The 123,134-nt window shown below is 46.2% G+C and overlaps 1 protein-coding gene and 1 pseudogene across 2 annotated transcripts; both read left to right on the top strand.

Moving 5' to 3' along the window:
• Nucleotides 1–6,262: 6,262 nt before the first annotated feature.
• LOC101395151 (elongation factor 1-alpha 1 pseudogene) lies at nucleotides 6,263–7,626 on the top strand (annotated as a pseudogene).
• A 42,421-nt stretch (nucleotides 7,627–50,047) lies between these two features.
• Nucleotides 50,048–99,395, top strand: EVA1C (eva-1 homolog C). Of its 2 annotated transcripts, none has more exons than XM_087417824.1 (7): nucleotides 50,048–50,229; nucleotides 53,225–53,348; nucleotides 60,564–60,716; nucleotides 80,353–80,496; nucleotides 88,925–88,996; nucleotides 90,691–90,780; nucleotides 98,866–99,395. In XM_087417824.1, exons 1-7 carry the CDS (start codon nucleotides 50,158–50,160, stop codon nucleotides 99,240–99,242), a joined length of 1,032 nt encoding a protein of 343 aa, XP_087273950.1. In that variant the 5' UTR covers nucleotides 50,048–50,157; the 3' UTR covers nucleotides 99,243–99,395. The 2 variants fall into 2 exon arrangements, with proteins under 2 accessions (XP_087273950.1, XP_004429616.2); XM_004429559.3 differs by having other exon boundaries at nucleotides 88,925–89,005.
• The last annotated feature ends 23,739 nt before the right edge of the window (nucleotides 99,396–123,134 follow it).

Here is a 123,134-nt window from a genome sequence, read left to right as displayed (position 1 = left end):
AGTCTACAAGCTTACGAACTGGCCCCTGGACTGTGGTAAATTAACCAGGGAAGTGTCCAACCTCTAATAGCCTACCAGTTCATCTCCAGTGGCCACACTTCTCATTCACACCTGTTAAGTATGTGTTTATTTACTCCCATTTCAATCTTATGAGTTTAAAATCAAGTTCTGGAAAGGGGTAAGAGGAGAAGCTCCATCAGAGTCATGTCGAGTTCACGTTAAAGCGTATTTATCATGGACTCTCAGAATGTGAGAAATATACATTGCTGTACACGGATGTATCTTCATTGTTTATCCTGCATTATTTCATCTGGATAAAAGCTCATTGATGCAATCACATACAGGAGAGGAGAGGTATGGAATTCCTTTCTCTATTCTAACACAAGTTTGAATCTCTTTAGTGATGAATGTTTTAGTGTGGCATTTACCGAGATCAAGAAAGTTCCACTATCTGCTTATGTAGCAGTGAGAAGAATGAAGCATTATTCCGAAGACAGTCACTATGAATTCCAGTGAAGGACACAGTGTCCATAGGCTAGAAAAGATAAATAAACCTACAGCTTCTCCTCAACTCAAAACAAAACACCAATATCTGCTGTGTGTGTTGCATTATACTGCCAACCATAATAGATTCAAAAAAATATAATGCAGTATACCTACCCCAAAGGGACTTGAGTATTATTGAGAATATGACACACCTGATAAATTCAATAGCAATAAAGAATTTAACCAAGAACCCAAGATGATATGAGATGTTACAAGGCCATGTGATAATTATCAAGTGAATTATTTGAGCAATAGACACATCACATTAGTATCATCCAGGTTAGACGGTTGTGGTGTGTGCTTCTTACCTAAATGATAATAAAGCAGGGAAGAAAACAGAAGCATCAAATTTGCCTTTTTTTCCTCCTCCGAGGCAAAACTGAAAAGAGTAGAAAATGTTCCCCTCTTGTCCAATATGGAATAAACAAGTTATAAGTGTGAGCCCAGTCTTGATAAAAATCAAGTTTGTCTTCATTTTTAAATCTCCCCAAGTCCACTCTCTGTTCACTCCCCTTCCCGCACACACATACGTAGCACTTTCTTGCTGCTCCCACGTTCCTAAAGCCTCAACTGCTACAGCTTTCCCGGAACTCATTGCTCAAAAATGCCCCTTCCAGAGTTATTCCTTTTTCCACCTCCCTTCCTATGCTAAGTCAACCCTTCCTCTATAACCTGTTCCCTCACAAAAGTATTTTTAGGTAGCCAACAGAAAATAAAGAAATTTGAAAAATTCAGCATAAGGTGTTGGAGAATACTAACAATTTGCAGCCAAACCATGCATATTTTTACGCTTTCAAAGAGGACACTTGGAGATCACAACCCCCCAAATGAATTTCTAGTAGATGTGTTTTAGTCACTGTGGCATTTGAATGGGGAGGCGGCACAGACAGGCAGATCATGGACCAGGAGAAGGGGAGCTTCTGAACATTGTGCATTAATCTGTGAATTCCAGCCATTATCTCATGTGTTATATTTTATAAATAGGGGGCATGCCTCAGTTTTTAAAAATATTCTTTCACATCCGTTTGGGAAATATGCACTGACCCTGCTAAGACAATGCCTACAAGAGCCATATGCTCAACAAATATGTATTATGTTTATGACCAGGGTCTCAGACTGGACGACTCAGAAATACTAGGTTATTGAGTTGACGGCCCAATTCTTTTTTTTTTTTTTTTTTTTTTGGTGAGGAAGTTTGGCTCTGAGCTAACATCTGTTGCCAATTCTCCTCTTTTTGGTGAGGAAGACTGGCTCTGAGCTAAGATCTTTGCCCATCTTCCTCTATTTTGTACGTAGGATGCCGCCACACAGGGCTTGATGAGCAGTGCATAGGTCTGTGCCCAGCATCCAAACCTGCAAACCCCAGGTTGCTGGAGCAGAGCACGTGAACTTAACCACTACGCCGATGGCCCTATTCTTTAAACAACAAAACGTAGCAAAATCCATACCCAATTTATAAATTAAAATATCAAATGATAGATTTCAAAGCTACTGTGGAGACTGGTCTGCCATCTTAATCATTAGATAGAAATATGAGAAAATATAGAGAATTTGAATAACAATGTATTCAAATTAATAGATAGTGAGAGAAATTTATACCCACAGAGAATACATGTTCTTTTTAAATAACATAAAACAGTCATAAAAATTGACCACTTTCTAGGTCACAAAGAGGCCCCAATAAATTCCAAAAACTCAACATCATACAGACCACAGTCTCTGACCATAAAGCAATAAAATTAGACCTTGATAATAAGAGGATAGGTTTTTTAAAATCCCATAAGCTTGGGAGGGGAAGAATAACTTTTACCAAGTAATCCTTGGAAAGCAAAAGGGAAATTATGAAAGACTTGGAATGCAACGAAATGAACATTTTATAGAGCAAAATCTGTGGGACGCAGTGCTTAGAGGAAAATTTATAACTTAAAATGAATTTATCACAAAGCAACAAAGGTTGAAAGCAAATGAGCTAATAATTTATGTTCAAATCAAGAAGTTGGAAAAAGTACGATAGAATCAACCCAAAGAAACACGAAAGAAAAAAAGCAAAGATGACAGAAATTAATTACAAAGAGAGTGAAAAAACACTGAAGATATTCACAATCCAAAAGCTGATTGTTTTTGTTTTTTAGATTAAATAAACAAATCTGTGACAAGATTAAGGGGGAGGATAAAAAGAAAAGATACATAAAAAAACAAAATACAGAAGGGGAAAGTCAGTACACAAACATAGATTTTAAGTAATAAAGAATATTATAAATTACTATTCACAAAAACTTTCAAAACTAAAAGAAATGACAAATTTCTGGAAAGTGGTAAAAATCCCAAAATTGCCACAAGAGGCACTAGAATATTTGAATAGACCAACAATCATTAAATAAAATGATGTGATAATCAAACTTTTCCCAAGATACAGATGATTTTTCAGGTAAGTTCCAGCGTTCTTTTGAGAAATAGATAATCTTTACCTTATTCAGTTTGCTCCATAAAACAGAAAAGAAGGAAAGCATCTCAACATCTTTTATGAGATTAGTATAACTTTAAATACAAAACTAGCTAAGGATAATACAAAGTAAGAAAATGATAGGCTTATTTCACTTGTGGACATAGATGTGTGTAAATAAAATATTAGCTAACCAAATCCAACACTGCACTTAAAAAATAAAACCATGAAGGGCCGGCCCTGTGGCTTAGCAGTTAAGTGCGCATGCTCCGCTACTGGCGGCCGGGGTTCGGATCCCGGCGCGCACTGACACACCGCTTCTCCAGCCATGCTGAGGCCTCATCCCACATACAGCAACTAGAAGGATGTGCAGCTATGACATACAACTATCTACTGGGGCTTTGGGGAAAAAAAAGGAGGAGGATTGACAACAGATGTTAGCTCAGAGCCGGTCTTCCTCAGCAAAAAGAGGAGGATTGGCATGGATGTTAGCTCAGGGCTGATCTTCCTCACAAAAAAAAAAACAGGAAAAAACCCATGAAATACAAGGATGGTTTAACACCATGTCTATATAATTCACCACATTAATAGCTTAAAGGGGAAAAATCAATTATTACCTCAACAGATTAAAAATGGCATTTGACAAAATACCTATTTATGATTTTTTAAATTCACATAAAATTAGGAATAGATGGAACTTCTTTAATTTGATAAGGACTATATGTACCAAAAACCTGCAGCAGCCATCAGGCATAATTGAAAAACTTTAGATGCATGTAAATTATGACTGAGAACAGTAGGAAAGACAGGGATGCCCACTATCTATGCTACTGTCTATTACTAGAGGTCCAGGTTAATGAGATAAGGTAAGACAAATAAATAAAATATGAAAGAATTAGAATGGATAAAACTGTCACCTACTTAGAAAATTCAACAGAAATACAAACTAAATGAGTTTAGCAAAATTGTCAGATATAAGATCAGGTAACCAAAATCAGTATCATTATCTCTATAGTAGCAATAGCTAATTTAAAAATGTAATAGAAAACAAGACACCATTCACAAAGGGAAAAAACAAAACCCTGTAAATTATCTCAAAGTTAAACTAAAAAAGATGGTAAAACACCTTTAAGGAGAAAATTGTAAAAGAAGATCTGACTAAATAGACATACTATGTTCATGGAAGAATGTCTTCACATTGTAGAAGCTATAAAGCCATTGCCATTCCAATCAAAATTAAGACACTCAAAAAAATTGTGATAAATTTGTATGGAAATATAAAGGTCCATGAATAGCTAAGTCAAAAAGAATAAAATGAGTCTTCCTTCTCATGCATGAAGACGTACATCAAAGTTAATCTAATTAGAATGGTAGTGATAAAAGAATAGACAAATAGTCTAGTGGAACAGAATACAGACTCAAAAACAGACCGATGTCATGGAGGTATGGGTTAACTACCCTGAAACTGCTTTCCATGTATCCTGGAGTTGACCAAATAAGTAAATGGATGGAAGATGATGGGGGCCAGGTTTCTCACTGTTGGAGCCGGAAGTTACATATAAGCAAGAAGGTAAGGCTAGAATGAATCCTGTGGGACTGGATTAGAGATGGAGACATCAGTATAATCTTATGTTTAGCTTAACATAAATAGAGATGGATAGATACAGAAATAAGTATAGATATGAATTCTACCTGGATTTGTCCACATGCATATATTTCCTAGCTCTGTTCACTGACAGAGCCTAGAAGCAGTGGCACTCCAGTAGTGATGAGCACATCCAGTGCCTAGATCTTGGTTTCTAATACCATTACCAAATAAAAGGAACCAGGGCTCCTTGGAGAAATGGCTGATTCTAAGGCTGGGTCAGGACACAGATAAAATGAGCCTGGAGCATTTAGCAGCACCAGAAAGTACGAAATGCTTCAAAAAAAAAAAAAATGGGGGGTATGTCAAAGGAACACACAGGAACTAACCTGAAATAATTCCCAATGGAACAATTTGAGTGACAAAATCATTAACATCATATTGGATTATAATCTAAGGTATAAAATAAATATACGTAAGTCTATGCTGATATAAAAATGATTGCATAAATAAATCAGTAAATGGGGGAGAAAATCTTCCTTACAAAGTTAAGATTCCTTACAAATCTTCCTTACAGAAGTAATCCAAATAATATACATAGATACTGATCCAGGAGGTGGAGCTTAATCCTCCCCTCCCCCTTCCCTGGTGTAGACTTAGTGATGAACTTCCAAAGATTAGAGTATGAGAAAGGAAAAATGGTAACTTTATGGTTATAGAAAGGTATAGAAATAACTTTAAATAAAGTTATAAAACTTCTTAGTTATAGAAACTTTATAGAAACACAGCAAACACTATCTTAACCACATGATCAAGGTTACCACTACCAGTGGTAAGCTCTGTTGCTATCAAGTACTCTTTATGTGATATATGATGAGAAGGGCCTCTTACCTTTACAGTATCCTTCCCCAAACCCATAACTCCAGCCCAGTCATGTGAAAGACCTCAGACATATCTAAGTTGAGGGACAGTCTGCAAAACACATCCATTGTACTCTTTTAAACTGTCAAGGTCACGAAAAACAAGAAAAAACTGGGAAACTGTCACAGTCCAGTTGATATGGGGGGACACAACAATTAAATGCACTGTGATCGCCTGGACTGGATCCTGGAACAGAAAAAGGACCCTAGGGGGAAAGCTGGTGAAATACATATAAGTCTGGAATTTAGTTAATAGCAATGTACCAATGCTGGTTTCTAATTTGTTTCTTACAAATGTACCATATTAACCTGAAAAATGTGGACATTTGGCGCCAGCCCTGTGGCATAGTGGTTAAGTTTGGTGTGCTCCACTTCCACGGTTCGGGTTTGCAGGTTCGGATCCCAGGCGCGGACCTGCACTACTCGTCAGTGATGCTGTGGCGGTGACCCACTTACAAAATAGAAAAGACTGACACAGATGTTAGCTCAGGGCTAATCTTCCTCAGCAAAAAAAAAGAAAAGAAAAATCACTGAATAAAAATATATATGGACATTAGATGAAACTGGATGAAGCTGTACAGAATCCCTCTCTTTTCAACTTTTCTGTAAACCTAGAATTATGCCAAAATAAAAGGTTTCTTCAAAGCCAAACAAAGACCTATGCATATAGAGGAACTTGATATACAATAAAGATGGCACCACTTTTTCGCAGCAGGTTTGCCGCCAGAACACAGGTGTTGTGAAAACCACTGCTGAATCTTAGCCAAAATGGGAAAGGAAAAGACAAATCAACATTGTTGTCATTGGACATGCAGATTTGAGCAAGTCTACCACTACTGGCCATTTGATCTACAAATGTCATGGGATCAACAAAAGAACCATCAAAAAATGTCAGAAGGAGGCTGCTGAGTTGGGAAAGGGCTCCTTCAAGTACCCCTGGGTCCTAGATAAACTGAAAGATGAACATGAGCCTGGTGTCACCATTGATATCTCCCTGTGGAAATTTGAGACTGGCAAGTATTAAGTGACCATCACTGATGCCCCAGGATACAGAGACTTTATCAAAAACGCGATCACAGGCGCCTCGCAGGCTGACTGTGCTGTCCTGATTGTTGCTGTTGGTGTCAGTGAATTTGAAGCAGGCATCTCCAAGAACGGGCAGACCTGTGAGAGTGCCCTTCGGGCTTACACACTGGATGTGAAACAACTAATTGTTGGTGTTAACAAAATGGATTCCTACAGCCAGAAGAGATATGAGGAAATCGTTAAGGAAGTCAGCACCTACATTAAAAAAAATTGGCTACAACCCTGACACAGTAGCATCTGTGCCAATTTCGGTTGGAATGGTGACAACGTGCTGGAGCCAAGTGCTAACATGCCTTGGTTCAAGGGATGGAAATTCACCAAATATAAAGATGGCAATGCCAATGGAATCATGCTGCTTAAAGCTCTGGATTACATCCTGGCACCAAGTGGTCCAACTGGCAAGCCCTTTTGTCTGCCTCTCCAGGTCGTCTACAAAATTGATGGTATTGGTACTGTCCCTACGAGCTGAGTGGAGCTTGGTGTTCTCAAACCCACCTTTGCTCCAGTCAACCTCACAACTGAAATCAAGTCTGCTGAAATGCACCACGAAGCTTTGAGAGAAGCTCTTCCTGGGGACAGCGTGGGCTTCAATGTTAAGATCATGTCTGTCAAAGATGTTCAGCGAGACAATGTGGCTCATGACAGCAAAAATTACCCACTTTGGAAGCAGCTGGCTTCATGGCTCAGGTGACTATCCTGAATCATCCAGGCCACATCAGTGCTGGCTCTGCACCTGTGAGGGACTGTCACACAGCTCACATTGCTTGCAGGTTTGCTGAGCTGAAGGAGAGATTGATTGCCGTTCTGGAGAGAAGCTGGAAGATGGCCCCAGATTCTTGAAATCTGGTGATGCTGCCATCGTTTATATGATTCCTGGCAAGCCCACGTGTGTTGAGAGCTTCTCTGATGGTCCTCCTCTGGGTCACTTTGTGGTTGCTGACATGAGACAGACAGTTGCTGTGGGTGTCGTCAAAGCAGTGAACAAGAGAGCTGCTGAATCAGGCAAGGTCACCAAGTCTGTCCAGATGGCTCAGAAAGCTAAATGAGTATTAGCCCTAACACCTGCCACCCCCGTCATCTTAATCAGTGGTAGAAGCATGGTCTCAGAAATGTTTGTCTCAATTGGCCCTTTGAGGTTAATAGCAAAAGACTGGTTAATAGCAACAATGTATCGTAAAACCTCCAGAAGGAAGGGAGAATGTTTTGTGGACCATTTGTTTGTGTGTGTGTGTGTGTGTGTGTGTGTGTGTGTGTGTGGCAGTTTTACATAATCAGTTTTTAAAATCAACCCTTGTTAATGGAAACAACTTGACCAAAAATCTGTTGCAGAACTTTGAGACCCATTAAAACAAAGTTTAATGAGAAAAAAAAGTGGCACCAAAAATCAACAGGAAAAGGATGATGTGGTTGATTACGGAGCACAGCCACAAATCCCTCCCAGCCCCGTGTGCATGCCTCTTGGCAATACGACTTTGCGGTTCCTCCTTCAGGGGGGAGAGTCGTTTCTTCACACATCCAGGAGCAATTTGGATTTCGAGGTCTCCAGGAGCAGCTGAGTGCCAGTGCCACAACACTGTCATCTTCTCCTCATTTGACATCTCCTCTCCGAGTATTCCTGGCTTGCTAGTTTAAATTGTGACAATTTGTGCATTTGCATTATTTCCTTTACTTTCTTTGGTCTTCATTATTCAATTTACTTCTTTTTGTGTTCATTAACATTTTAATTGCATCAACACTGCAATTTTGCTTTGTTACTATTGAAGTAATCCAGGACCACTAATTTCAAATGTAATTGTATTTTCAGAGGTTTGTTTTGGGCAAATCACCTCCTAAGGTGAAGGAAGACTGATGGAATGGCAGGCAGATTGCCCTGAATGCTCTGGAGATGAGTAAAGCGGATAAAGGTGATTGGGGTGGACAGGGAATGGCAGAGCCCTGGACGAATTAGGAAGGAGACCCTGGACAAGCCATGGGGAAAGAGCATTCCAGGTAGAAACTACAGCAAATGCAAAGGCACTGAGGTGGGAGCATGATTGGAGAGGTCGAGAAATAGCAGAAGGGCCAGTATGTGGACAAGGGAGGGAGGCCCAGCGTGGTAAAAACTATATTGGTTGGAAAGTGAGCCAGGAACAGTTCATGCAGCCCTTGTTGACACAGTAAGGTCTTTGTAGGATTTGAATTGTCTGGATTTGCAGTTCCCAAACTGGGTGCCAAAGTGCCCAAAGCACCTGCAAGAAACCCACATGTTGCCTTGGAATATTTTTGTAAGTTGAAGGAAATACAGCAATTCCTGACATCTGTTGCTATCTACCAACTCAAGGTTGTTCGCGGTTTCAACATCAGACTGTGCTACTTTCCTTTCAGTGATATCATAGCTTTGAAAGCTAGGATTTCAGTGGTTACTGTGATAAAAAGCAAGTACTAAGAAAAATCAACATGGAACAGAAAATGAGAGTGGTCGTGTCCAATCTAATTTCAATGTTGGAGAAATTGTGACATGCCCAACAGGTGCAACTATCCCATTAGTAAACAACTGTGGTCATTTAAGAATAAAATTAAAATATTTTTTCTTTCAGTGAACTTGTATTTTTTTCAAACGGCTACTTAGTTGTTAGAACATAAATACGTATTAAGTTGTTTGGATCTAGCTACTTAATAAATGTAATAGTTTAGCTTTTTTTTTTTTTTTTTTTGGCCCAAGGGCACTGTGAAAAATCATTGAGACTCTAAGGGACCTGTGAACTGAGAAAGTTTGGGAATCTCTGCTCTATGCCCTTAATCAAGCTCACTTTCATTGATTCTGAATTCCTTTTGATGGACTTGGATTTGTTTTCTTTTTGGTAACTTTAAGCTTTCCCTTGGGAATGATCATTAAAAATTTTAATTTTTTTTTGTACACCCATGTTCAAAGCAGCATTATTCACAATAGCCAAAAAGTGGAAGCAACCCAAGTGTCCATGGACTGATGAATGGATAAGCAAAATATAGTATATCCATATAATGGAATATTATTTAGCCTTAAAGAGGAAGGAAATTCTGACATGTGCCACAACATGGATGAACCTTGAAAACATTAGGCTAAGTGAAAGAAGCCAGACACAAAAGAACAAATACTACATGACTACACTTATATAAGGCACCTAGCGTGGTCAGATTCACAGAGACAGAAAGTAGAATGATGGTTGCCAGGGCCTGGGGGGAGAGGGAACTGGGAGTTATTATTTGATGGGTATAGAGTTTCAGTTTTTGAAGATGAAAAAAGTTCTGGAGAAGGATGGAAGTGATGGTTACGCAACAACGCGAATGTACTTAATGCCACTGAACTGTACTCTTAAAAATAGTTGGAATAGTAAATTTTATTGCAATAAAAATTATTTTTGAAATTCATGGGCCACTGTCACCATTCCTAAGACATAAATTAAGATCCTCACCTACAGAGGGCGCCAGTGACAGTTCCTAGTGCATTCCCTTGTTGGGTGAAGCTCCAGGTTCCTCCTCTTCCCAGCACGTGTGCCCCAGTCCTCTGCCTCCCAGCCTCCCCCTCACCGTTCTGAGAACTTTGCTAACGGGTTTTTACTGCTGTTGACCAAAGGGAAACCAACTGGCATATACGTGACTACTCTTCTCTTTCTTCCTTCTGGGAGACACAAAGTCACTTGAGAAGCCAATGTGGTATATATATTTAACCACTCAAAATGGTTAAGATGCTAAATTTCATGTTATGTGTACTTAACCACAGTAAAAAGTAATTTTTAAAAAAGAAAGGTCATATAGTGTCAGGCCTTTGAGGGTGTGAAGAGCTGATGACGGATTTGACTGGCATTTTGGAGGGAAGCCAGGTCCCTCAGAACTCAGTTATGTCACAGAATGCTGGGAAATAGGGATGCTTCTGGGCAAAGGAAGAGGATGAGGAGATAAGCCACGCCTAAGAGGGCCGACGCAGTGGGCCAGAGGTGGGGAGAAAAGGGGTATTCGGAAACCAGGACTGGGAAGAGTGTCACAGCCAGTTTACAGGAAAAGGCAAACAAAATTATGGTGGAAAAGCCCACTCCGGTGTCCCACCAGGGGACCAGGGCTGCTGTCATTCAGAGGAACAAGTTGGAAACTGTTTCCATCGTTACCTAAGAAGGCAAAGTGCGTTTGATCACAAAGACATTCCTAGGGGTTCAAGTGGAAACCAAACACTGTCTCATCCTCGATAAATAATAATACACTAAGTCCATGAAATGGTTTCCTTTATTACTGTGTATGGGGCTTTAACTATTTTAGCTCTAAACTGCACCACCATCCACAACACAAGTACAGTAGGGGCAGAGCTGGGATTCAAACCTCTCAGCTCTGTCCACAGAGCCCACACCCTTACCCACTGCCCTGCACTATGTCAGCTTGCAAGGCTCTTGGTTTTTCAGAGCTAGATGTGCTTCTTTCCCATATTCTACAGATCTTCCTTCCCCCAGCACACTTTCCTTTCTGATGGCAGAGAACTAGGTAGGAAGAGTGTCTGCTCCCAAGGAGGAAGGGAGGACAAGACAAGAGGGCAGAGAGGGGGTTGGGGTCTCTGGAGCAAACTGCCCCTCGATATTAGGTAGGGTTCGGGTGGGCCAGATTCCCCGCAGTATCTGCTGAAGATGAAAAAAGCGCACAGCACACAAACAGTGAGTCACTGGCAGCAGGGAGCAGCCTCAGGGCTTCCATGGGAGGCCAGCACCTTCCAGTCTTGGAGGGGGGAAGAGGTGTCTGTGTTCTCCTCCGGAAACTGAGTTTACTGCTTTCGATACTTTGGAATTTTCACACTGAAAACTCCCATGGATCAGAATTCAGTCATTCACAATGCTCCAAGAACCCCCAAAAGTCTGCTTGTGCTGCCTTCTTCTTTTACAAAGAGAGAAATATGAACAATATATAACCAAACTGATATCATACACAAAAACTAAATGAAAATATATATTTAAGAAAACATTAGAGAATGTCAAGGAATCAGGATAGATTTAGCCCAATTTCCTGAAATCCTACATCTAATTTAAATAGGTTACGGGCTTTTGGAGCCAAAATGGACTTTAGAGTCCAACTTTTGCATTTTGCAGATGTGAAAAAATGAAAGGTCAAATGCCTCTATGGTTGGCTGTCAACCAGTGGCAGAGGAGACACTACTGCACTTGAGACACTACGATATCTTTGACCTTGGACGGACTGTGGGACAGACATCAGCTCTGCACACATGTTCTTAAAGGCCTCCTTCCACAGGCTTTTGCGCCGAACATTCCCCACTCAACCTTTCTAGCGCACCCGCAGTGCTCACAGGCCTCAGCAAACAGGCTCTTTGCTATTCATGTGGCTCTTTGGTGCCAGCTCTGTAAACAAACCACCATTTGTTGCTTTCTAAAAATAAGTCTTTTTAGCTCTGGACAACATTCGCCCTCACTCTCCTGAAAGAAAGGTTGGTTTCTTTGAGGTTGACAAATGGTGGCTTCTGTCTTCCCAGAACGGTGGCAGCCTGTCCTTGTTGAAAGCCCCAAGCCTTCCTTTGACGGCCCAGGTGAGAGGGCAGCTCAGGGCTGGAGTTTGAGCGCACAGCACACAAACATCCTTCAAAATAGGGTTGGATATGTGTGGAGGGAGGTAGCCAGGATCTCAAGGAAGAGGGAAAATAGGGATGGGCCTTAGAGCTAGAAAGAAGGGACAGGGTTGCTCCAAAAGAAAAAAAAAAAGGCAGGAATTAAGACATGTAATTTACAATGTCCTGCAAGGATGCCTCTCACACACAGAATGAATGTAGTGGCTAGAGAGGCACTCCTCAAACTCGTGTGCAAGAAGGGGCAAGATCGCCCAACGGTGCCACCACACAGAAAAGGAGACTAATTTTACTCCATCTTAGCGTCCATCCCCTAATTTCTGTGCCTTTGCAGTGTAAGAGAGCTTCAAATCCTGCCGCAGAGGATCTGTATGAGTCTGTGTCCTAGGTTCCCATCTGAGACATGGAGATACGGATAGTACCAGCGCCAGCACCAGGGGCATGTGATCTGTGCAATCGCTCAGGGGGCTGGGCTCAAAGCCCATGCTTGGTTTAACGCTCTGCTGTCGCTATCTTGATATTCTTAATAATATTTTTTTGTTGTGGGATAAATGACATATAATATCATATTAATTTCAGGTATACAACATAATGATTTGATATTTGTATATATTGCAAAATGACCATCACAGTAAGTCTAATTAACATCCATCACCATACATAGTTATAAATTTTTTTGTGTGATGAGAACTTTTCAGATCTACTCTCTTAGCAACTTTCAAATATGCAATACACTACTGTTAACTATAGTCCCCATACTGTACATTATATCCCCAGGACTTATTTATTTTATAACTGGAAGTTTGTACCTTTTGACTCCCTTCACCCACTTTGCCTTCTCCCTACCCCGTGCCTTTGGCAACCACCAATCTATTCTCTGTATATATAAGCTTGTTTTGTTTTGTTTTTTTAAATATTCCACATGCAAGTAAGATCATATAGTATTTGTCTTTCTCGGTCTGACTTATTTCACCGAGCATAATGTGCTCAAGTTCTATCCATGTTGTTGCAAATGGCAAGATTTCTTTCTTTTTTACAGCTGAATAATATTCCATTGTGTATATATACCACACCTTCTTTATCCATTCATCCATCGATGGACACTTAGGTTCTTGCCATATCTTGGCTATTGTAAATAATGCCGCAATGAACATGGGGTGTATATATATTTTTGAGTTATCTTAATAATTTTTGAACAAGGGGCCCCACATTTTCATTTTGCACTGGGCCAGTAAAGTATGTAGCTCGTCCTGGTTAGTGCCTATCTCAGAGGGCTGTTCTGAGTATCAACGTTTGGGGAGCACTTCATTACCTGGGTCACACTTCATCAGCCTGAATTTGCTTTGATTACAGCTCCTGTCACTCTGCTGAATAACTAAGCGGCTATGACTGCTTTTTATTTTTTAATTTCCTTCGTAGGAGAAAGAGTTTAGGGGGAAACAGCCTTGGTGGAAAGCGTCATTCCTCTTCATGACCCAGATGGATTTTACAAGAGATTCCCCCTTGTTGAAGTGTGTGCTTCCCTCCCCATTTTCCTGACCTAAGAGTTTTTATAGTGCCCAAAAGTTTAGATATTTGACTGCATAATGTTTAGAGAGAGGGAAATGGGGCGGGGAGGTCATTGGTTTCCATGTGGTTGGTGGCACAAAGGTACTTGGAAGTATGGGGTCCAGAGAGGAAGATAAAGGGAATTCTTTGCTTTTCTTGTAAGGTTCCAAAATTCTTAAAGAGATCCCAACCACCTGGTCACACTGTACTCTCCACATTTCCCAAACATCTTTCCAATTTGTCCACTTTCCCCTTCTCTCTGGGCCTGCAAAGCCCCAGCCCAATGCATGGCCATCGCCTCCTGGCTACACTTCCCTCCTGAGCATCTCCCTGGACCCATTTTGTTGTTGTTTGATTAAAAAAAAAAAAACAGCTTTATGGAGATATAATTCACATAATATACAACTCACCCATTTAAAGTTTACAGTTCAATGGGTTCTGGCGTATTACATTATTAATTGTTTTGAAGTTGTGCTAAATACGTATAACAAAATTTGCCATTTTAAGAGTACAATTCAGTGGTGTTCATTACAGTTATGATGCTGTGCAACCATCACCAGTATTTCCAAAACTTGTTCATCACCCCAAAACGAAGCTCTGTACCCTTTAAGCAATAACTCTCCATTCTCCCTTCTCTCAGCTCTTGGTAACCTCTAACCTACTATCTGCCTCTATGAATTTGCCTATTCTAGATATTTCATGTTAAGTGGAGTCATATAATATTTATGGTCTTGTGTCTGGCTTATCTAACCTAGCATAATGTTTTCGAAGTTCATCCATGTTGTAGCATGTATTGGAAGTTCATTCCTTTTCATGACTGAATAATATTCCACATCTTCTTTATTCATCCATTGATGGACACTTGGGTTGCTTCCACCTTTTAGCTATTGTGAATACTGCTTCAATGAATATTGGTGTAAAGTACCTGTTTGAGTCCCTGCTTTCAATTCTTTTGGGTATATAATCCCTGGACCCACTTATGACTCCTCTAATCCAGTTGCACTCAGCAACCAGAGTAATCTTTACCATCATACACCTGACCAAGTCACTCATCTGCTTATAAGGCTTTGCTGGCTTAGGATAAAGAAGCAAGTGCTCCCAAGGTCTTAGGATAAAGATGGAAGTGTTCATCAAGGTCTCCTGGTCCCTGAACTCTGGCTGTCGACCTCTCCACATCACATTGCCCTTCCCTTTTCTCTCTGCTTGGTCCACTCTAGACTTGTCTCCATTTTTCTATGGAGCAGTGCTTCTTTTGGATTTCACACTGCTGTTTCCTTTTCCTAAAATGTTCATCCTCCCCAAACACCTAGCTTTTGCTTGGCCAATTCTTCCCATCTTTCATATCCATCTTGCACCTAAGAGGTGCAAAAACCACCCTCCCTCCCTCCAGCTCAGCTCTCCCTCTTTTGCACCCTTGGCCCCTTGTCATTCAGGACTCTCAGCTCACTTGGCATTACCCGTTCAACCTCTGCCTTCCTTGCTGTAACAAGGACTAATATTGACTGAGCACTTACTGGTTCCAGGCCCTGTCCTACCCACATCACCAGAATTTACTCATTAAAGACTCACAACAAGCCTGCACACTTTACAGACAGGAAGCCTGGGGGAGCCATCACAGGTAGTAACAGTGCCCACGCTGGCAGCTGGAAGCCAGCGCACACCTACAGGACAGTGGTGGTAGCCCCCAGCCCTGAGGGAGCATCGGCCCTTCCTGTGCCAGCATCCCCACCTGCGCCAGCATCCCTTAGCACGGGATCTGGCGCACATAGCTACCCAACCCATCTAAACTGGATGGATGAATGAAAGGATGGAATGGAGAGTACAGGAGGGACCTGAGTTTTGAGAACACGTTATTTACTGAGTGGCTCCTAAGTGCTAGGCATCCTTACCCACCCTCCCATCCTCGGTTTCCCCAACCTAGGAAGTGCACACTAATACTTAATGCCCGAGGCTTATTGAGAAGGTTGAGAATTTTAACGTCGATTTTTAAAATCACTGTGTCTGGCCGACCGGGTCCCACTCAACAAATGCAGGCGTTTAGCACTTGCCCTGATGGGCAGGAAGGGGCCGGGAATCCCAATTCCGCCGACCCTGCGCCTGCTGGAGCACCGTGTGGGACCCAGTGTCATCCAGCGCCCCGGGGCCTCGCGGCCCACCTCTTAGAGGGTGCCCCAGGTAGGCCGGCGCGTCTCCGTGTTCTCTCTCCAGCCCCCCGCCACAGTCCGGAGCCCGCCGGGGCAGTGCGCCTGGTCCCGCCCTTGGGCCTCATTAGCCGCGTTTCCGCGTCAGGCCCGCCGCGAATTTGGCAGGGCCTCCCCGCGGTGTTCCCGAACACTTTGTGCCGAGCGCCAGCCGGCTCGGCCCTTCTCTCTCCCGCCGGCGCCGCCCGGCACGGAGGGTCGCTGGACCCCAGGTTCCCGCACCCGGCGCGCCGCCACGGAGCCCCCCGCACTTGTCCTCGGTTCCCCCCAGCCGGAGCCACGGAGTCAGCTCCTCGCCCACGTACTGGGCGTCCAAACGCGGGTCACACCGCGCGTAATCGAGAGGTTCAGAAAGATGCTGTGGCCCATTTTAAAACAAAGCCCAATTATTAGCGCTCGGTGGCTGTTTATGCGGGTCCGGTGTCAGATCCTCTGAGCGCTCCAGACAACCAGCACCCAAAGGAAGCGTAGTCGGAGCGAAAGGAAACCAGCTCTGGAGCCGTTTGACCCATTTTGAGAACCCTCCTCCCCGCCCTCTGGCTCATTCCTGTCCTGGTTTCGGAAGCTTGGGCAATTCGCAGGGTCTCAGTCTCCTCTTCTGTGAAATGGGGATAACTGTGAGTGCCTGGTGATTCTGCACGCGGAGCGCGGCGGGTCGCAGGGACGTCCGGGCTGCGGTCCCACACCTCCAGGACCCGACCTTCCCGCGGCCCCCGCCCGCCTCGGCCCCGCCCCGGGCGCGCTCGAGCTCCACGCGCGGCGCTGGCTCCAAAGTGCGTCACCGGCACCGGCCGCGCTCCTCCAGCGGCCAGGGCGAGGCTGGCACCGGGCCAGCGCGGGCCGGGCCAGGGGTGCCGGGCCGTCTCCGGGGCGGGGACCCGGGCGTAGAAGGCTCTTAAGTTGCGCGGCCCTCGGCGCGCTGTTGGGGGCGCCCTCCGCGGCGGGCAGCGCGCCAGGGACCGGCTGCCGTGGGGCACGCGAAAGCTACACTTTCCCTTCGCCCCCCGCCTTGTTTCCTCCTGCGCGGCGGCAGCGGAGATTTCCTCTCGGGGAAACTGCGCGGATCCTTCCCAGGGCTCCTCGCCCCGCCCCCGTTCTCCGCCCCCTCCCCTTTGCTGGGGAGCCGGTGCTGGCCCGTGCGGGAAGTAGGCTCTGGCAGCCTGGGGCGGGTGGCGAGGGGTCGCGGAGCCGCTGGCCACCAACTCGCCCGGCCATGTGACGCCGCTCTCCGCCCAGCGAACCCCCGCGTGCCCCGGGCCCGCGCCCGCGCCCCGTTGCGCCGCGCACCATGCTCCTGCCTGGACACGCGCGTCCGCCCCCCGCGCCTCAGCCGGCGCAGCATCCCGGCCTCCGCAGGCAGGTAGAGCCGCCGGGGCAGCTCCTGCGCCTCCTCTACTGCACTGTCCTGGTCTGCTCCAGAGAGATCGCAGCGCTCACGGACTTCTCCGGTAAGAAGCGCCCTCTCCGGCCTTGCGCCCCCCGGCGCCGCAGGGCGCCCAGGTGAGCCCTGGTCTGGGGGCAGCCGCCTGAGGTGGGCACGGCCGGGTTAGATTAAAGTTGAGACGGGCTCATAGCCAGTTTTCTTGCCTGGTGTGAGCCCTTAGCACATAGGTGGCTGCGGGTGGGGTGGTGGCAGGGGAGCCCCTCTAGAAGGAAGGGTGGGTGAGTAACAGTATTTGGAGTTTCTCGCCCGGCTGTTGACTTTGTCGATTTCCCGGCATCAGCGACCCGACTCTGACGGATGCGTGTCGGTTGGAGGCTCCTTAAGCTGAGCCCTCTGCCGCGCCCAGCGGTGTGAAATACACGTGTTGTGGTCCGAGATGCCGCACTTGGTTTGCCACCCGCGTAGTCCAGGTGCGCCCCAGCCGGCCTCCCATGTGCCCATGTAAGGAGACTAGCCCAGGGATATCTGACCTCAAGTCTGCGCCGGCAGGCTGGGAGGGAAGCCCGCGCGGACTGGAGGTCTTGTGGAGAAGCGGTGAGAGATGAGCAGAAGCTTACAGAACAGAGAGGAGACTCAGGGGCGTGACTTGACCGCCAAAAGGTACCAGCGTCCCCCTCTCCAGTCCCGGTCGCCTTAACAAAAAATAACGACTTCCTTTTCCCGGTAAACGATGAGGCTTTTCTTTCTGGGGACTCGGACCAAGGCTCCCACAGCTGATCTTAGGTAGTTCTGGGGTTGTAGGTGTGGCGCCGCAAAGTAAAAGAAGTTTCTGGGTCGACGATGGCTATAGGAGCCGCATTCTTATATCACCGCTCCCCTTGCTCAGAGTCACAGACGTCCTTGCAGTTGTAGCAGACCTGGGTCTCTGTCGAAGCTGGAGGCCTTCAGCCATTGCCAGCCTCTGCCTGGCCAGGGAAGCAGCTCTGAACCCCACTCTCCCCCTTCTCCAAGATCTTCTGCCAAGTCCAGGTTTTGCATATCACTGCAGCGTCCTGCCTGCAGGGTCTTTTGCAAAATAATCATGGTAAACAGAGTGACTCCTCAGCCCTGTTTGTGCGGTAGACTAGTACATGGCAGAGAACTCTGGCAAACCAGAAACTGAGCTGGGTTTCTAGTTTACTTACAGAGAATGTCATTGTTAACTGAGAGCCCTTAGGTCAGAGGTTCTTTGCTTTGAATATTTAATATCAAGGCAGTGTTTCTACCTAGCAAAGGAAGCCAAAATATGTCTATTTGGCAAGCAAACTGTGGTCCTTAAAATCGAGCACCACAGCGTCAGAATGCTGTGGACTGTAAATGTGCTGGGGAAATGCTTTTCAAGTGCTATTGACTTTTTTTTTTTTTTTTTGGTGATAGAAATTTCTTGGCTGCTCGAAAAGTTCTGATTTGCTGATTTAAGCAATGGAAAGCAGTTCTGAATTCAGCCACCATCTAGCTCCGAATATTGTAAGGAAAGAAGTGAAAGCTCACAAGCTCTTTGTGTGTGTGACATCATTGCAACTGAGCAAATATTGCTTTAGGTAAATTGCAGGATAACCATTAGATTGTTTTCACAGATTATAGACACAGTGTTGGTTTCTTCAGTGAAACAATTGCAATACTTGTAGCAGTCTATAGGTTACTACCCAAGTTTGGAATTGTCTCAACGTAGCAGCTGTTACAGAGGGTGAGTGAACTTGAGCTATTAAACAGGGAGGATGTATCTTGAGGGAAATGGATGCTTTGATATGTGGATGTTTTGATACATATTCTTCTAAATGATATAAATGATAAAAGGAATTTCCTTTTGCTTTGTGTGGGAACCTGAATTCCAGGGTTTAAAACTCCCTGAGCCAGCGGTAGGTGGTGATATTCCCAGGTCCATTCACAATCAGCCCCCATTTTTTCTCTGGTCAGCCTTGCTCTCCAGAGATCTGAAGACTGGGGAGAAAGTGTCAGGTTGCCTTTTTGGGAGAAGACAAAAATAATGTCCTCCCAAACCACAGACATATTCAAGTTTAAATTTAAATTCTATATTGTGTGGCATCGGGGAAACGTTAGAAAAGGCTCAGGGAGAAAGATGAAGTCTTCCAAATTTGATTAATTTGACTTGAAACTTAATGACCCTTCAGGGCCCCCCTAACCATGTGATATACAGCATCGAGGAAAATTCCTAAGCTCCAAAGATGACAGTCTGAGTGTTGGGTTGAATGTTTTTGTCGAAGCAGTGGATCCCGATCACATAACTCCAACACCCCCTGCCCCCACCCCCATGTCCTCAAAGCCCGATGCCTGCTTTCCTGGGGACAGGCGGTCCTGTTCCTTTTTATGAACTTGGAGGGGTGTGTAGAAACCAGTGCCTGTAAAGAGACAGTGGACTCTCCCCCACGGAGCCTTACAATAGTGGAACACTGGAGAGCAGTATTGACAATGCAGACACTTGTTTTTCTAAACCAGGGAAACATCAAAAACTGAAACTGGGGGAGGATGGAGGGACCTTGGGACCCCTTCGCCCTGTGAAGAAGGGGATGGAAGAAGGATGGTGTATCCATGTGAAAGAAAGTGCCAGAATATCAGGGGTCCCAGCCATTGTCTGTACAGTATAGGGCCTCCCAGGAGATTAGCAGTGCAGAGTTCTGGAAAGTTACTTAAGCCTTTCTCTTCTTTGCAACTCTTCCTTGAGCCTTTTCCTGGGGCTGTCAGCTGGTGTAGTTTTCCTGGGTCATTGGGTTTTTTAGCCCTGGGGATTCCAGCATCGGATCTCATTCTTAATAAGCCAGAGGCTGCGTCTGGGCTCCTCCTCCCCCTCCGTGCTTGTGACTTGTGCTAATCACCTCCAAGCCTGCTGGGAAAAGGCTCCCCAAAGACCCCCTTCTCTCTCATCCCTGAAGATATTGAGATGCTGCCAGCGGCCACAGGAAGGCTATCATCACTGCATTAAAAACATATCCCAGGAAGGCAAGAGCATTTCATGCAAAATTAGTGCCTCTGATCCTTAATCCTATACTCAAATGTGCTTGGCTTGCATCCATTTTCCTCTTTGGGATGGAGTTCTGTTCCTTTGACTGCATTCCCAAATTGAGGATTTGGCCTGAGAGGTCCAAATTGATCATTGATTTTTTTTTTTTAAATATAAGTATAATGTCAGCATCGTATTTGCTCAAAGAACACGGCAGGGGTGAGGGCTGAGAGGAGGGTGGGGTGCCATTTTGGGTTCCAGCCATAAAAAGTGAAAGATCCTCTATATTTTGCCCTGCCTTGAAGAGTGTATTTCTGAACTTAGTTTGCCACGTCCTCTGGTTCTTGCTTGTTTCTTGGGTGGTTTTACTCTCTGTTGTCTCTCCGCTGATGGCAAGCAGGGTCTTCTCTTCCTTCCCTGCATCTTCCCTTTCTCTGTCTTCTGTTCTTTTTCTTTCTTTTCTTTCTTCTCAAAGAAGTTCGAAGTGATTGATGGGCTGATGGGGAGGGAGGGAAGGAAAGGGTGGACACTTGTTCTAGTTCCCACTTGGATTCCTAGAAAACTCCTGACTTTTGACAAAGTAGTCGTGACCCTATGTCACGTGTGGTTTTCCCTAGGGCGCCGAGTGGTGAATGTGGGAAGCAGAAGGGGATGGAGATGAGAAACAAAGAGAGTGGGGCAGCCCTTAGGGCCTTCCTTGTAGCCAAATGTCCCCAGACCTCAAAGAAAGGTCATTGCATGATGGAAGGGGGTCTCTGGGCTGATGTCCTCTCCCCACCGTCAGTAGCCCAAGCAAGGAGCGGTGCTTGTTACTAGATCATTCGCAGCCCAGCAAATGAACCTGACCCTAGCTCCTTATTTCACTGGCCAAGAATGTCAGAATGTAGAAAAATGGTAATTCAATTGATCTTGGGGACTCAGGGGTGGGACCTAGGTCCTAATGGAGGGGACACTGTTGTCCATGTAGGAGAGGTTGAGCCCTTCTGTTCTGCTCAGGTAAGCAGTGGGCGTCAGCCCTGGCTGCACATGGAATCACTTGAGTCTAAACAAGTGTGTGGATGCTCGAGCAGCACCCGTGGGCTTCTGATTTAATTGGTCTGGGGAGAGCCAGGCATTGGTCTCCTTTTGAAAGCTCCCAGGCAATCCCAGTGTACAGCCAGAGTTGAGGACCACTGCTCTGGTGTCCAGAGGCAGGGCTACCTCCTGCCTGTGAATCAGTTCATCCACAGGCACAGAGGCTTGACTGGGTGTCCCTTCACCCCCTCCCCCAGGGCTCACCACCTGGGAGACTAGGACTGTATTTACCCAGCTATCTGTCACTGCATCCTGACACACACCTATGCACACACATGCACGCATACGCACACATGCATGTGTGAATATGTACACACTCACACAGCTTTGCATTTTATTATGCCTTAGTCACATCATCCTTTGATTCAGGGATTGTCTTCACTTTCAAAAATTTTATGGAGTGAAAAGCCAGCTTGTAACCAAAGGAAAACAAACCGAATGTCTGAAGGAGTTGTCCAGCTGTCACAGAAGAAGAGAGATGAAGAGCAACCGTCTGAAACTGCTAGTCTGTTTCCATGGAAAGCAACTACATTTGAAAAGTGTTCTGCCCTCTCTTTCTGTAGCAGAGAAGAGGAGTCTGGGCAAGCGAGTGGCCCCGTTATTGATGGCTTTGGTCTCCCAGGCGCTTTATTGGAAAGGGCAGCCTGGCAGCAGTTTCGGGGAAGGAACAGAAAGGAAGGGAGTAAAAGTTAGTTAAGCCTGGTGTTATCTGATTTCATCCTCATAGCAACCCCATGAGGTAAGTATTAGTTTCCCTTTACAGATGAGAACCCAGCCTCAGAGAGGTTAACTCACTTGCCCAAGACCATCTATCTGGGAAGCAGAGCAAAGGCAGACTAACGTGAGCCCAGGGATGGGGACAGGCTGGGGGACTTGGCCTGAGTGGGTGCTGAGTTTGGAGGAGGGGGGGAGGCAAAGCCAGAAAAAACAGGTGCCACAATTTGCCTAACCATTCTAGATAGTTCATGGAGTGACCACTGCTATTTTAATTGCCCAGTGAGTAGACGAACCTTTTCCCATTTCTTCCTTGAGCATCTTTTCATCCCAGTCCATTCAAAGTGGGTGCACGCACAAGACGATCGGGTAGATAGAGGAGAAAAATGTTACAACTTCTGTTCTTTTCTATTTGTTTCTTTTCTATCTTAAAAAAGGAGTTGTTTTGCTTATAATTAACATATAAAATGACAATTGAACAGTACATATTTTATAAAAAAATGTACATGTATTGGGGATGTGTTCTCAAAATGTTTTTACCGATGGAGTTCATGATTTTAAAAATTTGGAGGTCACTGATCTTCTGAGCCATCCTGTCAGCACCTTTAAAATTCTTGAGAAGGCACCACCTTGGGGGTAATGTACACTAAAGGGACAGCTGCTCCCCTCTTACCCACCCTACCCCCTATGCTGCCCCCTACCCCAGTTACACAACTGCTAGTAAAATTTAGAGGCAGGATTTGAACCCACTACTTATCTGATTTCAAAAATCCATACTCTTGTCATTCGAGCTAAGTAATGGACTTGGAAGTTAGGGGTGAGGACACTCGCAAGTTTTATGATATTGGGTCACTATTTTAATGAGGCTGATGTGTTTGTATCTTTCTGGAAGGAAATAGCTTTCCTTAATAACGTAAATCCTAGAGTCACCAAGATTTTAGTAGTGGAAAGAGAATCTCAGATGGGAAGGGTGGCTGACCAAGTCACTCTAGTCTGTTCTCTCTGAACGTCTTCTCCTGGGGGTCCTCATTCTGCTCTGCCTAGCTGGCCCCTGTGTGTGCACCATCTCAGTTAAAACTCTGCCCCAGCATAGATAGTAACTTCTTTACTTGGCTTCCCTCAGCACGAGTAAGAGAAATTGATGAGTTAAAAATATTATTAGTGTATCAAGCACATAAAGCACTCTGTGCTAGACACTTTTCTAAGAATTTCATGTTTATTAATTGATCTAATCCTCACACCCCTATGAAGGGGATACTATTATAATAAGTTGAAGAAACCGAGGCAAAGAGAGGTTAAGTAACTTTGGGGATTTGAAGCCAGGCAACTTCTCTAATACTACGGTGAATCAATTACAAGTTCTTTAAAGCAGTGCCACTTATGTAATGTTTATCTCTTGATCTACTAAAGCCAAATCTTTCCCAGGACTTACAGATATTGTCCATTCCATGTCCTGTCTAAAGATAGCACCATCTGGCCTCAGAGAACTGATTACAGAATAGGATGTGTAATCCGTTTCTGGAAATATGATAGAACTGGTGTTCTGAAATTATTTTCCCAACAAAACACTTAGAGCTGCTGAATAAAATATTACAAACATTCTTTAAATGCATGAGTGAGTGACTAAATATAAGAAATATTCAGGGAACAAAAAAGAAGAGTGATCAGAGAACCAGAGAAGTTAGCTGGCATGGACTGTATTGCTACACTGGGATCTTTCGATGGTCTTTACAACCAGGATTTAACAGATGCATAAGGGCAAGAGAGAAGGCATTAGACCAATGTAAAGTGAAGAGTTGGAATAAAGATCTTCACATAAATCCGGGACCTAAAAGGGCTAGACATTCATAAAAAGATGGATGAGAATCAAATCAGCCTTCTTGCAAAGAAAGATGATGAAGAAACATCTCAGCCTGGGTTCAGGATTGGAGGATAAAATAATCTCCCTTGAGAATATGTAACCACAGGCCTGCCTTTTCAAGAGTCTGGGTTTTGACTTCATATTACCTTTACTGGAAAATCCAAGCTGAGAAACTAACAAAATTGTCCCAAGTTTGTAATGCCCCAGTGCCAGTGTACCTGGCAGAAACTAACAAAATTGTCCCAAGTTTGTAGTGCCCCACTGCCAGTGTACCTGGCAAAAACAGACACTCAAATACTCTTTGCATGGAAACATCATCAATAAAGGCCCCACAAGATTCCTATAGATGAAATCCTGCTGATTATGGTTACACAATCCAAAATTACATTCTATGAGCGATAGCAGCAAAAACAACAGAGTTCTTAATAAATAAAAGAGAGAATATAAAACATGAGGAAAGAATGAAAGACTATCATGAAAGAGCAGGCACATTTGAAAAAGAACCAAATATATCTACTAACATGAAAAATATATTCATTGAAATTAAAAGCTTGATGGATATATTAGACATAGCTGAAGAGAGAAACAGTGAACTGGAAAATAAAGCCAGAGAAATTATTCAGAATGCAGCAAAAGTGGGAAAGACATAGGGAAAAGTTTATAAGACATGGAGGATGGAAAGAAGGTTCAACATAAATCTGATCAGTGTTCTAGAAAGAGAGAATAGGGAAACACTCAAAAAAACACTTCTCTGGTTTTAAAGGGGACACTCAAAGTGATAATACCTTAGGATCAATTTTCAAGAACTGATGAAAGATTCAGATTCAATCATCCCAAGCAAGATAAATAAAAATAAATTTATACCTATTATATTGAAACTATAAAATACTAAAAGCAGAATGATGGTCTTAAAACAATCAGAGAGAAACAATGTCATCTATAAAGTCTTTGCCAGAACAACAGTGGGATCCAGAAGCCAGTGAAATATTTTCCAGGTTCTGGAAAAACAAAAACAAGAAAACCTGTGAGTGCAGAACTTTATACCCAGCTAAACTATCTTCAAGAGTGCATGTGAAATAAAGACATATTTACCACTAATAAATCCTTACTGAAAGAAACTACTGAAGGATGTATTTCATGAAGAAGGACACTGAGACTAGAAGGAAGGACTGAGATACAAAGAAAAGAAATGGTACAACTTCTAATGCACTTTACCCACATTCCTTGCTCTGTCTTCCTGCTTAGAGAGTACCATCTCCTTGCCTTGAGAAAAGTATTCTTTAAGATATCTTATCCCTCAGGCAGCTCAAGAGACAGTTTTTTTGACCCAAATGAGCTCTTCCACTGACTTCTGACTTCCAGCCTGAGGTGTCCAAGACTCCTCCCCAGGTGGTCATCAGTTTCATGGTGATTACACAATGGGAGTTCTGGATGAAAGAACAGGAAATGTTCTAAAGTCTTTCAGGTACCAGATGCTGTGCTAGGTGTGATACAGGGCTGCTCCAAAGAATCAGACCTGTCCTGGGGAAACTTCCTTGTCCATGGGTTCATGGTTACACAGATAAAGCAGTTGAGGGATGGATAATAGATTTGACATGTCACATTCTCCAAGTGGTACCCAAACCACAAACTTGGAATTGAGAGTTTAGTAATGTGTCCACAGACATACCGGACAACTCTTTCCACGCGTAGATTTTACACTTCCGTACCTGCCTTCTGGACACCTGTGTCACTTGCTCACTCAGGCCCCTGAAATTGAATTTCTCCTGCATTAACAAGTTAGAGAATGAAGCAATGCTTGGGGTTCATCTCAATCTGAAAGCCAAGTTTTCCACGCGCAGAGAACCAGGCAACATTAAAATTCAAAACTGAGGCCACTGAATCTGAAACGTATGTTTGCAAACTGTCTGATTTCATGTCTGCCTCAGATGTCCCATGAATATAAATTGACTCATTTTGGGTTGGAGGAGCAGGGAGGAAGAAACCTAAGAAAGATCTCCAAAACAAATCTTTAATTCGGATGGGTATAATAGAATGTAATCCCGTTTCAAGTCTGTCAGCATTCCTTTGATGATTACAAATGAGTCCCTTTTCCCCTGCAACGTGGGGAAATAATCTGGATAAAATAACCCTTTTTGTCTGCAAGGGCCTGTGTGATGCATACTCGTGACAGCTTTCAGAGTAGTGTTGCAGAGTCTGAGAAGAGCACTATGCTACGACATCCTTTTTTTCTTCCTCTTGACTTAGAAGATTTTTCACTCTTTTTATGCTCGGTGGCTTCCGAAGTTCTCAGGCTTGGAAATCATAAATCATCATACTGTACTCTGGAACAAGAGCGACCCTGGTCACTGAACCCTTTTCCCTCTCTGTCCATTCGATGGGAGACAGGTAGAAATGAGAATACATGATCTTATCTAGAAGGCCAATTTGTACAGCTTTAGAGGGATATGCTTTAAGGAATGAACACAATTTTATAGTCCCTTTTCTATTAAAAAAATGTACACCAAACCCACGTTCAGGCTTACACACCTCTTTTTTGTCAATTTGATGGTGGAATGGACAGTTGTTTTTAAACACCTTCTTCTGTTCTCTGAGGCCTGAATGACTAAACACACCTTCCAAAGCTAACAACGCCAAATGCTTTGTGGAGAGGTCAGACAGGATGCAAAGACCCAGCCCCATCCATAGGTTCAGGATGAAAAGGGGTCCTCAAAGGCCCCAGGAGCCCCTTTGTGGTCTTGGTTGTGGCAGGCTATGGAGAGTTCCACAGAGCAGATCTGTGGGCTTGCCTGCCTCTTTGAGTTTCTGTGTTTGTTGAAACTTAAGAATTTCAAGTGTAAATAAGAGATCTCTTCTGATTTCCTTTTTTTTTTTCCCCTGAGGAAGATTTGCCCTGAGCTAACATCTGTGCCCATCTTCCTCTATTTTGTATGTGGGTCGCTGCCACAGCATGGCTGACATGTGGTGTAGGTCCACACTCAGGATCCGAACCTGCGAACCTGGGCTGCTGAAGTGGAGCGCCCTGCACTTAACCACTAGGCCTTGGGGCCAGCCCCTCTTTTTTTTTTTTTTTTAAGCTAGGTGCCCCACAGGATTATTATTTTTTTTCCAGAGTTATTTTTAAATAGTGTTATTGCTCCCTAGTGCCATAAATCAACACTTTGAGGCAAAAGGTCTGCCCTTGTCTCAGACTTCTCTATCTGGCTGTTCAAGGTGGGTTATTTGGGTTTGTCAATATTCATCAAAAATTCCATATGCTCTTTATAGTAGATGGCAGTCTTTACCAGATGAAAATTTTGCTTGGCCTAACATTTAGTCTAAACCAGTGATTCACAACCCAGGGAGATTTTGTCCCCAGGGATATTTGACAATGTCTGGAGGAAGTGTTATTTGTCACAACTGGGGGTGCTACTGACATCAAGTGAGCAGAGGCAAGGGATGCTGGTGAACATCCCACACCCCACCACAAAGAGTGATCCGGTCCTGATGCTGCAATTGAGGAACTCTGGTCTAGACCAGCAGACTTGTCTTGTTTTCTTTTCTACACATTTGGAATCTGAACAAGGTGGAAAATTTTTTGAAAAACCAAAGTTGAGTCTGGAGTACCTAGAGACAGCTCCGTGGCACTCTTCTTCAAGGCCGGCTTGCCTTCTGCAGCCGCAAAGAAGTCTTCGGTTCCTCAAAGCCCGGGAAATGGAAATCCAGCCACGGTTGTGCTTCTACGAACCCTCTCACCCAGTGGGTTTTTATTCAGGCTTTTTTCTCTTATTTCCTCCATGGAACTTGCCTCTGTCTTCAACCCTTTTTCCCTCCTCATTTCAAGCTCAAATATTCGACACCATGAATGTCAAACTAAAATATCACTCCAAGAAGTATTCAGACTTGAAGTCGGTTGCTCCCTCACAGTGTGAGGATGCGTTTGCAACACCTCTCCATTATTTCACAACCTCAGCGAAACAATTGCATGAGGGGGGCAATTTGATTTGAATTTTTGAAAGGGAGAGAGCGAAAGCCATGAAGACTGTGCGGAGATCCGCTTTTCCTCTGGGCCTCCACCTACTTTCCTCCTCCTCTGTTCCTGCTCCCATTCCTCCTATGCCCTCTCTCTACCCCCCTCACCCACCTCTGCACACCCACATAACAGACAGCTCCTGGCACACACAAACCCACTGATATTTCTGTGAAACGTGTGTTCACCTCTCTGTGCTGCATATTATACACTCTCTAAAGAGACGTGTTCAAGGATGTTTCTAAGGATGCTAATGGCGTGCATGAATCCGTGTAGTGTTGTTTCGGTGCAGCACTGTTCACCACTCTGCTGAATGTCATACACTTACCAGGGCGCTTTTGAAGCTTACGTGGTCCTGGGGCCGAGCACCTTGGTAGGACCCACCCTGAGGAGAAGGAGAATTGAACGGATTCCTCTGAGACGATAATTGCCACCCCTGCTCAGAGGCCACCAGACTAAAGGACAGCCATCTGCTTTCAGAGCCTGCTCTCTTCTGTCACCCCTCTCTCAAACAGGTTGCAACTCTAATTAAAATATTTCTTTCCTTCTGCCAAATGCAGAGAAAATATAGTATTGTTTCCAAAAGAGCAAGCAGGGACACCGGCAGGAACGGGTGAGCTGTATTTGTACAGTTTTGTGACTCAGTACCTCTGAATCTCCAAGCATTTTAAGAGCTTTGTCCAAAAAAAAGGTCTATTGTGTGGCTCTTGGCACTGAAGAAAATAGCAGGCCTGTCAGAACTCTATTTCAGATTTAATTTTAAAGTGGGTGATGTAAGAATGCTGTCCAGGGGAGGGCTTTCCTCCTTTTCCCATTCCCGCCCATGTTGGTGTCATAGAACCAGAGTTCTCAGAATCGGTTCATATTAAGACATTGAAGCGTCTTCCCTTGACACCCTTTTTATAAAAAGGCATCATATTCCTAAGTAAAGATTAGTATGTTTTTAAAATGAATATGGCTTTCTGCAATGAAAGTAGAAACATGCTTGATTGTATATATATGTGTGTATATATATACATGCACACATACATATATATATGTATCTATATATAAAAAGATATTTGATCATCCATCCCTCTCTCTCTCTGTATATATATAATATATATATGTGCTATATATGTATGTATTCGGAGCATCTTCTTGCAAGATCTTAAAAGATAGTCAACTATCCATCTATCTCTCTCTGTCTGTATATATATAACATCTATATGTTATATATATATTCAGAGCATCTTCTTGTGAGATCTTGAAAGATATTCAACTATCCATCTCTATCTCTATGTATATATTATATATGTAATGTATATATGTATTCAGAGCATCTTCTTGGAAGTTCTTAAAAGATATTTGACTCTCCATTTGTCTCTGTGTGTGTGTGTGTGTGTGTGTGTGTACATATATATGTGTGTGTATCTTCTTCAGAGCATCTTCTTGCAAGATCTTACTTCTCTTTTTTAAATACAGTTTTGAAAATGCAGGCCTATTGGTTTTTCTAAACACCTTATACATTCAGTATTTACTTCTGGGGATAGATGTTACAAAAATAAGCAGGGAAAACTTTTTTATGAAGATGCTCTTTCCTTGTTTGTTCCCCAGGACATTAAATAATGAACAGTGATTTTTCTCATCACATATATATTTTAATATAGAGTACACATTTTGTCCTCTATGTCTGCCTTCTCTTGTTAACGAAGATTATGTACTATATTTAAAAAAAAAAAAAAAAGAACTGAAACATCACATTCAACCCTTGGATTCAGCTGAACTGGGAATATGTTGTAAGCTTCTGGGCTGGGAAAATTTCTCACAGTGTTACCAAGCACCAGTCCATATTATGGGAGTGACTTTCTACCCAAACCAGTCATTTGGGTCCTGTGTCCAATGCCAGCAGTCCTCTGCAAAACAACCTCTATTTCCTTCTTCCTGGTTTCTAGAAAACTCCACTGAAGACATGGACAGTCACTGAATTTAAGGGGTTTTTTCTTACAACAGGAAATTTAGCATGGAGACCCCGCACACAACATGGATGACATCAGGCTGGGTCCAACATAAAATCAGTCTATGAACAAGATGATCAGTCCCCAGAAACAGAACACAGATAAAACCCACCTTGGCTCTCCACAGCCCCAGGTCTGTTATTGTGAGGAAGGCCTGACCAAAGGGAATGTCTTAGTTAATTGCTCCTATGTGTGTAGCTAAAACACACACACACACAAAAGTAAGGGGCCTTTTATCCTTAGAAGGCAGTCAGACAGCACCATTCGAACCAAACCCAAACTACAGACTCCATGGAATTTTGTGGAACCTTCTGGAATGTGACTTGAGTCTACTCTGCACCATTTACCTTCATTACCCACACATTCTCTTTCTGTGGGAAGGTAAATTACTAGGTGGAGTACAGTCTGATATATTAATTGAAAGCTTTACTTTAAAGAATGTCAGATGTTCGTGATTCAGTTTCACAGATTGGGTTCAAATTGCAGTGTTGAGTGTTAGGTTGTAAATTAATATAATGATCATTATTATTCAAGTGCTATGAAGAATGGACATTCCCTGACAATATCTGCACTTCAGTGGGCTGTGGGATAGAGTGAATTTGCTGGAATCACAGAAACCTGAGAACAACAGTGTTAAGGAATACTCACTGCAGAGCATTCGGGGCCCAGGCTTGATGCCATTGCCTATCCTGAATCTTTCCTCCTTTGGATTTCAATGCAGTTATCACTAGGGAAATAAGTCACAGGACAATATGCAGACTTTAAGACAGAGCTGTCCGATAAAAATATGATGTAATGCACATATGTAATATTAAATATTCTAGTAGCCACATGAGGAAAAATTAAAAAAAGAGGTGAGATGAATTTCCATAGTAAATTTTATTTAATCCAGTGTATCCAAGATATTATCATTTCAACATTAATCAATATTTTAAAAATTATTGATGAGATAGTTTACATTCTTTTTTGCTTATGAGGACTTGGAAATCGAGTGTGGATTTTACACTTACAGCATGTCTCAGTTCAGACTGACCACATCTCAAGTGCCCAGTAGCCACCATGGCCACCATCCTGATCAGCGCAGTTTGAGAAGGTTGAGCAGGGTAGGGAAGCCTCTAGAAGCCTAGAGCAGGGCAGAGGTTGAGGTCTGGGATCAGGGAGGAGCCTCAGGTGTCACCTCTTGGTGAGGGCATCTTAGCCCGGGTCACGCCTGCCTCATGAAGGGACCGGTGGCAGGTGCCCCAGTTGCCCCTCGGAAGCTTGGCTTCCCCAGCTTGCCCCCCTGCTGCTTGGAGGAGGGTGGTGTCCCTTTGCCTTTCCCAGCCCCTTTCCCAAGAACCTCCCAGACTTCAGTCCTTGTGAAAGGAGGGGGCTGCAGAGAATCACCCAATGGTGATAGAACCTGCCAGCAATACCAGAAATCGGTCAGCCCTACTTGCCCAGACCCCTTTCTGCCACCTGGACGTCACAAGGGTTTCAGACTATCATCCTGTGCAAACCCACTGTGGGGCATGAGGGCCAGGTGTGTAAGAGTTATAGAGCTGTGCATACTCCTCCTGGAAACGCTCATTTCTCTTCTGGAGAAAGAGAGAAGCCAGGATGGCTCCCAGCTTGTTAGTGGCAGGACCAAGATTGGACCCAGGACTCTGCTCTTGTTTTGAGTCACTGTGCTGCCCCCAGGTTCAGCTCTTAAAAGGAGCAGACATGAGGGGCTCAGAAAGACCCCAGCCTGGAACTCTCCCCTCACCTGGGAATGCCACGGGCTGAACTGGCTGCTTATTATTCCTATGGGTTCATGCTAGAATCACCTTGGGCTGCTTTTCAAATATACTGATGTCTGGAGCTTCACCCCAGGCTATGTGGATCTGAATCTCGGGCTAGGGCCTGGGCACCAGTATTTTTAAATCTCCTGAGATGATTCTAATGTGCAGCCAAGATTAAGACGTGCTGGAAAGCATTGTGCACTTTTTAATCTGTCTATATATTTACTAAATATTAAATATTTATTATTTTTGCAGACATAGAAAATTAACAAGAATAGTACAAAGGCTTCCTTCATATCCTTCACCCAGATTCCCAAATGTTACCATTTTATCACATTTGCTTTATTCTTGCCTAAGTTGCAGACAAGATGTCCTTTGCTCCTAAACATGTCCATGTGTGTTCCTTAAGAACAAGGACAAATCTTACAAAACCAAGAACAGTGATCGAAGTCAGGAAATGAACCCTGCTACAATACTGTTGTCTACTCTACAGACCTCATTCAGGTCTCGCCACTTGACCCAATAATGGACTTTAGAGCAAAAGAAAATCCCAGCTCACGCGTTATTTTCAGTTGTCATGTCTCCTTAGCCTCCTCGCATCCTGGAACAGTTCCCCAGTCTTTATCTTGCATGACCTTGGCATTTTTGAGGATTATGAGATGGTTATTTTATAGAATGTCCCTTGGTTTGGATCTGTCTGATGTTTCTTCACGGTTATGTTCTTAAGCGTTTGTGCAGGACTGTCCCGGCAGGGATATCGTGTCCTTCTCGGTGCATTGCCTTGGGAGGAACATGATGTCAGTCCACCCCGTTACTCTGAAGTGAACTGTGATGTTCGGTTAAGGTGGGGCGCAAGCCTCTTTTAGGTAACAGATGGCACCATCAGCCATGTTCGCACGGGTTAATTGATCATTGTAGTTGATCTAGTTTATCTAGCAAAGCCATCAGGGTTTTGAACTCAGGATAAACGAGTCTTAAAGTGGAAGAGGGGAAAGAAGGAAAAGTTCTGGAAGCCGGAGCTTCAGCAAAGGGAACTGATCCAGGAACGGCAACACCAACATTGCTTCTGGAACCTTCTGGAGAAGAGCATTCAGTCTGGAAGGGGCTTCAGATTAGGGAAAGAGGCATGGAAGAGAGACTCTGCTTGCCTGTGGCTTTGCTGAGAGCTACACTGCTGCCTACAGGTGCACTTGAAAGATTCCTTTTCAGTCCTCCATCTAAAACAGAGCAACTCTCTTTCTAAGCTTTGGTCCACCTCACAGCTCCATCTGTCTCTCCCTTTAGGATTGATGACTTCCAAATTAGTCCCAGAAATCGTTTCTGTTAAGATGATGCCCAGCTTGACACTTCCGGTAACTCAACCTGTTTATTAATATTGCTTATCTCGAGATCAGAGGTGATTCTTACCATTTCAAGGAACACTAGAACTTAGCTCGGCAGAAGGCATCCTCTTTGGTGCTGGCTCAGGAGACCTTTTTACTCCACGGATTAAAACTATTGTTCGTTTTACTAAGTTATCAAAGCTTGGTTTTCCTTCTGTGTGCATGTAGGGGATGGTGTATCACCTGAGGTTGAGAAAGGGGTGGTGTTTATTTCTGTCCACATGGTACATCAGGCCTCCTGCGGCCCCTGAGCAGAAGAAACAGGGCGGTGAGCAGCTTTCCCTCTCAGCTGTGCTGTCAGTATTTCTGCCCACGGTTGTCTTTGGCTCATTATCAGAATGTGTCATCCCCTTTTCTTTGTTCCCGCTCCTTACTTCATATATTTACCTTCTCCTGGGCCGCTGAGTGCTGCTGGAGAAATGTCACGTTGTTATGGAGACTGTGACCACAACAAATTTCAGTTCCCCAATCTCAAGTTGTCTCTTCTTCATACCTTTGAATGAAACAACAACCAATGGAGGTAGTAATAATAAAGACAAATGTTTATATACAGCTGACTCTGGACGTCCCCCCAAAAATATATGTTGGCGTCCTAACCCCTGGTACCTGTGAATGTGCCTTATTTGGAGGTAGAGTCTTTACAGAAGTTATTGAGTTAAGACGAGGTCACGACGGGGGGGGGGGGTGCCTAATCCAATAGGACTGGTGTCCTTATAAAAAGGGGAAATTTGGACACAGAGACACACACACAGGGAAAACGCCATGTGAAGCCTGGAGTTATGCTGCCACAAACCAAGGAACTACCAGAAGTTAGGAGAGAGGCCTGGAACAGATACTTCCTAGAGCCTTCAGAGGGAGCATGGCCCTGCAGACACCTTCATCTCAGCCTTCCAGCCTCCAGAACTGTGAAACAATACATTTCCATTGTTCTAAGCCACCCAGTTTGTGGGAGCTTTGTTACAGCAGCCATGGGAAATTAATAAAGCAGAGTTATGAGCATTTCACATGTAATAGCTCACTTAATATTCACAACGATCCTCTGAGATAAGTAGTGTTATTATCTTCATTTTATAGATGATTGTCTGAGGCACAGAGAGGGTGGGCAATAAAACCCCACTTTAATCAACCCCCTAACATCCCCCATCTGGCTGTCCCTGCTACCTGAGGCTCATTGTCACCTGATTGGCTCCTGCTCTTTCTTCAGGCCTCACCTCCCACCTGGAAGCCCTCCTCCCCTCTCACGTGGGTCAGATGCTTGCTATTATTGTCCCCCTCACCACATACCCACCCTGCAGTTCCTCTACCACAGCATTTAAGTCACCCTAAGCATGATATTATAACCAAGTGTAGAGAGAGAAGCAGTAAGCAGTTCCTGCTTTATTGGCATCCTGGACTTAGGGTTAGTGAGGAGCCCCTTGGATCTGGAGGAAAGACTCTGGGCCGGTTGGCTGTGTGACCTTTTGTGCAGCCAAAAGTGGAACTTCCCTGGCATCTCAGAGAGCTGTTGTGAGGATAATAATGAGCTAGAGGATGGCAAGTCTTTCTTTAAAGGTTGAAAATAGTATAAAAAGAGTATACGTCTGAAAAAGAGAAAATGTATAAAAATGAATAATTATGTATTTTTTTAAATCAAAGACAAAGTTCTGCCACATTGAGACTTGTTCTGAAGGCAATCCCAGAAAGCATTTCTGCATGTTGGAATTTATATGTAAAGAGTAACCTTTTGGAAAGCTAGCACTCATGTGCATATATAAATCCCACTCTATTTTGTGTATAAAAACACTTGATTCTCGTTATTTGAGGTAGTTACATTCTATAAAGTCACTGCTTTACAGCACTGAATTAGCAAATACTGAACTGTTTTTCCTAGGGAAACATATATCCCTGTTTTATGTGTGTTTCTGTTTAAAGACACTGCGATATCGTGATTTATAAGAAGTATATATATATATATATATATATATATATATATATATATAGTCATTCAGATGACCAAAATATATTTCAGATATATTTGGTCTTTAGCCGCAGTTCCTGGCTCACAGCTCCCAAAACCATTGGAATTTCCCGAGAGATAAGAGCCACGGGAGCATCTTGTTATAATATTCGGTCTCTTGTCCTCAGTTCCTGAAAACCCTTCAGGGACGTAGAGGTGAGATGAGTGTCTTGTTTATGTTAATGAAGGTGACTTTTGGACCCCGCTCAAGGGTGGGGGCTGGGTGCCAGGAGAACCAGCCATGTGATTAGAGGAGTGGATCTTTCAGTCCCGCCCCCTGATTTGCAGGGAGAGGAGAGGGACTTGAGGTTGAATCAATCGCCAATGCCCAATGACTTAGTCAATCATGACTGTGAAGCCTCCATAAAAATCCATAAGGACAGCTCCTCTGTCTGTTTTTCGGAGAGTTTCCGTGTTGGGGAGTCAGAACGTTTCCACATGCCGCAGTGCTGGGCCCCAAGCTCCAGAAAGACAGAAGCTCCATTTTTCGGGACCTCGCCCTATGTACCTCTTCATCGGGCTGTTGATTTGTACCCTTTAATAGCCTTTGTAATAAATCAGTAATCTAGTGAGTAAATGGGTTTTCTTGAGTTCGGTGAGCCATTCTTTTTTTTTTTTTTTTTTTGAAAGATTTTATTTTATTTATTTTCCCCCCCAAAGCCCCAGTAGATAGTTGTATGTCATAGCTGCACATCCTTCTAGTTGCTGTATGTGGGACTCGGCCTCAGGATGGACGGAGAAGTGGTGCTTCCGTGCGCGCCCGGGATCCGAACCTGGGCCACCAGCATCAGAGTGCGCGCACTTAACCACCAAGCCACGGGGCCGGCCCATGGTGAGCCATTCTAACAAATCAATCGAACCCAAGGAGGGGGCCGTGGGAACCTCTGATTTATAGCCAGTCAGTCAGAACTGGTAAGAACCTGGGCTTGCACCTGGCATCTGAAGTGGAGGGCGGTCTTGTGGGCCTGAGCCCTTTCCCTGTGGAATCTGATTTTGTCTCCTGGTGGATAGTGTCAGAATTGAGTTGAATTCTCCAGACGCCTGCAGGGTGTCTTGAGAACTGCTTGTTGGTGTGGGGAAGCCTACACACACACACACACACACACACACACACACACACACACACACACGTTGGAATTGGGTCCAGGAACCCTTTCCACCTTATTTAATATATATTGTTGATTCATTAACACTGAACAAGACCAACAGCACTATAACTCATGCCAGAATGAAGCTTCCTGAACACACGTATTTTCTCCATCAGGCCGCCACAGCCTTCTTGGGCTGAGGAACACTGGACAGCACTTCAGCACCATGTTTGGGGCCATTTTGCACAAAATCGTCAACACAAAGCACAAAAATGTGAAAAGTATGGCATTAAATAGACCATGAAAAGGTCACTTGTCTATGTTTTGACAGCTGAAACAAGAGGGCAGACCATCATCTTGTTCCGCCTCAGCTGGGACCGTGCACATTGAGCAATTCAAATTTTTCACCACTTTGTGCATGTCTAGAAATGGCTAAGCAAGCCCCGCAAGTATTGATTTGAGGGTTACAAATAAATGTTAGCGAATAGGCAAATTTGCAAATACAGAATCTGTGAATAATGAGGTTCGGCTATATACACCAATAAACCAGGGGCTGATTTTCCTCGACTTCACCGTGCAGATGGCCAGGGACCCACAGCTAGAAAAAAGACTCCTGGGTGGCAGTGAAATAGAGTAGACATAACAGGGCTCACAGGTCCACTGTCACCCAAACAGTTGTATATAAAATAAGGCAACAGATTAAGACTAGCAAGCATGAGGGCAGTCGGAAGTAACAAGTGTCAGCAAAGGAAGGATACGGAGGAGTAAGTAAGGAGTTCACCAGAGAAGGAAGAGCGTGTGGCCCCTGGGACCATCCAGTGAAGCTGACCCCACTGGAGAAGGTTTGCACCACGCCCTGGGAAGAGCGTGCCAGGGACTCAATTAAGGATGAATGTAAAGATTGAGACCAGGCCAGCCTGATTACCGTGTGGGTGCCCGTATTTCTTTACATTTGCCAGCCTCCCCTGTTTCTGGGAAATACAAGGGAAGAAATCCTGTTACTTCCCTAATTCTAAGGTGAAACCAAAGAAGGGAGAAGCTGAATGATCTGTCCAAAATCCTCCATTAACCCAATGAGGAGGCTGTAAAGGATACAGCCGGTCACCCAGCCTGCTGTCTAAACACAGCCTTTTGGATGTGCTGTTTACATTTGTCACCAGTTTTAGAAACTTCCCCACTCTGGTTTTGTTAACTCCTTAGGGAACAAAGCATGTTTGGTCAAAAGTGCAGCAAACCTGTCCTGTCTGTAAATCCAATCTTTTTAACCTTCCAGATAGCTTTATGAGGTTTATAGTGCTACTCGCCAAACATCATCATCCCTAAAGAAAAAAGAAAGTTTCATTATTATGAGCAGTGAAATCACTGTGTAATTTTCCAGTTAACTGAATAAAGCACAAAATGCATGCCCTGGAGTCTTCATTTCTGCCTTGAGCGTGTTACATGAGCCTTGATCATCCTACACATCCTGAAAGTGGGCAGACGTGAAATAAGCAGTCTGGAGTTGAAAGGCTGTGTGAGGGGCGGGGTGGGGAGGTAGCACCTGTCCGCCTCCACATCCCTGTGTTGGGCTGTGTTGGTTGGTCTGCTTCCCTGAGTGTTTCTGAGAGCCTTTTGTTTGTCCATGGGGATAGAGCGACTAATTTGGCCAATTCCAAGCAGAAAAGATCAAGTGTAGATTTCATATCTGAGTTTTAAGTGCTGGTAAAAAGTTGCATTAAGTTATCAAATGCACCGCGATCCCGCCTTCATCGCCAAGTGGCTGTGTAGTTTGGGGGTTACTCTGCATCCCAAAGAAAAGGAAAAGTGTTCCATTTAGATGCTTGGGGCAAATGGGGATTGATCCAGTTACTTTTAAACTAATCTAATCCAGATGGTGTTCGCTGAATAACTTCCTGTGGTTGGTTGGTACCTGGTTACCAAAGAAGGTGTTCATTTTTATAGGATTTGAAACTTTTGGTTGAAAAACACAAAGGAGCTCCTACTAGACCTGTTCAAAATAAAATAGTGAGTGTAATCATAAGATTGTAATTCAAGTCTAACACAGCATGTTTAGAGTAATTTTTAATTAATTGATTCATAACCTTCTCTTTCTCTCTTTCTCTTTGTAGATGTGTGCATATATGTATATGCATATATGTATTTATTATATACCTAGGTACATACATGTTGTAAATGGAGGAGGAAATCCTCTTTGTGGAGTCTTTAAGGATCACTCCAACACAGCCACAAAAATTACACTCAGAGAGGTGTATGAAATTAAAGGATTTGTTATACTTACAGGTCCTAGAGGAGGGAGACATGGCGTGCCACGCAGGGGGCCATATGGGAGCAGCTCAACCAAGCAGGTGGGGAGCTGAGAGAGAGAGGACCGTGGGCAAGTGCTCTTACTGGGGACCAGGTGTAGTACACAAGCAAAGGCATGAGGGGTTTTATTGGTGTGTTTGAATGTCACTAGGTCACAGGGTAGACTAAGAAGGGGAAGTCATGGCAGGGGCCAGCCTTATCACCCTGGTGCTCCTGGTCACTGCTCACAGCCTGTTTGTGGGGATGTTGAGGCATCAGAAAAATAAGGAGTCTTAAAAACTGACAATATAATTATGTAGAGAGCTCTGTAAGTCCCGGGTGATGTTGGTTGCTATGAGGATTAATCAGAATCTGCTACTCACTCGTTCACCTCTGGTCTGCTCTTGCCCTGCTGGTCTTCCTCACTCTTGGTCAGGTAAAAATTGTTCATTGCCCTCCCATTACATGTCAAACTCTTTCTAGGTGCTGGGAGTAGAGCAATAAATAAAACAACGTCCTTGCTTACGTTCACAAGGGGAGAAACCGACAAGATGTCTCCATGTAGTGAACTAGGGCAGGATGAGGGGTGGGGGGTTAGGAGGTGTGCTGGTTTGCAGAGCAGCAGGGAAGGCCTGTCTCATAAGGTTACATTTGAACAAAGGGCAGATGAAGGGAAGGAGAAAGCACATATTTGGAAGAAGAAGGTTTCAGGTGAAGAGAACAGCCAAAGCAAAAGTCCCGAGATGGGAGTGTGTGTCACATTTTTGGGAAACATGAAGAGCACTGTGGTGGGAGCTGAGGGGGAGAATGGTAGGAGATGAGGTCATGTGGGTAGAAGGGGCCCCGATTACATGAGGACTTTAGATTTTTGTTTGAGTGCATTGGAAAGCCATATGATAGAATGACATGTGTAGACAAATGCTTAGGTAGGCACAAGGATCTGAAGTCCATGCACGTAAATCTACACATAGGTATCCTCACAGAAAAATCCACTTAAAAATATATATGAATCTAGAGGGAAAAGTATGGGGCTTGATGAATTGGAGGATTGGTGTACAGAAAGAGAAAAGGATATGTTGGGAGAAAAAGTAACAAGAGATAATTGGGTAAGAAACTATCAGAAACCAGGGTGAAATACAACAATTCCAAGTCCAGGAGAAAGTCGGGAATGGGTGCCGTGTGGCACTCTCAAAAGATGAAAACATGTTCATTTCTCAAGGCAGAAGAGTTCCGGAGAGCCGGGGGTTGTTGTCACTTGATTTGGCAAGTGTTGGCAGCCAACTTCCAGGGTTATTTTTTCCATTATTGATTAGAAATTTGAGAGTATTTTAATCACATACATTCTGGGGTTCCTTTAAATGCTCTTGAGACAATGACAAACATGGAAAGTTTGTGGGTTTTATGCTTTTGGAAATAGTATTTTCATTTGGCTTTAAGAAAACCAAGCAGTTTTATTCTCAAAAAGAATAGCTGAGTTTCTTGAGAAAAAGTGGTCAGAAACTGGGTTTCCCCAATTTGTAGGTTCAAAAGTAACATATGAGAAGCCAGCAAACTTATCCAAATTAGCACTTAGCTGATTCTTTTCAAGGAGCGTTGTGCTCATTTCTGTAAAAAATGCTCCCACGACACCCTCATAACTGGGGACAAATGATTAATGGCATAGTCCTCATCATGTAATGAGCCCCTCTTTTGGGGCAATTTTATAGAATATGAAAGCGAGCAGCATCTACTCTTTTACCAGATGTCTTTGTCCTAAGGCCAAACCAAGGCTAAGCTGGGAAGCAGTGGATCTGGGGTGCTTCTGTCTTTGCCTTCTTTGGGGCTCCCTTTTCCAGAGATTGGAGGCCCAATCATTTTTCCTTCTGGTACACTCCTGCTCTCCTCAGGGAATGAGATTGACACGCCCCGCCACCACGCTACTTATGCTATTTCTTATCACCTGCACATCAACCCTATAAGGTAGGCATCAGTCTCCCATTTTACAGATGAGGAAACTGAGATATAAAGAGGTTATACTCAACATGCCCAAAGAAGCATCTGATCTGAGGGGTTCCAAAGCCCGAATTCCCTGCATCGTAGCCTGTGGCCTCCACCTCCATGCTTTGGTACTTCTCCTCCAGGGCCAGCACCCTCAGGAGCATCACTCCAGTCTGCCCCATCCCCTCTGCCACACTCATCAGTATATGGAAACTTGCCTGCCTATGAGCATTTCACCAGAGCCTACTAGTCTCTGCTTTCCACTTTTGCTAATGCAGTTTTTAAGACTCAGTGGCACTATGGAGTGGCGACTGGTTGGCTAATTAAGGAAGCCCCTAATCCCTTTATCTCCTTAATAATATAACTCACTTCAATTGTAGCTTTTCGGTAGCAAGGTCTTAACTCAAAGAAATGATTCCCCCAATGAGGAATGAAGGTCACTTGGAATGGTGTCAACAACACCATCACAAACCAGTGACATGTGTTTAGTGAAAGTTTTTAGTACGCTTCAGAGTCCTACCAGCTTTCTACTTAACACAAGTACCAGTTGACAGAATGCTGGAGTATTAGTCAGGGTAGGCTAGCTGCTGAAACCAACAGCTCCCAAATCTCAGTGGAAAAACAGAATAAAGGACTATTTCTTGCTCATGCCGTAGTCCAGTGTGGCTGGAAAAGGGGGGAGGCTGTGCTCCATGCAGTCATTCAGGGACCGAGGTCCTTCCATCTTGTGCCTCCTCCATCATCTGGTCCTCGGAGTCTGTCGTTTTCCCTTCTATCTTCCACATGTGACAGCAGGCAGGGAGAGAGAGGGCTTGGAGGGTCAAACAGGAGTCTCGAGGGCCAGAGCTGCAAATGGCCAACATCACTCTGCCCTCTTTCCATTACCAGAACTTTCCACTGGCCCACTATACTGCAAGAGGGGCTGGAAACTATGCTCCTCCCACGTGGTCAGGAAGAAAATGTATTGTCTCTGCCCCATCTAGGCTCTCAGTTCACCTTCTGTCCTCCTCTGATTGGTTATCCTCAGATAACCAGGATCTGAGCCTCTCACTTAAGAACAGTAATCTCTACCTCAGTCATCCCTATCACTTGTGATTCCCCTCAGATATCTAAGAAACAGGCTGATGGCTCTAAGTCTCTTCATAATTAACCTCCAAGTTCAACTTTTTTGTGCCAAACCTGGGACTAGAGAGGGGACTTAAACTAAGGTCTAAATTCACTTTTGATCTTAATGCTCTTGGGTGTTTGGTGCCCAGTCACGAGCCCTATATCCTTTGTGGGATCTTTCCTGCACCCTGAGCAACACTGACTCATGGCTCTCAATCCGCGTGGGCTGCCCCGTCCTCATGCTTTTGCCAGTTCTCTAAACACACTCACAAACACAAAAGAAAAACCACCCTTTTCTGGAAAAGAACTTCAAACATGTAGAAACATCTTTGAGTATTTGTGAATAAAAGGGCGTAGTCTCTTATCTAAAGCATTAACCAGTGGAGGGTGCCCCCTTATTTAAAAAAGCAGAGGGAGAGGAAGCAAGGACAATACAATCGAATTCCATTCTCTTCCCAGAAGTAAGGTTGTGAAATTGGCCCTTTGAGATTAGGGGACTTTAGCACACAGATGTGGGGCCAGCGACTGATGTACTTACAGCCTGTGCTCAGAGTGACTCAGGAAACATCAGCCCTGGGGAAACCGGGACTTTCATGGAGGGCTTCTGGCTTCAGAAAAGAGAGAGGAAGAATTTGTAGCCTGTTTGGCCTCTTCTAAATATTAGTAACTTTTTTTTTTTTTGGTGAGGAAAATTGGCTCTAAGCTAATATCTATTGCCAATCCTCCTCTTTTTGCTTGAGGAAGAGTGGCCCTGAGCTAACATCTGTGCCCATCTTCCTCTATGTTGTATGTGGGACACTGCCACAGCATGGCTTGACGAGTGATGTAGGTCCACACCCGGGATCCAAACCTGTGAACCCTGGGCCACCGAAGCAGAGCACATGAACTTAACCACTGCACCACCGGGCCAGGCCCTAAATATTAGTAACTATTTAAACCTGAATTATTTAAAAAAAGGAAAGAGAGAGAGAGTGAAGGAGAGAGGGAGGGAGGGAGGAAGGAAGGAAGGAAAGAGAAAGAGAGAGAAAGAAAGAATTCCCTTTCCCTCCCAGCTCAGCAGTGACATTTCTGGACAGTGAAGGTGGCTACTGGGCTGTGTGCTTGTCTCCAAGTTGACCATCTCGCCATCAGTGCTCAGAGAAGAGAGAGCTGATCGGGAATGTAATTTGATTTGCTCTACATCCATGAGAGCTCTGTGTAAATTCATGTTCTTCAAGATTTACAATACAATGGCGATACCTTAGTGTTGTGCAGTGGTTTATGGTTGATAAAAGATGCTATGCCCATTATGTCATTTGATCCTCACCGTAAAACATGAGGACATCAGTTCTGAGAGGTGATGGTTACAGTCACACACCTTAGTCCCCGTTTGAATCCTGTTCTTGGAGCTTTTAATCCTCTGCTCCCCCTCCTCCTCCCTGTCTATCACCTGCCCTATGATGAAGGTTCCAGAGCCCTGTGGGATTCTGGAATGCCTTCTGAAATCATCCAAGTTACATGCAGCTCTTAGCACTGACTGTGTTTTGTGGTGCTCAGTGACTGTTCCCTTAAGAATGATGAGCTTAACACTAACCCTCAGACGCTTCGTGCAAAAAAGTGGGGCACTGGTCGAATATGGGTGAGAGATTCTATCTACTGTGTCCACTCCTCCACAGTCCCAGTGCGCGTTGGCATATCTGTGGCTCTGAGAACTCCTGCAGGGAAAGAACTGTGTTTACCTTGGTTTAACCCATGTGTCCCAAGCTTATTTTACCATAGAACCCCCTTTCTCCCCTGCATGACCCGGTTCCTCCCATAGAACACTTCGGGACACACTCTGTGATTCTTTGAAAACCAGTCATTTACATTCTGGTCATTCTCTGGTTACTGGATTATTTGTGTATAAGTGGGTTTTCCTTGTAAATGTGACAGGGCTGATGATCCCAAGAATGACTTTCCATGTCTTTCTGAAGATGGAAGAGAGCTCCTGCTACTCTTAGGGGTTCATTTCCCATGAATTCTTCACCTATATTTAATAAAGGAAAACATAAAAGCCTGTATCTAAACTACTCTAAGATCTGCACAACCCAAGCCTTTCAGGATGTTCCTTGAGGAAAGTTCTAGCCATGGCTGTGGCTGTAGGAGCTTCTGCTGATACACAGTGGGGGATTCACAGGAAAGAGAGTATCTTGGAGTTAAACATAAGCTGTACCAAGGCCGCCGAGCCGTGCAAAGCTAATGAAGAGTCTACACTCTCCTATTTCCCCATTTCCCCCAATTTTTCAAGGATCGACAGCATTTCTAGGCCATATCAAGCTCTAAGGACTGATTTCTTAACAGAGTGTGCACTTCTGCCTTCTTTCAGGGTAGTATATGTTTGTCCACAAATACAGAGTTAGATTGAAAGCTCTGACCCAGAGGATTAAGAAATAAAACATTTTTGACTCACCCAACATGATGGGGCATTTGATCCAGAGAGAACCGTTAACAAAAAGCTGCATCTTTTAAAAGGATCTCGTTTGAACCAGCCAAGAAATCAAGGTGTGGGGAAGCTAAGCGCTATGGTCTCAAGGTTTGTGTCCCCCCAAAATTCATGTGTGGAAATCCTAACCCCTAAAGGTGATGGTATTAGGAGGAGGGGCCTTTGGGAGGTGATTAAGGCGTGAGGGTGCAGCCTTCATGAATGGGATTTGCTAACCCCATTAATGTCATATAAAAGAGGTGCCACAGAGTTCCCCAGCCCCTTCCACCATGTGACGATACAGCAAGAAGGTGCCGGGAAGTTCTGAACCAGGAAGAGGGACCTAACCAGAACTTGACCATGCTGGCCTTCACCTTGGACTTCCAGCCTCCAGAATTGTGAGAAATGGATTTCTGTTGTTTATAAGCCACCCAGTCTGTGGTGTTTTGTTATAGCAGCCCAAATGGACTAAGACACTAAGTCTACCCAACACATTGGAAATAGAGCACATACTCACTGGGGAAGCCAGACAGCACCCTGGAAAGGGCGTTGGATTGGGAGCCGGTCATCTGTCATCTGCCCTTTGTCCAAGGTCAGCCTTGGCATCAGGCTCCTGCCCCACCCCAGCTCCTGCCTTCATCCTAGGAGACACCTGATCCAGAGGGCATCTTCCTCCTCAGCTCCCGGCATCCTCACTCCCAGAAACCTTTCCCTCCATCCACCTCTTACACCCACTTCCATGGCCACTTCCATCACCTGCAACTGCTCCACCTCAAAAGCACTTGGGGTACAACCTCCTGCCTCTCTGGCTTGCTGGTGTGATTGCCCCCACTCTGACCTTGCTGGATCTCAGCAGGACCTCTATTCCCTTGGGCCTCTCCTGTGCTCATTTCCTGCCCTATATTTAGCTTGGAGCCTACAGTCCATCATTTCAAGCTCTCTCTGGCTAATACCCTCTTTCAAATTTGTTTGACCTCAACTCACAGTAAGAAATATAATTTACATGTGACCTAGGACTCATCTCCATGTGTATTTATACACACACATACATGCATGCATAGGCCCCTTCCAACTTTAACCCAATCGTAATTATTTAAAAATCTCTCCCTGGACATCTGTTCTTATAACTATAGCCCTATTTCTCTCATCTTCATCAGGTTGTTGCAAGAGTCATCTGTATAAACTATATTCGTTTCCTATGACTGCTGTAACAAATTACCACACACTTAGTGGCTTACGCAGCACAGGTTTCTTCTCTTACAGTTCTGGAGGTCAAAAATCGAAAATCAAGGTGTGGGCAGGGCTGCATTCCTTCTGGAGGCTTCAGGGCACAATCTGTTTCCTTGCCTTTTCCAGTTTCTAGAAACTGCCTACATTCTTTGGCTCATGGCTACATCACTCCAACCTCCGGTTCTGTGGCCACATCTCCTTTTTCTGACTTTGAACTTCTCGCCTCCCTCTTGTTAGGACTGTTGTAATTATATTGGGCCCTTCCAGATCATCCAGGATCATCTCCCCATCTCAAGATCTTTAACTTAATCACAACTGCAAAGTTCCTTTTACAACATCAAGTAACATATTCCTGGGATCTGGGGATTGGCAACTGTGGACATCTTTTTGTTATTGTTAGTGCCATCTAGTTGATTCCGACACCTATCAACCTTAGGTACAGCAGAGCTGAACCCTGCCTGGTCTTTTTTGTGCCATCCTCTCGCTTTCTGGCGCTGTATCAGACAATGCTCTGCGGCTATTCATAGGGTTTTCATGGCCAATTTCTTTGAAAGTGGGTGGCCAGGTCCTTCTTCCTAGTCTGTCTAGTCTGGAGGCTCCACTGAAACCTGTCCACCATGGGTGACCCTGCTGGTATTTGAAATCCCAGTGGCGTAGCTTTCAGCATCCCAGCAACACGCAGCTGCCACAGTATGACAACTGACAGATGGGTGGTGTGGTTCCCTGATGGGGAAATGAACCCGGGCCGTGGCAGTGAGAGCCCCGAATCTTAACCTAACTAGACCACCAGGGCTGGTGTGGACATCTTTGGGGGGCCATTATTCTGTCTACCACATGAACCATCTTAGATTTCCTCAACTTCCGCTCACTTTTCAACCTCTTCCAAACAGACTTCTGTCCCCAGCCACCAACCCAAATGCCTCTCAAAATGGTCCTTGATGTCCTCCGTGTTGTTGAAAGCAGTGGGTAGCTCTAGTTGTCCTTCCTCCTGACCTCTTAGCAGCTCCTGACAGAGGAGGTCAATCAGGACGTGGTATGGGAAGGCCCCTGCGAGGACCATAAGGTGTGAGGACAGATGGCTCGTCCTCATGAGCATTTCCTGCTGTCACTCAGGAGGAGTGTCTAGTGGGCTGTGGTTGGCTACAGAAGAAGGTGTTCCACAGCTCCCATTGCCCTGTGAATCATCCATAGGCTCCACAGACTTTCTTTATTAGTTTAAAGTATTGGTCACATAACTGTAGGTAAAGGTTTCAACAAACATTTTTATTTACCTACCTACAAAAAAGTACACAGATCCTAAGTACGTAGCTGGGTGAACTTTCCCAAAGTAAAACCCGTATCACCCTTCAGATCAAGACGCATAGCTTTGCCAGCTCACCTGAACCCCACTCATGTCCCCTCCCTGTCACTAACACCTCCCCTCCCAAAGATAATGCTATCCTGGGGAGGCATAGGTGGTTTTTAAATGTTTTTCCTTTTAAATTGGCTTTCCTTTTTTAGAGCTGTTTTAGGTTCACAGCAAAGTTGAGCAGAAAGTTCAGAGAGTTCCCATGCACCCCTGTCCACACACATGCACAGCCTCCCTCACTATCAACATCCCCCCCCAGAGTAGTACATGTTACAATCTATGAACCTACATTGGCACGTCATTGTCTCCCAGAGTCCCTGGTTTACATCAGGGCTCACTTTTGGTGTTGTACATCCTGTGGGTTTGGACAAACATATGATGACATGTTTCCACATTATAATATCATACAGAATGGTTTCATTGCCCTAAAAATCCTCTGTCCTCCACCTATTCATCCCTCCCACCCCCAAAACCTCTGGCAACCACTGATCTTTTTACTGTCTCCATAGTTTTGCCTTTTCCACTATGTCATATAGTTGGAATTGTGCAGTATGTAGCCTTTTCGAATTGGCTTCTTTCACTTAGTAATATGCATTTAAGTTTCCTCTGTGTCTTTTTGTGGCTTCATAGCTCATTTCCTTTTAGTGCTGAATAGTATTTCCTTGTCTGGACATAGGCATAGGCTTTTTTTTTTTTCTGATGAGGAATATTGGCCCTGAGCTAACATCTGTTACCAGTCTTCCTCATTTTTTTTTTCTTTTTTTTTGCTTGAGGGAGATGGTGCCTGAGCTAACATCTGTGCCAGTCTTTCTCTACTTTGTATATGGGACACCGCCACAGCATGGCTTGATGAGTGGTGTGTAAGTCCGCGCCCAGGAATCAACCTGCAAACCCCGGGCCGCAGATGCAGAGCGCGCGAACTTCACCACCACGCCTCCGGACCGGCCCCAGGCATAGGCTTTTGAAGAAGGAATTGGACTGAGTCTAGAGCACGTTTTACTGCTGATGTATCTTCTTTGCACTTGCACAGTTTTAGGACTGATATACTGGGAGGGGGGCTCCCTTCTCCCCTCAAAGAGCAAAAGGACCTGAAAGACCTCAAGTCAGTCAATTCTGCATGTTGAGCTTCTGCCTCCAGAATATCACTCTCAAATATGACTACGGTATGCAGGGGGCTCGGGCCACGGCACTGCGCTCACGTCGTGTTTTGATGTAAATAGTCTCACGGAGATCAGGTTCTGTTTACTGGGGACAGACTACATGACAGAGTGAAGAAAGGTGAGGGCTCAAACATGGAGAAGCTTCTTTCGCACTCATGTAACAGTCTGTGGAGCAGGCAGCTCTTCCCTCCGTGAATCCAGAACCCAAGCCCCTTCCATCTGTGGCTCCACCACCCCCAGGGCCTTACCATGACCCTCATGTAGCTAGAGTAACACATGGCCTTTTGGACAAACCCTAAACATTAAGCCAAAGTCATGGTCCTGGAATTAATTGAACGTTTTAGTTAGCTGGTCATCCAGCATGGTCCTGGTGAATGGTGGGGTGCTGCACTAGAAAGTTTTAATGACGAGGCTGAAGAGACCCAAGTACAGGGGTACCAGCCTGGGGAGCTTCAGGGTGGGGGCTGGCCTGGGGGATCCTGAGTTTCCTGGTGTGGCTCATAACAGGGTTCTGAGATCCCACAGAGGAGGCTGGAACTTTCACAACTCGTGGCTTTATCAGGGCCCACCTGTGTGTCCTGCAGGAAGACACTGCCCTGCGGCCCTCGGACCACCACCATGTCTCTGCCTGGCCTCTCTCGGCGCCTGGTGGGGTGCACCATGTGAGTGACGGTGTTGTTCCAACCAGCAGGACCCTGACTCACGTGCCTGGTGCCTGATGTCAGTGTTGCTGCTCGAGCTGCTTCTCTAAGTGCAGTTAACTCAGGGTAGCTGGTCTCTTGGCTGTTCTTATGATGGTTTTCAAGGGCGGGAAGAAAAAGAGGAGTTGCAGTGAGAGACCAAAGATCTGGGTTAAGTGTGCTGGTGGGTGCTCCCAGACTTCATCCGCGGATTGGCAAGTGTGCCCACCCTGTGGCAGACCGTCTCAGTCCCTTTTACTGTGACCTTCAGGGACGCCCAGGGAGCTGGTGGGTGCCTTTTGCAGAGAATTAAGGTTCCGAGAGGATTTTGAAACCTGACAGGAATGACTGAAGCACAGGCCCGTCTGTGTGGGAACTGGGGAGTTCTGAGGCTGCCTTCCTTCCCACCCCACCCCCCACCCCCTCAGAGACGGAGGGCTGCCAAACCCGGCTCCCACACACCTCACCGAAAAGTCCCTGGCTCCCCTCCCAGCGCCTTGCGATTGACCTCATGAGGTGTGAGAAGGAGGAAAGGAATCTACATTTCAGATGAACCTTCCTTCCTCCTTTCTGAGAAACAGTCCAGGCCACCCGCGCCTGCCAGGCCATCGGCGGAGCTCCTCAGAGCCCAAGGCCCTCGCGGCTCGTCCAGCCGGGTTGAGAAGGGACCAGGGAGGCTGGGAGGGGGAGCCTGTATTAGTTTGCTGGGGCTGCTGTAACAAATGACCACAAACTTGGGCGGCTGAAAACAACAGAAATATATTCTCTCACAGTTGTGGAGGCTAGAAGTCCGAAATCAAGGTGTTGGCAGGGCCATGCTGTCTCTGAAGGTTCTAGAGAAGAATCTTTTCTTGCCTCTTCCAGCTGCTAGTGGCTGCCGGCAATCTTTGGCATTCCTTGGCTTGTGGCAGCATCACTCCAGTCTTCACATGACTGTCTTCCTTCTGTGTCTCTTCTCTTCTTGTAAGGACACCAGTCGTATAGGATTAAGGGCCTACCCTACTCCAGTATGACCTCATCTTAAATAATTATATCTCTACCGACCCTATTTCCAATTAAGGTCACATTCTGAGGTTCCCAGTGAACGTGAATTTGCGGGGGATGCTGTTTGACCCATAACAGAGCCCCACCATCCAGCCTGTCCCCTCCCTTCGGGGCAGTCCCTTACCCTGTGCCGCATGTCCTGCCTTGCCCCTCCAGGCCTGTGGCAGGCCCAGGAGTGGTTTCCTAAAATTAAACAGCATCTCCTCACTCCAGGAAAGCCTGGCCCAACTGGGGGAGGTCAGAGAACCCGCGTCTCCCTCAGGACAGGCATCTACATGCCCAGTGGACACCCACTCCGAGTTTTTTCCTGCTTTATAGGGATGCTTCAGGACCTCTTGGCTCCTGGCCAATCCCTTAGTGCTTCCTGAAGGGAAAGAGCCCTCCGAGCCTTCCAATGAGCCATCCCAGACCACGGTTCCCAGTCCCGCTCCGGGCCTAGCTTGGTGTCCTCTCCATGGGAGATGCTAAGGAAGGTCCCCAACATCTTCCTGACTGACCAGCCCCTTCCCCAGGGGAGCTGAGGTCCTCCTGCTCTGGAATCGGTGAAGGAGTGGTGAGTTCCTGGGCCTCTTGTAACCCGGCTGAATATTTTCCAGGTTACCTCACCAAACTCCTGCAAAACCACACCGCCTATGCCTGTGACGGGGACCATTTGACTCTCCAGTGCCCTCGGCATTCTACGATAAGTGTCCAGTCGGCATTTTACGGGCAAGATCACCAAATGTGTAGTGCCCAGCAGCCTGCCTCCCAGAGGGAAGACAGCTCAACCTGTGTGGCACCCACCACATTGCAGGTATTGCCTTTTGTAGATGTTTTAAGAAGGTAAAATGGTTCTCTCTCTCTCTCTCTCTCTCTCTCTCTGTCCCTCTCTCTCTGTATATATACTTATGATTATATAGTTCACTCAAAACAAACCTGATGCGCGAAAATCCCAATTTATACAAATCACCGATTTGGCGAGTGAGCTATTATTTGCTTCTCAAAAGGATTCTTTACCAAACAAGTCTAAATAGAATTCCTACTTCCTGGAGAGCTCCCTGAAAATACTTGCCGTATGAATTTATTCATAGGCGTACTCCTCCGTGCAGTAAAGCGAAGTACAGTCATGTTGGGCTTCAGCCTCTGGACCCACATCCCCCATCAGTACCCCACTAGAGAGAGAAAGCCTGTGGATTCTGTAGTGAAAACCACAAGGGTCTCTGTGAGGCGGACATCTGAGGTCATGATCAACTTCTTAGAGAACGCACTCCAGGAAGGGAAATATTGATAATTGTCTTTTGTGTTTTGATGGTTTGCTTCTCCAGTTGTAGATAATCATGTTATTCTTGTTTGGAGCAACTTTGGGCAGTCTCTGCTGATTCATCCTTCTACTGGGTAGCACCAGGAATTGGGGGTGAGGGTGCTGAGTCATTCTTTTTTTGGTTGGCATCAGGGAAAGATTTGGTATAGGAGAAGGTCAAAACTAATATTTCAATGATGATTTTAGACCACTCATGACTTTCAATTATCCAAGCAACTTCTGCTCTACTGTCCTTGGCTCCTCAACATTTATAGCTATTGGCCGAGATTATGGAATCACTTGGATTTTTTTAATGCCTCCAAAGTTCCATATGAATCCGTTGAAGTCAGTGTGGTTAGAGCAGGGGACAAATTAGATGTGTGTTTGATTTTGTCTATCATAGGAAATGTGGGTAAAGATAAATTTCCTAGGAGGGCTAAGGAGAAATGGAATTAGCTTTAATGCTGTGTAGCTCTCCTTAAGGCCAAAAGAGGAGAAGCAAAAATACTGTGATCATGTAAGGATTTTTCTATTTCTCACACCATTTATTGCTTCCATTCCAAGCATCGTCATTTCTGGGTAGTCATGTTATTGGTGAAGACACCAACTTTTGAGTAGCCAAAGGAATATGTTTGAATGAATCCCCTGGACATGGTTTCTATGCCCTGAGGAGAGACAGCATGTTGCTCCTGGAGGAGAGCAGTTCCTTTCCTTGTGCGCCCCACCCTACCCCAATCCTTCCCCTTGGGTGCCACTCCAGGAGCCCTATCCCTGTTGGCTTGCCCCATGTGTCATCCCAACTGCCCTGCCCACCCATCCCTGGTACTCTGGCTGTCTGCTGCCCTCCTAGACACATAAAAAGAATGTTGGCCAGTGCCAACAGGGTGGAAGTGCCTACTTTGTGAAAGTATGAAGTCCTGGCACTTGGAGCTCCAATGCATGGGCACCACCCTCCTCCAGCATGGGGCCTGCCTCTGCCAGGCAGCCCTGGGGGAAGAGGATGTTCCCATAACCAGGCCAAGTTAGCATCTGTGAACACAATTCTGATGTTGTTGGAGGGTGTGTTTGCCAGAAACATCCCCGTGCACTGCTCTTTCATCCAGAGATCAAGAGATCCTTTACTTCTTGTCTGTTAGACTGGATTTGGGAGCTGAGGCAAGATGCTTCCTCAGAGGGAGGTTGCTTAATGTAGGTGAGAACAGGTTGAGATTGGCATGGGAGCACCTCAGCTGATCCAGCCTGGGACTCAGTGCTCACAGGAAGTCCTCCTCTCTGCACTTTGCAGCTGTAACACAGTTTGGAAACAGCCCTGCCTTGAGTTCCACTCTGTGGTTGTAACACGCAGAGCTCTCCAAGGACTGAGTCATTTCGTGATGACCCTTGGCCATGACAAAGTGCACCATCATCTGGGGGTCCTCGGGGTTTCTGTAAGCATTTTTCCTGATTTTATACACATCCGCTGGACCCCTAGGTGACAGGTGATACCTGGTAGGGCCAGCATCCCTCATGGAGATATTCCATGGGCCACCATGAGAACATGGCGACTCACGTAGTCTCGTGAATCTGCGCTAAATTCAGTCCAACTGTAGTAAGTAGATTCTTGAGAATATTTTACTGGGCCTGGTGTCCTTTTTACCAAGTGTAGGACCTCTGTGTTGGTCATGGGCAGGGCTTGTTCTGTTAGGGAACTGGGAGAACAGCAGCGAGATGCTGGGTCTTTCTGTGGCTCAGCATAGGGTGGCCCCTGAGCTTCCAGAGAGCAGATTCATTCACGAAGGAGTGAGCTGCCTGGACAAAACCAGGTGAGAGAGAGAGATTTGAAGGAAAGCTTTTAAACCAGATGCTCAACAGAAAGCCTGAGTTTTCCACTAAGAAAATCGCTCCACAGGGAAGAAGTGGGTCCATGCCCTTGAGGTTGGCAAGGGCAGAAATCAGCTTCTTAGTTTTCTCTTGTTGGCCTGTGTTGGGGTTTGGGTCTCCAAGGCCTCCCCAAACGCTGAGCTCTCCTGTGGCCTGTGTCGGGCTGTTTCTAAGGATGGGGAGCTATAACTATGGTTCCTGCTCCCCACAGAGCTCTCTCAGCTTTCAAGTCAAGGGACCCCTCCTGGAAGGGGACCTCCAAGTCCCTTCCAGCCTGACACTCTAAGACATTCTGATCTTGCTCACATCCTCTGGAGACTCTGTGGTGTAGCTTTTGCCAAAACTATCAGCAGCGTTGCCACTTGAGGTGAATCCGAGGCTGGTTTTCTGACGGGGACCTGGCACTATTGGGTCAGGTTTCTTCATCTGGAAAGACAGGGAGACAGGGAGCCAACCTGCTCACCCACGTGTGTGTGCTTCCTTTCATCTTAGACACAGCTCATAGCAGCGCGAAGGTCTTCCATGTGCACCCCAGGCCAGGCAGGCAGGTGTCCCTTTCTCCTCAGAGCCCAGAGCAGCCCGGGTGTGGGGTCTCACAGACACTGTGTGTGGTTTTCAAGCCTATCCCCTTTCTACCCTTTCATTTCAGAAGGTGCTGGATGAATGCCAGAACCAGCGGGCCTGCCACCTCCTAGTCAATAGCCGTGTTTTTGGACCTGACCTTTGTCCAGGGAGCAGTAAATACCTCCGGGTCTCCTTTAAATGCCAACCTAGTAAGTAACTTTCGAGGGGGACAGTGTGTTTGGGGTGTGGCTTCCCTGTGTCATTCATACCCTGACAAAAATTCTCTGCCAATTGGCATTCATCTGACTTTGAAACTCTTAATAGAAATGTCGGGGCCCCGTCCTACCCAATTTTCTAGTTTGTGTGTATTTGTGTGTGTGTGTGTGTGTGTGTGTGTACGTACACCCACATATCCATGTGCGTTCTTACAAATCCTTGAATTTTAAAAATCTTTCCTAATATGTAAAACTCAGTTGTACCGATGCTAAAAATAGCAGGGGTGGCAGGAGGCTGCCGGTGCTTTTCCTTAAAATGAGGAACCGGTTCTCCTTTTCAGAGGAGGTTTTGCTGAGGCTCACCTCCAGCTGAAGGGCGGCTTGCTCTTTCAAGGGGGGCAGTGGTGGCACGGTTGCCACCTGAGCCCAAGGTTTCAGATCTTCATGAACTGGCTTCTTCCCACTTCCATCTCCAGCAGGGGCTCCGTACACAGTATCTTTTCCTAAGGAGAAGAAAAGAGGAAGAGGGCCCAGCTGGAGCAACCTCTTTTAGTCTGATTCTTGCTCTGTTCTGCATTGACTTTGGCCATTTCTGACGCACATCAGTTTTGTGCGTCAGATTAACACATTGCGGGCCAAAAATAATTGCTCTCCAGTGAGTAGATCACACCTCCAGGCGTGGAGGGTCTGCCTAAGAGAAGCTGTAGGTAATTGCAGTGTTAGAGGTTCCTGGTAATCCTCGAAAACTTATGGAAAAGAAAGCAATGTTATAGCAACGACATTTAACCAAAACGTAAGGAATAATAATCTTTCAAATTCTGCGCTGCCACCCCAATGCCACTATTTTTGTTTTTTGCATTTTGTTCTCTGTTGGTTTCTGCCTCTGGAGCCCAGCATCGCCCCCATCACTGGTGGCCCAGATGCCAGAGGTGGGTGAGGCATTGGGCCACAGGTGTGTAACAGTCTCGAGTGCACATCTGCAGAGAAAGCCTTGGATCCTTCTGGCAAATATCCAGGCTTCTGGCTAAAAGCCTTTCCTTGCTAGGGCTCAGATACCTCAGAACTGCCCCAAGGCTCTGCTTCTGTACCGTGCCTTCAAATGCACATTCACACTCACACATACACCCACATACATACTCATTCACACACACGTACTCACTATCACACACTGATCACGCACGCACTTAGTCACTCATACATACATCCTATCACACCCATACAGTCTATTATACACCCACTGTCACACGCATACTTGCACGTACACACACTCACAAACACCCACAAGCAGGCCCGAACTTTGCAGAACGGCCTACCCCCACCCACTCCAGGATTCTCATCAGCTCTTGCCTCACTCAGTAGACTCAGGAAAATCACTTCTAGATCTCCATGTTCTTAGTCGCTTCCCTCCCACGGCTGAATCTCAAAAAATGGCCATGCCCTTGGCCACGCCCTTGACTACCTTAGCTTTGCCTTTTTATTCTCTTCCACCCTTCTTCCATGGTGAAAAAGATAACCCTTTAAAAGCAGCCCTCGTTCAAAATGTCAACAATTGCAGAATCTAAGTAGTGGGAATATAACTGTTTATGGTGAGATTCTCTCACATTTTCTGTATGTTGGAAATTTCTTCTAATAAAAAGTTGGGAAGGACTAGCTTCTAACAGAAGTAAAAAGGCCCTTGTGAAATTGGCAGAACCTTGGATAAGTCAGTGCTGGGCCACAGCCTTGTTACTGTGGCGTGTGGTTAGGTCTGTTTATAATTTCATTTCAGCAGACACTTACTAAGCACCTACTGTGCACAGGTGTTAGGCTAGGTGTTGGATATGAAGAGAACTCACATCTTGCAGAGGCTTCCTGGATGGCGGCTCCATCTTGGGCAGTTTCCAACGTTCCTTCATCCAGCGAGCATTTACTGAGATCTTCGCATAGCTGGTTCCTTCTCGTCCTGTAGGTCCTAGGCCAAATATCACCTTTCTCCGGAAAGACCATATCTGTGCAAAAACATCTAAAGAAGACCCCTGTGACCTTGGTACTGTGCAAGCAGCTCAAAGGAGGAACTGACCTCAGCAGGGCTTCAGGGAAGGCTTTCCTGGCAAGTGATGATGGAGCTGAGAACCGCAGGGGTTGGGATGGGTGCAGAAAGAGCACTCCATACAGGAGCCTGTGGCCAGAGTGGGCAGCGGGCTGGAGGGAGCAAGCAGGAGCTGGACCAGGACCCCGGGCCCTGACGGCCGGGGAGGGAGGTGGACTCTATCTGTGCACAGCATTTAAGCAGGGACGGTGCTCAGTTGGGGTTGTAAAGCCCCCTCTGGCTGCCCATGTATAACAGATTAGAGGGGCAGAGCCTTGTGTCTTAGTCCGTTTCAGCTGCTATAACAAAATACCATAGACTGGGTGGCTTATAATCAACAGAATTTATTTCTTTCAGTTCTGGAGGCTGGGAAGTCCAAGATCAAGGTGCCAGCAGGTTTGATGTCTGCTGAGGAGCCACTTCCTCATAGACGGCTGTCTTTTTGCTATAACCACACATGGCAGAAGGGGCAAGGGAGCTTTCTGCGGTCTCTTTTATAAAAAAGGGCACTACTTCCATTCATGACCTAATCACCTCCCAAAGGCCCCACCTCCTAATGCGCTCACCTTGGGCATTAGAATTTCGATATATGAATTCTAGGGGGACACAAACACTCAGACCAGAGGACCTTGTGTAACCTGGACATTGGTGACCTGAGGTGGACCTCTAGTTGGGGAGGTGGTGCCTATTGCTGCTGTGAAATAGAGGGGAAAGTGAGGTTGTCCCCACCCCTCCTGCCTCTTTTTCTGCAGCCCTCTCACCTCCTGAGGCTCTTCTCCTCCCTCCTCCCAGTTCCAGCCCCTGCCTGACACTGATTGTCAAAGGCTTCGCTGCTGCCTCCAGGGGTGCGTGGAGCCAGCTCTGATCATGAGAGCCAGTGATGCACATCTCTTCCCACCTCTGCCTGTGTGCAGTGAAATCTGCTGTGATGGGAGTATTTACACCAGGGAAACTGGCAAACGCTACAAATCAGGGCTTGTTTGTATGTTTGGTGTTTGGAGAGCTATTTCGCCAGCAGTCCTCACTGGAACCTTCTTTTCCCCAAGTGTGCACCATGCTTCACCTCCTCCCTAAACTTCATCCCTTCGGGGAATTTTGGTTTCAGTAAGGCTTCGGATTTAGGTTCATATCCCTGTCCACTGTGTAGCTGCTGTGTGACCTTGGACAGTGTAGGGAAACTTTTCTGAGGCTCCATGACTCAACTGTAAAATGAAGATAATGCACCTTCTGCATAGAGCTCTTATAAAGACTGTAAAAATCCAGTGCTGTATGTAAAATGCTTAGCACAGGACCTGTCATGGGGTTGAACTTGGTAATTGATGGCTATTATTTCCAATAGGCAGACTAATTCTTGCTAAACATGTGAATGACTGAAAGGCAGTGATATATCAAGGATCGGAGGGATGTGGTCTCCCCTGGGGGCAGGCAATAGCAGGGTGCACTGTCTGTAGAGAATTTAAAAACACAATAAATGTGACTAGATAGCTGTCTGCTTGTTGATATCACCATGCACCAGATAATTGTAAATAACGTCAGTAATAAATTATTCCCATCATGGCAGATCGCTCCTCCTGCCCACCTTTGAAAGGCCACTGCTTTATGCAAATGTCTGTGTTATTAAAAAGGAGTGGAGGGCCCACATCACTTGTGTCTGTTGTCGTTTAAGCAGAGTCATGTTCTGCCTCTGCCCAGGCTCCTGTCACTCTCCCCATCCCAAGCCACAGGGCTGTTGGCGACCTGTTTCTGGAAGGCTGCCCATAGCTTTTCTAATCTGAAACCATTGAGCCTCTAACCCAGCCCTAAAACAAATTCTCATTCTCCAACAAAAGTAGCAATTATGTTAGTAATCCTGTCGTTGTTAGAATTCAGAAATGTCACTCTTAGGCGACAGTGAATTAGCACATTCCCAAAGAACCAAGTGACTCAACATCCCACAACAGTAACCCCAAGCACATAATGTGACACTCACAGCCCCTCCATTCTGGGAGATGATTTGCCCATAATCTGGGGACAAATCACTGGAGGTTTGCGTGTGGGTGTTGGGTTACTCTGGGTGAGTTTGGCGGGCATCAAGGCTACCTTGAATGAATGGGTTTTAATACACCAGAGAGATGGTGGCTAATAAATGCATTTCATGACATACCTTAAAAAAAATTCTTACAATTTAAAAAAAAAAAAGAAAGAAACCATTCCTGTTAAAGAAGTTTCCAATTTGCTGAGATAAGGCTGCGTTTTCATCCTGCCTTCTCTCGCTCTCCTTTTTGGCGAACTCTATCACTGGAAGGCATTCTTAACATTTTTGGTATTCTCCTGGTTGCAAGGGAGCCTGAGCTCTTTTGGTGTTTCTACCCGTGCCCTCTGTTTGGCATCAAAGACCATCGTTCACTCTGGGCCTTTGAAGTCAGGCAATATTTCAGTTGGTGGGATTTAGCATTTCCTCATAAAATGCACTGAAAAACTCATACCAGGGCGGATATGACTCACCAAAAGCAAACCCTCTGATGTCAGGGTCAGACTCAGTGTTCTTTTTATTTAGAAAAAGAAAACAAAACTTTTCTTGGCTCTAAATTTAAACTGTTATATTAAGATTCCAGTTAGTGGGTAAAGGGCAATTCGAAACATTTGCTTAGTTACCACTTCAACTTTTCCTCCTCTGATGGTTCCTTGTGTATGTTGGGATACTAGAGAGGGTGGGGATTTTCTGAGCATCTGTAACCTGGTTTCTGCTCCACACCTTTCATTAACCTCGAATGTTTCCGTCATCACATATTGAAGAACAGTGCCAAGATTACCAGCACCAAAGTTGATGGTAATCTTGAGATCCTAAAAAGTTTTCCTTCGTGCATGCCAACTGCTGCTTCTCAATTTAGGATAGAAAGGTGTGGGAATTTACAAGTTACTGAAAAGTAGAATTTATATTTGGAAATTATTTTCTTTCATGTTTTAAATTTGGGGCTTAAGCATCACCGATTCTAGGATACAAGGTCCCCAAAGGTCCCACCAGCCACCGTCACCCTAACGTTAACTGTTCAGGCCTTCCTGTAAGGCCTCAGGTGGGGACTTTCAAAGTGATTTGATTGCAACCCAGAGTAAGAAAAGTACTTGACATTTTGGCCCAGCATAACACACACGACTGAAAAGTTTTTTAAAAATTATAACATAGTGTTTATCCTTCTTCACGTGATGCCTTTGATGTTTTCTAAACTATTCTTTATTTTTTAAAATTGCTGGTCACAATTCATTAAACTGATTTCATGAACCATGAATGGGCTTCGAATCACAATTTGAAAAACTTTGGCTTGAGGTTTATTAGGGACCTGGAATCAGCCTGCGCCTCCAATTCAGGAAAGAAGAGAAGTGAAAGATGGGTGCGTGTGTCTATGTGTGTGTGTGTGTGTGTGTGTGTCTGTGTGTCTGTGTGTGTGTGTGTGTGTGTGATGGGGTGGGGGGTGGCCTAGTTCTCCTTCCTCTTAACATAGTCTTCCTCCCCATCCCAGGCAGCCTATGACAACCTGAGCAGTTCCTGTAATTTTGCTCTTGTTTGGCTGAAAGATAGTTGCATTTCAAAATAGAGAAAACTAGGACAGGAGGTGATAGAGTGGGGCTAGCATTTTTTCATGATTTTTCTTTTCAAAACATTGGGGGGTAGAGAGAGAACCACACATGCAAATAAATGGCCATGGTTCCCTTTATGTTTTGGTTTGCTTTGCTTTTGCAAAGGTTAAGTGGCAGGCTAGGAAAAGATATTTATAACATATAAGAGACAGAAGTTCACATCCAGACTATCTGAATCACTGCTGCAAACAGTTTCTAAAACTTAAAAACACAACATGCAAAGGATATGAAGAGCTGGTTCTCAGACAGGCTGTTTTGAGTATTAAATTCATTGATACATTTAAAGATCTTAGAAGAGGGCCTAGTTCAGAGGAAATGCTCACTAAATAGTAGCTATTGTTATTTTAAAAATTTCTTTATTGAGGTATAATTTACATAGCATAAAATTTGCCCATTTTGAGGTACAATTGAATGATTTTTGGTAAATGTGCTGAGTAATGAAATCATCACCACAGTCCAGCTATAGAATATTTCCATCATCTTAAAAAATTTCCCTGTGTCCATTTGCTGTCGTCCCTCTGTGTTCCCAGCCCTCATCCTCAGGGAGCCACCAACCTTCATTCTGTCTCTATAGGTTTGCCTTTCCTGGATAGCTCATATGAATAGAATCATGCGCTATGTGTTTTTTTGTGTCTGGAGTGTTAACTATTATTACTTTTAAAAATCAAATTGTTATTAAACATTTTTATTAATTGAATAGTTTTTTGGTTCACTCTTTAAGAAAAAGCAATAAACTATATTTTTTTCAGCAGTGCATTCATAATGTCAACTCTGTATGACATTGCAAAGGGAAATTTTACCATGGCACTTGGATTAAACAAACAAATTTTCATGAAATTCTCTGGGAACAAAGTACGACCTGGTTCAGATGGTCCTACCCTGGAACATGACGTCAGTCTGAGCATCACCTGCTCCCGGTGCACCAGATTGGGGGCAGGCTCTTCATATTTCTCTGAAGACCGACTCTTCACAGACTCCGTGCCTTGTTTTTTCCCCTTTCCCAGCAAAGGAAATAATTTTGCTTTTTATATCATCTCTCTCTCTGTAAATATGTAAACCGGGTGCTAGAATGTTAGGAAGTCGGGCGGTGAGGTTTAACTGGGCTCCCTCCAGAGGTTAATCTTCCATCAGGTAATTCATGGTCTTTACCTTTGTGGGTCCCAAGCCAACGTTTAGGGAAGGATTCCCTTCAATGAAGGAATGTGGGACCTCAAGTGGGGAGGGAGAGAAAGTTCCTTTTCGGCCAGGACTTAGCACAGCAAGCCCCGCCTGCCTCACCTGGCATCTCTCCTCTGTTTGCACCTTACTGCAATGCCTGGTCTGCGCTTGTCGATGGGTTCTTCCCACCCTCTCCCTGCAGACGGCTTTCTTCTCCAGGGTCAGAAACCCCCATGGGCGGGCAGGGCCCCCGCGACTGTCCCTTCTCAGGGGCGGCCCCAGGGGGATGAGCGGCCGGGATGTGGGCGGCGCTCTCGATTCCTTCCCAGGGAAGCTGATGGTGCCGCCCATTTTCGTTTCTGCTTCAGATGAATTAAAAAACAAAACCGTGTGTGAAGACGAAGAGCTGAAGCTGCACTGCCACGAATCCAAGTTTCTCAACATCTACTCCGCCACCTACGGCAGGAGGACCCAGGAGAGGGACGTCTGCGCCTCCGAAGCAGAGCGGCTCCCCCCCTTTGGTACGTGTTTTCAGGTGGCTCTAATTAGGGTGCTGGCTCCCCCTCTTTGTACGTGTTTTCAGGTGGCTCTAATTAGGGTGCTGGCTCCCCCTCTTTATACGTGTTTTCAGGTGGCTCTAATTAGGGTGCCGGCTCCCCCAGGAAGGAAGCCACGCAGTGGCCAGTACATGGATTAGAGGGGAAATCGAGGGCAGGGAGGAACCACCCACCACGGTCGGGCTCCTTCTGCCCCACATTCCCGAATCCATCTGTTGTTCAGTCATTCCACACTGCACAGTTATTGAGCACCTGCTGTATACAAGACCCTGTTTTAGGCATTGGGGAGTATTCAGTGACCAACACAGAGTCTACGTGGCACAGACCTTCCAGCAGTGGATGAGGGGGCAATGAGAAAACAGATAGTAGGTGAGCTAATATGTCGTATTTCAGGTGCAGATAAGTGTGAGGAGAAGGAGGGGAAGGGAGAGAGGGAAGGCCAGGGGTGTGCTATAGAGAAGTGCGTTTCTATGGAGTGATGGGCAGGCTGCGTAGAAACTTGAAGGAGGAGAGAGAGTGAGCCTGCAGGTGCCTGGGGAAGGTGTCCAGGTGCGGGAAGAGCCGGCTCAAGGCCCCCAGACTGGACCGTAGCCAGCGTGCTCTGTGTCAAGAAGGGTTCAGCGAGTCGTCGTTCTGAGATGTCTGCAGTTTGGAGCTAAGAGATGATGGCTGAGAGTTGGGCCTGATAGCTCCACCCATCGAAGTCGTCCTGTATTATTATTAGTCAGCGTTCTCCAGAGAAACATCACCAATAGGAGGTATACATATACATGTATATATCAGAATATATTATGTCTATATATATAAAGAACGAGAGAGAGAGATTGATTTTAAGAAATTGGCTCACACAATTGTGGGGGCTGGCAAGTCTGAAATTTGCGGGGCAGGCCGGCAGGCTGGAAATTCAGGTAAGAGTCGATATTCGATCTTGAGTCTGAATTCCACAGGACAGCTGGCTGGAAACCCAGGTAGAATTTCTATGTTACAGCCTTGAAAAAATTCCTTTTTCCGGAAACTTCAGTCTGTGCTTTAAGGCCTTCAGCTGATTGCTTGAGGCCCACCCACATTGTGGAGAGTGATCTGCTTTATTCAAAGTCTACTTATTTATTGTTAGTGGTATCTTAGAAATACCTTCACAGCCACACCTAGACTGGTGTTTGACCAAACAACCAGGCAGCACCATGGCCCAGCCAGAATGATACATACAATTAACCATTACGCACCCCACTCTGTGATGAAACAGCCCGATCGCCACCCCCATATTACCAGAAAGAACAGACCCAGCTGTGAAACAGGCCGAGGAGTTGCTCTTTATTCATCAAAATCTAAAATGAGCTCCTTCAGGTATTAAATTGCTACAATTTATTTATGGATCACATGTGAAATTAAACATTAATTTTAAAAAGAAACTCATATGTAAGTAATATCTTGGATCTGAAAAGAAGAACATAACGTAACCTAACTGCCCAGGGAAAGTCTCAGGCAAGACTGGAGAGAGAACAAGAAAGCAGTTCACAAAGGACCGTGTGCCACCAAGGCCCCTCGCCCAGCGTGCTGGGAAGGAAATCCCTTCTGTTGAGGGTGGCAGAGGGTCTTGAAGGGCAGCCCTGGCAGACACAAAGGCAGGCCGAAGTGGGCATCTAGCTGCTCTTAATTAGATCTGGGGGAGAGGGCTCCCGTCTTAACAGGCTCGGCTGCCAAACGGGGCAGAGAGGCACTTGTGAGGGTGGCTCCCCATTGTCAATGGCACATCCTCTGCCCTGTGCCCCAGAGAGTGACCTGTGAGTTCCTGAAACTCCATTCTCCCTCTCACATAACACCTGCATGTGTGCAGAGTGTCTCCACCACCTCCTCCCTTATTCCTGCTCCTGCGTGAGGTCAAGGGACCATTGCCTGGTCATCCATGAGTCTCCCTTGGGTGGCCAGAGGCATCCTTCTGAAAGGCAAATCTGATCACTGCCCTTCCAGCTCCCCATATTCTCTGGTTTCCTTGGCTGGATAAGGGACCCTTGGTGATCTGACGCATTTCTGCAAAAAGGCACTCCGCTTTTTAATATAGGGACAGGGCACCCCACTTCTCAGGCTTACTAAAGCTCACTTAGCCACATGGGTTTTGGGAGGCAGCAATAAGTAACATCTATTTCAGCTGTTCTTTTGAGCAGAAGTGGGCTAGCCAAGTAGGTAGTTGTGTATGTAGACAAATGATTGACTTTCGGAAGCTCGCCGCCTTACTTCCCTGGAAAGTTGGATGGGAGTTGGGTTTAAAGGGAAAAGTAATCAGCCAAAGAAAACGCTAGCAGACACCATGGCTAAAAGACAGGTTTCCATAGAGAGTTCGAGGAATCCTCGGATCAGCCAGCTGCTGTAATGCCGTGAATGACCCTTGTTGACGTGGGAAAGGTCCGTGAATGGAAGACAGTGCCCCTTGCTTAGCTGTTCAGTTTTAAAAGCTTGAGCCCTGGTGAAGTCACAAAAACGACCTGCTCATCTTTCTCCCCCCCTCCCGCCCTCACAGTCAAGTTCTGTCCGTTGCCCCTTGAGTACGCATGAGGCTGAGGATCCAGCTCTTCACTGCCTTCATGAGCCACTGCCAAAATGCCAGAGACCCTTGGCCCTGTGCTTTGCAGTGGGAAGAGGCTCAAAGGGAAGATGAAAGGGCCCTTGAGAGTGCCCGGTCATATCATCATCTTGAGAATGCCCATTCATCTCACGCCCCAGCCTCACGCGGAAGCCTTGACTCTGTTCTCACCTTTCAGGTTAGTGCTCAAGGCAGAACCGTGCCTGCATGCTAAATACAAACCATTGGCTGCCCACGCTGACACATTTTTCTCCATCTAACCGAATGCTAAGAAATCGTTCACTCCTTGGCCCAAGTAGACCGTACATGAAGGTTTTAAACTGCACCTGGCCTGTTTGCCCCACAAAATCATGGGTTTATCCCTCTTGTATAAACACACTTTAATATCACCCACTTTAAAAAGCACACTCTTTTGACCCTCTGTCTCCCACTGGCTACCCATGCATTCCCTCTGCAAGTCCTGTGGGCTCCCTGCACCGAGTATTTCTGATCCAGCCACTCTGCTCCTAGCCCACTCCCAGCTTCTCTCACCTGGACCATCTGGCCACCTCCTGACTGGTCTCCTGGCCTCCCTTTGCCCTGATTCCCTGCCCTCGGTTTCTTCTTCACTTAGCAGCCAGAGGCATTTTATTTCAGTTAAATCAGATCACATCACCTCCCTCCACCCCTGGCCTTCTGCTTTGTCCATTGTAATTAGAATAAGTCCCGTCTCCCAGCTGTGATCCTGCCCCTCTCTCTCCTTCCCTCGCTATCTCTGGAGCACTCCAGACTCATTCATACACTAGGCCCTTGGCACAAGCTCTTCCTTTGGCCTGGAATGTTCTCACCCCATGTCTCTGTGTGGCCGGCTCTGACTCGTCATTAGGGAATCAACTCAGATGTCATCTCAGAGAGGTTTACCTGGGCACCCTGTCAGCACGGCACCTCATCCCTGCAGTCCCCTCTCCAACTGTCCCCTGTTTGATTATCTTCATGACATGGAAATAGTCACTTATGTGCATATGGTCTATCTCCCAGGAGAAAGTAAGCACCACAGAGACGGTGTCTGTCCCTTTCCTGGGGAATTTCCGGCAGTGCCCGGCACAGAGTAGGGGCCCATGTGAATACGAGTGAGATGTGTGATGAATCAGAGCCCCTCAAAGTGAGGCGCCCACACTGGGCTCCTGCGGGTGGAGGGACGCCAGCCTGGAATGTGGACCTGGTCTTGTCACGGCGTCCAACCTCTCAGGAGATGCTGGAGATCCAGACTATTTTTAAAAACGTGAAATGTTCCAACTTTTGAAGCACCGTATGAGCCAAGCAAAACATGCCTACAGGCCACATCCGGTCCCCAGCTGCCAGTGTGTGATCTCTGCACCGAGTTCCCAGTTGTTACTGCAGCTCGGCTGCAGCGCTTTGAAGAAGGGGAAAGGGCTCTTTCTTCTTAACCCTAGAACCTGGCAGGAGCTGGGGGGGCGGTTGCCTGAGGTCCGAGTGGTGGGCTCGCACCGTGCGCCTCTGAAAGGTGGCATGTGTACTTTTGCTCTTGCACGTAAGCTGAAGTCTGGTGAAACCCCATATCCTGCAGACTCTGGTACCCCATTGGAGCACACGCGGTGAGGACCAGCTGGGCCTCGGTGAAGCTCTCCGGTCAGGAACCACAGCCCAGCATGGCTTTAGCTCTCAGATACGGAGTGAGAGCATTTCCAGTTCTTTCTAAAAGATAATTGTTATGATTATTGTCATCACTCTGCACAAGCACCATAATAACATTTAACGGAGATAAGAAAAAGATTCAACCACAAATTTTACCCATAAATTGAAAAGAGTTTTCTTTTTTAGAATGTTTTCCAAGCCCTGGTGGATGAGCATAGAACAATTTTTACATAATAGCAATTCTAAAGCAGATATATTTGAATTCTGCTTTTAACTTTACATCATGGGTGTTTTTCCACGTGGCCCGCAAAATCCTAACAAGGTCAATCACTTCCTAATAGCTTGTTGAAAGGATATATCCGTAATGTACTTAACCATTCCCTAGTGGCTGGATTATTTCTGATCTTCAAATATTGCAAATAATGTATAATGAACTTGTGCTTGTAGCTTTTTCTTTCTTCTGGATTATTTCCTTGGGATAAATTCCCAGAAGTTTTATATCAAAAGAGGGCATGGGCTTGTTTACAATTCTTCATACGTATCACCAGAGTTCTTTCCAAAAACTTTTTGTACCAATTTATATGAGTAAACTGATGTACGACTGTGGGTTTCCTGCAGCGTTGGAGAGTTATGTATGATTTTTCTTCATGTTTCCAATTTAGTAGTTATAAAATAGTCTTACTGTATATTTTTATTTTCCTTTCTTTGAATATTAATGACCTTGGACATTTCCCATGTTTTTGTGGTTATTGTATTTGCACACATTGTCTCTCAAGCCTTTGTCCTTTTTTTTCTGTTGAGATCTTTATTTTTTATTTATTTATTTATTTTTATTTTTATTTTTGGTGATGAAGATTGGCTCTGAGCTAACATCTGTTGCCAAACCTCTTCTTTTTGCTGAGAAAGGTTAGCCCTGAGCTAACATCTGTGCCCTTCTTCCTCTATTTTGTATGTGGGATGCCGCCACACATGGCTTGATGAGTGGTGCATATGTCTGCGCCCAGGATTTGAACCCACGAACCCCGGGCCGCGAAAGCGGAGCACACAAACTTAACTACTAGTAACTAACTGGCCCCTGGCATCTTTATTTTTTCCACAAATTTTTATGAGCTCGTGACACAGTAGAGATATTAACCCTTTATGCTTTTTCTGCTGTCAGTCTCCCACCCCACAGTATCTTTTTTCTGAACTTACAATTGGGTTTGTTACATAGGGTTGCTTGCTTTTTTGATTCTGTGTACTTCGTATGCAGGATAAATTCAAGAGGTAGAGACTGAGTGGTGGTGGAGAGGGGGACACCTCTGGTGGAAGTCAGGGTGTGTGTCCCGACTTCATGGCCCCCCAAGTCATGATGTGACGCCTTCATGCTCTTGCAGCACCCTCAGGGCTGCCCGAGGCCTGGCTGTCAGTACCAGCTCCCACTGGGTATTCCCAAGGTGTTGGATGCTCACGCCTGTCCTCAGCAAGGCCTCCAAGTCTGGGCCCAGAGGAGGGCCGACAGAGCCTCCACGTTCTATGTGCGATGCCCTAAGCTGGTCTCATCTGGAATGTACCAGGGCAGGCGAGGCTATGGTGAGGCATTGGTCACACATCATGCCCTGGCCTTGAACAGTACTTCCCAGCCATTTCCCCATCATCACACACAGAAAATTACATTTATATGGTGCAGTGGGCTAAAGGGAGGTGCTGCCCAATGCCAAAATCAATGGCTGGGGGGCAGCCCGGGGGCCAGAGAGGAAACATCCAGCATACCTGTGTCCATTCACTGTTGAGGTTGGGAAGTCCTGCCCTGAACATGCACTTGCCCTCTGGGTGCAAAGGTGACAGATGCTGGGCTTCTCTTCAAGGCCGTAGACTCACTAACACACTCCTTTGGGTCCTCCCAACTTATGCCCAAAGCCCACTCCCACATTTTTAGGATTTTTTACCCCAGCAACCCACTTCTAAGTATCAAAATGTGTATATGTTTTCTGTTGCTATGTAGTGAAATATTTCCAAATTTAATGGCTTAAAACGGAAACGAACGTTTATTACCTAAGTTTCTGTGGGGCAGAGATTCTGGGGTAGCTTAGTTGGGCAGGTCTTGCTTAGGGTCTCACGGGGTCTGGTGAGGTTGCAGTTGGGACGTTGGCTGGGGCTGAAGTCATCTGAGGGCTGGGCTTCCAAGGTGACTCACTCATGTGGCAGGCAAGTCGGTGCTGGTTGTTGGCGGGAGGACTTGGTTCTCCCCACATGGGTCTCTTGAGTGTCCTCATGACATGGCAGCTGGCTTCTCCCAGAGCAAGTGATGCACAAGAGCAAATGGAAGCCACACACCATCACTCTGCCATAGTCTATGGGTCACACAGACCAGCTCTGATTTGTTGAGGAAGGAGCCTACACAAGGGTGTGAATTCCAGGAGGTGAAGATCATTGGGGGCCATCTTGAAGGCTGTTATGGGCTGAATTGTGTCCCCCTAAAATTCCTATGTTGAAGTCCTAACCCCCAGGACCACAGAATGTGACCGTATTTGGAGATAGGGTTTTTAAAGAGGTGACTAAGTTAAATTGAGGTCATATGGGTGGGCCCTAATCTAATATGAGTCGTGTCCTTATCAGAAGAGGAAATCAGGACACAGATACACACAGAGGGAAGACCATGTGAAGACACAGGGAGAGAATGGCCATTTGCAAGGCAAGGACAGAGGCCTCCAAAGGAACCAGCCCTCCTGACACCTTGGACTTCTAGCTTCCAGAACTGAGAGAAAACAAATTTCTGTTGTTTAAGCCACCCAGTTTGTGGTGCTTGTTACGACAACCCTAGCAAACTAATACAAAGGCTGACCACCACACCCATCAAATAAAAATGAAGAGTGGCAAGACTGATGACCCAGCCAGCTATGAGACAGACTTCAAGAAGTGACATCTTACTGTCAGCAAATTCAAATAAAGATAGATCTGGTGTCTTATCTCGAGGGTCCTGACCCAAAGGCATTTCTGAAAGATCTTCTAGCAAGTCAGATCTGTCAGAACTCATGCCTCATCTGGTGGAAGACAAACTGACAGCAAAATATGAAAGTGATGGATCATTATTGGCTCCAAATGAAGACCAGAGAAGCAGCATCTTAACCTGAGAAAGAAGTGAACCTTCCCACAGACCTGGGCATGCACTTCGGAAAGCAGGGCTTCAGAAAGTTCCCCTGGCTGGGCGTCTGCCGTGCCACGTCATTTCCTGCTGCAGTTACATTTCTGAGTGGGTTCCAGGGATTCTATTTCCTTACTAAGAGAGTGAGAAAACCACACAATGGGCCTCAAGGGCTGGGCTAAGGCCATCCCAAGGCCAAGTGTGGGCAGGCCAGGACTTCTCAGCCAAAGATCAAGGTGCCGGGGGCTCCCACTGCCGAGACAGTCACTTAGGAGCAGCCAGCCTAATTATCTAAATAAACGCAGGTTGTAAAGAGTGATTAACTTCAGTTTCATGTTAAACGGTAGCCAAAAACATAAAAATTAAATGGTTGAATATCTTGTTATCACAGGTTTGGGGGTGGAGGGTAGTTTGCCAGGGAGAGAGGGTGCAAACAAAATCAGCCTGGGAGGGAAATAACCACTTAAAAAAAAAACTCCTGCAAACGGTTCAGAGCTCAGTGTCAACAAGGAAATGGTCAGACCTGAATCAGACCTGGATTACTTTGGGCCTCTTCCTGAAAACACACTGTGAGTTCTTTACTCTCACCAAGATAAATTCTTTCACTCCCAGAGTAATTTACAAGTGCAAAAGCATGCTTCTGTAAATCACCTTGGTCACAAGACCTCCTGAGTCAAAGAGGGCCGTGGTCTTATACATGGGAGTCTTTTTTTTTTTTGGTGAGGAAGATCGACCCTGAGCCAACATCCATTGCCAATCTTCCTCTTTTTGCTTGAGGAAGATTGTCGCTGAGCTAACATCTGTGCCAGTCTTCCTCTATTTTGCATGTGGGATGCCGCCACAGCATGGCCAACGAGTGGTGTGCAGGTCCACGCCCAAGATCTGAACCCGCGAACCCTGGGCCACCCACACGGGGCACGTGAACCCAACGATTATGCCACCATGCCAGCCCCTCTTTTTTTTTCCCTTCCTCTGTTAGCCTTCAAGAATATGGTTAGGCACTTGTCCTAAAAAAACAGAAGGTTTCTAGGGCACTCTCCTACAATTCTGGCAGGAGCGTAAATTGGCACAGCTTTTCTGGATAACTGTTGGGCGGTGTGTATCAAAAGCCTTAATATTTTGAAAAGCCTTTGACAAAGCAATCTACTTCCAAGAATTCCTGTGGAAACGATCATGCTTGTGTGCAAAGATTTAGCTATAAGGATGTTCCATGTAGAATTGTTTATAATATTAAAAAGTGGAAATCATCTGACTGTCTGCTGAGAGGATATTGTAAATAGAGCTGGTGCATCCATAAAATGAGAAACTATGCAGCTCTTTAAAATGATGCTTATGTTAAAACTTTCACAAGTATATTAATAAATGGGAAAAAGTAGCATACAAAGTAATATGTATAGGATCCCATTGAGGGGGAAGGGCATTTATACATAGAAAAGTGACTAGAAGGATGTTCTTTAAAGGTAAGTAGTTTTTTTTCTTGATAGGGGGATTTACTGGGGATTTTTGTTTTCCTAGTTTTGGCATATCTTTGTTTTTCAAGAGTCCACTATGAACATGTATTTATTTTGTAACAGAAAGAACAATAATAGTTATGTTTTAAAACATCAGACTTCTAACAATAATTCCATAATTCAGACTGTTACTTCTTCCCAATGCAGGTAGCTTATACAGAAATCATACATCCCATTCTCAGATCTCTTGAGAATTAAGAGTTTTTTTTTCAAGTGATAAACATGCTCAGTAAGAACCCCAAATAATAATGAGAATCTTAAAGACAGCAAAAATATCCCAAAAATCAACCCTGTGCATCCAAAAAAACAATAAAAAAATAAACTAGAAGAAAATTCAAAGGATATATCTTTACTCCTAGATAAACTTTCTGGGGCAAATTGAGTTATACAAAAGAATAGTTTATTATGACATTGCAGAAAATTTTACAGTTCTGAAAAAATTGCCTCGGAGACCCTCACATTCAAAAGCTGTCTTCTATCCAGACATGAATTTTATTTTACGTTTTAAGAAAGTTTATTTTTTACTTTCATTTTAAAGCAATGTAAACTCACAAAAACTTGGAAAGTATCTTAAAATTGATAGGGGGAAAATTTTTTTAAAAAGCCCGCCTCCTTCCTGTCAGCCAAAAATATCCTGCTACCATCTGGGCAATTCTCCTTCCAATGTTCTTTTTTTTTTTCCTATATGCAGGTTTTGGGCTTTAATACTTAGTTCTCATCATACCATACCATATATGCTTGTTTTCACTTAACAGGACCAAAGAAGGCATATAATTTAGATGGTAAATTGTCCGAGTCCCGAAGGCCTTTTTCAACAGTACGATTTTCCCATATAACATAAAGTGGCCTGACATGGTAATGGTAACTGACATACATTGGGCGCTGACATTGGACACCCTACATGTAGCGTTTTATGTAATAGTCATGCCAACCAACAAGTCAGCTCCTCGTATCTTCATTGGCCGACTGAGGAAATGGGCTTAGCAAGCCAGCTAACGTGCCCACTGCTCCATCCTGCTCCTCGCAGCTGCCACAGGCAGAGGGCCTTCTGGAATCTTAACCACTGCAGATTTTTCATTCTAGCTTAGAGACAGCTGGTGAGAAAAGCTCAAGTTTATGTGGACTTTGACTTCTGCAGTTGCCTCGTACAAATCTCACAGAAATACAGTGGAAAAGGTATTCCTCGTGTCACACAGGGGAGGAACACTGAGTCTCAGTGAGTTGAATAGTACCAGGTGCTGGGTGAACCACAGGGAAGGGCCCACCCCCTTGCCCTCCAGGGGCTCTCAGTCTGATGAGGGATGCAGGCACAAAAGCAGCTTACATAACACAATGTGGGAGTGTCATGACCCTCCCCGCAAGCCCAGCTCCAGGCACAGCCCTCTCTGCAGGGTGTCCCCCTCTGGGTTCTGGAAACCACTGCCCTTGCCCTTCAGGCTTGGGATGGTAGCATCTCTCTGCTCCTCCTAGCCCGGGGCTCCTGCACCGTCCTTTGAGGTGTTGTACATCCCACTCGCACCTCTGTAAAGTCCGTTTATTAAGCCCTCTTTACGTTGCCCAATTTGAGCCACGGGTGGCCTGTGGGGACCCTGGCGATGCCCACTGCTCACTCTACTACTTGTCACTCTTCACAAAGATGTGCCTGACGCTGCTGGCTCTTGCTATAGACGGGCACTTAAAACATTTCATTAGAGCTCTATTGGCTTCTTGATTTGGTCTGTTTACCTTTCTTTCATTTGTGAGGACCCACCCAATTAGGTCCAGCAAGATGCATCTTTTAGACTCGAGTATTCAGAAGCAGACAGAGAAAAGATAGACCAATTCCAAGCCCAGAGTGAGTAGCTGAGAAAAGCTGATCAGGGACCAACAGAAGGATGACAGCTCCCTGAGTCCCCGAGAGGCGGCTTTTCTCAGCATAGATTCAAACTCATGGATCAGGCACTCCAACAAAAAAAACCGCATTCTAAGTCCAGATATATGAGATGTTTGCATTACCTGGTGTCCATTTCAGCCCACTGATTCGTTCCTTAAATACAGCATTGTTGATTGCCTACCGTGTGCCCACAATACCCAATTGTCAGATATTGTGGAATAGTACTTACAAAAGTAAATCAGAACCTTCATGAATATATTCAAATCAAGTGATTTTATAAGATTCCTCACCATTTGTTGAGATATATATATTACATATATTTATACCTTTAAATATATAACATAAAAATATATACATTTATGTTTGCACATATACACATATAAATGTATATATGGTCCATATATATGTGGTCCATACATATACATATATATGTAAATATATAATATATACATATTATATAAATGAATATTATTATACATATAGTATATATATTTAATTGTCCTTTCCTCAAGAGCATCGTTTTTCCAACTTTTTAGTGTTTAGCCATAGATCCTTCCTTTCAACTGGACTCTGTCCCAGATCTCTAATTAATATAAGAGCTAAAGGTGGAGCTTCCTGAGACATGAGCTTTCCTGCCTTTCTCTCCCTGCAAGGTCCCTGGGGTACCTCCTCAGAACCCCGGGGATCCCTGAACGCAGTTTGAATGCCAGTGCTCTCGGAAAAGGAGCTACCATTTACTCACTGAGAGCTGCTTGGGTCGGACGCTGTGCTCACCCATCTGACCACATGTTTAGCCCTTGTCTCTGCGTGTCAGCCTTTTAGGTTAGCTGGGCCTTGAATTCGTCTCTTACTTGGAGGTCTCACTTCTCTTTTTCTGAGCCTTTTCTCAGCAGACTCCTTGGTCTGTGATTTCAGCCCTAATCTGTCTTCTGAGAAGGCACCTTTGGCTTCTCTTTCTTCTTCCATGAGGTCCGCTGAGCATCACCCTGACTTGTCATCCTCATCACCCACACATGTGCTCTGTCCACGAGTGGCTGACCCCGCTGGAAGAAATTCAGGTCCCCTATTACCTCAGACCCATTAAATTCCTCCTCACCCCATAGCAAGGGGCTGGCTCTTACAGAACCACAGAGACTCTCCTCCCTTGGTGATTTTTTTACTCCACAAGCAATGGTCATGCCCCTGCCCTTCCAGATCCTTCCAGAGCCCAACCCACTTTCTCCCATAGACCATTCTGAAACCCTTAGACAAATACATCAGATGCACACTTCTTCCTCCTTGTTGACTTTCCCCTCCTCTGACCTTCCACGTCTTGTTTTCCTCTAGCTGGGCCACATGTTTTACATGCGCCAACTATTCTGCACACCTGAAACTTGCCTTATGTCAATCACTGATACTCTCCCTTAAGAACCTTCTCGCTCGAATCCCCCTGTCCTGGCTCCTCATGTCCTGTCTCCTTGAGCGGACTGTCAGGATCCAGAGCCCCTATTTCTTCTTCACCATGGCCCAGCCTCTTATCGTCTCTCTTCTAGCAAATTGTTTGAGCCCATGATTCTCCCAATCTTTTCCTATTCTTGTCTAGGTAGGGAAATCATATTTAAGGGCCAAGTCTTTAATGTCAACCAGATAAGGGTCTAGGGCCCACACTGTCACTAAGCAGTAAGACTGTGAGCAAGTTGCATAACCTTGCTAAGCATTAATCAAGGTAATTAACATTAGCTGTTATAACAAACAACTCAGTCGCTTAACCCAGGGAAGGTTTATTTCCTGCTCACATCACAGTCCAGTGGGGCTTGGGTGGTTCTCCTGGGCAGCCCTCCTCCAGGCAGTGACTCAGGGATCCAGGCTTCCTCCGCCTCATGAGGCTTCAGCATAAACAGGGAAGGAGCATCACCACAGTTGTACTTTTAGGAGTCGACTCTGGCAGCATTGTTTGAATTGATCACCCTGAGGAGACTAAAGGAGAAAAGAATGGACGTGGTACTGTTGATTTTACTGTTGTTCTCGACTCCTACCAGTCTCTTTCCCTGTGTTCAAGTTTTTACCAGATGTCACTGCTTCCTCTATGCCCCTATGAGACTTTTCTGGATCAATATGCCCACAAACAAATATTTATATTTTTATTTCCTGTGGTATTATTATTACCTGACTCCTTGCCTCCGACATCTCTGATCTTCATTTAACTTAAAAGGATTCTAGGAGAAAAGTCTTCTTGAAAAAAGGTCTTAATAATCCATTTTTTATTTTTAAATTCTTTTATATATTTGATATACACAAAATAATCTGTGTAATACTTATGCAAATTGTAAAGCAGAATATATAATGCTTTACACCCCAAAGAACTAGAAGCCTGCAAATAACTTGCCTCTCTACTCCCCTGTCCCAGCGCCCTGTCTCTCCCAGTGGCAGCCACCATCCTGAGATTTGTGTTTATTCCTTTCCCTTTTTGGTATTTGTTTTATTCCACACGTATGTATGTTACATACATACTTATTTTTTTAATATTTCTTTTCCTTTTTTGGCTAATAAAAGTGGTGTCTAACTGCATGTAATTTTCTGGAACTAGCTTTCTTTTTTTTTGGTGAGGAAGATTTGCCCTGAGCTAACATCCGTTGGCAATCTTCCTCTTTTTTCGCTTGAGGAAGATTAGCCCTGAGCCAACACCTGTGCCAGTCCTCCTCCACTTCATATGTGGGATGCCTCCACAGTATGGCTGACGAGCAGAACGGGTCCACGCCCGGGGTCTGAACCCGAAAACCCGGGCCGCGCTGCGCACGCGGAACTTTAACCACTTGGCCACAGGGCTGCCCCTGGGATGAGCTTTTTTCAGTCAACATTGTTTCAATGGTCAATCCATATTGTTGTGTATAGCTGTGGTCCATTCATTTGTGCTGTTGAATGACACTGCATACTTTATCCATTCTCATGACAATGGGCATTTGGGTTGTTTCCAGGTTTTTGCTGGTAAGAAGTGTGCTTCTCTGAGCAATTTTGTACATGTTTCCTGGTGGGCATGTATGTAAAAGTTTCTCTAAAGTACAGGTCTACAATCCCTTATTGCAATTCTGAAAGCCAAAAAGCTCTGAGAAACCAAGAGTTTTGAAAAAATTCAGATGGCAGAAAAATCTGATCCAACCAGAACTGACATGAAGTTTTAATTAATCTTCGTTTATCTCAATGTGCATATTTGCATGTTTCATTGGAGAAATAACAATGTGTTTGACTATGCATCTCCGCCCCAATGCATAGGATTACCTCTCTAAAATCGGAAGAATTGTGAATTCTGAGGGGTTTCCAGAAAGGGATATGTGAGCCTGTATACTCTTGGGAGTGAAACTACTGAGTCTTAGGATATGAAAATGTTCAAAGGTTCAGAAGTTCCTTTAGGATGTATGTTCCAGGGACGGTTAACACTCCTGCCGGCCATGTTCAAGAGTTTCCAGTGATCCACATCTTCTCCAACACTTGGTGTTGTCAGGCTTCTTAATTTGTGCCAATCTAGAAGGTATAAAATGGTGTCTTCATTGTGGGCTTAATTTGTGTTTCCCTGATTACCAATAAGACTAAGTTTCTTTTCATATATGTATCAGATATGCTTCCTCTTCTGTGAAATATCTGTTTATGATTTTCACCCATTTAAAAAAATTGGATCAGGGACCAGCCTGGTGGTGTAGTAGTTAAGCTCGCATGCTCCACTTCGGTGGCCCGGGGTTCGCAGGTTTGGATCCCTGGTGCAGACCTACACACCACTTGTCAGGCCATGCTGTGGTGGTGTCCCACATCCAAAAAATAGAGGAAGATTGGCACAGATGTTAGCTCAGGGACAATCTTCTTCAAGGAAAAAGAGGAGGATTGGCGATAGTTGTTAGTTCAGAGTCAATCTTCCTCACCAAAAAAAAAAAAAAAAATTGGATCATTTGTCTATTTCGTATTTATTTGTAGAAGCACTAAATCTTTTGATTATATGTATTGAAAATATCTTCTCTCCATTTGTGGCTTATCTTTTTGCTTTCTTTATGGTATGTTTCCATGGACAGTATTTCTTAATTTTAACAAAATCAAATGTATCAATCTTCTTTTTTTCAGTTAGTGCTTTTTGTATTTAATTTAAGGAAATTGTTTCCCGTTCTAGGATCAGAAAAATGTTATCCTACGTTTTTTTCTTCAAGTTTTGCTTTTCACATCTAAGTCTTTAATACATCTGGAATTGATTTTTGTATGGGGACTCAATCCCACTTTTTTCCTATGGATAACCAGATATGCCACCATCCTCCCATCCTCCACCCCACTGCCACATCACCCCTGTCCCATACCACAGTCCCATACACACCTGGCTCAATCTCTAGGTTCTCTCTTCTGGTCCATCAGTAATATTTCTATCCCAGGGCACCATACTGTCTTAATTTCTATAAATTAATGACAAGTCTTTTTTTTTTTTTTTTTTTGGTGAGGAAGATCAGCCCTGAGCTAACATCCATGCCAATCCTCCTCTTTTTTTGCTGAGGAAGACTGGCCCTGAGCTAACATCCATGCCCATCTTCCTCCACTTTATGTGGGACGCCGCCACAGCATGGCCTGACAAGCAGTGCGTGGGTGCACGCACACTTAACCGCTAAGCCACGGGGCCGGCCCCTGACAAGTCTTAATATCTGGTAGATCAAAGCCTTCTCCTATTCCGTCACGTTCTTAATTCCCTTCATCCTTCCTCCTTCCTCTTCATTAATCATGGCTGACTTATTGCACTGCTCGAAGCACTTTATGAAAATTGGTTAATCTTCACAGTTAAGCCATGATATTCTTTTAATTGTAGTTAAAACAACTGATGACACACAATTTACCATCTTAACCATTTCTAAGTGTACAGTTCAGTAGTATTAAGTATATTCACACTGTTGTGCAACCAATCTCCAGAACTTTTTTCGTCTTGCAAAACTGAAACTCTGTACCCATTAAATAATAGCTCCCCATTCCCCCTCCCCCCAGCCCCTGGCAACCACCATTCTACTTTCTGTCTCTGTGAATTTGACTGCTCTAGGTCCCTCATATGAGTGGAATCCTACAGTATTTGCCCTTTTGTGACTGGCTTATTTCACTTTGCATAATGTCCTCAAGGTTCATCCATGTTGTAGCATGTGTCGTGATTTCCTTTCTTTTTAAGGCTGAGTAATAGTCCATTGTGTGTGTAGAGCACATTTTGTAATCTATTCTTCCACTGATGGGCACTTAGGTGGCTTCCACCTCTCGCTGTTGTGAATGATGCTGCAGCGAACATGGGGGTGAAGCCAGGGCATTTTCTCTGGCTTCCGGTCCGTTTGAATCCTTCTTGCAGCTCACTTCCTCTGGTTGTCATGCACCCCGGTACCCCACTGCTGGTTTACCCCTTCCCCTCTCTTCCTGAGTGATCCACTTTGAGATTCTTCCTCTGAGCAGCTGTCTCAAACGCCCGGTGGTGAGGGTATCGGCAGGCGAGGAGGAGTTTCCAAAGGGATGGAGGCTGTAACCCTCACCTTTGTCCTGCAATTCTTTGAGCATTCACTGAGCATCAGGCCCTGTGTAAGGTACCAAGAGCAGGAGCTCCCCATCTAGACTGGGGACAGACAAATGAGCAAATAAGTAGAGCCGTGATAACAGCTGTACAAGGAACAGTAGAAGCACAGAGAAGGAAACTACTAACTGCGACCCGGGGGTGGGGACCATGGAGAAGGTGACCACTGAGCAGACAGAGGGGACAGGGCATTCCAAGCAGGCAGAAGAGCCTGTGCAGAGGCGTAGGGACATCGAGGATCACAGCTGGCTTTCTGGAGCTGCAGTGAGCTCAGCAGGCTGGGGACACAGGCTGGGGCAGAGGAATGGCTGCAACGGAAGCTAAAAGGAGGCAGAGGAGGTGAGTCACATCAGACCTTGTGCACGATTCTCAGGAGTTGGGCTTGATCTTAAGGGCAGGGCAGGTGGGGGCCGGATCTGAAGCAGGGGAGTGATATGATTAGAAAGAACATACTGGAGGGCAAAGGGGAGAACCATTGGAAGTGGAAGGAAATGGAGGGGGAGACTGGATAAAAGACTCACAACAAAAGAGACAGGATTGCAGCTGAGGCCGAGGCTGGGGAACTGAGAGGAGGGTGGATTCTCAGCCAGAGCGTCAGATTGGGAGGGCGTGGGGAGGGGAATGAGCTGAGGGTTCCGGCTGGGGCTCCTTGGAGGATGAGGTACCAGTCACAGAGAGCAGGAATCAGGAGAGGAGCAGGGCTGGGTTGGGTCGCTTGGGCGTCGGTGGGGGATGGGAGGACATGATGAATATGGTCTAGACAGACGTGAGCAATGAGAGGTTCCTGGGAGGAGAGTGAAGGCAATCCATGCACAGGGTAGAGTTCCCAGGAGCGGCCAGGGCTGAAGCGAGCTATTGGGTCCTCATTCTCGGAGGTTCAGGATGGACATGTGGCCCAGATAGAGTGTGCAGGTGGAGGAAGAGAGCCCAGGCACAGGAAAGAGCTCGCTCTGGGTGGGCAGGCCTGCAGGGGGCTCTGAGATGGAGGAGTCAGAGACAAACCAGGAGAAGGGCACCATGGAGCCAGGGTCAGGGAGGAACCGTTCCTTCAACAAGAGTGTTCAGGCCCCCAAGGTTCCAGAGATGGGCAAGAGTCAGGACCGGCTCCCATCTCTTGGATAGGACAGTGGTAGGTCCCCGTGACTGGAGAGAAGGGATGAGTGTCAGGGCGTGCATGAGACAGAAGCACAGTGAGGATGGATGGGACATGGGCTGGAGGAGATGCAGAGGAGCCAGGGGACGTACAGGACCCTTTCTAGAAGCCTGACTGTGAAGGAAAGAGATAAGGCTAGAGAGAGGTTCGAGGATATGGGGAGTGCAGGGTTTTTGTTTTTAGAGGGCGGAGCAGTTTGTCATCTGTAAGACGTGAGCAGACAGCACAGGAGAAGTCCTATGACTGCAGATCCCGGCCACTGTGATGCCAGCACTCTCTCTGAGCCCTTGGGCTCTCCAGGCACGACCCTCCACTGGCATCTCTGGATCTGGAAATTCTCTTTAAAGGCTCCTCCTATCTGAAATGCAGAACAGTATTTTTTTTAATGAATTTATCATCTTGTCCTCCTACTGATTTCCCCTGTCCCTGGCAATGGCACCACTGTCTCTTCAGTTCCCAGGCTTAAGATCTGAATCATCCTTGATGGGTCCCTCACCCACCCTCCACTGGAGACCTGGAGAGCAGAGCTCAGAGGTGAAGCCTGCAGACTCTGGAGCCTCTGCAGCAGTCACATCCACACCCTCCTATCCTCTACTTCTCTAGCTGTGTGAGGTTATGTAACCTCCTTATATGTGTGTGTGTGTGTGTGTGTGTGTGTGTCTATGTGTGTATCTATGTGTGTGTGTGTATATGTAATATAAGCAACCTATTATATACTATATTAAAAACCCATTATATATAATAAACAATTTTATGTATATATATATAATAAACAACCTATATCATAGGGTTGTTGGGAACATTAAATCAGTTAACATACGAGAGTGAGAACAGAGCCTGGCATAATGTTAGCTATTATAAGTGAACCGAACTTTGCAAGGTCTCTAAAATTCTCTCCTTCTCCGTCCCCTGCTCTTCAAGCCCTTAACTCCTCCCAAGGTGTATGGTTAAAATTGCTTCTAAACTGGTCTCCTGCCGTTGGTTCCTTTTCTCTCTCAGGGTATCCTGTACACCGTCCCCAAAAGACAAGAGCATCAGGTCGTTTCTTTAGGCTCCCTGTTGCTTGCAGAATAAAGTCCAATGTCTTTAGCTGAGCATTCGAAGGCTATCTCATCTTGCTCCAGTTTGCTTTTCTGGCTCATTCTCTGTGGCTTCCCTGCCCCCACCATTATTCCAGCTCATGCTCAGCCCTCTAGACTCCCCTTAAGTGCTCTGGCCCACTTGGCTTGGTGTTTATACCTTTCTCTCTTGCCTGCCTCTATCCGATTCATGCTCTTTCTCCCATGACCAAGCCGCTCTCCTCCATAAAGCCTGTCTTGACCACTCCGGTCCACAGCGCTCTCTCTTGCCTCTGACCCCAGCACCTCTTGCCTGGACCACTCACTGCTGACACTCACTCCCTGTACATCGGGTCACGCATATGGGTGTTGCCTCTCCAGCTCCATTGCACGTCCTGCCAATGCAAGGCAGGCTTCTTCTGGCTTGTTTTTCTGACAGTACATAGCACAGTGCCTCATCCTCTGTACGTGTTCAATTAATGTTTACTAATTGTGATGACATTGCACCAGGGTGCTGAAGAACATATCCTCAGGCTTATTAGTTCCTTTCATTCATTCATTCATTCATTCATTCACCAGTTATTTGTTGGGTTCCATAGTGGGCCAGGCAGTGGAAAGTGGATGATGAGCAAGATAGAAATAGTCTTCTCTCATGGAGCTTATGTTCATAGAGGGGAGATGGATTCTCAAAATAAATATATAAATATTTCAAAGAGTGGTAAGAGTTTTAAAGGAAATAAGAATCTTCATTCAATGTTCTACATATTTTGCCTGCTGTGTATGCAGGACCAGTTACATAATTCGTAGGGTCCAGTACCAAATGAAAATATAGGGCCCCTTGTTCAAAAATATATAAGAATTTCAAGCTGGCGACAGCAGAGCATTCAAGTAAGCTCAGGGCCCTTCTAGCACATGCCTGTGAAACCAGCTCTGCCCCTACTGTACTTAATCCATACACTTTGTATGGTAAAGCATCTTGGGTGCTTTAATGAGACAGGAAATAATCAGAGAAACGATCTCCGTGAGATTTGGAATCCAGCTCAGCATATTCATTTACAAAAAATATGTGGTGGCCGCATGTGGAATGTAACAGAAAGTTCTCTTGATGTTTTCTGCCTTTCAGACTGTTTGACCTACTCGGCTTTGCAAGTATTATCCAGTAGGTGCTATGGGAGGCAGAGATGCAAAATCGTTGTCAACAACCTCCATTTCGGAAGTCCCTGTCTCCCCAGAGTGAAAAAATACCTCACCGTCACCTACGCCTGTGGTAAGAATACACCCTCCACACCCCGTCTCTTGGGCGGTGGTGATCACGTGAACAAAAGTTCCTGCAGCAAACCGAAAGACCCTACTCCTGAAACTGTGTTGTCATCCCAGATATTCAAGAGCCTCTTTTTCTACCCTTTATTCTTGTTTATGACATTCACATCAGATAGGTGATAGAATTTTCTTGGGTTGAAATTTGTTTTAAAAGCCCTTCTAGCCATCAGATTGGCAGCAAATGGGAAGAACAGGAAAAGAACAAACAAATGGGGCGAAGTTGATGGCACTGGGAATAGTGATTTTTATCTGGGTTCTTAGGAGGCTCTGAAGTTTATGGGTATGTCATGCAAGTTCACAGAAGTGTTGTTTGGCTCCTGGTTAACCTCCCAGTCCTGCTTTTAGGCCCTAAGTGACTAATTCTCTGTGCTGCCAACAGCCCTTTTATCTACAGGCCCACAGCGTTGAGTCAACAGCTCAAATGCTTACCTAACACAATTAAGAATGTTACACGAAGTCATGACTGTGTTTTCCTTGTGTCTTCAAATAATAAAATGAAATGCCTGGTACATTCAATTCCAATTTTATAAAGCTACCTAAAAGTGAATCAGCAGTTAATTGTTCTCTGAGGGTACTGAGGATTTCTGGGTTGTAATCCTGACAAACGAGCATGGAAGGAAAGAGCAAAGAGCACCGTAGCTGAAGAACCTGATACCTGTGATCATGGAAACCCCTTTTCCCCCGCCAGCTACCCCTAGCCTCTTGTTTTTGGTAACAGCTTTATTGAGAGATAATTCAAAGACTATACAATTCACCCGTTAAAGCATACAAATCAATGGTTTTAGTATATTCATGGAATTGTACAACTATCACCACAATTAAAGAACATTCTCATCACCCCAAAAAGAAACCCTGTACTCTTTAGTAGTCACCTCCCGATCCACCCTCCATCCTCCCAGCCCCCTCGCCCAGGCAACCCCCAATCTACTGTCTGTCTTTATGGATTTGCCTCTTTGGATGTTTCATATAGATGGAATTGTACAATGTGTGGCCCTTTGTGCCTGGCTTCTTTACCTAGCATATGTTTTCAAGGTTCATCTGTGCTGTAGCGTGTGTCAATACTTCATTCCCTTTTGTGGCCTAATAATATTCGGTTGCATCCCCAGCCTTTTACACTCCGAGCTAAAAGTGTTGTCCTCTGCAATTTCAAAGCTGTAGTAGGTACAATGAAGTGACTATGTAAATGTATTCCCAAAATAATAGCAGCCACATTTACATTCCAGGAAGCATGACTTTACTTCCCCTCTCAGTCTTTATTCCTGTTTCCACGTCGAAGCAGCTCTGGGTACCTTTGAGCCCATTCTGGCTGAGGTTCCCCGAGAAGCCACATAGATCATTATGAAGTTCTAGTAACTTCAGGCCTCTCCAGCGGAGTGTTGAAGGAGCGGGACTTTAGCCTGCAAATAAGGTGAATTTCCTGGTGTGCCTTCAAGGATGAGGCGAGAGCAGTTCCTAGGGCTGTGGCTCTTCTTAGCTAAGCCAAGAAAATGGGCTTTCAGGGCCTGGGGGTTGCGCATCCCAGTTCGAGATTCTTTTCCCTCATTCAGCACGTTATGGGCATGTTCTGTGTGTCAGGGGTTGTGCTGGGTGCTAAGGATTTAGTAGTGCAAAAAAAGAAAAGACATGGTCCTTGTCCTCATGGAATCATCAGTTGGAGAAGAGAGACAGGCATTAAACAAATAACCACATAAATCTGTCATTACCCATCGTGATAAATGCTGCGTCAGAAAAGGGCAGGATACTATGCAGGAGGAGAAGGGTGGATGGGCCCTAATTTAGCTTGGGGGTGGTGGTTTGAGAAGTTTTTCAAAGAGAGCCTTCCTCTGGGGTGAACTTGCAACCTGGGCTCTGAGGGGTGGGCAGGTGTGAGCCGGCACAGTGGGAGCAGTGGGGCAGCTCGTGCAGAGATGCTGAGTGGGGGAGGAGAGGAGTTGGTGAGGAGCAAGGTGGCAGGAGGTGGCACTGGAGAGGGCCAGGACCAGATCCTGAGGCATCCTGGGAGGGGGTGCCAGTGGAGGGTTTTAAGTGGGAGAGTCATTCGATCACGATGGTTGGACTCTTAAAAGACGACTCTGGCTGTAGCGTGGAGAATGGGCTGGAGTGGGATGGAAGTGGGAGACCAGTTAGACCAGTTGGACAGCAATGACTTGGACTAGAGCGGTGCTAATAGACATGGTAAAAATCAGATGGATTTGAGGAATGTTTGGAAAGTAGAAACACATTAGGGATGCTGAAGAGACCTGGCCTATTGGAAAGATTGGGGTCTGGTGGAAGATGAGAGGGATGGGATTGACCGTACAGAGGCGGGAAGGATGTTTCCCTTGTCGTAACAGGGCGGAAGAGGCTCTGGGAATGGAGGCTCTGGGAGTTCCTATTGCATGGTCTTTGTCTTCTCAAAATAACTATGAGATGAGGTCCTCAGCTGTGAGCACAGGGGGAAGGGGAGAGGGGTTCGAGGAGATGAGAGAAGGTATGAAGTAGTGCCATGGAGGCAGGAGTTAACAGTCACAGTTCTCGGGGACCCTCTTCTGCCCAGTGCTGTGGCTCCCTCCAGCAGGGCCAGCTTCTCAAGAGCAGGCAGGGAGAGGCTCCCTGGGCAACGAGAAAGGAGGGGGAGAGAGGGCTGGAGCTGGGTGTTCCCAAGTGAGTCATCACAATGGTGGATGGTGGAATCTCAGCTGGAGAAGGAGGCACATGTAGACAGGACGGGCTTCGAGATGAAGAGGAAGTAGGAGATCAGTGGAGGGATCTGGAGGAGGTTGAAGAATTGCAGAGGGAGGCATTTGAGTGAGTCCACTTGAGCACAGGAGGCCGAAGTCAGAGAGAAGGGGGTGCATGTTGGTTTTGGATGTGGGACCATGGAGAAAATGGAGTGTTGAGTGTGTTCTTCCCATCGCCCTCAGAAAGTGCCCCCTTGTCCATCAGTGTGTCCCCTAGGAGTTATTCCAAAGGGAGGAGGTGACTCCCACTGTGAGGCAAGTTAGTGCCCCCCACAAGCAGACATCTTCTATGACACCTTCTAATCACCATCTAAGTGGTTGACATTTTAAAAATATTTCCCTCTGCCAGATTGCTCTTCACTGTGAAACCTGAATCACTAAAAAATGATTTGCAATGTCTGCATATTTTATAGATCACCAAGTGGGCCTGAGAGATTTTACATTTTCAAAAATTCTCACAACAGATATGGAGGTTGATACGAAGATTCCAGAGGTTGTCAATAATTAATTTCTAAGTAGATCTGTCTTAGTTAGGACTCTTTGGATGTGGGTGAAGGAACCAATTTGAGCTGGTTTAAGCCAAAAAAAGATTGGCATGGGGAGTTATGATATGGCTAGAAGGCCGTCCTCAGAAGCCAGGGCAGGAAAGCAAGGCCTCTAGGTGGCGCTAAAGCCAGAAACGCCAAGGCGATGGCAGCCATCTCTCCCTCTCTCTTCTCTGCTTCTCACAGCACTACTTCTTTATTCTCTCTCTCTCCCCCACTCCCCACCCCCCAGCCCCTCTCTCCCTCTGTAGGCGGCCTTCCTCTGAGCCTGGCCTGCATGGCGCGTGGCCACCTCCACAGCCCTGAGTGATTTTTACGTTACAGTTCTAACAACATGAAGACTCGCGATCTTGCGATCTTAATTCTAAATTTCTAACAGAAGGATATTTAATGGGCTGGGCTGGGGTCAGGTAGCCCCCCTCCTTTGATCAGCATTGGCCAGAGACCATGTGACATGATTCTCAACATGGCTGCCAGAGAGGGGCCCAGCCAATGCCCACCTCAGGTAAAGCTGCTCTTAGAGAAGAGGGTCGGGGAAGATCCATCCCATTAGGGGTCTACTCCATATCCTGCTTCCAACCACAGCCTCCAGCCGGGCTTTGCTGTTCTCCCCAGCAGTCTTGCTGTGCCCACCCAGGGGACACCCCACTCCATGGGTTAGGGGGGGCAGGGTGTGTCAGGGACAAGAGCTGAGCGTCAAGCAGGCCCTGCTGTGGGGACCCTCATATCTGAGGAAACACGTGTCACCCATGTCCAATATGACCCAGGCTGGGGGGCAGGGCTGCCTCACCCACGGCTTACCCTTGTTGCACAACCAGCCAGAATATTCTGGAGGGGTCAGCATCTGTATGTCAGAAGGCCATTGGCCTTCACTGGGCCCTGAACCACCACCTGTGGCTGAACCCACGGGGCCATAAAAGGAACCAGGGAGTGCTGTGGCCTCCTCGCCTTAATTCACGCCACACATGTGATTGAACCCCAGCCATGTGCAGACAGGGAGGTGGGGGTAGGGGAATTTCGTGAGCAATATGGTCCCTGCCCTCACAGGCTATGGGATAGAATGTAGTGAATTCCAGGCTCTGGGGACTCTGGGGACCAGGAGGGCTTCCCAGGGGAGGTGGCATCTGAGGCAAGTGAGACCGGATGTGTAGGAGTCAGCAAAGTGAAGGTGGGGAGGAGGGAAGGGCAGGCAGAAGGAACAGCACAGGCAAAGGCTGCAAGGTGAGCAACAGAGCAGGACTGGAGGGATCTCGGGGGATGGGCAAGTAAGGCCTGGCTTATGCCTGAGGGCAATGGGGAGCCACTGAAAGGTTTTCTCAGGGGACACAATCAATTTACATTTTAAAAAGAACACTCCTCCCTATTTTATAGAGCTTCTATTAGTCAGGGCTCTCTCCCACACAGCTTTTAGGCTGGGCGGAGAATTTCTGCATCTTCGAGTATCCTCGGGGGAATGAGTCAGGCTGAGAGCCCTTTGCTTTTCTAACTGTAGGCAGCACGTCTGGCTGATGTCAAAGCACTCAGAGCACCGAGCACTTGGTCATTGATTGGGTTGGGAGATGCGTCACTGAGTAGTCTTCTTTAATGCACGGCTAAATGAGGTCCTCGCTGCTCCAATGATGTCCTCGCTGGCTCTATTCTCCCTCCAAGTTTTACCATCAGCCACCCTTCTTGGACGTGCTGGATTTTAGACTTTCCTCCTGATAGGACAAGGTAGACCCGGAGAACTCGGCCAGCTCTCCCCCTCGCCTCTGCAGTGAGGACTCCTCTCCATATCCATAGCCACTGGTCCTCCAGGATCACCAAGACAGAGGCAGCATCCCCCCCACACACACACACACAATTCCTGCGAGGCACAGGAAACGTGTGGACTTCAGCCTGGGGCCTTCACAGCTCCTCCCACAAGATGAGGCAGGCAGATGGGTGGCAGGATTTGGGGACAAGAGGGGTGGTGGTACCAGGATTTGGAGACAGGAAGGATGGGTGCTGGGATTTGGGGACAAGAGGGATGCTGGTACCAGAATTTGGGGGCTAGAGGCTAGGGGGTTGCTGGGATTTGGGGACAAAACAGGATGGGGGATGCCAGCATTTGGAGGTGCTCATGCAGCCTGGGTACCTATTAAGAAGGGGGAACAGTTGAGCAGACATCATTTTTGTCTCTGATGTGAAGAATTCTTTGGGGCCCTAAATTCAACCTGTGGTGGCTTCTTTTTTAAAGTCTGCACTGACCCAAGCTTGACCTGGAAGATTTATTCAGGAAAAACAAAAAATTTTAAGGTGGGAGCCCAGCCCGAATTTAGTGAACCATTCAAGTCCATTAGAATCATCATCTCTGGTTTCGCCTAAACAGACTCAGGGGGACTGCCTGAGTGGGAGTCACTTTGCCTTCTTTATAATCCTTTGAAATAGTTCTTTTTCCGGTTCCGAAAGGCTGAACGTCCCATGGACAGTACAGCATCACAGAAAGATCAAGGGCATGTGTGGGCGAGACCGGGATTTGACGCTGTGCCTCTTCCTAGGTGAATGGCGTGTCTCTGGGCCTCAGTTTTCCCATCTGCAGGAATGGGGATGATACACATCTTCACAGGGTCACCATAAGGATGGAGCAAGATGCACCATTTAAGCGTCGAGCCCAGGGTCCAGCATATGTTAGGAGCTCCGTTAGTGATTTGCTTGTGGGTTCACTAATATACCTAAAGTGGGAGGGGCAAGTTTGAGGGGTGGTAATAAATCATCCCTCGGTCCCCATCTTTGTTCTCGAAACAAGGAGATGCAAGAATCGACAGGTGTGTTGACACCTGTTGTTAAAGGTCCTAAAAGATTCTCCCACCATCAGAGCCATTTTCACGTAGTAAATGGACAATTTCCTGACTTGAGCCTGTATCACACGCAGGCAATTTAGTCTGTGGGGTGCCTGGTTGTTCTGCAAAGCTGGTCCTAGAATGTCCTTCCTCTCTGAGGTCGTCCTCTTTCTGGAACTATAACGCCTCTGGCATGTGCAGAGAGCCAAGCCCTCCTCAGGCCGTATCTTGAGAACAAGCCAAGAGACAGACGTGAGAAGGAAGTGCCACTCCTGGCAGGGAGGACGTGCTCCTGCCGAGGAATCGGGGCGTCCTTCTCAGGGCGCAGAAGTGGTGGAGAGGCTGCTTCATCAGAAAGCATTTGCGGCAGCACAGGGCAGCTCTCTGGGGCGCTGCCATGGTCCCAGGATCAGCAGCGTGGTCAGCCAAGGGGCATTCCTCGGGGACCCTGGACAGCTTCCACTGCCTCCACCATTGTCATTGTGCCATCCTGGGGAGTGCCCCTTGCTGCTGATGGGCACGAAGGCGCCAGGCCTCCTGCAAGTGGAAAATTCACAATCTAGGAATGTTCTCTGATTGTCGATCCTGAGACATCCCCAAAAGAATTTAGTTAAGCACTTTGAGAAAGGAAATAAGGTTTTCTTGCTGCTGAATACATCTTACCAGCTCTTTTTAGAAAATCAGTGCAGTTGAACTTACCCAGTTTATATTGGCTTCACTTCTATTTCCTGTTGCCACTTCTCCCAGATACCAGCGGGGATAAAGAACAAACAAAAATAAGCAATTTTCTGCAGCAAAAATATTTGGTTTCCTCTCCCTCTTCCCAGCTGGCTGCAGTGTGCTTGGCCTTCAGAATTCTTGCTTTGCCCCACGGTTTAGGTTCAGCTGGAGCTGTCATCTCATCCCCTCTGCCTGGGGATCTTGAGATCGGGTGGTTTATTCTTAGGGTCAGCTCGGCGGAATCTTTCACCACCTTCCCAAGGAGGCTATTACGCTGCCCTCCTCTCCTCATCTTTTTTTTTTTTTTTTAAGATTTTATTTATTTATTTTTCCCCCCCAAAGCCCCAGTAGATAGTTGTATGTCGTAGCTGCACATCCTTCTAGTTGCTGTATGTGGGACGCGGCCTCAGCATGGCCGGACAAGCGGTGCGTCGGTGGCGCCCGGGATCCGAACCCGGGCCACCAGCAGCGGAGCGCGCGCACTTAACCATTAAGCCACGGGGCCGGCCCTCTCCTCATCTTTCTATCGTCCTTTCTTTTAGATTGGCCGTGAGCTAACATCTGTTGCCTATCTTTCTCTTTCTGCTTGAGGAAGATTGTTCCTGAGCTAACATCTGTGCCAGTCTTCCTCTATTTGTATGTGGGACGCCGCCACAGAATGGCTTAATGAGTGGTGTATGGGTCCACGCCCGGGATCCAAGCCCACAAACCTGGGGCCACCAAAGCGGAGCACGTAAACTTACCCACTACGCCACCGGGCCACCCCCTATCATCCTTTCTTATAATACTTAGAGGATTATTCTAGCATGAAGTCTTAGAATTCTCTTCAGGCTTATTATGGAAGCCAGGAGTTAAAGAGCTGTGGGTAAAAAGCAGAGTTGTTGCTGGTGGACTTTGAGTGAGTTACAGTCATTTGGTTTCACTATATCTCAGCAAAGTTCATGACATCATTATTGAGGTGTCATTTACATCCCTTAAAATTCACCCACTTTAAGTAAACACAATTCGGTGATTTCTAGTAAATTTACAGAGCTGTGCAGCCATCACCACCCTCCAATTTTAAAACATTTCCATGACCCCAAAAAGTTCTCGCATGCCCATTTGCAGTCAGCTCCCCATTCTCATTCCTGGTCCTTGGTAACCACTGATTTACTTTCTGTCTCTATGAATTTACTTCTTGTAGATATTTCATATTAATGGAATCATACAATAGGTGGCCTTTTGTGTCTGGCTTCTTCCACTAAGCATAATGTTTTTGAGGTTCATCCATGTGGCACATGCTGGTACTTCATTCCGTGTTTCTGCTAAATGTTATTCTACTGGATAGATAGACCGTATCTTGTTTATTTGTTCTTATTGTGGTGTGTTTTTTTTTTAGTACTTCAAAATTGGCCTAAAATTTTACCTTCTTGGGACATTTTATGATCGTACCATTGGTGTATGTAGCCCTTGGTGTATGTGAGTTTATCTGAAAAGCAGAGTGATTTATGGACTGATTTGAAAATTGATTTTTTTGGTCTTAACTACATTTCATTTAAAAAATATATTAAGCGTATAATGTATTTAAAAGAGTTCTTTTTGTTTTTTAGTTCCCAAGAACATACTCACAGCGATTGATCCAGCCGTTGCTAATCTAAAACCTTCTTTGAAGCAGAAAGATGGTGAATATGGTAATTTTTATGGCTTACTACCAGCATTTCTCTTTAAGTAAAGGTAAACAGCCCCGTGGGACCAGAGCCGGGTGCACACTGGTTAGAATGAAAGGGGATGTTAGGAGGTGTGTTTGAGCTACTAGCTCTAATATGGGAGTGCTGTGGTGAATGGTTGCAAATGGTGGCCAACATTTCATTTTGTTGTTTAAATTATAAGTAGAATAAATCCTCCCTCCATTCCCCTCTTATTTCCCAAAAGAAAAATCACTTTGAAAAAGAGGTCTGGGCAGAAATAAATTTGACGTTCTTGGATTCTACCGTGAGCTTGTTAGAAAGATGCTCCCATTAGGAACCTGGGTGGGTCAGAACCAGGCTGGACCTGTGGGCCTCCGTACACAGGCCACCTTCTTCCTTAGGTTTTCACTGGACTTTTGTAAATGGGAGCATGACCATTTTGGTTTCCTTATCAAATCTAGAATGGAATTGAGACCCCTGGGGCTCCTGACAGAAGCTGCAGAGTCCCTGTAGCCTTTATAGAAAGGTGTAGAACATCTGTCTAAGACATTGCACTTCGCATGTTGAGAGTTTGTTTTGTGTCACTTTATTACATTTGTGAGATCTTTTCCCCCTAAGTATAAAAGTAAAGTATGCTTGACGTGGAAAACACGGGAAAGCACCAGAAACAGAACTCACCCCTAGTCTCAAAGCTTAGAGATAACTGTTATTCATGTTCCGGGTTCTGCTAGCTCGCCACTCCAGCTTTCTGCCAGGCTTTGCCTCTCCCAGCCCCGTTGCTCTTTATAACAGAGCTCCCACTCAGATCCCATGATTATCCTGGTGCCCCTGCAGTGGAGGCCTGAGTGCTCTGTACCATCCTTCCTCGGAGACTTCTGCCCGGTCTGACATTCTCAGGGGTCCCCAGAGCCCTTAGGCTGCACCATCAGGAGCTCACGAGCTCCATCACAGCAGTTTGTTTATTTTTATTTATTTTTTTTGTGAGGAAGATCAGCCCTGAGCTAACATCTGCCAATCCTCCTCTTTTTGCTGAGAAAGACTGGCCCTGGGCTAACATCCGTGCCCATCTTCCTCCACTTTATATGGGACGCCGCCACAGCATGGCTTGCGAAGCGGTGCGTTGGTGCACTCCCAGGATCCGAACCTGTGAACCCCGGGCCACCGCAGCAGAGCTCGCGCGCTTAACCGTCTGCGCCACCGGGCCGGCCCCCATCACAGCAGTTTAACCAGGCATCTGGAACCAGTTCCGCCCTGCATTTGTTTGTCCTTTCCAAAACAGTAACCCAACACAACCTCCCTCCGTAATTCAAGGCCTTCTCCTCTGTGGTCAACAGAGCAGACAGCAGCTCTGTGGTTAAGTAAGACATTATTAAGCCTCCCAAAGGCATGATGAATGCCATTGCCTTTAGGATGGGAAAATAAACTTGTTCCCTTCCACAGTCGAGTGGATGAGTGGCATCTGAAGTTGGAACCAACACATTGTAGAATTCCTAAATCCCTTTCGTCACTTAATATTTTCAAAGACTGCTTACTAACTGCTCTTCCTGGCTTAGTCTTCCGTAATTTAGTTAGAGGCCCATTTATTTGATTTCCCTGACTTTTTATTTATTATGGCAGTCCTGAGTTAGGAGCAAAAGGCGTACTGTGAACAGCTGTGATTAATCAGTCTTGCATTTTTTATGAAACAGGTATAAACTTTGACCCAAACAAACCAAGAGTTCTGAGGAAAGACGGAGTTATTGTTAGCAACTCTCTGGCAGCATTTGCTTATATTAGAGGTAGGTCAATGAATCGAAGCTTCCTAGAATGCCAATATATTTACTGAAGTCTAACAGATGCACTGTTTAATTACAACACTCAGATAGCTAAAGAAAAATGACTTTAAGTTTGACATGGCAACCGTAGTCTTCTAAGATCCAGAAACACAGAAGCCTGAATTCAGGTGCAGGAATGGTAGCCAAGTGGGCTCGCAGTAGGAGAACCACATAGGGAGGGAGGGAGCAAACAGAAAGAGTCACACTATTTGGGAGGTGGGCGCCATGGGTATTTTCTGCTTTGGAAAGTAGGTACCTGAGGAATGCACTTCCCAGCTCTAAAATTTGGGAAGGGCAGAGGATTATTGAATTCCATCCTCGGCTGGAAGAAAATTAAGCCAAGAGGTCACTTAGTAGGCAAAACAGGTCATGCCCTGTGAAGGCAGAGTCCTTTTCTGAGTCACCAGTGTTGCTTCTCACGGTTGCCAAGGTTTCCCTTGGTAATCTTCCCCGAGAGGATCAGACTCAGCTCTCCTTAATTAGTGGAGCCAAAATTGCTGTCAATGAGGGGATGTGCGTGCCATCTCTCCTCCCCACCTTCTCTGTTCATCTTAGGGGAGGCCATATTTTGGAACGTTGATTCTGCAAGTTTCGGCAATGCCTGCCTGACTCTGTTCAGGGATGCCAAACCTCTGAGGCCTTTTGTAAAATACACATTAATATGATGCATTATGGCATTACTATTGGAGGCCTGCCAGGGCTGGGCTGTTTGGGATAAGCCTTCCTCAGAAGAAAATAAAGACTAAAGGAACCATCTCAACACGGGAGACAGAGAGGAGAGTCGGGATCCTCTACTGTTCCATCGTCTTCTCGCGTCAACATTCCTCCCTGTGTGGTTGGTGGTTTCCTCTGAGAAGCTTCTCTTTTCTAATCACCTTCCCATTTCCACTTCTCGAAGTTCCCGATAATTGTCGACATTAAGAGATGTCAGGATTTTTATTGTCAAAAATATCCCCATATTTTCAAAGACCCTGGAGAGCCCCTTGGAGGAAAGGCATCATGAGAATCCTCCACACAGAGAATAACAAAGAGGAGCAATGATGAGGCCACCTACCGAGCTGTGGCCACTCTGGGCCTTGTCAGTTCCTCTCAATAGCTGTCTTGGTCAGCTCGGGCTGCCATCATGAGATACCATAGACTGGGCGGCTTTAACAACACACATTTATCTTCTCATGGTTCTGGAGGCTGCAAGTCCAAGATCCAGGCCCTGGCAGATTCAGTGTCTGGTGAGAGCTCTCTTCCTGGCTTGTAGACAGCTGCCATCTTGCTGTGTCCTCACATGGCAGGGAGAGAGAGGGGGAGAGAGCTCTTGTGTCTCTTCTTATAAAGACATTAATCCTATTGGATCTGGGCCCCACCCTTAATGACCTCATTTAACCTTAATTACCTCCTTGTAGGTCCTGTCTCCAAATATAATCACAGTGGGGGTTAAGGCTTCAACACATGACTTTTGAGGGGGGACACAATTCAGCCCATAGCAACGCCCTGAGAGAGGGGACTCTGGTCCCCCATTCTGCACATAGGGAAGCTGAGGGTCAGAAGAGGTGAGCCACTTGCCTGAGGCCACAGCGTAGACATCGGCAGGGCCAGGATTCAGACTCAGCAGATGCAAGACCTGTGCTCTGGCTTCTCTGAGCAAGAAGTGTGCCCTTCGGAATTCTCAGGGATGGAAACCTCCTGACCTCAAGTTACCTGAATTAGCTTCCTTCCATCCCTGTCTTGCCTTTGGCATCCTCATCACTCCCAGAAATCATAGGAGAGATTTAAGTGCCCATCTCCCTGCTAGACAGTAAGCGTCCCAAGGGCAGATGTTTGTCATCTTAGTTATTGTCATATCCCAGCACCTAGGACAGTGCTGGCACAGGGTAGGTGCACAGTGAGCCATTAATGAATGACCCTATGATGAATCCCCATCTGGTGTCATGAGCTATCCTATGCCTTATTATCATCTCCTATTTGCCATTTATAGGTATCTAATTTTAAAGAAATTTAAGGACGTGATGGGCTGTTACTTGGTTTTATTGAGGGATGTTTAGGCACATTCATCTCCCCAAGCTAGAGGGAGGAGGCCTGTCTGAAGGAGAGGCCACTGGCGGGAACAGCGGGGAGCCGAGAGGGAGCAGGGTAGGTTCAGCAAAACCAGCCACATAGTCAGTAGACTGAGTGAAGCCAAAAGGACTTTTCCCAGCTCAGGTTGCCAGTGGCTTTGACACATTAGTGCAGCCAAGTATATGCGAGGGACTAGTGCACTAGAAACCAAAATCGAGGAGCTTGTCCTGGAATGTTGAAATACAGGTTGGCGGAATGGATGTGAGAACGTCCAGGGTCCCTGATGAACGTTTTCTCTTGTGTGGCCATTGAGACACCTTCTCAGGAATGTTTGAATTTACCGTCACCTCAATAATAGACCTACTTGTTGAATTCATTCTAGAATCTAGGTCATGGGTCTGAAGAAGCTCATAGAAAAATTTTGAAATTAGAGAAATGGAGGGGCTGGCTCTGTGGCGTAGTGGTTAAGTGTGCGCGCTCTGCTCCTGGCGGCCCGGGTTCAGATCCCGGGCATGCACCGATGCACCGCTTGTCAGGGGTGGCAGCATCCCACATAAAGTGGAGGAAGATGGGCACAGATGTTAGCCCAGAGCCAGTCTTCCTCAGCACAAAAAAAAAAAAAAGAGGGGGATTGACATGGATGTTAGCTCAGGGCCGATCTTCCTCACACACAAAAAAATAGAAATGGAAAAGGGTGTGTGTGTGTGTGTGTGTATGTGTTGGAGCTTCTTAGAAGGCAACTTATTAGCTGGCTCAGCCATTGTCGCCTGGCAGATTGTGCTTAGGAGACTTATTTAGAGTCTTGCTCAGAACGTGACATCTCCCATTCCACGTATTTAGTGTTTCATTGACATCTGCTTTGTGTGTTGACCTCATATGTGCCTGCAGCCATGCCTATTGAGGCCTGATATTCCTGTCACTGCCCCTACTGGGGACCATGTGTGTCTTCAGCCCTCTGGCAGAGCTTGCTGTGGACTCTCAGGGTCCTGGGGTAACTGGGGCCACGGGTAAGAAAGCAGAGCTTCTCTTGAGCTGGGAGGCATCACTGTTTTATATGAAAGGAACCCTAGGCTATCAGACAAACCCGCACTGAAATAGAAATATAACAACACATTCCAAAGTCAGAGTTACATGATCCCCTGTCAGGGAGGACAATTGGAAATCAGCACCGCCTTGTCACGTCGGTGTGGATTCTGATGTGTTCCCACGGTCTCTAATCTTTGGTTCCATGACAGAAAGTTATGGTCACATCCCTAAGTGCTGGGAGACCAGGGCCAACAGACTTTGTGCTTTTACCCGCCAGCAGCAGGGCCCCAGGAGGTAACCCTCACCCTGGCCTCTCAGTGTCTTATTTGGACACAATTAAGTTTGAGCTGGAGCATGTGTTGGCTCCAGACCTGAGATCTAAAGGTCAAGGGGCCTTAAAGGCCACGGGCCACCATTGTGAGATTCCCAAGGGCTTACAGCTGATGAAATTAAAGTCATTTCCTTGAGCCTGTGATGAACCGAGGCTAAATGGAGAACAATACCAACAATAACTGTGTGAAGATTCTCTTTAACCACATGGAGACTAACGCCTTTATTTTTCCAGAATATATAATAGGAAAAGGGGCCACAAAAGCCTCGAGTGGTCCAAATTGATTCTAGAAAAGAGATGATGCATCTTTAGTGTAGAGCCTGGGGCTGTGGAGAGAGCCCTGGCCCGAGCTTGGGGCCCTAGCCAAGTGGTGGCTTGGGACAAGTGAGACGGCTGTAACCGGAGGAGGTGGCCCAGCTCACCTCGAGGTTCCATCTCACTAATGTCTAGTGATACTGTGATTTTAAACTAGTTGGTTCAGATGACTAGGAAACCTTGTTCCAATGGGCTTGCCAAGAGTTGCCCATGTTCTCCATCTTTGATCACTGGATCTCAGCACACTTGGTGTGGACATGGCCTAGAGAGTGATCACTTGGCAGGAGGCATACCTGAGCCAAGAGGCACTGAGAGTCTGATGAGTGAGAAGCTCTCCTGGCAGGAGAATGCAGACTCTCACTTCCCAGGAGAAGAGGGAGAGAGGAAAAGAGGCAGCTAACATTATGGAGTCCCACCCACTGGGCACCACGCCTAGTGCTCTAGGTCCGTGACGCCTCCTTTCATGCACTCAACAGATACTTGTGTAATCCCTGCTCTGCGCTGGGCACCAGGGATTTGGCAAAGAGCAAGACAGTTCAGCCCCTGCCCTCATGGAGCTTGCATTCTACGGGGACAGAAAGGAGGAAACACACTTGGTGATTTAGTGACCTTCAAGATGTTATGAGACCCAATGATGGGGGTACTTGGCCTAGTCTGGGGGTGCAGGCACAGAGGGCTATGAAGAGGGGGAAAAAGAATATTCCAGGCAAAAGAACAATGCAAAAGTGCCAAGGTGTGAAGTCATCCGGCCCCTGTGAGGAATGGAAAGAGGCCAGTGTGGCAGGACAGCAGAAAGCAGAAGGGACCAGTCTTTGGAGCTGAACTTGGAGAGGGTGGCAGGGGCCATGTCATAGCAAACTTCACAGGCTGTGGTGAGGATTTGATGTTTAGCTTAGGAGAGGAGGAGGACCATTTATAGGTTTTAAGTAGGGCAGTGATGTGTATTTTTAAAAAGATTACAATGGCCGCAGTGGGAAAGATGGATGAAAGGGGCCAGAGAGGAGAGAGGAGATGAGCTGGAGGCAGGGAAGATGGAGAAGAGTAGCATTATCATTCCTGTTTTTCAGGTAAATTCACTAGATCAAAAGACACCTTAATGGGGTCGGCCTGGTGGCACAGCGGTTAAGGGCGTGCGCTCTGCTTCAGCGGCCCGGGGTTCGCAGGTTCGGATCCCGGGCACGCACCGACGCACTGCTTGTCAGGCCATGCTGTGGCGGCGTCCCATATAGAGGAAGATGGGCACGGATGTTAGCCCAGGGTCAATCTTCCTCAAGGAAAAAGGGAAGGATTGGCATCGGATGTTAGCTCAGGGCTAGTCCTTCTCACACACACACAAAAAAAAAGACACCTTAACGAAAGTGAAAATACAAGACAAAAAGCACAAACAACCCAATAGGAAGAAAAAATGAGCTTGTGACATGAACCAGCATTTTGAGAAGAGGAAATATACAAGCATCTGAAGAGATATACATATAATTTGGGATCAGGAAAATGAAAATCAAGACCCCCCCCCAGTAAGATACAATTTTAAACCCAGATGATTAGAAAACGTTTATAAGCCTGTCCATACCAAGTGCTGGAGAAGACAAGGATTTGCAGGATTCCTCCCACACTGCAGGGACTTTGGAAACCACTTTGGCAGTACTTCCTAAAATTCAAATACCCTAAAACCCATCCAATTACCCTCCTAGATCAGTACCCCAGAGGAACACTTGCATATGTCCACCAGGGACTTTTACAAGAATGTTCATACCTACAGTGCCCACATGGCAGAAAGCTGGCACCAACCCAGATGCCCACCAGCAGGAGAGTGAGTGAATAAATTACGGTATAGTCAAGACAATGCAATAAGATACGGCAACATAATATTAAGTTTTTAAAAACAAAACAAAACACCAAGTTCCAAACACTATCTGTAACATGATACCGTTTTCATAAAGTTTTTAGGAATACATAGAGATGCAATAAATTATATAAAAAGGCAACCAGGGAAGTAATGACTGTGGAATTCAGGGGGTAGTTACCTTGATGGGAGCAGGTTGGGGGGAGGGGGAACCCACAGGTTGGATGCAGGTTGTTGTCAAGGCCCTCGCTCCCATGGGGGGACGGGGGGGCTTATTCACAGCCCAGGGGCTGATTACAGAATTAAAGGTAATTAAGTAAATAAACATTAAAAAGGGCCATGTATTGACCAATGAAGAGAATGTGTCACATCCTAAGGATTATGATTAATATAATTCTGTCCATCTGGCGTCCTTAAAAAGAAAGGAAGGGAAGGGAAGGGAAAGGAAGGGAGAAGGAAGGAAAGAAGGAAGGAAGGAAGGAAAGGAAGGAAGGAAAGGAAGGAAGGAAGAGGTACCATAATTGGCTCATAGTTACCCACCTGTCTGGGTAATCATTTTGCATATTATGGTTTAATGACTTTGTCCAAAGTGCCAGTGTCCCCAATCTCCATTCTACCTCCACTCCCAGAAATGAAAATAGCCCTTCCTTCTCTCACAAAGGATATGTGTCTGTATTTGACTAAATCTTCAAAATATCTTAATCCTTAGGAAAACTGTATTGTTATTAGCAGCACTACAAACAACTCGCTGCCCCTCCTGCAGCCAAAATCAAATTGGAATGAAGACGTCTATGTCTTAAAGAGGTGATGAGATTGTGCTAGTAGGGGCGATGGCAACAAAGAAAAACATATTTGAGTGCAGTAACTCCGCCAGTGACCTGAGCTGCAAGTGAAGGAAGCCGACTGGGGAGGTTTCAAGTTTCAGGAAGATAGCGGGTCCCACTGAGGTCTCTGCCGTCGGATCACAATGGCTGGATGCCTTGCCTGTACATGAAACCTAACAGCCCTAGAGTTCTGAAACGCCAGTCTGCACCTCTGGGGAAAGACAGGGGCGCCAAAGACAGCGGTCTTCATTATTGGCATGTAGTACAATGGAGGCGGTGTGCCTAGAGGAGGCTCCGTTCAGTTGAGATGTACGGAGCAAGTGCCGGTGGTTCCACATGCCCGCCTCACAAGCAGCTCACAGCTCAAGATCTGGGTCCCAGTCCTCGTTCCGCCAGTGTCCAGCAGTGGCTTCCCCCTGGGCCTCAGCTTGAGCCTCTATATCAGGGGTCTGCAAACTCCGGCCCGCAGGCCAACTTTGTCAATAAAGTTTTATTAGAACACAGCCATACCTGTATGTCTGTGGCTGCTTTTGAACTACAATGGCAGAGATGAGTAGTTGCAACAGACTGTACGGCCCACAAGGCCTGAAATATGTACTATCTGGCCCTTGACAGGAAAAGTCTGCCAACTCCTATATTATGAGGGAGTTAGCTGGATCATTATTTCCCAAAGTGGGAGTGCTGACACCTCAAGGGGCGCACAACTGAAAAATGGGAAGAGTAATAGTCTTTTCCGTGCAGGGTTAATGTAAGGATTAAATGTGTAAGGATTTAGACCAGGGTACGTAGTGAAAATTAGCATAATTTCTATTTCCGTTATTATTATACAATCATTTAGATGTAGGAAAAACTACTAGAACTTTTATTTCCATTTATTTATTTGTGTATTTATTTTGGTAAGGAAGATTGTCCCTGAGCTAACATCTGTGCCAGTCTTCCTCTACTTTGTATATGGGACGCCGCCACAGCATGGCTTGATGAGTGGTGTGTAGGTCCGCACCCAGCATCCGAACCTGTACACCCCAGGCCGCTGAAGTGGAGCACACAAACTTAACCATTACACCAGTGGGCCAGCCCCCATATTTCCATTTATTTTTTAATCTAAAAGAAATTAAGCTCTGCTGACATCTACTATATTTGTACTTAGTCGTATATATACTTTATTTATAAATTAATTTTTCATAATTTATTACTACTAATAGCTAACAGTGTATTGAACATTTATGATGTGTCAGTGAGTGTTCTGAAAGCTTTACAGGAATTAACTTATTTCATCATAACAAGTCTATAATAGGAAGGTGCTATTAGCTCCATTTTGCAGATGAAGAAACTGAGGCACAGAGAGGTTATGTAACTGGCTCAAAGTTACACAGCTAATGAGTGGCAGACCTGATTTTGAACTCAGGGGGACCAGCTTCTGAGTCCCTCTGCTGTATGTCCTCTCGTATACATACTTACATTGACTATATATGCTCAAAACCTTTTTTTTTTAATCAATGGGAGTATATGATCACTTAGGTGAGGATGGTCTCAAGGATGCTATCTAGGACTGGCATTCTGCATTAGCTGCCTGCCTGGGCAGGCTTCTGTTTCTGTGGGACTTGGGATTGGTGAAGACTCACAGCTCCCCCCAGCTCCTGACATGTCCTCTTCCCCCACAGCCCACCCCGAGAGAGCTGCCCTGCTGTTCGTGTCCAGTGTCTGCATCGGTCTGGCGCTCACATTGTGCGCCTTGGTCATCAGAGTGTCCTGCACCAAGGACTTCCAGGAGCTGCAGCTGGCGAGGGAGCACCTGGTGCCAGGAAGTGACAAGGCCGAGGAGGACAGCGAGGATGAAGAAGGGGAGGAGGACTCCTCTGACTCTGATTTTCCGGGGGAACTGTCGGGGTTTTGTAGGACTTCATATCCTGTCTACAGTTCCACAGAGGCTGCAGAGCTAGCAGAAAGGATTGAGCGCAGGGAGCAAATCATCCAGGAAATATGGATGAACAGTGGTTTGGATACTTCACTCCCCAGAAACATGGGCCAGTTCTACTGAAAACGAGATGCATCTTGATGCCATCCCTTCGGTCCTGTTTCACTTGTACCTTCTATGAAGGAGAATTTGTCGTGTCATTCAATCCTGGTGAAGCCAGAAAGCTATCAAAGGGACATTTCAAACTGTTTACAGCACATTTCAAAATAAATGAGGAGAGAGGAAGTCTTTGTTTTCTGTATTTATTTAAATTCATGCCTATACATTAACACAATTAGAGTTCACATTTATTGAGCACTTATAATGCCAGGCACTGTTCTAGCTGCTTTTCACATATTAAGTCATTTAATCCTCCCAACAACCTCATGAGATAGTGCCATCGCCCCCATTTTACACATGAGTAAACCCAAGATCCCTATACATCCATGAAAGAATTATACTAATATTCAGGACAGCAGGCATGAGTTCAGTCATTACACGTTCACTGGTGGTAGATTTTAATCACTAACATGATTTGTTTAGAGTAGGGGTTGGCAAAATTTTTCTTAAAGGGAAAGAATAAATATTTTAGGCATCGCAGGTCAAATAGTCTCTGCCACAGCTACTCGCCTCTGCTAGTGTAGCTCAAAAGGAGCCATAGCCGATACGTAATGAATGAACATGGCTGCGTTTCAATAAAGCTTTATTCATGGACACTGTGATTTGAATGTAAGTTTCACATATCATATAGTCTTCTTTTTTTTAATCAACTGTTTTAAAATGTAAAAGCCATTCTGAGCTTGTGGGCTGTACAAAAACAGGCAGCAGGCTGGATTTGGCCTGCCACCTGATTTTCTAAATCAAGTATGGTCTGCAAAGCCTGAAATCGTTACTCTCTTGCTCTTTACAGAAAAAGTTAGCCGACCCCTTGTTTAGCGTTTAAACGCTTCCAGCAGTACAAGCAGTCAACCAGATTACCCAGCAGTCCTTTGGGCAAGGATCAAGTAGAGTCACCTTTCAAATCATTGCAAAAAATGCGTCCTACCGTATTGTGGGGGAGGGGCAGGTGAAGGAGCAGAGGAAAGAGGATCAGGAAACTGAGGTTCCTGGTGGGGGAGCCCTGGTGGGTTCCGTTAGAAGGCTCCCCCTGTGGACAGGAGGCTTATAGCTGTGGAGTAGAAAATAAAAGATTTTTTTCTTTTCTTTTCTTTTTTTCTTTTTTCCTAGTCGGGCTTAGACTATAAAAATGATGGTGTTATAGTGATCTTACATGCCCACTATGAACGCACTCTCCCTGCCTTATCTTACTTCTTCATCACGTCATCATCACGTCAACCCTACAAGCAGCGTATGTAGAGGAGGAAACTGAAGGCTGGCAGGCTAAGTGTTGGGGCCCAATTCACATGGGAGAAGGGGCTGGAGCTGACTTTGTTGTAAGGTAATCAGGAAATATGAGCTATTCCCTCAGGAACCCGAGCAATGACTAATAACGAGAGAAGGCATTTCTCTTTCGGTTCCCCAGATCCTGAGGGTGAAGGGCCCATTGGAGGAATGCAGAGGAGGGTGGGTGTGGAGAGAAGAGCCTGTCTCTCAGCAACCAGCCCAGCTGCCCAGATGGGGAGGGGTCTGCAGTCTTGTTTGTTTTGTTCATTTACTTTGTCTTAAAGTAAATGTTCATTCGGGCTGCTATAACAAAATACCATAGACTGAGTGGCTTACAAACAACAGAAATTTATTTCTCACAGTTCTAGGGGCTAGAAAGTCCAAGATCCAGATGCCAGCAGATTCAGCATCTGGTGAGGGCCCGCTTCCTGGTTCACAGAGGACCTTCTTGCTGAATCCTCACATGGTGGAAGGGGCAAGAGGCTCTCTGAAGCCTCTTTATAAGGGCACTAATCCTATTTGTGAGTGCTCCACTCTCACAACCTAATCACATCCCACAGTCCCCACCTCCAAACACCATCACACTGGGCATTAGGACTTAACATATGAGTTTGGGGAGGATACAAACATTTAGTCTATAGCAGAGTTGAAATTCACACAAAGTAAAATTAACCATTTCAAAGTGCACCCTTCAGTGGCATTTAATACATTCACCATGATATGCAACCACCATCTCTATCTAGTTCCAAAATATTTTTAGCACCTGGAAATAAAACCCTCCTACCTATTAAGCAGTCTCTCCCCATTCCTCCCTCCCTCCAGCCCCAGGCAACCACCAATCTGCTTTCTGTATGGATTTACCTATTCTGGATAGTTGATATAAATGGAATCACACAATATGTAGTCTTTTGTGGCCAGCTTCTTTCACTCAGCATAATGTCCACAGGTTCATCCATGTTGTAGTGTAAATCAGTATTTCATTCCTTTTTATGGATGAATAATATTCCATTGTATGACTACACCACATTCTGTTCATTCATTCATCTGTTCGTGGACGTCTGGGTTGTTTCCACTTTGGTCTATTGTAAATAGTGCTGCTGTAAACATTTGTGTATTTAAACAGCAGTGAAACTTCACACAAAACAGCAACCGCAGACAGAGTTGGCGAGAAATCCCGTGATTTCCATTCAACAGAGGGAGGGGGGAATGCAAGTGAGTCCAAATGACATCCCCTCTCACACCCCCTGCTTCTGCCAGTTTCAAAATGACCTGCCGTTACACTGACCCCTGAGAAGGTGGGAGGGTGAGCATCGGTCAGGAGAGGTGTCATACAGACAGTCCAGGGTGGTTTGGGCAGAGGCTGAAACTCCTCAGGACTTCCGGGTACCTGAGTCCCCCATACTGTAGGGTATCGGGAGGAGTTGACAGGGTCGGTTTTAATGACGTGTTTTAAAGCCGTCATTAGAGATAAATCTCTTCCAGGTCACAGCAGAGGAAGAACTAAACATATGGCTCCATTGTCTAACTTTTTCATGAGGATTTTCTTCTAATCAAAGAGAATCCTTGTCCTCTCCCTGAGCCCAGCAAGGAACGCTTTGATATTGTCCCAGCTCCCAGAGCATCCTCTCCCCGTTGTCTCCCCTTCCAGTTCCCAAGCCACATGTCTCCTCCGGCTCCGTGAACATAAATACCGTCCATCTGATGACTGTCTTCTTGGGACTGAAGAGAACGTGGCAGCTGAAGGATTTTTCCCTATCTGAGTCTACCCCCAACCCCTACCCACATGCACACCCCTCCCAGGACCCCCAAGGAGGCAGCTGGAGGACAGCCCTCCCAAGGCGAGAGTCAGTCTCTGTCCTGTGCAAATGTAGTGAGTGGTTTATTTGCATTTTCTGATCCCCAAAGAGGAATGCCGTGTTCTTCTCATGGACAGAGCCTGAGGGGTCCTGCTGAGAATGTGTTTGGATGGGCATGAAGCCCAGGAGGAAAAGGACCCAACCAGATTTGGATGAGGGGTTGCCGATGGAGCGTGGAGGCTAGAGGAAGCTCCCGGGTGGAAGTCCACCCACGGAGCGCAGGGCACACACGGGCAGCCGCTGCTCGGCTTTATGCATCTCTGGACAGCAGGCACCCCACTGTTTCCAAGCTGTGGGGTCCCAGAAGTCCTGTGAAAAGAAACCTCCCCCAAGGGGGAGGTTTGCACATGTCACTACCTCAGTTTCTCGCTGCAAACGCTGACTTTTAAGACGTGAGCTGCCTGCTGTAAAATTCAGCCCTTCTGGATTCCCCAAGCTTGTTAGCAGGGCTGCTGGTGTTTTGGAGAGCTGGGACACTCGCTGTTGCTTTGGGGAGTAACAGTGTACTCCCAGGGACCAAGCAAGCCCTGGGAAGCCCCATGAGCAGTCTCACTGTGGACCCCAGAAATGGGCAGTGTATGACACTGTGCCCGCCCAGATCCCTGTACCAGGCCGGGCACCTGCCCTGGCTACTGTGAGGGGTGGCTGTGAACAGCCCCCAGCTGCCCCGCACCATTTTGTCTTAGTCCGTTTGGGCTGCTATAACAAAATACCACAGACTGGGTAGCCTATGAACAATAGAAATTCATTTCTCACCATTCTGGAGGCTGGAAGTCCAAGCTCAGGGGCCAGCATGGTTGGTGAGGGCCCTTTTCCTGGTTCATAGCCAGCACCTTCTCACTGTGCCCTCACACGGTGGAAGGGACAAGGGAGCTCTCTGGGGTCTCTTTTATGAGGGCACTAATCCCATTCATGAGGGTTCCACCCTCATGACCTTATCATCCCCAAATGCCACACCTATTAATACCATCAACTTTGGGGGTTAGGATTTTAACATATGAATTTGAGGAGGGGACACAAACTTTCACACTATAGCAATTTTCTTACCAGTATTTCTCCTGAGAGTATTTCTCTTTCAGTAAATCTCCCATGAAAGAATCTCTGTCTCAGGAAACAAAGACATCCAGTGTGAGGGGTCTGTGGACCTGGGGGTATGTGCTGGTCCCGGTCGGCCCACACGGCTGGCACAATGTCACCCACAGCCTCAGTGGGAACCAGATCTGGAGGAGCGTTGGGGACCCTCCCCACTAGCAAGTGGTGTCCGGAGAGTCAGCCATTCAAACACCTGGCATCTGATGAGTCTTGGAAAGGGGTGCCCCCAAGGCCTGCCCCCGGCCTTCTCCATGGGCCCCTGGTCACCACTTCCTGCTCCAGGTTCCCTGGGGCACCGAGGCCTGGGGCTGAGTCCTCCCTGGCAGGCAGGGGAGCTGAATGAGTGCTCTCATCCACTTTCCCCAGGGCTGGTCCCATGCCTGGCAGCCCACATTGTCTAGCAGGGGCCTCCTGAAAAGCACCCATCTCTCTGCCCCACCCCCAGATCCTGGAAGGCTGATGTCAACCAGACATCATGGCTGTACATGATACTGAGTACATGGCTCTGCCCCAGCCCTGGACTCAGGGTTTTCCTCCCACTGTGTAACATCTGGTCTGACTTGGTCCTAGCTTGGTCTCAGGATGACCTATCTGTGCCTCAGTTTCCTCGTCTGTATAACAGACATAATAATAGTACCTCCTCCCTAGTGGTGTTGAGAGTGGCCGTGCTTCACACATATAAGAACAACAGTAAATGTCAGCATTTATCATTGATTATTTCTTCCTCCTGAGGGGCAGCATCCAGGAGGGCCAGGGCTGCACCATTTATACTGCACCTGGGGAATCTGAGGGAACTCAAGGGACAGATGAGAACACGCGGTTGAGAGAGGACAGGCAGCCCCATCCAGCCCTGCTACAGAGAGGAGTCTGTAGAGGAGGGCTGACTTCGTCTGCAGGGCTCAGAGGGAAGTGTCCAGGCCTGACCTTCCTTGAATTCTTCAGCCAAGTCCATTGTGAAGTCTCCCACACATGAGCTCAAAAGGCCGGGCTCGGTTTTGGCAGGGGAGTTACAGACCCGGAACTACGGTCGTTTGGTTTTAAGAAGCCCATTGTAAGCCTGACCACCAATGCAGAGTTGGCGCAACTCCACCCCAAGACTGACGGTAGCCTCGGAGATTAAATCCTAAATAAATACTCCAACAAAATGCCCTGTCGACTGGAAGCCATACCAATCTATAGCTGGAAGTAAGGCAAGAAAGAGCCACGATAACCATCACCCACAGAAGGAGAATTCAGGAAGCCAGCTAATAATCCGAGGCCACCATATTCTTTTTAGGAATTTCAAATCAACAGGCACCTCCTCTGCAGGGGTGCAGTGCTGGCCTCCCTAGAGAATGAATGGGGCGATATCTAACTGCAAATGTTGACAGTCCGTGGCTGCATTGTCCAGTTTGGAGCCACTAGCCACACGTGGTTATCTAAATTTAAATTTAAGTCAATTAATAAAATTGAAAAGTCAACTCCTCAGGGGCACTGGTCACATTTCAAGTGCTCAGTAGGCACGTGGCCGGCGGCTACTGTCGTGGACAGTTCAGAGGGTTCTGTTGGACGATGCGAGCTCATCTAGTAAACCAGACATGGAGACATGAGCCAGGCTCACTGTAATGAAATGAAATGGGCCTCACCAACCAAGGGTGTCATCAGATCAAAATCCCAGGCATAGAAATGTGGGACCCCAGGACCACCTACTCCCACCTCTGCTCACCTTCCTGGGGATGCCCCTACGTGTCCCTAGTCTCTAAGCCCCAAGGCCTCCATCCTCCTGGTGTGCCTTGGTGCACAGGCCCACGGCCGGAGCTGCAGCTGACCTTCGTGGGTTCCAACCCACCGCAGAGCCACAGCCTCAGGAGTCCTGCCCACCTCCCCTGCCCCGGGGAGCAGCACACAACCCGGCTGCTCATCCTGTGGCAGCTGCTCCCACCAGCACCTCTTTGGGTACCACTGCTGCTGTTAATTCCCCTTTCCTTTGTCCCTGAGAAGAGTGGCTACCTGGGAGAGCCAGGGCCCTTCCTCCTGACCCAGCAGGCTATCAGCAACCCCAGGATCAGTCCAGAGAAACCTCAGGCCAGGCCTTTCTCACCCGGGGGCCCTGTCTCCCCACTTCCCAGGCAGCACCGGCTGGGTCCACTGTGAACACACCTCCATCCCTCCTCTTCCTCTCCCTTCAGTATCTTCCATCTCTTCACTGAATCCGTGAGCAAGGTCTGCGGAGGCCCTTTTCTTTATCCTTCAGAGGTTTTAGCTTCACAAGACAGCGAGTAAAAATGACAGTAAATGGTCCAACCAAGTGGCCCTGGGAGTACCGAGAGATGCTTCCACCTAGTGGGCTGGGGGAGGCTTATTGGAGGTAGCACTCAACGTGGTCCTCAAGCAATGAGAAGAATTTTTAAAGGTGAAGGTGGGGAAACCTGAGATGGAGAGACGAGCAGCAGCAACAGGCCAGGAGGTGGGAACAGGAATGGCATGTCTGGGAATGAGGAACAGCCAGAGTGAGGGGTGCCGTGGGAAATAAAGCTAACAGGGTGCAGGACACCAGGAGATGGGTCTGCACTCCAGGCTACGGGACTTGTCTGACATCCTGGCTATAAGGATGGCGTCACCCACCTTGGGCAGCATCTCCCAGAATCAAAAGCCGGTATTCAGAGCAGGTAAGGGACTTGCCTGTTGAGCCCACCCAAAGCCACGGGCTGGGCCTGGCCTCAAACCTTGGCCTCTGACTCTTGGAATAATAACTGCTCCTGAATTTAAGGTTGCTGATCACTGTCCAGTTAGTCTTAATATCTTGGAAATGACCGAATTACAGCTTAAATCTGTTGGAGGAATTAAAATCAATGCTCTCAGGAAGCTATTCTGGTGACTGACTTTAAGTCAGGTGCTTTAAGATGCAATTTATATCACCAATGCAAAATGTGTATCAAGGGCCTGACAAATTATTTCTAGCAGAGCCCTTTTTTGAAAGGTTCCCAATCTTTGCTTGAAGATTGCTCACAGCCTAATTGCATTTCTTTCAGATTGGTCCAACAGAAAATCCAATTGGGAATTTATCTCGAGGTGAAAATGCTGCCTTCCTGCTTTTAAAGCGAACTGCAGGGGCTATCGTGAGCTCAGACTACAGGACTCGGCCGAACAAAGAGAGGAAGGCTGGTCACTTCCGATTGGGGGGACATATTAATTCCCCGTACTTTCTCTGTTCCAACTCATGACTCCTGGATCAAGTCCTTTCAAGGAGAGAAAAATAGCCCTTGTCATTTCCTATTGTTTCAAAGACAAAATTCAGCCTGGGAAAGATGAAGGAAAGAGGAAGAGGACTCGTATTCAGATGACCAAACACCATCCTGACGTGGAAAATGCTCGATTCATTTCCGAGGAAGGGGGGGGGTGCGATTAGAGGCATGCGTAAAATCATGAAGTTACCTCCCTAAAAGAGAAAAAGGAAAACGTTCCGAACTCGCTAACAATGAACTAGCAGGAGAATGTGTTACTAATCTGTGAAGAATTTGCAAACCCAGTGAGTCGCCTCCCACTCTGAGCTGCCGAACTTCCTTCCGTAGAACTTGACCTCTGATTGTAAAGCCACTGGACCCTGGGAGAGGAGGTGTGTGCGGTCAGCAGAAGGGGAGTAACACGAACTAGCCAGGCTGGCCTCCGCCCAGGTTTCTGTTAACTCAGTCTTGCCTGCATCACTCAGTTCATGCACGTGGAAAACTTCTTTTCGTATTAAAGATGTTTTGGGAAGAATTCTAGCTGTTCTGAAAAAAGTATAATAAAGATGCGTTGTACTGTGGGTTTTTTTTTTGGGGGGGGGGGTTTGCTGAGGAAGATCAGCCCTGAGCTAATACCTGTGCCAATCTTCCTCTATTTTGTACATGGTACACTGCAACAACATGGCCGCTGACGAGTGGTGTAGGTCCATGACCAGGGACCAAACCCAGGCCGCCAAAGTGGAGCGTGCCGAACTTAACCACTAGGCCATGGGCCAGCCCCTTTTGTACTGTGTCTTTAAATGAAGTAGATCTGGGCCGGCCCTGTGGCTTGGTGGTTAAGTGCGCGCACTGCGATGCTGGTGGCCCGGGTTCGGATCCCGGGCGCGCATCGAGGCACCACTTCTCCGTTCATCCTGAGGCCGAGTCCCGCATACAGCAACTAGAAGGATGTGCAGCTATGACATACAACTATCCACTGGGGCTTTGGGGGGAAAAAATAAAATAAATAAATGAAGTAGATCTCTCTGCACCAACATGAAAATTCTTGGAGTCATATTATTAAATGAAAAGCACATATTGTAGGGCCGGCCCTGTGGCTTAGTGGTTAAGTGCGCGCTCTGCTGCTGGCTGCATGGGTTCGGACTCTGGGCGTGCACCGATGCACCGCTTCTCCGGCCATGCTGAGGCCACGTCCCACATACAGCAACTAGAAGGATGTGCAGCAATGACATACAACTATCTACTGGGGCTTTGGGGGAAAAAATAAATAAATAAAAATTTTTTTAAAAAGCACAAATTGTAAAATAATACATAGATTATGATACCATTTATGTAAAAGAAAAAGACAAACTAAAACTATATTTTTCTGTGTATGTATAGAAATTTATAGGTCTTCGCCTAAGATTTGCAGGGTCTGAGAGAACAAATGGAGTCTCTTACACACCACGCAGCCAAATACTGAAATGTTGTACATCAAGCCAAAAAAAATTACGTAAAACATGTTCTCTCTCCCCGCTTGACAAATATACATTTATAGTGACCTTGAAGACCAGGTTCAAACTTAGAATTCTCAGATTCCTCAGGGTCTGTTTCCAAGATGTGGCTACACATATGGGGGGTGGGGATTGGAGGAGGGGGTCTCAGCCTCTGGCCCCTGGCCCACATTTCTCTTTTCATTCCACCTCTATCCCTCCCTCTGAGGGGCCTCACATACATACATGTGGCATAGACGACATGGTCCATGTGTCCATGTGTCCATGCTGTGTCCCACCCCTCCCCCCAAACAGCCACCACTCCTTTGACATGGCATGGGCCCAGGAATGTTGCATCAGCTTCAAAGGCAGACTCCAGGAGATGGCCCTGCTGGCACCGGAAGCAATGTTGAGTCCTGGACAGCTAAGCAATTGCCTTCCCAGTACGGCATCAAAATAATTTTTAAAATTTTTGTCTTCATAAACCTATTGGCCTACACTTTCTCCAAAGAGGGAGGATAAGTGGACCCAGAAGCAAAATCCAATGCAGAACTCAGTTGAAGCTCCTCAAAGACTGCTGGTCTAGAAGCACAGCCCCAAGTTCGTATTCCACCCCCATCACTCATTAGCTATGGACCTTGCATGATTTCTTAGCCTCACTGGCCCTCAGTTTCCCCATCTGTAAAATGGAGCCAATGATTGCATGTACCTCTTGGGGTCATTGGGAAGTATCACTAATTCAGTAATAAGGAGCTGCTGAAATTCAACATTCACAGGGAAGGGAAATGGATCTTCAAGGAAGCACCAAGTAAAGGATGTGGTCGAAGACAAAAGGAATAGAAAACTAATGGGAAGTTTTTAAACAGGGAGTTTTCTCACCAAAAGAAAGATCACGGAGGGGTCTCTGGGCTGAGAAGTTTTAAAATCCTTCTTTCTTTAAGCGTTCCTGGACACCCTATCCATGTCACCCTTCTCTGGCTTCATCTGGGAATCTCCCATCCATCACTGCAGCACAATTTCCTACCAGACTTTGAGGCCCGTCTCAGACACTACTGATCCATGAACCTTTCCAGACTCCCCCAACTGGGATATGACACGTGCCTCCTTCAAATTCTGACATTATTTTCTCTCGACCTCTTGTGTGGCATTAGCCAGGCACAAGTTAGGCACTTGGAATTCAAAGAATAAGACAGATTCCCTACCCTTAAGGAGTTCACAACGAAGCAAGAGATGGTAGACAAGTGCAATATAGTTTGAAAAACTTGTGATGGAAAAGTAATAGCAATATTGGTAACCTTCATTGGGCACTTACTCTGTGTCAGGCACTGTGCTCAGCATGACACAATGTTATTCACCAATAAAGCCATCTGGGCCTGGGCTTTTTTTTGTGGAATTTTTAAGTTACTAATTCAATCTGTTTACTTGTTATAGGTCTATCAGATTTTCTATTTCTTTTTGAGTCAGTTTCAGTGGTTTGTGTCTTTCTAGGGATTTGTTCATTTCATCTAAGTTGTCTACTTTGTTAGCATACAATTGTCCATTGTATTCCTTTATAATCTTTTTTATTTCCGTAAGGTCTGTAATGATGTCCCCTCTTTCATTCTTGACTCCAGTAATTTGAGTCTTTCTCTCTCTCTCTCTCTCTCTCTCTCTCTGGTTGAGCTAAAAGTTTGTCAATTTTGTTGATCTTTTCAAAGAACCAACTTTTGGCTTCATTCACTTTCTCTATTGTTTTTCTATTCTCTATTTCATTTATTTCCACTTAAATCTTTATTATTTCCCTTTTTCTGATTGCTTTTGGTTTAGTTTGCTTTTCTTTTCCTAGATTCCTAAGGTGGAAGGTTAGGTTATTTATTTGAGATCTTTCTTTTTGAATATAGGCATTAATAACTATAAACTTCTCTCTAGGCACTGCTAAGTGCTGCTAAGTTTGGTATGTTGGCCTTGTTTTCATTCATCTCAATGTATTTTCTAATTTCCCTTGTGCTTTCCTCTTTCAACTATTGGTTATTTAAGGATTATTGTTTAATTTCCACATATTTGTGAATTTCCCAAACTTATTTCTGTTGTTGATTTCTAATTGAATTCCACTGTAGTCAGAGAACATATTTTGTATGATTTTAATCCTTTTAAATCTACGAGACTTGTTTTATAGCTTACGTATGGTTTATTATGGAGAATGTTCCATGTGCACTTGACAAAATGTGTATTCTGCTGTTGTTGGGTACAGTGTTCTATAGATGCCTATTAAGTCTAATTGGTTTATAGTGTTTTTCAAGTTTTCTATATCCATGTTGGGTTTTACCTAGTTATTCTCTCCATAATTGAAAGAGAAGCATTGAAGTACCAAACTATTATTGTCAAATTTTGAATATTACTGTCTATTCCTCCCTTCAGTTCTGTCACATTTTGCTTCATGTATTTTGGGGCTCTATTGTTAGTTGCATATATGTTTATAATTGTTATATCTTCCTGCTCAATTGACCCTTTTATCACTATAAAATTTCCCTCTTTATCTCTAGTGATACTTTTTGTCTTAAAGTCTATTTTGTCTGATATTAGTAATAGCCCTGCAGCCCTCCTATGGCTGCAGCTTGCATGGTATAACTTTTTCTGTCTTCTACTTCCAAACTATTTGTATCTTTGAATATAAAAGTGTATATCCTATAGATAGAATATAGTTAGATCACGGTTTGTTTTTTTATACAGTCTATCAATTTCTGCCTTTTGATTAAATCATTTAATCCATTTCCATTTAATCTTATTATTGACATTGTTGGATTTATATCTGCCAATTTGCTTTCTATTTTCTAGACTACTTTGTTTTTCTGTTCCTCCTTTACCACTTCATTTTGTCCTAAGTGGGTATTTTCTAGTGTGCAATTTCTGTTTCTTTAATGAATTTAACTATCCCTTTGAGGGTTTTTATTTGTTTTTTGTTTGTTTAGTGGTTTCTCCATAGCTTACATCTCAATTTATCAGAATCCACTTCAGATTTATACTAACTTAATTTCAGTAAGTTGTGGAAACTTTATACCTGTATAACTCCATTTCCTACTCCCTTTTCTGTGCTATTATTGTTAAACATATTATGTCGATACATGTTACAAACCCAACTGTACATTGTTATAATCACTGATTTATATACTACATTTAAAGGACTTAAATCTTTTTTCTTTTCGTTTTTTTGTGAGGAAGATCAGCCCTGAGCTAACATCCATGCCAATCCTCCTCTTTTTGCTGAGGAAGACCGACCCTGGGCTAACATCTGTGCCCATCTTCCTCCACCTTATATGGGATGCCGCCACAGCATGGCTTGACAAGCGGTGCGTCAGCGCACACCTGGGATCTGAACACAGGCTGCCAGCAGTGGAGCACACACACTTCACCGCTACGCCACGGGGCCAGCCCCAAGACTTAAGTCTTTTAAAGAAGCTAACAGAAGAAAGGAGAGCACAAATATATTTATCAAGTTTTTTTATATTAACCTTCTTAATTACCATTTTTTAGTCTCTTTATTTCTTCCCACGGATTCAAGTTAACCATCTGATGTCTTTTCCTTACTCCAATATAGCTTCATTCCCACCCCACTCCTCTGTGTTTCTATCATCAAAATATTACATTTATGTATGTTATATGCCCAGCAATACAATTTTATAGATATTGTTTTATGCAATTGCTTTTAAAATTAGTTAAGAGAATAAAGACAAAGACACATGTAAATATACTATCTTTTCTATCTTTTATCATCACCTGTATAATCACTTTTACTCCAATTTTTTGTTGTGGTGATAGTAGTGGTGGTGTACATGTGTGTGTGTTTGTGTGTATGTGTGTGTGTGTTTAAACTATTTGGTGTCACTTCCTTTCAGCCCCAGTAAACTTTCTTCAATATTTCTTGTAAAACATTTCTGCTAACAATGGATTATCTCAGTTTTTGTCTATGTGAGAGTGTCTTTATCCCACCTTTAGTTTTGAAAGATACATTCCACATCCTCCTCTGAAAGCTCCTGAGAGGTGCACCCAGCACGTGTGCACGGCCTTCTGGAACCCCAGGGATGAGTGTGTTCCCAGGGGGGCTCTTCTTAGCTGTCTCATTCCCTGATTCTGTTAGATTTATGGCTGATCTGCCCTCTCACTTGTTGCTACTGGTGTGAGCTACCAGCCCATGATTGCTTCATGTTCGATCTCCATTGTTTCAACAATGCCCTAAAGCATGAACTTCTCTAGGCTCTCTTCCAAACACAGTCATGCGTTACTCTAACAACAGGGGTACATTCTGAGAAATGCGTCGCTAGGCAATTTCGTCATTGTGCAAACATCACAGAGCGCACTGAAGGGGAACAAAATTTGCCACCCCAAAATGTGTCTCTTTAATATGAAGATTATTTTAGGCTGGTTACTTTTAAGAAACAAAAAACTCAGAAAGTTTTTCTTGTTACATCCCCTTTGACTGCCTAAAGAAAATTTAAAAAATCTTGTCTCAGGAAGTGAGCTATCACCCTAGCATAACGTGAACTATGTGGTGGACAGGGAAGAACCTAGAAAAGCCTGTTTGTTGGGCTCCTCTGTGTACTTCTGTTTCTGTGTGACCAAACAGAGACTTGTTTTCTAAACATTTGCTCCTTTTCACCTACCTATGAATTGCCTTCCTTCCTGTTGAAGTCCCTGATTCTCCCCACCCCTAACATCTTCTTTTGCTTTAGCTGAGGACGGTATTTAAGGTGAGGGCTTAGGCTGTTTTGGCAAGTTACTTGGGTTTCCCTCATGTATGTATGTTATTAAATTTTTGTTTGTTTTTCTCCTGTTGATCTGTCTCTCATGTCAATTTAATTCTTAGACCAGCCAGAAGAACCTAGGAGGGTAGAGGAAAATTTCTTCCTCCCCTACTTACACAAACCTAGATGGCATAGCCTACTACACACCTACGCTATATGATAGTAATCTTATGGGACCACTGTCATATATGTGGTCTGTCATTGACCAAAACACAGTTACGTGGCACATAACTGCAAAGTCAGTCTCCTCAGGCAGAGCTGTGGAGCTCTCCATCCTGCAGACGTGCCTCTCTTTCTGGGCAGACCCTCTCTGCCACGGTGGCCACTTATCCAGGAGTGACACCTGTTCTATGAGAAGGTGCTGAAGGAGGGATGGTAGCCCCTGGCTTTCTCAGCTTGCCCTCCTGGTGTGGAACCTCTGCCCAACAAGCAAGCTAGAGTGAGAGCAATTGAGGCCCCAGTATTCTCCACCTGCCATGCCTATGGCAGAGCCCTCATCCTAAAAATGGGAGCCCCAGTCCTCTCAGCTTGTCTGCCCAAAATAGCGCTTCTGCAGTGTGGGGCTGGTAGATAACAGATGCTGGCAGCCTGCCCTTCCCGGGCCAAAACTGTAGCCTTAAACTAGGACCTGAGGGGAGAAGGAACCCTGTCTTCTTGGCCTCAACTGTCCTGAGTAGAGCTTCTGTCATATGCAGCTGGATGGCTCGAGTGCCACAGATTCTTGCCGTTCTTACCAACATTTAGTAGTTTTCTTGAAAAAGTGTTTTTCCATTGGCTGTATGCCCTTAAGATAATTTCCAGAGACTTTAAATTATCCCAAAGATTTTTTCCAACAGTTTTCATCAATTGTATGGATGCTTCCCTGAGAAGAGCATTCGTGGAGCTCCTGGCAAAGCCCCCTGAATACAGGATCTATGCTACACTCATTTCTGGAACCCCAACAGTGTCTGCATTGAGCCACACATAGAGGGAACTTGATAAATATTTGTGGATTGAACTGCTTCACAGTTAATTATTCATTCACCCATTCACCCATTATGCCCATGGGGCAGGAGCAGACCCACAGACAAGTCTTCTACCCATCATTTTGTTTCCTTGCTCAACATTTGGGCATCAAGGGGCTGAATCCTTGGAGGATACCAACCCTGCTATGATGAACTCAAGACTTAATGGCTCTACACCAGCTCCCTCCCAGCCAAATTCAAGACTCAAGTAGAATTCAGTGTCCCACACAGTCCTATCAGCTTAATGGTTGCTACCAAGAGGAAAGAAGGAAAAAACATAAAGTTTTCCTAATCCTGCTTGCAAAGAACTTTAGAAGTCACCAAGCCCATCAAATTTTTTCTCAGCCCGTTACATGTGACATTTATAAGTATTTATGAAGACGAACTTTCTCCTTCTCTCTCTCTCTCTCTCGCTCCCTCTGCTCACCCTACAGCACTAAATCCCAGAAGCATATGTCTGTAGCAGTTACTCACTACGTTTCTCATATAGAGGGTCCTGAGGAGCCCAGCGAGGAGAGAGACAGAAAAGGCCAAGAATACTAATGCCTTACTATGGGAAGGCCGTTGTCCATGGATGACCTGGAACCATTTTCAGACCGTCTAATGGAAATCATACACGGACCCACCATCTGGCTGTAATGGCTAACGAAAATATTAAGTTACTTTGCTTTGGGCTGGAATGATCTCAACTCAATTATCTCATATTGGTAAGAAGGGCGATCAGGGAGTTACAGAGGTCTTTAGTTAATAAAAAAATGTGAAAATAAATAGATTATTTCTAACATTGTTTAACAAACTAAGACTTTCAAAACATGGGATCTGTGAGGGGAAAACCCTAAAAGAGATTCTTGGTGGTGAAGAAGCTGTGCACCCCTGTTGGTGTGGATAAACCCTACCCCTGGACCCCACTCTACATCCCCCACCTGACTTCCTTTACCCTTTAGGCTCCGGGATCGGAGATGTTGACTCAACTGACAAAAGATTAGTCATGACCAGCTTTGGATCAGGAAGCACTGCATCATTCCTGGATTCTGTGACGACCTCCCAGCTCCACAAAAGGGACTGACTCCCCTTCTCTCCAGATCGGGAGCAGGCGTGGCATCTTGCTCTTTCCTTCTTCCTTTGTCTGGGGCTGTGTCCGTCCATCCTTCTGTCAGTTCATGCATCGTTCATTCATTCTGCACATCTCCACTGAGCTCCAGTGAGCTCCACTCTGTGCTGGGCACGGTGCTGGGCCTTGGAAACACGGTGGGGAACAAAATGTGGTCCCTGCCTTCAGGGAGTTCACATTCCGGTGGGGGCGACAGGCTTTAAACACGTAGATGCAGTAAAAACTACAACTACAAGTTGTGGTAAGGACTGAAGAGAAGGCACAGGGCACGCTAAGAGAATTAGGGAGAGGCTCTAACTGACACTATTGGTCCCAGGAAAGCATCTTGGGGAGGTCATTCAAGCTGGTCTCTGTTCCCACCCCACCCGTCCACTGGGCACTGGTTATGGGGACCAGCCCACCCCCGTGATAGCGAGGAAAGCCATCGCTCTCTGCTCTGAACCTCAACTCCTCTGCAGGAGGGAAGGCACCGGTTCACTAGGAGGGCAGAGTCAGAGCCATGGGGTTCTGGTCTCAGAAGCTGGGTTTCCTCATAAAGAAGCCAAGGGTCATGTGGCAGAGGGTCCACAGTCCCTCTGAGGGTGCCTCTGGGGGCCACAACACCCTCCTACGTGCCCAGCACGGAGTTAATTAATCACTCCAGACGAAGGGTGGTGAGAGCATCTGTGTGGAAGGAGGCAGGGTGGGGGCTGGCACCACAGTAGGATAAGAGAGGGTGCTTCACCTGCAGTTGAGGGAAGGTTGGCCCTGGGGAGGGAAGGTCGGATGAGTCTCTGCCAGCAGCCGAGCAGTGGAGCGGCCCAGGCTCCTTTCACGTTGGGACCTCAGGATGTCATCTGGGGAGCTGTTCCCCTGCCTCGCAGCACCTGGCTCATCTGTTTCACTAGGTTGACTTCAGGAAGGGCTGGGAGTGGGTCATCTGTCCCTGGCGCATGCTCAGCTCTGGAGAGTTCAGGGGCAGCCTGGGACTTCTTGCCCCAGCCCTGAGTCAGGATCCTGTGCAGACTAGAGCCGGGAGTGGCTGAGACCTCAAACCCTGTGCCCTCCTTCCAGAGGAGAGCTGGCCCAGGGTCCAGGGAGGCTCCGAGCAGCCAGCACCTGTCCCAGGCCTCCTCTCAGCTCATCTCGGGGCCCCTCTCTGTAAGCTGCTCCTGCAGAGACACACCCCAAAGGCAAAGGCAGTGGCCCTCTGGTCCCCACAGGCTGGGGAGGTCACAGCAGAGCGCAGAGGGGAGACTGTGGAAGGCTGTCATGGACCAGGCTGGCCAGCAGTGGGCAGTGAGGCGGAGGCCCGCCTGGGGACAGAGAGAGGCAGGGGTCCTGGTGGGCCCCCCAACACTCCTGCTCACAGCCTTTCAGAAGCAGCTCCTTGGTTTGGCCATCCCCATCCTCTGTGCTCATCATCCACTCTCACCGCAGCTTCTCGCCAGCCCTGTGGGCAGACGCCCAAGGCTGCCTACACTGGGTCAGCTTGCCTGCAGCCCCCGGAGAGTGGAAGAGAGGCAGGGGAAGGAGATAAAGTGCAAGCTTTAGGACCAGCTTACGGGAGGATCTGGGGTTTCTGGAGGTGTGAAGATGAGCCATCTTCATCTGCTTGGCTTCCTGCCCCCTGACTCCCAGGCCAAGGACCCCTAGCACCCAGGGACCAGTCCTGGCCCTCAGCCGAGGCCATCTGCAGCCCCTGCCCAGGGCTCTCCAATGCTGGTTCAAGACGTCCAAAAGGATAGATTCCAAAACCGCACTCAAGAGTCACCGAGTCCGAATCTCGGGGCACGGGGCCCAGGGATGTGCATTTCTAGCACAAGCTCCCCTGGGGTTCTGACGGGCAGACGGATGAGAGACCAGGCCTGGCGCCTGCCTGGACTTCCCGGGCCCCATCATCTACCTGCTGCTCTCTCACAGCCCAGCTCCCGCATCTGGGCTTTGCTGCCCTGTACAGAATTCCTTCCCCTTGCCGTGACCATCTGCTCTCCACCCTCCTCCAGCCTTCTCTGCCCTGTCCTGCGCCATTAGCATCGTCAATCACCTCCCCTGCCCTTCGACTTTCCACTGGGCTCAGCCAATAGGGAGTCCCAGCAGGAGATGAGAGCGAGGTCAGGTGTTTATTCTCCCAGCATCTTTCCTGCTAGGTCACCCTGGCTGGCCACGTCCCCCATCTGAAGGCCCCTGCCCCTCTCTGGACGGCCTGCATCCGAGCCTCACTTTCCCCCCGGGTTCCATCAGTCACACTCATCAGTCAGGCCTGGTACCAGCTGCTCGTTGGTAAAGCCCAGGCAACACACTATGTCTTATGGTCCCCTCCCTGCTGCCCACTCCTTTGTAAACAAACCCTCCTTGAAGTATCCCAAAGTGAATATGCCACCTGCTTCCTGTTGGAACCCCACTGTCGCAGTTCCCTGGGACTTGTCGCTGCCCATTGCCCACTTCCAGCTACTGAGATCCTGCTGTGTTCCTCCTTCAAGGCCAGGACTGGGGTGACCCTGAGAGTGAGCGGGCACGCCCTTAAATTCTGCACCCTAGGCACCTCCCTGGCCTTACTCTAGTCTCAGCCTTGTTTTCCTTCCCTAGCCCACCTGTCGGGTCCTTTGCCAGCATCTCTTCCCCCTGGTTCTTGCTGACTGACAGGCTCACCTGGGTGACGTCTGGATGTCCCCAGCTCGTGTTTTGTGGCCCCACCCTGAGCATCTGTGGCTGGGCAGTCATGCCACCAGCCTTTGAAAATGTTGAACTTCTTATCCTGGGGTTTGTGAACTCTTAGGAGACCACTGATGCTCTTCCAGAGGGCCACAAATCCCCTGAAACTTCCAGCAAAAGTTTGTGTATATGAGACTGCGTGCATCTTTGTGGCTTTCTCATGGGCTTGTGATGCGGACCAAAGGAGATAATACACAGGACATCAGCTTTGACAACTGCTAAGTGCTCGACACACACGAGGTGTTGTTATCATCATAGCAACGTCGGAAAAAGTTAATGTACGTCTCCCCGTGTCAACAGTGTTTACGGAACTCCAGCTGGAGCTGGCCACGCGATGGACCCAGCATGTGAATGGGCAGCAGACCCCGGCTTTTGAACTCTAGAATAAGAGACTGAACTCTAATTTCTGGAAGGTGACACAGAACAGGCCATTCACAGAGGTGTGGGGTCTGCTTAGAGAACGGTGCAGTTTCTGGAAATAAAGAGAGTACATGGATGGAGGCAGCAAGGAGAGACTCAAGGGTTGCTGGCGTGACTGTAGAGCAGATTTGCTGTTGGCCAGAAAGTGAGGATAAAACCAAAGCAGCAAACGCTTTCCGTTGGGCCCATTTGCTCCTTGGTCGCGATTGGCGTCAGGCAGCCCTTGGGACTGCTCTTCTCCGCTGATCCACAGGCCCCTAGAGGTGGCACAGGGGAAGGAGTGGTTTGGAGAATCTCCGAGGTGACTGTCCAGGGGATAGTAGCCTGGACTTAGACACAGAAGAAAGACTGGGGGAGAGGAGGCAGAGGACACACTATGGGTCCAGCTGGCCTCAGTTGGCGTTTCTCTGCCCCAGGCTCAGCACTGGGGAGGGTTCCGCAAAGGCGTTGGATGTTGTTGCAGACAGGGGGCCCTGTGGGGGCTGGTCGTGCTGAGCCCTGGCCTCGCCTCCTGACATCTCTTTCTCTCTCTCTGTCCGATGAGTGCACACACACATACACACATGCACACACTCCTCTTTGCATTTTTACCATGACAGTTCTCTCCAGTACAACAGCTGCTCATTAAGGGCTCCTTTGGGGCAGGATCCAGCCGGCACCAGGAGTATTAACATGAAGAAGGTGAAGGCCCTGCCTTCCCGAAGCTCACAGCTAGTGCGTGGCCCGTGTTCGTCCACACCTGCCTGTGCCTCATTCTGGGGCTGCTCTAAGCCTTTGTTGCCACACCTCAGCCCTGGCCTCCACTCTCTGCTTTATCAGTCCTGCAGGGGACAGGTGGTTGCCAGTCGGTTTAGAATTGGAGTGGGAAACAAGTTGTTATTTCTTGGGCCCTCAAAATCCCTGCGCTTGGTGTTGCACACAATTCTTTTTTTTAATTTTATTTTATTGAGGTCATATTGGCTTATAACATTGGGTAAATTCCAGGTGTATATTATTATCCTTCAGTTTCTGTGTAGACTGCATCATGCTCACGACCAATAGTCTAGTTTTTATCCATCACGATACATATGTGCCCCTTTACTCCTTTCACCCTCCCCTGACCCCTTTCTCCTCTGGTAACCACTAATCCGTTCTCCTTATCTATGTGTTTATTTGTTTGTTTGTTTATCTTCCACATATGAGTGAAATCATATGGTGTTTGTCTTTCTCTGTCTGACTTATTTTGCTTAGCATAGTACCCTCAAGGTCCATCCATGTTGTTGCACATGGCACGATTTTGTCTTTTTTATGGCTGAATAGTATTCCATTGTATATATACACAATAGAATACAATGGTATATGTATACCACGTCTTCTTTCTCCATTCATCCATTAGTGAGCACTTGGGTTGCTCCCACATCTTGGCTATAGTGAATAATGCTGTGATGAACACAGGGGTGCATAAATCTCTTTGAATTGTTGATTTCATGTTCCTTGGATAAATACCCACTAGTGGGATAGCTGGATCATATGGTATTTCCATTTTTAATTTTTTGAGGAATCTCCATACTGTTTTCCATAGTGGCTGCACCAGTCTGCATCCCTACCAGCAGTGTATGAGGTTCCCTTTTCTCTACATCCTCTCCAACACTTGTTATTTCTTGTCTTGTTGGTCAACTCAACTGCATAGTGCATCTACCTCCACAATTCTTGATGTGGATGTACTATGAAGTCAAATCGACAGGGAAATTGGGTTGAGCGGGATTTTGTGAGCACTTCTCATATCCGTAGTAACCTCATCTAGGGTGACCCACCATCCTGGTTTGCTGGTGATCGAGGGGTTTTCTGCAATGCAGGACTCTCAGTGCTAAAACCGGGGTGTTGTCCTGGGCAATTGGGAGGGGTGGTCGCCCCCATTCTCACCTCCATTCTGACTCTGCAGTATTGAACACCAAGGCCTGCCGGGATAGAAATCTCGCGTCGCAATAAACAGCCACGGGACTCTAAATCTCATTTTCCTTAAATCCGTGTCTCTAAGAAATATTATAGCATTTGCTCCTTTTCATTTTATAAGACATGTTGAAAAACAGCCATTCATTTCTAAATCCCTCTTTTCAGTCACTTTTAATATTCTTTTAAAAAGAAAGAAAGAAAGAGAAAAGGCGATTGGGACTAAAACTTCACATACTTGGACTAAACCCAAAGGTGAATATTTATTTCAGCAAAATTCATTCAGGGTCTTGAAAGTCAAGTGTGTGAATATAAAATACACCTTTTCAGTCTCAAATAATGCTCTTTTCTGCACTTGGATGGCTGAACTACAAAATGTCAGGTTGACATATTCAGTGCCCCCAGGAATGTGACCCTGGAAAAGAAGAAAGGAGAACATGGTGGTTATAGAGCAGACTGGGCTCCTCGGGACGTGCCGAGGCTGCCCCAGGCTGGTCGCCCGAACTTGGGGTCCAGGAGAATCCAGTCCATCCGCCTCGTCCGGGTGAGGCTCCATCTTACCCCGCTGTGACCCTTCCCGCTCCCTGGGGGCTGTTCACATTCTCCTTCACAAGCACAGCTGTGATCTGTTTCAGCTTTAGCTCCTCACGTTGATCCAGCACGGGGGTGCACCCGGATCCCACACAAGGTGCCATCTTGGGGGCGGGGTGCAGAGGATCCATCAGCACCTTCAAATTCCAGCCCTATCAATGCTGAGACAGAGCTCCATGTTCTCCCTCTCACAAAGGTTATCTACACTGGAACTGCAGAAACAGGGCTTCCATCCTTCCGTTTGCTCGTGTGTTCCTTCCAGCAGACTCATTAGCTGTTTCAAGGACAAACACCGCCCGTGTCTGTGTGTGTGCATGTGCGTATGTGTGCATATGCATATGTGTATGTGTGCCTGTGCATGCACCTGTGTGTATGTGTGCATGTATGTGTGTATCTACCTGTGTGTGTGCATGCACCTGTGTGTGCATGTGTGTGTGTGAGCGTGTGCATGCACCTGTGTCTGCATGTGTGCATGTATGTATCTACCTGTGTATGCATGCACCTGTGTGTGCACGTGTGCGTTGTGCATGTGCATGCACTTGTGTGTGCATGTGTGTATTGTGCATGTGCATGCACCTGTGTGCGCATGTGTGCACGTGCGTGCAGGGGCAGGTGTCTGTGGGTGCGCGCTATCTCCCTCAGTCCTTAAAACCACATTTGGAAGTGGCCCAGGTGGGAGGTGCTGTTTCCACGTCGCAGGCTGGCGTAGTAAGTTTGAATAGAGGCCGGCCAGCGCGGGGGTCAGTAGGGTAGGTACTGGCTTCAGTTGACCTGAGATCAAATCCCATCTCTGCCACGGTAGCTGTGTGACCTTGGGTGTCTTGCTTGGCCCCTCTGTGCCTCTGCTTCCTCCTCTGGAAAATGGAAATCCCAGTAGTGCTACCGCAGAGGGCTGTTGTAAGAAGTAAGCAAGGTCAGAAGTGAAAGTGCTCGCACAGGGCCTGGATGTGGGGGCGCCCGGTAAACGGAGCCGGTCGCCGTTGCTACCTGACGATTCGCCAGGTTGTTCCAGCCCCGACAGACGTGCTCCCTGCCGCCTGCATGCTCTCTTTCTGCTTGTTGAAAAAGCCTGGCTTTGGTTGAGACAGTGGGAAGTTTTCCTTTCTCTGCTCTCTCTGTTCTCCAGGAGGTAGTTGACTCACATAGAAGCCATGGGAAGTTTGTCTTTACTGAAGGAAAACAGGAAGGGAGCTTGAGGATGGAAGGGAACCACGTCTGCACACCTGGCCAGGCCCTGGGCTCACCAGCCCTCCCTACCTGGTGGGCGTTTCCCCGGAGAGGACCCGGCTCCTCTCACCTCGTGCTCTGGGAATCATTCTCAGAATTCCCCCCCGCCCCCCGTCAGTGCCAGAGCCTGCCCATCATCCCCAAGACCATCGCCTCCCCCCCGCCCAGCCCCCTGGAGTCCTGTGGGGGTGCAAGGAGGAGAGACCCTGCAGGGAGAAGGTCACAGGATGTCATGTCTTTTTAAAATGCTGTGTTATAAGGCTCATCTAGGAAAAAGGTGAAAGTAACATATTTGTGTAAAAAAAAATCTAGGGGCCGGCCCCGTGGCTTAGCGGTTAAGTGCGCGTGCTCTGCTACTGGCGGCCCGGGTTCAGATCCCGGGCGCGCACCGACGCACTGCTTGTCCTACCATGCTGAGGTGGCGTCCCACACACAGCAACTAGAAGGATGTGCAACTATGACATACAACTATCTACTGGGGCTTTGGGGAGAAAGGGGGGAAAAAGGAGGAGGATTGGCAATAGATGTTAGCTCAGGGCCAGTTTTCCTCAGCAAAAAGAGGAGGATTGGCATGGATGTTAGCTCAAGGCTGATCTTCCTCACACACAAAAAAATCTAATAGGATGTGCTGGGCTGTGTAATTCCTACACATAAAAAATATAAACATTGACATGGCAGTGTTATTCACAATAGTTATTCCACAAAAGGTGGAAGCAACCCAAGTGTCCATCAGCAGATGAAAGGATAAACAAAATGTGGTATATTCATACAATGGAATATTATTCAGTCTTAAAAAAGGAGAGGCCAGCCCGGTGGCATAGTGGTTAAGTTCACGCACTCCACTTCAGTGGCCCCGGGGTTTGCAGGTTCAGATCCCGGGCGCAGACCTATGCACCACTCATCAAGCCATGCTGTGGCAGCGTCCCACATGTAAAGTAGAGGAAGATGGGCACGGATGTTAGCCCAGGGCCAGTCTTCCTCAGCAAGAAAGAGGAGGATTGGCAACAGATGTTACCTCAGGGCTATGGGCACGGATGTTAGCCCAGGGCCAGTCTTCCTCAGCAAGAAAGAGGAGGATTGGCAACAGATGTTACCTCAGGGCTAATCTTCCTCACCAAAAAACAAAAAGAAAGAAATTCTGATACATGCAACAATATGGATGAACCTTGAGGACATTATGCTAAATGAAATAAACCAGTCACAAAAAGACAAACAC

The sequence above is a fragment of the Ceratotherium simum genome, chromosome 27, assembly GCF_057802395.1.
Source record: "Ceratotherium simum simum isolate JZ-2026a chromosome 27, ASM5780239v1, whole genome shotgun sequence".
NCBI classification, from domain to species: domain Eukaryota; kingdom Metazoa; phylum Chordata; class Mammalia; order Perissodactyla; family Rhinocerotidae; genus Ceratotherium; species Ceratotherium simum.
Note: the sequence above shows the minus strand (reverse complement) of the source record. Positions and strands in the feature narration are given on the sequence as shown.

Bases quoted from the DNA above. Each gene is read 5' to 3' on its own strand.
- EVA1C (XM_004429559.3), top strand. From the start codon at position 50,158: ATGTGTAGTGCCCAGCAGCCTGCCTCCCAGAGGGAAGACAGCTCAACC. The intron at 80,497-88,924 runs GTAAGAATACAC...TTTGTTTTTTAG, and splicing joins CACCGTCACCTACGCCTGTG to TTCCCAAGAACATACTCACA. The intron at 89,006-90,690 runs GTAATTTTTATG...TTTATGAAACAG, and splicing joins GCAGAAAGATGGTGAATATG to GTATAAACTTTGACCCAAAC.